The sequence below is a fragment of the Staurois parvus genome, unplaced genomic scaffold (assembly GCF_062004578.1).
Source record: "Staurois parvus isolate SC_StPar_1 unplaced genomic scaffold, SC_StPar_1.0 ptg000711l, whole genome shotgun sequence".
Classification (NCBI taxonomy): domain Eukaryota; kingdom Metazoa; phylum Chordata; class Amphibia; order Anura; family Ranidae; genus Staurois; species Staurois parvus.
In genome coordinates this window covers 703,862-847,500 of record NW_028318507.1, presented here as the reverse complement: position 1 = coordinate 847,500, position 143,639 = coordinate 703,862, and the positions used below count along the sequence as shown (strand labels likewise).

The 143,639-nt window shown below is 44.8% G+C and overlaps 2 protein-coding genes and 1 long non-coding RNA gene across 3 annotated transcripts; 1 reads left to right on the top strand and 2 right to left on the bottom strand.

Annotated features, from left to right (window-relative positions):
• Nucleotides 1–28,996: 28,996 nt before the first annotated feature.
• LOC149445766 (integrator complex subunit 14-like) lies at nt 28,997–94,335 on the bottom strand. Its single transcript, XM_089653416.1, has 4 exons — nt 93,688–94,335; nt 48,000–48,118; nt 38,142–38,207; nt 28,997–30,590 (listed from the first exon to the last, which is right to left on the bottom strand). Exons 1-4 carry the CDS (start codon nt 93,710–93,712, stop codon nt 30,339–30,341), a joined length of 462 nt encoding a protein of 153 aa, XP_089509542.1. The 5' UTR covers nt 93,713–94,335; the 3' UTR covers nt 28,997–30,338.
• LOC149445767 (uncharacterized) lies at nt 87,223–92,590 on the top strand. Its single transcript, XR_016306348.1, has 2 exons — nt 87,223–87,327; nt 92,381–92,590. It is a non-coding gene; the product is annotated as an uncharacterized LOC149445767 (long non-coding RNA).
• A 23,356-nt stretch (nt 94,336–117,691) lies between the features above and the next one.
• Nucleotides 117,692–131,503, bottom strand: LOC149445765 (fatty acid-binding protein, liver-like). The gene is made up of 4 exons (XM_089653408.1): nt 131,440–131,503; nt 125,686–125,858; nt 120,914–121,003; nt 117,692–117,811 (listed from the first exon to the last, which is right to left on the bottom strand). The coding sequence occupies exons 1-4, from the start codon at nt 131,501–131,503 to the stop codon at nt 117,758–117,760; spliced, it is 381 nt and encodes a 126-aa protein (XP_089509534.1). The 3' UTR covers nt 117,692–117,757.
• Between the last annotated feature and the right edge of the window lie 12,136 nt (nt 131,504–143,639).

Sequence of the window (143,639 nt, the reverse complement as noted above, 5' to 3'; positions counted from 1 at the left end):
GGACAATTTAGACCGGAGCCAATTAACCTACCAGCATGTCTTTGGAGTGTGGGAGGAAACCGGAGTACCCAGAGGAAACCCACGCAGGCACAGGGAGAACATGCAAACTCCAGGCAGGTGGTGCTGTGGTTGGGATTCGAACCCAGGACCCTAGTACTGCCAGGCTTATGTACTTTGTTTTATTTTTAAAGTTCTAACCCGTTCCCACCCCCTTTCCCCTCCCCCCATTGCACTTCACTCTCCTAGGCGAATGACGTGCATTAAGCCTGCTGTGGCTCTTGGGGATATGCACATCACACAGTCACACATCATAGGAGGCACACACTTTCATCGATAGAGGAAGGGGCGGACCTAGCGGCACATTGTGAGGCTCGGCAGCGGAACCTAATGACGTCACATAAGAAGATGGTAGCACGGGACCGAGAAAGGGCAGAATTCTGAGAGGATTCTGCAGGACATCGCTGGATCCACTGGGCAGGTTGTTTGAAATGTTCAAATTTTCAGGTTTGAAAAAAAAAAAAAAAAAACTTTGTCACAGCCGGGTGCCCACACTGGAGATACTGGTGCCAGACGGCTGGTGAAACGGGCTGTGGGGAGGACACCGCGGGATCGTAGGACAGGTGAGACAGGAGACATTGGGGGTGGTGCACATTCTGGGGATCCAAGGAAGCAATATGGCAGCTGAATAGCCACCTGATCACATGCATCCGAGAGCCAATGTCAGGGAATGGGAAGATCGCCGCAGCGATCGAATCTGCACATGCGTAGAATCCTGACAAAACGTACAGGCAGGCAGGCACTAGGACCCAGGCGTGCCTGTCACAAATGACGGGCTAGGCAAGCACTAGGACCCAGGAGTGCCTGTCAGGAGTTGGGTGGACTATTTAAACCCGGCTCTTGCAATGCTCAAGTGCCGTATGGTTTTATCTGTGTTCCTGAGTTCCTGTGAGTAGATTGTTTGTTGCCGAACCTGCCTGACCCTGATTTGCTGTCCGTCTCCTGCTCTGATCCCTGGCTTTGTCTGACCATTCTCCTGCTTAACCCTGTACGTTCTGACCTCCTGCTAACGAACCCGGCTTGTGACCTGTTTATCCCTCTGCCTGCTGATTTTGTACTACGCCGCCACCACTGTTACCAACCCGGCCTGCCTGACGCTGCTCCTGTTACCTCCTCACATCAGACTCTCACCTGCTATACACCTCCAACGGTGCTTCTACCACAGCTGGGTGAACCCAGGGGCCGCGACCTGGTCTCGGCCTGCTCCAAGTCCATCCCCACCATCAGGGGCCCTGGTGAACAAGCAGGTCGGAGCTTAGATTCCGCGCCTTGGGGGAATCCAGTCTGTGGAGTGCTAGAGGCTACCGCAGTGGGGTCCCTGACAGAACCATACGGCCATGTCAGAGTCTGGAGGAGGACCTTCGCCCTGGGAAGAGATGTGCCAACATCTGGCGGCACTCACACAGGCAGTGAAGACCCTGGAAGAGGGATACAAGCACCTGGAGGGACAGGTCCAGAGCCTGGCCGCACCAACACCCACAACTCCAGGCCCAGTGGGTGCGCCTCCGACCATGGGTGCAGCGGGGTCTGCAGTTGGAGCAGCATTTACCATCTCCCCGCCAGAGCCAAGAGTGCCGACCCCTGAGCGGTTCAGTGGGGACCGAGGGAAGTTCAGGGCCTTCCAAAATTCCTGCCAGCTGTACTTTGACCTGCAACCCCGGACCTTCTCTTCTGAATCAGTGAAGGTAGGATTTGTCATATCCTTGCTGCAGGGGGAGCCCCAGGGATGGGCTCATCGCCTGATGGAGGCCCACCACCCACATTTAAATACTGTCACCACATTCTTTAAGGCGATGGCACAACTGTACGATGACCCGCATCGAGCCGCCTCGGCTGAAGCAGCTCTCTATTCATTACAACAGGGACGCCGGGCAGCGGAGGACTATGCCGCTGAGTTCAGGCAATGGAGTGGAGACACACAGTGGAATGATGCAGCTTTACGCCACCAGTTCCGGTTGGGACTGTCAGAACCATTGAAGGATGAGTTAGCGAGAACAGAAATTCCAGACTCCTTGGAAGGTTTAATCGATCGGGCCATACAGATCGATCGCCGACTGCGGGAAAGGAGACAGGAGAGGTCCAGCCAGGGGCAGAGAACTTCATGGATGATGCCTAGAGTACCAGTCATGCCAAGGGTCAGTGTCGGCAGTCGGAGCTCCGAACCGTCCGAGGGGGCCGAGCCTATGCAACTCGGACTGATGCGGCCTACTCTTTCTACTGAGGAACGACAGAGGCGTCGAGCCAATAACCTGTGTCTTTACTGCGGAGCAGCGGGTCATATGGTGCGTTCCTGTCCGAAGAAATACTGTAAGTTCTCTTCTATTCCTTTTAATATATCTACTGTATGTGCAGGCAACCCCACTCACTTGGCTGTACCTGTGTCTTTTCAGCTTCCCGGAGGAAGCACACAGGTGATGGCTATCATTGATTCTGGGGCCTGTAGTTGCTTTGTCGATCTCGGTTTCGCTACCCAGCACCAAATACCGTTGCTCGCCAAAGAACACAGGGTGAATATTTTTCTGGCGGATGGGTCTCGGATAAAATCGGGGACGGTAGACCGGGAAACCCCTCCTATACATACCACAGTGGCGGGTTATCACCAGGAGTTTCTCCGCTTGGACGCCATCGCGTCCCCCCTATTTCCAGTTATTCTGGGGCTCCCTTGGCTACGAGCTCACGACCCCCAAATTGACTGGAAGACCGGGTCAATCCAGTTCCACTCACGATACTGTCAGGAACATTGTCTACCTAGGGCATCACTAGATACCCCGGCCTTATTAACTGTAAGCTCCGAGGCCAAGTTAACTCAGATGGTACCTGCAGCTTACCACAAATTCCTAGATGTGTTTAGTCCACGGGGGGCAGAGGTTCTTCCCCCACATCGGGCCTATGATTGCCCCATCGATCTGCTCCCAGGCTCCGAGATTCCTTTTGGCCGCATTTTTCCCTTATCTGAGCGGGAACTAGGGGCTTTAAGAGAATATATTGATGAGAGCCTCCGGAAGGGATTTATCCGCCCTTCCACATCCCCGGCCGGGGCAGGGATTTTCTTTGTTGAAAAGAAGGACGGATCCCTAAGACCGTGTGTTGATTACAGAGACCTCAATAAGATTACTGTCAAAAACCGCTACCCCCTTCCTTTGGTCCCAGAATTATTTCAGAGATTAAGGACGGCATCCATCTTCTCCAAGTTGGACCTCAGGGGTGCCTATAACTTGGTTCGGATACGTGAGGGAGACGAGTGGAAAACAGCGTTTCGCACTCGGTTCGGACATTTTGAATGTCTTGTCATGCCTTTTGGGCTATGTAATGCACCGGCCACCTTCCAGCACTTTGTCAATGACATTTTCAGGGACTTTCTGGATATCTTTGTCATTGTCTATTTGGACGATATCCTGATATTTTCCTCTTCCCTGGAAGCACATCGGGGACATGTTAAGAGTGTGCTGGAACGTCTCCGTCAGCATGGCCTTTATGCGAAAGCCGAGAAATGCTGCTTTGAACAGGAAAGCATTTAATTTCTTGGTTTAATAATCTCCACTACGGGGATCGCTATGGACCCACAAAAAATCTCAGCTATCCTGGAATGGCCTGCCCCCACGGATAAGAAGGGAGTTCAGAGATTTATTGGATTCGCCAATTTTTATAGAAAGTTCATAAAGAACTTCTCAGGCCTGGTAGCGCCCATTACCCAGCTCACCAAGGTAGGAGTTCGTTTCCAATGGACTCCAGCTGCAAAGGTAGCTTTTGACGCATTGAAAAAACTATTTACAACGGCTCCCATTCTGAGCCACCCTGACGCATCCCTACCCTACATACTAGAGGTAGACGCATCAGAAGTGGCTGTTGGAGCAGTATTGTCACAGAGGGTAGGGGCCAAGGAGCTAATGCATCCAGTGGCTTTTTTCTCCAGGAAGCTATCCCCTTCTGAAAGGAACTACGATATTGGGGATAGGGAGTTACTAGCCATTAAGACAGCTCTGGAGGAATGGCGTTATCTGCTAGAGGGGGCCCTACACCCCATTCTGGTCTATACTGACCACAAAATCCTGGAGTATTTAAAAACAGCCAAACGCCTCCGTCCACGCCAGATGGGCACTGTTTTTCGCGAGATTTAGTCTTCACATAACGTATCGTCCTGGGTCAAAGAACACTAAGCCTGATGCCCTTTCTCGGATGTTCGCGGATCCTAGGGAGACGCCCCAGCCAGACACCATCCTGCCGGCAGGTAGCTTTCTATTGCTACAGTCAGAACTGCTGTCTAAATTGCAGGCGGCCTCCAACCGGGTTCCTGACCTGCCTGGGGTCTCCCTGCTGAACAAGGAGGGTCTCTTTTGGAGAGGGGAACAGGTCGTGGTACCCAAGGAGGTCCAATCCCTGGTGTTGGGGTTTTGTCATGACCATCCCCTAGCAGGACACTTCGGGATACATAAGACGTTGGAGCTGACACGACGCACATTTTGGTGGCCAAACATGGCCAAGGACTGTGAAGCATATGTGAAATCTTGCCCCGTCTGTAACCGAAACAAACCCACCAGAGACAAGGCCTGGGGCCTATTGAAACCACTGCCAATACCTGACCGACCCTGGAGTATGATCTCGTTAGATTTTATTGTTGACTTGCCACCCTCACGAGACCACACTGTGATCTTTGTGGTTGTGGACCGCCTGTCTAAAATGGCCCATTTTCTGCCACTAGCCAAGACACCATCAGCTTCCGAAACAGCCCAAGTATTTATCAAAGAGATTGTGAGGCTGCACGGAGTGCCAACAGAGATTGTCTCGGACCGTGGAGTACAGTTTACTTCCAGATTCTGGAAAGCATTATGTGAGGGGCTGGCGATTAAGTTATCTTTCTCGTCAGCATATCACCCCCAGACAAACGGGCAGACAGAACGAACTAATCAAACGCTTGAGCAATACCTGAGATGCTATACATCTTTCCTGCAGGATGACTGGCTGACACTTCTACCAATGGCAGAATTTGCATATAACAATGCGAATCATTCTGCCACCAACCAATCCCCGTTTTTCGCTAATTATGGGTTTCACCCTACCTTCCTGCCAGACCTGGTTCCTGAGAACTCAGTCCCAGCGGCCCAGGACACCTTAGAATTCTTCACTGCCAATAACAAGCTACTACAAGAGACAATGGCTAAGGCCCAAGAGGACAGTAAAAGGTTCTGTGACAGGAGGAGAAAGGGAGAATTGGCTATACATCCTGGGGATCGGGTTTGGTTATCAACGGTCAACCTGAAACTGACTTGCCCGTCCAGAAAATTGGCACCCAAGTTTGTAGGGCCCTTTCAGGTAGAACGTAAGATTAACGAAGTAGCGTTTAAATTGACTCTCCCTGAATCCCTCAAGATACACCCAGTCTTCCATGTATCGTTGTTGAAGCCTGTGGTTGCAGACCCCTTTTTAGACCGCAGGTCTAGACCTCCAGAAGCCATAGACATCAATGGGGAGGAGGAATTTGAGGTGGAAGCAATTTTGGATTGTAGGAGGAGGGGTGGTCAGGTACAATATTTAATTAAGTGGAAAGGCTATGGGCCGGAGAAAAACTCGTGGGAACCTGCCCAGAACGTCCATGCCCCCAGATTGATGCGGGAATTCCTACGTAACCAGCCTCAAAGGAGGAATCGGGTGGGCATCCGGAGGCTGCCCGTAAGGGGGGGGCAATGTCAGGGAATGGGAAGATCGCCGCAGCGATCGAATCTGCACATGCGTAGAATCCTGACAAAACGTACAGGCAGGCAGGCACTAGGACCCAGGCGTGCCTGTCACAAATGACGGGCTAGGCAAGCACTAGGACCCAGGAGTGCCTGTCAGGAGTTGGGTGGACTATTTAAACCCGGCTCTTGCAATGCTCAAGTGCCGTATGGTCTTATCTGTGTTCCTGAGTTCCTGTGAGTATGCTCAAGTGCCGTATGGTCTTATCTGTGTTCCTGAGTTCCTGTGAGTAGATTGTTTGTTGCCGAACCTGCCTGACCCTGATTTGCTGTCCGTCTCCTGCTCTGATCCCTGGCTTTGTCTGACCATTCTCCTGCTTAACCCTGTACGTTCTGACCTCCTGCTAACGAACCCGGCTTGTGACCTGTTTATCCCTCTGCCTGCTGATTTTGTACTACGCCGCCACCACTGTTACCAACCCGGCCTGCCTGACGCTGCTCCTGTTACCTCCTCACATCAGACTCTCACCTGCTATACACCTCCAACGGTGCTTCTACCACAGCTGGGTGAACCCAGGGGCCGCGACCTGGTCTCGACCTGCTTCAAGTCCATCCCCACCATCAGGGGCCCTGGTGAACAAGCAGGTCGGAGCTTAGATTCCGCGCCTTGGGGGAATCCAGTCTGTGGAGTGCTAGAGGCTACCGCAGTGGGGTCCCTGACAGCCAACAGTCGGCTTGTAACATTTCCACGCATTACCTGCTGCTGCCGACATGAGCCTTACCTCTGCGGCAGTGAAAGGGTTAATAGTTTGTACATCGTATGCCTGAAATTCCGTTCTCCTAAAAGCGTTTTCTCCTTTTTCTCTCCTGACAGGACTCGCCATCAATTTCCGTCACTTATACAAGCAAAGGCGCAGGCGTCTGGGGAGTCAGAGAAGGAAGACCGCATAATGTTTTCCATATTTTTGTTTGTTTTATATAGCGGGTGGGAGAAGATTTTTGTTTCATTCCCCAATCTTTCTGCTTCTGGTTCTACTCCTTAGTACATTGTTCAGTCTTCTTACTTTCTGGGACCACAAAGGTCAAAGGGCATTCCTACTGAAAGCTGAACAGTCGAAAGGGATTGGTCAAGTGTAATAAACAATTGTCACTCACCTGTGAGCCACTTATTGACCTCCAAATTAAAAAAAAAAAAATCATTTGTGCCCTTCCACAGTCTGTTGTCCTGCACCATGGTTTGCCCAAAAATGCAGATTACCTCTGCAACCTATGGAGTGTAATATATAATGATTATTTCTAGCATGTGATTTCCGCGCAGGGGGGCAAGAATGACGCGAGAGGCCAGGACTAAATAATAGGAGAGGAAGGGGGCATTTGGAGGAATCAGAATCGCCATTGTTAGGCCTCCTTCACACCATATTTATTTCAGGTACTTATATAGCGCTGTCAATTTACGCAGCGCTTTACATACATTATATATATATATCATTCACATCAATCCCTAAGCCTCAAGGGGCATACAATCTAAGGTCCCTAACTCACATTCATACATACATACACATGGATCCAATTCACCTACCAGCATGTCTTTGGAGTGTGGGAGGAAACCGGAGCACCCGGAGGAAACCCACGCAAGCACAGGGAGAACATGCAAACTCCATGCAGGAGGCGCCATGGTCAGGAATCGAACCCATGACCCATTTACTGCAAGGCAGACGTGGTAACCACTAAGCCACTGTGCCACCATATGCGCAGATTCATCAGTTTTCATGCGCGCATCAATGAGTTTTATACACGTTGTAGATTCCTGTGCAGAAAAAAAATCTGCCCGTGATACCACTGTTGTGGAGTGAACAGGACACATAGAGAACATAGTTACATAGTTAGTCTGGCTGAAAAAAAGACAAGTCCATCCAGTTCAACCATTAAAAAAAAAAAAAAATCTCACAATAATGCCCTCCTGTATTCTCATAAGCAGCCCATTCTCACACGGTGTCAGCTGCTGCCAGAAGGACTTTGACAAACTCAGTGTACCTGCTTTAAATAGTGAGGATGAATTACTGCACAGTGTCTGCAGCTATAGAGGTCAGTGAGGACTTGTTTTTAAACTGTTACATAGTTAGTCTGGCTGAAAAAAAGACAAAGGTCCATCCAGTTCAGACTAACTATGTAACACTTTAAAAACAAGTCCTCACTGACCTCTATAGCTGCAGACACTGCAGTAATTCATCCTCACTATTTAAAGCAGGTACACTGAGTTTGTCAAAGTCCTTCTGGCAGCAGCTGACACCGTGTGAGAATGGGCTGCTTTTGAGAATACAGGAGGGCAGTATTGTGAGATTTTTTTTTTTTTTTTAATGGTTGAACTGGATGGACCTTTGTCTTTTTTTCAGCCAACCATTAAAAAAAAAAAAAAAAATCTCACAATAATGCCCTCCTGTATTCTCATAAGCAGCCTATTCTCACAAGGGGTCAGCTGCTGCCAGAAGGACTTTGACAAACTCAGTGTACCTTCTTTAAATAGGGAGGATGAATTACTGCACAGTGTCTGCAGCTATAGAGGTCAGTGAGGACCGTTTTTTAAAGTGTTACATAGTTAGTCTGGCTGAAAAAAAGACAAAAGTCCATCCAGTTCAACCATTAAAAAAAAGTAATAATCCTACACCCACAGTTGATCCAGAGGAAGGCAAAAAAAACCCAGCAAAGCACGATCCAATTTGTTTCTGCTGGGAAGAAAATTCCTTCCTGATCCCCCGAGAGACAATCGGATATTCCCTGGATCAACGTCACCTATAAATGTTAGTAGAACAATTGATTTCATTATGCCCTATCAGAACGTGTGCAGAAAAACGGACGTCTCTGCACCATGGTGTGAGCCCTGCAGAGACACTTTTGCCCCCTTTACCCCAGGTTCACACCTAAGCGGTTTCCGCAGCATTTTGCAGAAACGCACAGCAGTCCATTGAACATGATTTTTCTATGGGACACGTTCACATCTCTGCGTTTTCACCCAGTGTGTTTTTTTGCAAAGGGTCAGGGACTTTTTTTTTAATGGAAAAAGTTGCATTTTTGTTCCTATAAACGCTAATGGAAAAGCTGCAGAAGGGCATTTAGTGCGTTTTTGATGCTTTTTGCGTTTTTGAATCTGCCCAGAAACTTGAAATTAAAAAAAAAAATGAAAACCGCACTACAGAAACAGAGCAAAAGCAAACTGCATAGGTGTGAACCTGACCTTAGGTTGGATTTGCACTTTTGTGATCCTTTGCGGTGTCTTAACTGATGCACTTTAACCCCTTCTCCTCTTTCGATTGGGACCTTTCCCGATCATGTGACACGTCATCACGGTGGTCACGTGATCTCTAAAACCCGTCCCGGCTTCTGAAACTCTTAAAGGGCCGGGAGGCGGGATGGGTTTTAGGGATCATGTGACCTCCGTGACGACGTGTGACATGATCGTGAAAGGTCCCGATCGAAAGAGGAGATTGGGACCTTTCCGTGAGTACCGGACATGTGTGCTGGGAACGCGCAGGGTGCGCGCTCTCGGCACATATGTTTTTTCTTACCTGAACGCAAATGTGCGGCCGCTCGGCGTCTAGGCCCAGACGCCGGGAGGCCGCACATTTGTGTGCTGCCGACGTGAAGAGGTTAATGTGCATTGCATTGTGACAGTCCATTTATTACTCTTCATCCGTGCGCCACAACATTTCTTACATACGTTTTTGTGTGCTGAAATTAGTTGTGCTTTTTCCCCCTCTACTGTTCTGTGCGTTAAGCTGCCATTTAGGCCTCATTCACACGGTCACAGAGAGCGGTACACTGCCAAGAATCGGTGTATTTGTGCAGCTGGGATTCTCAGGTGGTAAGAAAACGCTGCACATGTTCGGCCTCAGCCGCATACTCTGAGTTTTGGGTGAAATGCGTCAGTTGGTTGTCTTAGACCAGGGGTGGGCAACTGTGGCCCTCCAGCTGTTGTAGAATTACAAGTCCCATGAGGCATTGCAAAACTGATAGTTACAAGCATGACTCGCAGAGGCATGATGGGACTTGTAGTTCACCAACAGCTGCCCACCCCTGTCTTAGACCATCCTAAGCTACCCCATGCCAGTGCTTTTAGCCCCACCCTCTGGGCTTCGTCGAAGAGGTAGTCTATGATTAAAGTGATATTATAGGCAATTTAAAGAAGAAAAAAAAACCCAAACAAACCTGTTATACCTATCCCCATCCTCTTCTTCTTGGGTCCCCCTCCCTCTGCCAAGTGCCCCCCACAGCAAACTGCTTGAGCCTGAGTAGGCTCACTCCTAGGCCGCTGCTTTCTGTGTCCATTCACACACACACAGCCATGTCTCGGCCATACCCACCCCCCTTCCTTGGCTCACTGGCTGTGATTGACAGCAATGAAAGTCAATGGCTCCTGCTGCTGTCTCCGCCAACGAGGAGGGAGAGTCCCTGGAGAGCCGAGGCTCTCATGCACATCGCTGGATTGAAAAGGGGCTCAGGTAAGTATTTGGTGGGGGTTGAGCCTTTAGAACCACTTGAAGATCAACTCTGAACATGCAGAGGTATGCCAGTACTCAAAGCGGGCACTGGCTGTGCTGGGAGGCCGTCATGTATGTAACCTCACACAGAAATGTATCCCCGGCCTCATTTAGATGTCATCTGGGAAATTCCCGGCCGCAAGCTAAATGTAAACAAAAGGGCCGCGGATGCAGGGGACGTCATTACCAAAATACGGGCAAGCCCCACCATATTTGGGAAATTACATGGTCCTTGTTATTAGGGAGCCTGATGGGGAACTGAGAGACGAGTTCCCCATCCGGTCCACTCCCGGGTGGAGGGACGTGCCAGACGTATCAGAGGCTGTGACCTCGGTAGAGGCTGTTCTTACATCCGGCCATTTGATGAGCCGGACGTGTGTGGCGTCTTCTTAGCGCATGGTTGGAGTGTTCTCTAGATCGCCTTTTGGATGGCCGGCACCCCTTTTGTGGATCACCGAAATGGCAATAACAAGCGCCTCAAGAGGTTGGCATTCACCCGCGTTTGCGTTCAGCTGGGGCCAGCTGCTTCTCCAAGGGACACTTGTCTGTCCCTCATCACCATTCCAAAGACAAGCTGGGAGGTGAATTGGCCCTAGTTCAGTAACACCTCGGTTTACTCATTTAATTTGTTCTGCAGGACTTTTCTTATAGCAAACAATTCGTAAACCGAAATGCCGTTTCCCATAGGAATGCATTGAAAACCAATTAATCCGTTCCAGAGGTCAGAAAAAAAAGCTACTAAAATACCGCATGAGTTATTTTATTAAGTAATGCGGTATTTTACTAGTGACAACCATGTGTTAATGTTTCAGATGTCAGCGGAGTTCCCCACTGACAGCTAAATGTAAATGAATTGCCGGCAATTATAATAATTAAAAAAAACGGCGTGAGGTCCCTCCTCCCATCTATACCAAGCCCTTCGGGTCTCGTGTGGATTTTGAGGGGAACTCTCATGCCTAAAAAAAAATGGTGTGGCGGTCCCCCCCAAAATCCATACCAGACCCGAGGGGCTTGGTATAGATGGGAGGGAGGAGCCCAGGCCTTTTTTTTTAATTTATTATGGTGCTGATTTTTAAATGTATTTACCGCTTTTTTTTTTTTTTTTTGTCACTATAGCTCAGAGAATTAGCTGTCACTTTCCCCCTAACTAAAAGAAAATCATTTTATTTATTTCAGGTACTTATATATCGCCGTCAATTTACGCCGCGCTTTACATATATATTGTACATTCACATCAGTCCCTAACCCTCAAGGGGTGTACAATCTAAGGTCCCTAACTCACATTCATACATACACATACTGGGGCCAATTTAGACAGGAGCCAATTCACCTACCAGCATGTCTTTGGCGTGTGGGAGGAAACTGGAGTACCCGGAGGAAACCCACGCAGGCACAGGGAGAACATGCAAACTCCAGGCAGGTGGTGCCATGGTCAGGATTTGAACCAGCGACCCTAAGGGGGGACTCTGATGTAAGGGGATGCTGATGGGAACCCTGATGTAAGGGCGGGTCTCTCATGGGGACCCTGATGTAAGGTAAGTCTCTGATGAGGACCCTGATGTAAGGTAAGTCTCTGATGAGGACCCTGATGTAAGAGGATGCTGATGTGTGTGTAGCACTGCGTTAATTGACAGCGCTATATAGGTGCCTGTAGTAAATTAAAAAAAAAAAATAGATAAAAAATCACCTGTAACTACATAGTTAGTCTGGCTGAAAAAAGACAAAAGTCCATCCAGTTCAACCAGAGAAAGAAAAAAAAAAGTTATAATCCTATACCCACAGCTGATCCAGAGGCAGACAAAAAAAAACAGCAAAGCTTGCTCCTGCAGGGAAAAAAATAATTTTTTGATTCCCCGAGAGGCAATCGGATATTCCCTGGATCAACCTGACCTATAAATGTTATATCCAGTTATATTCTTTCCTCATAGCTGAGCTCCTCCATGCCTCTTATCAGTTTGGTTGCCCTTCTCTGTACTTTCTCCAGTTCCCCAATGTTCTTTTTGTGAACTGAATTGGTGCTCAAAACTGAACTTTATATTCCAGATGAGGTCTTACTAATCATTTGTACCGGGGGGGGGGGAATGATATCTCTCTCTCTGGAGTCTATACCTCTCCTAATACAAGAGAGTATTTTGCTCGCTTTAGATCCCGCAGCTTGGCATTGCATGCCATTATTAAGCTTGTGGTCTACCAGAACTTCCAGATCCTTCTCCACCATTGACCCCCCCCCCCAGATCCTTCTCCATTGATTCCCCCAGTTGTACCCCCCCCCCCAATATGTATGAGGCATGCCTATTCTTAGCCCCCCAGTGCAGAACCTTACATTTATCAACATTAAACCTCATTGGCCCCATAGTCCCCCAATTACACAGAGCATTGAGGTCGGCTTGTAAATTGGAGACATCCTGTAAGGACGTTATTCCACGGCACAGCTTGGTGTCATCTGCAAAGACTGAAATGGGATTTATAATCTCAGACCCTATATTGTTTATAAATATATTAAAAAGTAAGAGTCCTAACACTGAACCTTGGGGTACACCACTGACACCCCTAGACCATTCAGAGTATGAATCATTACCCACTACTCTCTCAATACAAACTTTTAGTCAGTTTTCTATTCATTTACATTCAGATTTTTCCAGCCTGTACACTTTACCTTACACATTAGCTGTGTGTGGGGAACTGTGCCAAACGCTTTTGTAAAATCCAAGTATACCACGTCGACCACCACCCCTCTGTCCAATTATACCACGTCCACCACCACCCCTCTGTCCAAGTATACCACGTCCAATGCCACCCCTCTGTCCAAGTATACCACGTCCACCGCCACCCCTCTGTCCAAGTATACCACATCCAATGCCACCCCTCTGTCCAAGTATACCACGTCCACCGCCACCCCTCTGTCCAAGTATACCACGTCCACCACCACCCCTCTTTCCAAGTACTCCACTGCCACCCCTCTGTTCAAGTATACCGCGTCCACCGCCACCCCTCTGTCCAAGTATACCGCGTCCACCGCCACCTCTCTGTCCAAGTATACCACGTGCACCGCCACCCCTCTGTCCCAGTATACCACGTCCACTGCCACCCCTCTGTCCCAGTATACCAGGTCCACCGCCACCCCTCTGTCCAAGTATACCACGTGCACCGCCACCCCTCTGCCCAAGTATACCACGTGCACCGCCACCCCTCTGTCCACGTATACCGCGTCCACCGCCACCCCTCTGTCCAAGTATACCACGTGCACCACCACCCCTCTGTCCCAGTATACCACGTGCACCGCCACCCCTCTGTCCCAGTATACCACGTGCACCGCCACCCCTCTGTCCCAGTATACCACGTGCACCGCCACCCCTCTGTCCCAGTATACCACGTGCACCGCCACCCCTCTGTCCAAGTATACCAGGTCCACCGCCACCCCTCTGTCCAAGTATACCACGTTTACCGCCACCCCCCTGTCCAAGTATACCGCGTCCACCGCCACCCCTCTGTCCAAGTATACCGCGTCCACCGCCACCCCTCTGTACTCGATGTGCAGTGACACACTTACAGCCGCAGCATCTGTCAGCCTGTCATTGACTTGTACTGGCTGCCGGTGGCTGAACCCAAACTTCTGTGAATCCCGGCCGCAATAATATGCCGATTGCTAGCGGAGTCCAGCCTTCTGTGTGACCAAAGCCTTCCAATAAATGGTGTTGACCATAGAATGGGCTCATTACTATAATGCACAAGTCAGAATGAGCCCTAAGGGTCTGTTCACACTTGACTCAAAATGCTACCGCTTAACAAATGCACATATAGCGGTAATAGGTGTATTTGACTCACATGTAACACTCGTTAAAAATGATACCCTAAACACCCTATGTGCGTTATTGGTGCGTTTGAGGCATGTTAAAACCGCACCACAAATGCCTATAATACAACGTAACGTTAATGCACCGCAAAGGCCTGTCAGTGTGTTTGTGGAGCGTTACCATAGGCTTGAATGGGAGGCATTGAAAGACTTCGAACTCCTCCAGACTCAACATCAGGCTTCACGTTTGAAGCAATGCTAACGCTTTGTTTAGCTAACGTGAACGGCACTGTGGGCTGTCCATAGTATCATTTGCCTAGACGTTTGAGAAGCAGTAAAGGGTTACTAAACCCCGGACCCCGCATTCACTATATCCGCTCTCCCCGGACCCCGCATTCACTGTATCCGCTCTCCCCGGACCCCGCATTCACTATATCCGCTCTCCCCGGACTCCGCATTCACTGTATCCGCTCTCCCCGGACCCCGCATTCACTGTATCCGCTCACCGAACCCCGCATTCACTATATCCGCTCTCCCCGGACCACGCATTCACTATATCCGCTCTCCCCGGACCCCGCAATCACTATATCCACTCTCCTCGGACCCCGCATTCACTATATCCGCTCTCCCCGGACCACGCATTCACTATATCCGCTCTCCCCGGACCCCGCAATCACTATATCCGCTCTCCCCGGACCCCGCATTCACTATATCCGCTCTCCCCGGACCCCGCATTCACTGTATCCGTTCACCGGACCCCGCATTCACTATATCCGCTCTCCCCGGACCCCGCATTCACTGTATCCGCTCTCCCCGGACCCCGCATTCACTGTATCCGCTCTCCCCAAACCCCGCATTCACTGTATCCGCTCTCCCCGAACCCCGCATTCACTGTATCCGCTCTCCCCAGACCCCGCATTCACTGTATCCGCTCTCCCCGGACACTGCATTCACTGTATCCGCTTTCCCCGGACCCTGCATTCACTATATCCGCTCTCCCCGGACCCCGCAATCACTATATCCGCTCTCCCCGGACCCCGCATTCACTATATCCGCTCTCCCCGGACCCCGCATTCACTGTATCCGCTCACCCGACCCCGCATTCACTATATCCGCTCTCCCCGGACCCCGCATTCACTGTATCCGCTCTCCCCGGACCCCGCATTCACTGTATCCGCTCTCCCCGAACCCCGCATTCACTGTATCCGCTCTCCCCGAACCCCGCATTCAATGTATCCGCTCTCCCCAGACCCCGCATTCACTGTATCCGCTCTCCCTGGACACTGCATTCACTATATCCGCTCTCCCCGGACCCTGCATTCACTATATCCACTCTCCCAGGGCCCCGCATTCACTATATCTGCTCTCCCCGGACCCTGCATTCACTATATCCGGTCTCCCCGAACCCCGCATTCACTGTATCCGCTCTCCCCGGACCCCGCATTCACTGTATCCGCTCTCCCCGAACCCCGCATTCACTGTATCCGCTCTCCCCGAAACCCGCAATCACTGTATCCGCTCTCCCCGAACCCCGCATTCACTATATCCGCTCTCCCTGGACCCTGTATTCACTATCTCTGGTCTCCCACAGTACACACAACATGGAAATGCAATTATTTTAGTAAATATAAACTGCTAAATACCTCTTCTCACCAGCAGTATATAGCAGTCTTGTGACTTCTATCAGTGTCCAGCAGAGCACTGGTTAAAGCTTGTAGGAGTTTTCATTCTCCCAATTGTCCTATGAGGCTGCATAACTCATGACCCTCTTGTCTGGACAGTGCTGATTGGCCCTGTGCTGACCACATGCAATCTCCCCAAAAAAAAAACCTCAAGCAATACACACCAAACTGAGCATGTGCTATCAGAAGATGGATTAGGGACAGTGTAGGATCAGAGAAGACAGGATCAAACAGCCTTTTTACACAATGCTGAGGATTAACCCCTTAGGTTCCACAGTGAGTATAACAAGCATGCTTTACTGCATCTACAGACTGATTGTACTGTTGTGGGTATAGTAACACTTTAATGGTTTTAAAGTGATTTTAAACCATTTTTTTTTTACTTACCAGTTCTGTGTAATGGTTGCACACAGAGCAGCCCCGAGCCTCCTCTTCTAGGGTCCATCATTATCTTTGACTCCTACAAGCACTTGCCAACCAGCTGTAGTACATATAGAAGCCAAACTAATTTGGTCTATTCTGGTATAGGGGTGCACAGCACATCCCCCCCCCCCCCCGAAACACACACACACCCCCGCTGTATCCACTGGACACAGCAAATCGCGGATCCTGGCACTCGCCGCCTGCTGATCATGTGATCGATATGCAATCACAAAATCAGTGTCAACAGAGCTGTTCTGAATGCATTCATTCATAACATCTGTGGTTCCTAGACTGTGAATGGCCCACAGCTGTCACATGGTGCCAGGGCCAATCACAGCGCTTTGTACCATATGATTAGCTGTAGCCAATCACCGATCACTAGTGAGCACAGCAGTCATGTATGTAACCGATTCATGACAGTTGAAAAGTTTCCTGTTACAATGATCTTCATTCTTGCAAGAACACTTATTGTTATCTCACATATATATTCTTATTATAGCTAAATTGACCCCCCTAACTCCTCCCACAGTTTTACACTACATAGACAGTAATATACTGAAACGTGCGGATTGTTCCCGATTGGTGTGCTATTACTTTGGTTCACGAAATATCGCCATTTTTGTGGTGAACTTTTCCCATAGGAATGAATGGCAGAATGTTCAAAACTAGAGTGGGAGCTGAAAGATCAGGACATGATTTCTAAACTGCCATCACTCCCTCATTTTCAAGCCCACCTACACAAATCGTATATCAAAACGTTCAGCTATCCCTGCTGCCACTAAAAATGTCCATGGCTAAGCCATAGTCCTGATAGTTTTCACAATATGACCATTTGTTTGCAGCTCACGCCGACCATTGACATTCATTGAAACTCCACTCTAGCCACCTCAAATTTGAAGGGCAATTTCTAAACTGCGACTGTGCCGTCATTTGTAATATTTCAGAGACATGCTATACATCAAAATGTAGGTCTGGGTCTTGTGATTCTCACAATATCTTTGGTGTAGGAGTTATACTTTTTAAACTACAACCGTTTGAAGATGGCAACCGCCAGTGAAGTGAGCAAGTTGGAGCAGTTTGTTTTTAACCGCTCTTCTCTGCCCTTGCTGTAGAGTGAGTTGCCATAGGAACCCAGGTGTGTGATCAGGCAGCAGAGTGACAAAAGAGGGAGTGTGAGCTGAAAAATAAAAGTTGAAATACATTTCTCACTCTATCAAGCTTGCCATGTGCACTTTTTAAATTTGATCAATCAATTGGTTAGTGTAATGTTCACTATCTTTACTCACTCCAAACACTCCACACAGTTACTCTGCCCACTCCATAAAGTTACTCCGCCCACTCCAACCACACAACAGTTACTCCGCCCACTCCAACCACACAACAGTTACTCCGCCCACTCCAACCACACAACAGTTACTCCAGCCACTCCAACCACACAACAGTTACTCCAGCCACTCCAACCACACAACAGTTACTCCGCCCACTCCAACCACACAACAGTTACTCCAGCCACTCCAACCACACAACAGTTACTCCAGCCACTCCAACCACACAACAGTTACTCCGCCCACTCCAACCACACAACAGTTACTCCGCCCACTCCAACCACACAACAGTTACTCCAGCCACTCCAACCACACAACAGTTACTCCGCCCACTCCAACCACACAACAGTTATTCCAGCCACTCCAACCACACAACAGTTACTCCGCCCACTCCAACCACACAACAGTTACTCCAGCCACTCCAACCACACAACAGTTACTCCGCCCACTCCAACCACACAACAGTTACTCCGCCCACTCCAACCACACAACAGTTACTCCAGCCACTCCAACCACACAACAGTTACTCCGCCCACTCCAACCACACAACAGTTATTCCAGCCACTCCAACCACACAACAGTTATTCCAGCCACTCCAACCACACAACAGTTACTCCAGCCACTCCAACCACACAACAGTTACTCCAGCCACTCCAACCACACAACAGTTACTCCGCCCACTCCAACCACACAACAGTTACTCCGCCCACTCCAACCACACAACAGTTATTCCAGCCACTCCAACCACACAACAGTTACTCCAGCCACTCCAACCACACAACAGTTACTCCAGCCACTCCAACCACACAACAGTTACTCCAGCCACTCCAACCACACAAAAGTTACTCCAGCCACTCCAACCACACAACAGTTACTCCAGCCACTCCAACCACACAACAGTTACTCCGCCCACTCCACCCAGTTACTCCACCCACTCCAATTGCAGACTACTGGTGGAGGCAAGAACACTTCACACAATTTCCCCAGAAATTTTAGCTTTTCTAGTTTAGTATTGTCCTCCAAATTTAATATGGTTTCTGTGGCTTCATTCCACATCTGTCAGAATTTTGCCCAGTAAATACAAATTTAAGTCCTCGCGCACACTGGACGTTTTCAGAAGGCTGGTAACGTTAACGGTGTAAAGTCACGTTAAAAATGTGTGTTTTTCAGCTTTTTTAAGCATTTTTGCATTAGCATTTAGCGGAGTTTTGCCACATTTGCATTTTTAAAAAAAAAATAAATTTTTTTTTTGGTCAAAAAAGTCCAAAAAACACAAGTTTGCGGCAGTTTACAGCGTTTTGCCACATTTTTCAGCATTTAGAGCATTTTTACAGCTAAAAATCTTCTCTAGAAGCCCGCTAGTCCTGGGTTTTTTTTCCAGCCAAAACAAAACGTTGATTACAGTCTATGTGTGTATGGACACATAGGATAACATGCCGGGGATGGACACATAGGATAACATGCCGGGGATGGACACATAGGATAACATGCCGGGGATGGACACATAGGATAACATGCCGGGGATGGACACATAGGAGAACATGCCGGGGACGGACACATGGGATAACATGCCGAGGACGGACACATGGGATAACATGCCGGGGATGGACACATAGGATAACATGCTGGGGGGTTTACTGGCTGTAGAAAAAAATGTCAAATGCCAAAAACAGCCGCTGTAAAAACGTCCCGTGTGCGTGAGGACTAAAGCTGAACTCCAAGTACCAAAAACCCATTTAAATATATTCCTACCCATACAAGATGTAAATCTACTTTGAGTGCACCCAATGCCTTTGCACACCAAATTGCATGGCTCCTGTGGACAATGGGGCTATTTACTAAAACTGGAGAGTGCAAAATCTGGTGCAGCTCTGCATAGTAACCAATCAGCTTCCAGGTTTTAGGGCTCATGTACCCTGCAGCTGATAAACTCACGTTTAGGAACTTTTCTGCATTTTTTTCAGCAGCCCCTGAATTCTCCCTAATGTTTTCCTATGTGTCCATGTACACATCGTTGTTTACAGGCAGTTGAGTTTACAGTTGTTTTTTTTAATGCACCAAACTTGCGTTCAGGAGTAGATTTTATCAGCATTTCAAATGCCAAATGCTTGTAAACGTATGTAAACGCATTTAACCGCGTTTGCGTTTAGAAGCGTTTTTTTTAACTGTTCCATATCCAGATGCTGTCCAGAGCTTTTTTTCATCATCAGAAATGCATGCAAAGTGTTTTCCATGTATTCAAATGGACCCGGTACACCAGCGCAGTCAGTTCCAGGTTTTGCGTGAAGGAAAAAAATGGTAGAACGTGCCGCATTATGCTCATGATGGGATCCATAGTGAAGACAACCAGAAAAGACCGGTCATCTCAACACATACTGCTCTCTCTGCTTCTGCTCTCTCTATTTCTTCTAAAATGTCTGAAATAGTTAATTTTTTACTATTTTTCAGTGCATTCTGGGCATTTTGGAAGGTCTCCTGAAGTTATCTTAACCGCATGCTGCCCAACCACTGTACATATACGGCGGCAGGGCGGCACTCACAGGCAAAACCACGTTTTAAAATGTGTGTTTTGTAAACAAATAGGGGGCGCGCGCGAGGCGCGCTGCCGCCCTATTTGTCCTGTGGATCACCGCCGCAGATGTCAGTTGCCGGGTCACAGCCGCTCATTAGCGGCTATGTCCCGGCGATCGGCGGTAAACGGTGACAGAGAGCACAGCTGCAGTAGCTGTGCTGTCTGTCACCTCTCTGTCAGCTCGAGGATGAGCTGATCGAGAAAGAATAGTTTCTCTTTCTCGATCAGCCTTGTCCCGCCCAGTACACACCCCCGCCCCCTAGTAAAACACTCCCCTCACTCCTATAACCCTTCCCTGCAAAATAAAGTTAACCCCTTCCTCCCCATTGCCATTAGTACAGTGTCAGTTTTTATTATTTTTGCACTGATCACTGTATTAGTGTTTTTGGGGATGTCAGTGACCCCAAGTCAGTACCCCCCAATGTCAGAATGTCCGCCGCAGTCCCGCCATAAGTCGCTGGTCGCTGCCATAAGTCCCTGATCGCCGCCATTATTAGTATAAAAAAAACCCTAAAAATTCCAGTATCTTTCCCGCCATTTGTAAACGCTATAACTTTCACGTAAACCAATTAATTTACACGTATTGTTTTTTTTTTTTAGCAAAGACATGTCACAGAATGCATTTTGGCAGAAACTTATGACTAAATTTGATTTTTGCATTTTTTTTTTACTGGACATGTTTTATAGCAAAAAGTCCAAAATATTGTTTTTTTTTCCTCAAAATTGTCAGACTTTTTTTTTTATAGCGCAAAAAATAAAAACCGCACAGGCGATCAAATACCACCGAAAGAAAGCTCAATTTGTGGGGAAAAAAAGGATGTAAATTTCATTTATGTACCATATTGCATGACCGCGCAATTGTCCGTTAAACTAGCGCAGTGCTGTATAGCAGAAAAATAGCGTAAATTGCAGTATCTATACCATAGTTTGTAGACGCTATAACTTCCACACAATCAATATACACTTATTGGGATTTTTTTTTACCAAAAACATGGAGCAGAATACATTTTGGCCTAAATTTATAACCAACTTTGAGTTTACTATATATTTTTTATAGCTGAAAATAAAAAATATTGTTTTTCTTCAAAATTTTTGGCTTTTTTTGTTTATAGCGTGAAAAATAAAAAGCGCACAGGTGATCAAATTACACCGAAAGAAAGCTCTATTTGTGTGAAAAAAAGGACGTAAATTTTGTTTGGGTGCAGCATTGCATGACCGCGCAATTATCAGTTGAATTAGTGCAGCGCCGAGTAGCAAAAAGAGGCGTGGTCATTAAGAGGGGTAAATCCTCAGGAGGGCAAGTGGTTAAAAAAACGCTTCTAAATGCAAACGCACATAAACACGGTATGCAAACGCAGCTAACAGACATTTTTTAACCTACGTTTTCCAGCAGTCAGTTTCCATCGTTCAGAAGTGTTTTCCAGATTCCCCCGTGTACATGGGGCCTTATTGTCAAAGCTTAACTGAACAAGCTGAAGTCAGAAGCTGATTGGCCGCCATGCTCAGCTGCACCAGATTGTAAGTGCTCCAGTTTTAATAAATCTAAATGTCTGCTTATCCCAAAGTTCAACCCATTAATCAGGAATTTCCCAAAATTCAAACTGTGAATGACCAGCATAACGGTTCGAATTTGGAAAAATCCAAACCCATATTAGCCACCTCCCGCCCGCCATATAGTAGTATGACGGGCGCAAGGTGGTTCTCTCGTTCTGGGATGACGTCCTCCCATTCTCACTGCGCATGCGCGGCTCAGGGAGCGCGCAGCGTGGCGATCGGCGGTGCGCTGTGTCCTTCAGACACAGCGGATCACCGATCACGGAAAGAGCCGAAGATGTCGGCTCAGTCATGTGATCAGCTGTGTCCAATCACAGCTGATCACATGTAAACAGGGAAATGTCGGTTATCGGCATTTCTCTCCTCTCGAGCTGTCACGCTGACAGAGGAGAGGAGAGCCAGAAATCGGCTTTCCGCGGGGGGGGGGGGGGGGGCGACATGTACACTGATCATCAGTGTGCCCTGATGAGCAATGTAGCCCCAGCAGTGCCACCTGTCAGTGTCCGCCAGTGCCCATCAGTGCCACATCAGTGCTCCATATCAGTGCCCATCTGAGCTGCCTTTCAGTGTCACCCGTCAATGCCACCTATCAGTGCCAGTCAGTGCTGCCTATTAGTGTGCATCAGTGCCTGTCAGTGCCGCCTAACAGTGCCAGTCAGTGCCGCCTAACAGCGCCAGTCAGTGCCGCCTATCAGTGCCATGTATCAGTGCTGCCTTTCAGCGCCCATCAGTGATGCCTGTCAATACCCATCAGTGCCACCTACCAGTGCCTCCTCATCAGTGCCACCTATTAGTGTCAATTAGTGCAGCCTATCAGTGCCCATCACTGCAGCCTCATTAGTACACATCATTGAAGGAGAAAAATAACTTATTTACAAAATTTTATAACAAAATTTTCAGTGGTTTTTGGTTTGTTTAAGAAAAAATAAAAAACCCAGCGGTGATTAAATACCACCAAAATAAAGCTCTATTTGTCACAAAACAAAATGATAAAAATTTCATATGGGTACAGTGTTGCATGACTGCGCAATTGTCATTCAAAGTGCAACAGCGCTGAAAGCTGGAAATTGGCCTGGGCAGGAAGGGGGTAGAAGTGCCCGGTAGGCAGGAAGGGGGTAGAAGTGTCCTGTAGGCAGGAAGGGGGTAGAAGTGCCCTGTAGGCAGGAAGGGGGTAGAAGTGCGCTGCAGGCAGGATGGGGGTAGAAGTGTCCTGTAGGCAGGAAGGGGGTAGAAGTGCCCTGTAGGCAGGAAGGGGGTAGAAGTGCCCGGTAGGCAGGAAGGGGGTAGAAGTGTCCTGTAGGCAGGAAGGGGGTAGAAGTGTCCTGTAGGCAGGAAGGGGGTAGAAGTGTCCTGTAGGCAGGAAGGGGGTAGAAGTGCCCGGTAGGCAGGAAGGGGGTAGAAGTGCCCGGTAGGCAGGAAGGGGGTAGAAGTGCCCAGTAGGCAGGAAGGGGGTAGAAGTGTCCTGTAGGCAGGAAGGGGGTACAAGTGCCCGGTAGGCAGGAAGGGGGTAGAAGTGCCCGGTAGGTAGGAAGGGGGTAGAAGTGCCCGGTAGGCAGGAAGGGGGTAGAAGTGTCCTGTAGGCAGGAAGGGGGTAGAAGTGCCCTGTAGGCAGGAAGGGGGTAGAAGTGCCCGGTAGGCAGGAAGGGGGTAGAAGTGTCCTGTAGGCAGGAAGGGGGTAGAAGTGCCCGGTAGGCAGGAAGGGGGTAGAAGTGCCCTGTAGGCAGGAAGGGGGTAGAAGTGCCCTGTAGGCAGGAAGGTGGTATAGGTGCCCGGTAGGCAGGAAGGGGGTAGAAGTGCCCGGTAGGCAGGAAGGGGGTAGAAGTGCCCGTTAGGCAGGAAGGGGGTAGAAGTGCCCGGTAGGCAGGAAGGGGGTAGAAGTGCCCGGTAGGCAGGAAGGGGGTAGAAGTGCCCGTTAGGCAGGAAGGGGGTAGAAGTGCCCGGTAGGCAGGAAGGGGGTAGAAGTGCCCTGTAGGCAGGAAGGTGGTAGAAGTGCCCGGTAGGCAGGAAGGGGGTAGAAGTGCCCGGTAGGCAGGAAGGGGGTATAGGTGTCCTGTAGGCGAGGGGTTAATAACACAACATTACCACCTTGAGGTTTCTTGAATTTCGATTCTATACTTGTATATATGGAGAGGCGGCACCAGCTACTTCCTGAGATGACAGCAGACACTTAAATTGCCACATAACAAAGTGCTGGGAGGATTCCATGAAGGAAAAATGAAGGCTTTGTTAACTAGTAGCCGACCGCAGATAGCCGAATGACGGCTTCACTGCGGCCGGCCAGTTCTGGGTGGACGTCATATGACGTCCCCCCAGAACGCGCTCTCCTGCGCGCCCCAGGGGGCGCGCACCCGGCGATCTCCGTGATCGCTGTGTCCTACGGACACAGCTGATCACGTGATGTGGTAAAAGGCCGATCCCAGCGGCCTTTTACCACGTGATCAGCGGTGTCCAATGACACGCTGATCACAGGGAAATGCAAGTGCCGGTTCTCGGCTGCACTTTCCTCACGCTGTCAGATCGTGAGGAAAGTACTGCCGAGAACCGGCAGTTGTCAGAGCGGGGATCGGCACCGATCATCAGGACACTGATGATCAGTGCCCTGATGATCGGTGCCCAGCAGTGCCACCCGCAAGTTCCGCCCACCTGTGCCCAGCAGTGCGCCCACTAGCTCCGCCCACCTGTGCCCAGCAGATCACCCACCTGTGCCCAGCAGTGCACCCACCTGTGCCCAGCAGTGCACCCACCTGTGCCACTCTGCAGTGTCACACACCTGTGCCCAGAAGTGCCACCTACCTGTGCCCAGAAGTGCCACCCACCTGTGCCCACCCACCTGTGCCCACCAGTGCCACCCACCTGTGCCCACCCACCAGTGCTGCCCACCAGTGCCACCCACCAGTGCCGCCCAGCAGTGCCACCAGTCAGTGCCCAGGGGTTGTGCCAGTCAGTTCCGCCAGTCAGTGCCCAGCAGTGATGCCAGTCAGTGCCGTCTATCAGTACCCATCATCAGTGTCACCTATCAGTGCCGCCTCATCAACGCACATCAGTGAAAGAGAAAAAATACCTGTTTGAAAAATTTTATAAAAATTTTTTGCACTTTTTTTATTTATAGCGCAAAAAGTAAAGCGCCCAGTGGCAATTAAATACCACCAAAAGAAAGCTCTATTTGTGAGAAAAAAATGATCAAAATTTCATATGGGTACAATGTTGCATGACCGCGCAATTGTCAAAGTGCGGCAGCGCTGAAAGCTGAAAATTGGCCTGGTAAGGAAGGGGGTATAAGTGCCTGGTAGGCAAGTGGTTAACCATTAGCCGCCCGGCCAATGGCCATTTGGCGGCTTCAGATGTGTATCTGCATTCTGGGTGCCCGCCATTTGGCGTGCTCCCGCACATGCGCCATTTGCGCTAGTGCAGAGTGGCGCAGCAGTGCGATCTGTCATCGGCCGTGCACCTCGGACACGGCCGATGACAGATCCGAGTACCGGCTCCCATTGCTGGTACCATGTGACCTGCTGTGACCAATCACAGCAGGTCACATGACAGTTGTATACAATGGATGGCTTCATTCATGCCATCCATTGTATACTAGTGCCTAGCTGTGAATGGTCACAGCTACTCACATGCACATGTCATGTGATTAGCTGTGACCAAATCACAGCTAAGCACAAAAAAAAAAAAAGCTGAATGAATCGATTTCATTCAGGTAAATGCTTGCTTATAGCAAAGTAATTCTTTGCTATAAGCAAATTGTGTAAAAAAAAAAAAAAAAAAAAAAAAAAATACTGATCACTTCCCCAAAGTAGTACAATGTTACTATGGTAACATTGTACTATTTTGGTCATAGTGAAATATGAAAAAGAATCTTTAAAAAAATAAAAAAAAAATGTAATAAAAAATTAAATATAATAAAAAAAAAAAAAAAAAAATATATATTTTTTTTTTTCATACTGTCACCAGTCAGTGTCCCTGTTCACTGCCATGCCAGTTATATGATGTTGCTGTACTGCACTGGTGACAGTATGTAAAAAAAAAATAGTGAAAATAATTTTTTTCATTTTTTCATTTTCCGAAAAATTATGACAAAAAAATACATCTTCAAAAAACTCGCCATTCCTCTTATGAAGTACGTCGGACTGTCTACTCTGCAAAAAGGGGTCATTTGGGGATATCTGTACTGTCCTGACATTTGGGGGGATATCTGTACTGTTCTGACATTTGGGGGGATATCTGTACTGTTCTGACATTTGGGGGATATCTGTACTGTTCTGACATTCTTAGACCTCAAGAAATTAGATTGGCTGTCAGTACTTCAGGATTGATCAATATTCAGATCTATACCATAGTTTGTGAACTCTATAACTTTCCTAAAAACTAAATAATACATCCTAATTTGGGTTATTTTCACCAAAGACATGGAGCAGAATACATCTCGGCCTAAATTTATGAAGAACAATTATTTATTTGTAAACTTTTATAACAGAAACAAAGAAAATGTGTTTTTTTTTCAAAATTTTTGGTCTTTTTTTGTTAATTTAGCAAAAAATAAAAACCCCAGCGGTGATTAAATACCACCAAAAGAAAGCTCTAGTTGTGTGAAGAAAATGATAAAATTTTAGTTTGGGTACAATGCTGTATGACCGCGCAATTGTCATTCAAAGTGTGAGAGCGCTGAAACCTGAAAAATGGCCTGGGCAGGAAGGTGTAAAATTGCCCGGTATTGAAACGGTTAAAGCAGAATCCCCCCCCCCCCCTCACCTTTGTAGTTAAGAAAGCTGTCATTTTACAGGCGGTTGCCCTGGTCCGGCTCCTGTGTCCAGCTATGGCATGAAAAGTCAGTTGAGAGCTCTCATAGGCACACTGGTGACAGTTATCAGCAGAGGTATGATTTGAAAGTTACTGGCTGAACCTGCTCATTTGCATATCTTTGCAAAGGATTCTGGGAAATGGGTTTTGCCACCTCAGGGTTGATCAAATCTGAATTATTTGTGTTTTTAGATGGTTTACAGAGCCAGAAAGATTTGGATGCGAACATACAAGCCAAAAGAAAGATTTTAATGTTAAATTCAAATTTGACTCTCCATAGGTTGATATTTTGGTAGTTCGGTGCGGTATAAAAAGACTCGAAGCTTACTGAGCAGATGGAGAGGTTGGGAAAGCTCAATGGACACCAAGTGAAGGCTCTCTCTAGGGCCAACTCAGTGACACCACCGAGGTGTAGATTCCTCTGAGGGAAGTTCATTGATACTGATGTGAGGATCTATCTGAGGGAAGTTCAGTGATCACTGACAGGAGTGAGACTCCCCCATGAGTGCTTACTACCATGAGGATCTCTCTGGGGAGTTCAGTGATACTGACAATGAGGATCTGATCTAATGAAGTTCAATGACAGGGTGAGGATGTCACCGGAGTTCAGTGACACTGAGGCTTGGAAGTTGAGCGTAATGGTTGTTCCCTGTACCTCTCATTTTTAAGTGTTTTTGCAAGACCCCTTACATATATATTCTTATTATAGACAAATTTACCCCGCTAACTCCTCCCACAGTTTTTACACTACATAGTAATATACGGAAACGTGCGGATTGTTCCCGATTGGTGCGCTATCACTTGAATGGTTCACGAAATATCGCGTTTTTTGTGGTGAAATTGGTCCCATAGGAATGAATGGCGGAATGTTCAAAACTAGAGTGGGAGCTGAAAAATCAGGACATGATTTGTAAACTGCCATCACTCCCTCATTTTCAAGCCCACCTACACGTATCTTATATCAAAACGTTCGGCAATCCCCGCTGCCACTAAAAATGTCCATGGCTAAGCCATAGTCCTGATAGTTTTCACAATATCACCTTTTGTTTGCAACTCACACTGCCCATTGACTTTCATTGAAACTTCACTCGCAGCCACCTGAAATTTGAAGGGTCATTTCTAAACTGTGACTGTGCCTTCATTTTTAATATTTCAGAGACATACTATGCATCAAAATGTAGGTCTGGTTCTTGTGATTCTCACAATATAGCTCTTTGCAGTAGCATTTATACTTTTAAAACTACAAGTGTTTGAAAGTGGCAATCGCCAGTGAATTTGGCAAGTTGGAGCAGTGTGTTTATAAAAGCCCCTCTCAGCTTCCTGTGACTGACTCAGTGAGTTGCCATAGCAACCAAAGATGACTCACCAGGCAGCTGAGTGACCCAGGCTAGACTGTGAGCTGCAAAATACAAGTTGAAATGCATTTCTCAGTCTATCAGGCTTGCCATGTGCACTGCTTACATTTCATCAATCACTTGGTTAGGGTTGGATGCAAGAACACGTCACACAATTTCCCCAGAAATTGTACCTTTTCTAGTTAAGTGTTCTTGCATGGCGACCACTTCCTGTTATCTCACATATATATTCATATTATTATAGCCAAATTTACCACCCTAACTCCTCCCACAGATTTTACACTACATAGACAGTAACATACCGAAACGTGTGGATTGTTCCCGATTGGTGTGCTATTACTCTGTGGAACGTTTCGCCGAATGGTTCACGAAATATCAGCGTTTTTGTGGTGAAATTGGTCCCATAGGAATGAATGGCAGAATGTTCAAAACTAGAGTGGGAGCTGACAAACCAGGACATGATTTCTAAACTGCCATCACTCCCTCATTTTCAAGCCCACCCAGGGGCGGACTGACCATTTGGAAACTCAGGCACTGCCCGAGGGCCCGAGGTCAGTAGGGGGCCCCATGAGATGCCCCTGGTACCTTTTTCATAAACTTTTTTGAGTTTGGGCAAGGACACAGGGGCCCCATGATCCCCTATTGCCCGGGGGGTCAGTAGGGGGCCCAATGAGATGCCCCTGGTACCTTTTTCATAGGCTTTTTTGAGTTTGGGCAAGGACACAGGGGCCCCATGATCCCCTATTGCCCGGGGGCCCCATGAGTTGTCAGTCGGCCCCTGAGCCCACCTGCACAAATCTTATATCAAAATGTTCAGCTATCCCTGCTGCCACTAAAAATGTCCGCCCACTCCAGTTGTAGACTACTGGTGGAGGCAAGAACACTTCACACAATTTCCCCAGAAATTTTAGCTTTTCTAGTTCTTATTTTTATTCCTATTATAGCTAAATTTGCCACGCTAACTCCTCCCACAGTTTTTACACTACAAAGACAAGTAATATATCAAAACGTGCGGATTGTTCCCGATTGGTGTGCTATTACTTTGTGGAACGTTTTGCCGAATGTTTCACGAAATATCGTGGTTTTTGTGGTGAAATTTTCCTATAGGTCCCCTATAGGATAAGCTGGAGCGTGGTGGATTGCCCTCCTCTGGATGCTGGGGTGGTCAACAGGGTTTCTGGGGAATTAAATGCTCGGTACAGAGTAAAAAGGGATATTGCCCATAGTGTAGTAATTAAATACCAGATTTTATTAAAGGGTTAAAATTCCAGACAGCATTCCAAAATTAACAGGAGATACATGCAGCTTAACCTCTTCACGCCGGCCGAACGTAAATGTGCGGCCTCCCAGCGTCTGGGCCTAGACACCTAGCGGCCGCACATTTGCGTTCTATTAAAAAAAGACATATGTGCTGAGAGCGCGCGCCCTGCACGCTCCCAGCACACATGTCCGGTACTCACGGAAAGGTCCCGATCTCCTCTTTCGATCGGGACCTTTCTTGATCATGTGACGGGGTGTCACGGCGGTCACATGACGCTAAACCCTGCCCCCCGGCTGCTGAAACCCTTAAAGGGTCGGGAGGCACCGGCGCAAAGGGGTTAAAGCTGCTTGATGACTAACCAGCTTGTGTATAAAGATGGCCGCCGGACCTCCGTGATCCGGCGGCGTCACGTCACAGCGTGCAGGCTCCTCCTTCATATTTATTTCATTTAGGATTGATGTATATGTGCCTACAAAGTCCACTGGTCCACAAACCTCACTAAAACTGAAGAGCGTTTTGAAAAATAATCCCCCCTGTGAGCAAAAGGCTTATTACTTTGCAAATTACAGCTCAGCCTTCCACAAGGGGGTAATGTCATAGGTCAGAGATGAGTGATCAGATTCTTGGAGATTCTTGGAAAAATCCAAGAACTTCAAAATGTGCCGATATCCCCACCCCCACATAGCACCAGCTTAAGGTTGCCCTTAGAAGGTTTAATCTGTTTTCAGAATGATGGATGGTAAAAATTCAGCCTTTGCCATAATGGTGTCCCATCAAGACCTGCCAGAACATTTATTCCGGACTTAAGAGGATGTTTGACACTAGCAGACATTCAGCGATGAGCCTTCTATAGCAAAAAGTAATGATCACTTACTGGTCCAAGAGAGATTTTAACACATTTAGGAAACCCTTTGTATACAAGTCGTTTAGATACCTGTACATCCTTGCTACTGGTATAGTGCAATTCTTGCAAAAAATTTTCCCATCAGTCACAAAACATGGAAATTAGGGCCACATATTGCCACAGGAAAGTGGAAACAGGCAAGCCTTGTAATCCTAGGATCCGCAGACCTGTGTGGTTCCTGATGTTACTATATACAGTACACATATCAATAGAGATTACTGTGCTTCCACATTTCGGGCAGCTATACCTGAGCCAACGGGTTCTCAGTCCTGGCCCATTACCAGTGAATTATTTTGTGGCAGGTTCTGGAAGTCTGCAGTGGTTTACTTGCTAGAAAGCCAACCGGCTTTCCAAGGTGGAGGAGAAGTCCTCCGCTGAGGCCCCACAAGGATATAGATCCGGTCTTCATATTCTTTCAGAGCCACGGCCAGAGAAGTCCGTCTGCAGAGGCGCAATGTTATTGTCATAGGAAGCGTGGTCAGAGGTTCCAGTGCTGGCCAGTTTGAGTTGAGCTGCTGCATGTGAGAGCTGGAAGGCGGCATCAGGATGAGCGTTGTCAGGAAGCAGAGTACATTCCCTCTCCAGCATATCAGACACTCCCTTCAAGAGGTCCAGGAACCTGAAGGCAAGTGCTGCCTTTCGAAGACGATTCAACTCCTGAGAGAAAAATCACAAGCAAGAATGTCGCGTGAGATAAGAAAGACACAAAACGCCATTAAAAGTAGCATCCTATATTGGAAGTACAGGAGCAGGCAGCAGAAGAGGCTATCACCACCCTGTATGCCCATCTTCTACATTGAATGTATTCTTATGGGAACAAAACCAGCTTCTTCTATGTATTCATGCCAGCATGTTTGCAGATTCTTCCAGCAAGAACGCGATGCAAGTGATGCGGTGCTGAAAACTCTCTTCTTGCAGAATACGTTTTAGGTCTGTGGGGACAATTCGCAAAGCGGTATCTTACCTCATCCAAGTATGTTTCAAAAAAAATTGTTGGCATTCACTAAAAAAAGTGTACCAAAATACAGCATGAGTTAGTGAAAACATGCGGTAATGTAACGAGTCATCAGCTGCCAGCAGGTTGTCACGCCCTCCCTGCCAAAACCATACCAGCCCACATGCCCTTTTGACAAGTCCTTTATTAAAAAAAACAAAAATATAAAAAACATCCCCTGGTTTAGAGCCCTCGTCAATCACAATGCCCGCTGCCACCGCCTTCCCAACAAACAAAAAAAAAAAAAAAAAAAGGGCTCCGCTCCCGACAAAGACTCCCCGTCTGACAGCTCTGCTGCCTGACAGTTCTTAAATAACTAAGGGGCAAGGTCAACCGGTGACCACGCCCCCCTAGTGGTATCAATGACTGGAGCAGAGCTGCCCCCCCATGTTGAGAAGGAGGGGGTGACTGCTTGTTCGCCCTCAGCCCCAACACCCACCCACCCCTTTCTGACCTGCATGCTCAGAAATCCCCACACCATTTTTTTTCGCTCGCCGTGGAGGTTCCCCTCAAAATCCATACCAGACCCAAAGGGCTTGCTATGGATTTTTTTTTTTTGGGGGGGGGGGTGGGTTTGGAGAACGCTACTCCATACCGTTTTTTTCTTATTTTTTAATTGCTAGCAATTTTTTTTCTTCAGCAGGTGCCCAGCGGATGACTCGTTACATTACTGCATTTTTACAACGGGGCCTGGGTAGCAGGGGGAAACATATAGTGCAGGCTGAGGCTTATGGGTGTGGCGGGGGTGGGGGGGTCAATTACTGGAACTTCCTAACAAACAAACCAAAGAAAAAAAAAAAAAGGGCTCCGCTCCCGACAAAGACTCCCCCACAGCTCCGCTGCCTGACAGCTCTTAAATAACTAAGGGGCAAAGTCAACCGGTGACCACGCCCCCTTGTGGCATCAATGGGGGAGCAGAGCTGCCCCCCCATGTTGGGAAGGGGGGGTGACTTCTTGCTTGCCCCCAGCCCCAACACCCACCCCCCCCCCCTTCCTGACCTGCACGCTCAGAAATCCCCACACTATTTTTTTTATTTTGCTTGCCGTGGAGGTTCCCCTCAAAATCCATACCAGACCCAAAGGGCTTGCTATGGATTTTTTTTTTTTGGGGGGGGGGGGTTTGGAGAACGCTACTCCATACCGTTTTTTTCTTATTTTTTAATTGCTAGCAATTTTTTTTTTTCAGCAGGTGCCCCAGCAGATGACTCGTTACATTACTGCATTTTTTCATTACGAAAAGGATCCTGTTGTGTGCTGGCAGCAACCGGTGGGAAGGAGAGGAATACAATGGGGCCTGGGTAGCAGGGAGAAACATATAGTGCTAACTGAGGTTTATGGGTGTGGCGGGTCAATTACTGGAACCAATCCCCTGTATAGCTCTCTCTGCAGCAGCTGAATGCCATCGGGAGGGAGAGGAGAAAAAGACAGATTTCAGCTACTGCAGAGAGCCATACATGGAATCTGTTCCAGTAATTGCCCCCACTGTGCCAATCACCCTCCCTGCCCACATCAGATTCACCCAGCTGCCTGGGCCCCCCTGCTAGCCTGGGGCCCATACAGGAGGACAGGTGGTACCCCTTTATCCACGACCCTGTGTGACTGGGCAGACCATCACAACCCCCCGGATGATATAGCCCAACTAAAGCAATAGCAGGGCTGGGCAGAAGGGTTTAAAAATGTGTGAATTTTAAAACATACATGTTCCAAGGGTAACCTGCTAATACAGTATGCAATACATGGCCAAACGTTTGTCATGTCCAGACAATCACAGCTAAATAAGCTTGTTGGATGTCCCATTTAAAAATCACTGGCAATTATATGGCGCTAAATCCAAGAGCTCCACCCCCCTCATCTGCTACACTGCTATAACAGCCGCCACCATCCTGGGAGGACATTGCGCCAGATTTGTTTTAGTCATTTAGCCTGAAAGAGAACCTGTGACATCAGATATTGATACTGGATTAGAAGACTTGGCTTGCATTTGCATTCTACCAGAAAGGTGCCTGTGCAGTTCCTCCACATCAAGCCATGGGATCGATTTACTAAACTGGAGCACTCAGAATCTGGTGCAGACGTACATGGTAACCAATCAGCTTCCAACTTCAGCTTGTTCAACTAAGCTTTGACAATAAGGCTCCATACACACTGGGGGGAGGGCATTTTGAAAACGCTGCTCAGGAAAAACCTGAGTTTTTCAGCGTTTTTAGCATTAGAGCGTTTTTACAGCTAAAATACTCCTCTAGAAACCCACTAGTTCTGGGGTTTTTTTCCAGCCAAAAAACACCCCTGCCAAAAAATGCTGATTCCAGTCTATGTGTGTATGGACACATGGGATAACATGCTGGGGGGTTTACTGGCTGTAGAAAGAAAAACAAAAAACATCAAAAGCCAAAAACAGCAGCTGTAAAAACATCAGGTGTGCATGAGGACTAAAACCTGGAAGCCCATTAGTTTCTATGCAGAGCCATACCAGATTTTGCATGCTCTATTGTTAGTAAATTCCCCCACCTCCATTGTGTCTATAAACCTGGCTTTGTGCACAGTTTTGCTGAACAGAAAAAAAGACCATCCTAAAACTGTTGCCACAAGGTTAGTAGCACACAATTGTCTAAAACAGCCTCTGTGAACCTTTTTAACACAGAGGAAGCCTTGATTTAACTTTCCGGTCTCAGGGAACCCCTGCTAAAAATGGCTTTATTTACTATTCATGATGCATTAGTGTGATAGTCAGAGGTAAGAATTCTCCTCACACTTGTGGTCATTGGGAAGAATGCTCCTCACACTTGTGGTCATTGGGAAGAATGCTCCTCACACTTGTGGTCATTGGGAAGAATGCTCCTTACACTTGTGGTCATTGGGAAGAATGCTCCTGACACTTGTGGTCATTGGGAAGAATGCTCCTGACACTTGTGGTCATTGGGAAGAATGCTCCTGACACTTGTGGTCATTGGGAAGAATGCTCCTGACACTTGTGGTCATTGGGAAGAATGCTCCTCACACTTGTGGACAGTGGGAAGAATGCTCCTCACACTTGTGGACAGTGGGAAGAATGCTCCTCACACTTGTGGACAGTGGGAAGAATGCTCCTCACACTTGTGGACAGTGGGAAGAATGCTCCTCACACTTGTGGACAGTGGGAAGAATGCTCCTCACACTTGTGGACAGTGGGAAGAATGCTCCTCACACTTGTGGTCAGTGGGAAGAATGCTCCTCACACTTGTGGTCAGTGGGAAGAATGCTCCTCACACTTGTGGTCATTGGGAAGAATGCTCCTCACACTTGTGGTCATTGGGAAGAATGCTCCTCACACTTGTGGTCATTGGGAAGAATGCTCCTCACACTTGTGGTCAGTGGGAAGAATGCTCCTCACACTTGTGGTCAGTGGGAAGAATGCTCCTCACACTTGTGGTCATTGGGAAGAATGCTCCTCACACTTGTGGTCATTGGGCAGAATGCTCCTCACACTTGTGGTCATTGGGAAGAATGCTCCTCACACTTGTGGTCATTGGGAAGAATGCTATTCACACTTGTGGTCATTGGGAAGAATGCTCCTCACACTTGTGGACAGTGGGAAGAATGCTCCTCACACTTGTGGACAGTGGGAAGAATGCTCCTCACACTTGTGGACAGTGGGAAGAATGCTCCTCACACTTGTGGACAGTGGGAAGAATGCTCCTCACACTTGTGGTCAGTGGGAAGAATGCTCCTCACACTTGTGGTCATTGGGAAGAATGCTCCTCACACTTGTGGTCAGTGGGAAGAATGCTCCTCACACTTGTGGTCATTGGGAAGAATGCTCCTCACACTTGTGGTCATTGGGAAGAATGCTCCTCACACTTGTGGTCATTGGGAAGAATGCTCTTCACACTTGTGGTCATTGGGAAGAATGCTCTTCACACTTGTGGTCATTGGGAAGAATGCTCCTCACACTTGTGGACAGTGGGAAGAATGCTCCTCACACTTGTGGACAGTGGGAAGAATGCTCCTCACACTTGTGGACAGTGGGATGAATGCTCCTCACACTTGTGGTCATTGGGAAGAATGCTCCTCACACTTGTGGACAGTGGGAAGAATGCTCCTCACACTTGTGGACAGTGGGAAGAATGCTCCTCACACTTGTGGACAGTGGGAAGAATGCTCCTCACACTTGTGGACAGTGGGAAGAATGCTCCTCACACTTGTGGACAGTGGGAAGAATGCTCCTCACACTTGTGGTCAGTGGGAAGAATGCTCCTCACACTTGTGGTCATTGGGAAGAATGCTCCACACACTTGTGGACAGTGGGAAGAATGCTCCTCACACTTGTGGTCAGTGGGAAGAATGCTCCTCACACTTGTGGTCATTGGGAACAAAGCTCCTCACACTTGTGGTCATTGGGAACAATGCTCCTCACACTTGTGGTCATTGGAAAGAATGCTCCTTACACTTGTGGTCATTGGGAAGAATGCTCCTCTTACTTGTGGTCATTGGGAAGAATGCTCCTGACACTTGTGGTCATTAGGAAGAATGCTCCTGACACTTGTGGTCATTGGGAAGAATGCTCCTCACACTTGTGGACAGTGGGAAGAATGCTCCTCACACTTGTGGACAGTGGGAAGAATGCTCCTCACACTTGTGGACAGTGGGAAGAATGCTCCTCACACTTGTGGACAGTGGGAAGAATGCTCCTCACACTTGTGGACAGTGGGAAGAATGCTCCTCACACTTGTGGACAGTGGGAAGAATGCTCCTCACACTTGTGGTCAGTGGGAAGAAAGCTCCTCACACTTGTGGTCAGTGGGAAGAATGCTCCTCACACTTGTGGTCAGTGGGAAGAATGCTCCTCACACTTGTGGTCATTGGGAAGAATGCTCCTCACACTTGTGGTCATTGGGAAGAATGCTCCTCACACTTGTGGTCAGTGGGAAGAATGCTCCTCACACTTGTGGTCAGTGGGAAGAATGCTCCTCACACTTGTGGTCATTGGGAAGAATGCTCCTCACACTTGTGGTCATTGGGAAGAATGCTCCTCACACTTGTGGTCATTGGGAAGAATGCTCCTCACACTTGTGGTCATTGGGAAGAATGCTCTTCACACTTGTGGTCATTGGGAAGAATGCTCTTCACACTTGTGGTCATTGGGAAGAATGCTCCTCACACTTGTGGACAGTGGGAAGAATGCTCCTCACACTTGTGGACAGTGGGAAGAATGCTCCTCACACTTGTGGACAGTGGGAAGAATGCTCCTCACACTTGTGGACAGTGGGAAGAATGCTCCTCACACTTGTGGACAGTGGGAAGAATGCTCCTCACACTTGTGGACAGTGGGAAGAATGCTCCTCACACTTGTGGTCAGTGGGAAGAATGCTCCTCACACTTGTGGTCATTGGGAAGAATGCTCCTCACACTTGTGGTCAGTGGGAAGAATGCTCCTCACACTTGTGGTCATTGGGAAGAATGCTCCTCACACTTGTGGTCATTGGGAAGAATGCTCTTCACACTTGTGGTCATTGGGAAGAATGCTCTTCACACTTGTGGTCATTGGGAAGAATGCTCCTCACACTTGTGGACAGTGGGAAGAATGCTCCTCACACTTGTGGACAGTGGGAAGAATGCTCCTCACACTTGTGGACAGTGGGAAGAATGCTCCTCATACTTGTGGACAGTGGGAAGAATGCTCCTCACACTTGTGGACAGTGGGAAGAATGCTCCTCACACTTGTGGTCAGTGGGAAGAATGCTCCTCACACTTGTGGTCATTGGGAAGAATGCTCCACACACTTGTGGACAGTGGGAAGAATGCTCCTCACACTTGTGGTCAGTGGGAAGAATGCTCCTCACACTTGTGGTCATTGGGAACAAAGCTCCTCACACTTGTGGTCATTGGGAACAATGCTCCTCACACTTGTGGTCATTGGGAACAATGCTCCTCACACTTGTGGTCATTGGGAAGAATTACCCCCTTACAGATTGCTAAAAATATCAATGGTGTCAGCGGGAACTTACCTGAGAGGCAAAAATTGCTCATTGCTCAAGGAACCCCTGGCAACCTCTGGAGGAACCCTGGTTGAGAAACCCTGGCCTAAAATGTCTGAATACTGTAGCATTATTAGTACCCTTCACGGGAAACTACGAGAATCACATTTGGAGTGATGTCCACATACTGAACTTTTTGCATATAGTGTAACATACCTAAAAAGCTGGCTCAACAGCAAAATATCAGCTATAGTTCGGTATACTACCGGTACAAAATGAACAGAAAGCTGACTAGGCACAGCATCAGTGAACATCTTCCTGCAATACATCATAAAAAAAAAAAAAAAAAAAAAAAAGAAAGAAGAAGAAGAGCAGGCCAGCTGAGACATGATCAAAAGTTATTGCTTAATTTATTAAACACATCTTTGGAAAATACTAAAAATTAAGAAAAATTGTTACTCAAAAGATAAAGATCCCTTATAAATAAACGAAGGTGCTGTAAAATGTCCAGGCTTGGCTTCTCAACCTCAAAACAGATTCAGAGAGGCTACGGAGATGGAGCACAAGTCAGGATGGAAGAGCCGGGGATAATACCTCTATTATTCTTTTGCTTCCACTTCCTCTTTTAGGTTTGTTTGCACAGCAATCTACTAATCAAAGAATTGTTTCATCTTAAAGCAGAGTTCCACTCAATCTGTAAAAAAATAAAAGTCAGCAGCTACAAAAACTATAGCTGCTGACATTTAAAAAAACAGCCACTTACCTGTCCCACGATCCCGCGTTGCCCCCCGCCGCAGCCTTTTTCACCGTCCGTCGTGTATTCCAGGCGCCGGCATCTTCAGTGTGGGCACACCACTTCAAGATGGCGACGGCCTCACCACAGCTGGTTTCACCGGCCGTCTTCTCTCCCCGGCGCCGGCATCTTCAGTGTGGGCTCCCGGCTGTGACAGCTTGCGGCTTCACAGCCGGGTGCCCACTGCGCATGCGCGAGTAGAGCTGCGCTTCCTGAATGGCCCCGTCGTCTTCTGGGACCTGTCACGTGTCCCACAAGACTTCGGGGAGGGAGGACAATTTCCGTTTCCGATCTCCTAGGCGATCGCAGTGGGAGCGGGTACCTGTCAAATTCGGGTACCAGCTCCTCAAAGGTACCAATCCTTAATGGGGAGCGGGGGACCAATCTTTAAAGCAGGACTTCCCCTTTTGGGTGGAACTCCGCTTTAATAAATAAAGAACTAAAAGATATTGGGAACTGTATCTTACTTTGTAGAACGTCTGCGTTTTCTCCGGAAGTTTCCTGGCATTCCGCAGAATCTTCTGCACATCAGTCTAACAAAAAAGAAAAAGAAAAAAAAAGTAAAATGTGGCAAACAAGCAAGAGGGTTCCATACACTACTGATTTTAACAACTGCAAGAACTGCTAATTTTTAATGCTGACAACTACGGTACAATATGAGGGCGTCAATTCAAAACGGCTTTAATGCCATTTTTCTGGTGGTAGTTCCTTTAACCATTTGCCGCCCGCCCTATGGCCGAATGGCGGCCGGCAAATGTCATCAGCGTTCCGTCCTCCCGCACATGCGTACATTTCGCGCTTGCAGAGCCGCGCAGCGGCGCGATCTGTCACTGGCCGTGTACCTCGGACACGGCCAATGACAGATCTGAGTATCGGCCCCCGTTGCCGGTACCATGTGACCTGCTGTGACCAATCACAGCAGGTCACATGACAGTTGTATACAATGGATGGTTTTATTCATGCCATCCATTGTATACTACTGTCTAGCGGTGAATGGTCACAGCTAATCACATGCACATGTCATGTGATTAGCTGTGGCCAAATCAGAGCTAAGCACAAAAAAAAAAAAAGAAAACCCTGAATGAATCGATGTCATTCAGGTAAATGCTTGCTTATAGCAAAGTAATTCTTTGCTATAAGCAAATTGTGTAAAAAATAAAAAAATACTGATCACTTCCCCAAAGTAGTACAATGTTACTATGGTAACATTGTACTACTTTGGACATAGTGAAATATGAAAAAAAAATCTTAAAAAAAAGAAACAAAATGTAATAAAAAATAAATAAATAAAAAAATATATATATTATTTTTTTTTCATACTGTCACCAGTCAGTGTCTCTGATCACCGCCATGCCAGTTATAAGAAGACGCTGTACTGCACTGGTGACAGTATGTAAAAAAAAAAAAATTGTGAAAATAATTTTTTGCATTTTTTAATTTTCCGAAAAATTATGACTAAAAAAAATACAACTTCAAAAAACTCGCCACGTTTCTTATGAAGTACGTTGGACTGTCTACTCTGCAAAAAGGGGTCATTTGGGGGATATCTGTACTGTTCTGAAATTCCTGGACCTCAAGAAATTAGATTGGCCGTCGGTACTTTAGGATTGATCAATATTCAGATCTATCCCATAGTTTGTGAACTCTATAACTTTCCTACAGACTAAATAATACATCCTAATTTGGGTTATTTTCACCAAAGACATGGAGCAGAATACATCTCGGCCTAAATTTATGAAGAACAATTATTTATTTGCAAACTTTTATAACAGAAACAAAGAAAAACGTGTTTTTTTTTTAATTTTTGGTCTTTTTTTGTTAATTTAGCAAAAAATAAAAACCCCGGCGGTGATTAAATACCACCAAAAGAAAGCTCTAGTTGTGTGAAGAAAATGATAAAATTTTAGTTTGGGTACAATGTTGTATGACCGCGCAATTGTCATTCAGAGTGTGAGAGCGCTGAAACCTGAAAAATGGCCTGGGCAGGAAGGTGTAAAATTGCCGGTATGGAAATGGTTAAGAACTACGGTACGCGTTATGCTACCATACGCCGCTTCAAGAATCTATCAGTGACAAATTCTTAAAGAATTAACAAGTTTTCTGGTTAGGAAACTGGCAGCAATTAAAGTGATACTTTTTTTTTTTTGTAATTATTTATTGGTGAAATTAACATACAATAAAAAGAACCAGGAGAAAGATTCACCAGAATACAGAAAAAAAACCAATATAAACATCTAGACCAAGCCTGAAATAGTCACATAGAATCTTTAGGGGTTCATCAAGTTTGCATGTGAGAAGAAAGTATCAAGAGCGAATGAAACAGCACATATACTGTATGACAACAAAACAGGACCAGAACAAATCATCGGGTGATCGTTTAAATGACATCCTAAGAAAAGGAGGATTATGCCAAAGCACAAAGAGAGCGGATCGAATGTATAGTTACAAAGATGTGAAAGAACGTAGAGATAATATCAAACCGACAGAGAAAAAACTCTACCAGTATCGTAAAGACATAATAGAATGGGGGGGAAAAGTGAGGGGGGGGACCCCACAGTAGGATACTGTAGGGGCTGGGACAGAAAGGAAAAAGAAAAACAAAGTTAGAAAGGCGCAGAGAGAGTTAAATGAAAAGGAGAAAATAGAGGGAGAGGAGAGATGGGATACAGGAGAAACAGAACAAGAGCCTTGGGGGTTGCATCCCCTCCTGGAGTGAGAGGTCAAGCCAGGTTAAATAGTTAGTCTGGCTGAAAAAAGACAAAAGTCCATCCAGTTCAACCATAGAAAAAAAAAAAAAAGTTATAATCCTATACCCACAGTTGATCCAGAGGAAGGCAAAAAACCCAGAAAAGCACAATCCAATTTGCTCCTGCAGGGAACAAATTCCATCCTGATCCCCCGAGAGGCAATCGGATATTCCCTGGATCAACTTTACCTACAGTTGCAAGAAAAAGTATGTGAACCCCTTGGTATTACGTGGAGTTTTGCATGAATTGGGCATAAAATGTGCTCTGAACATCATCTAAGTCACAACAATAGAAGAACACAGTCTGCTGAACATAATACTACACAAACATTAGATGTTGCCATGGTTTAATTGCACATAACATGTAAACATTCACAGTGCAGGGAGGAAAAAGTATGTGAGGCCCTAGCTTAATGACTTCTCCCAGAGCTAATTGGAGCCAGGAGTGAGCCAACCTTGACTCCAATCAGTGTGATGATATTGGATGTGTTGCTGACAGCTGTCCTGCCCTTAAAAAACACACACCTGTTTTGGGTTTACTGGTTTCAACAAGCACTGTCTGATGTGAACCATGCCTCGCAGAAAAGAGCTCTCAGAAGACCTACGATCAAGAATTGTTGACTTGCATGAAGCTGGAAAGGGTTACAAAAGTATCTCCAAAAGCCTTGATGTTCATGTGTCCACGGTAAGGCAGACTGTCTACAAATGGAGAAAGTTTAGCACTGTTGCTACTCTCCCTAGGCGGGGTCGTCCTGTAAAAATGACTGCAAGAGCACAGCGCAGAATGCTGCATGAGGTAAAGAAGAATCCCAGAGTGTCAGCTAAAGACCTACAGAAATCTCTGGCACATGCTAACATTTTTGTTGACACATCTACAATAAGGAAAACATTAAACAAGAATGGAGTACATGGGAGGACACTACGGAGGAAGCCATTGCTGTCCAAAAAGAAGATTGCAGCATGTTTGAAGTTTGCAAAAGAGCACCTGGATGTTCCACAGCACTACTGGCAAAATATACTGTGGACAGATGAAACCAAGATTGAGTTGTTTGGGAAGAACACACAACACTATGTGTGGAGGAAAAAAGGCACAGCACACCAAGATCAAAACCTCATCCCCACTGTGAAACATGGCGGAGGGAGCATCATGCTTTGGGGCTGCTTTGCTGCCTCAGGGCCTGGACGGATTGTTGTCATTGATGGGAAAATGAATTCCAGAGTTTATCAAGACATTTTGCAGGAAAACGTACGACCATCTGTCTGCCAACTGAAGCTCCGCAGAGGATGGGTGATGCAACAGGACAATGACCCAAAGCATACAAGTAATTCAACAAAACAATGGCTGCAACAGCACAGAATACGCCTTCTGGAGTGGCCCAGTCAGAGTCCTGACCTCAACCCGATTGAAATGCTGTGGCATGACCTTAAGAGAGCGATTCACACCAGACATCCCAAGAATATTGCTACACTGAAACAGTTTTGTGAAGAGGAGTGGTCCAAAATGACTCCAGATCATTGTGCAGGTCTGATCTGCAACTACAGGAAACGTTTGGTTGAGGTTATTGCTGCCAAAGGAGGGTCAACCATTTATTAAGTCCAAAGGTTCACATACTTTTTCCTCCCTGCACTGTGAATGTTTACATGTTATGTGCAATTAAACCATGGCAACATCTAATGTTTGTGTAGTATTATGTTCAGCAGACTGTGTTCTTCTATTGTTGTGACCTAGATGACGTTCAGAGCACATTTTATGCCCAATTCATGCAAAACTCCATGTAATCCCAAGGGGTTCACATACTTTTTCTTGCAACTGTATAAATGTTATATCCAGTTATATTCTGTGTATCCAGGAAAGAATCCAGGACTTTCCTACAGCAATCCACTGAGCTGGCAACAACCAACTCTTGAGGGAGTCTATTCCACATTCTCACAGCTCTTACTGTGAAGAAACCTTTCCGTGTTTGGAGATTACATTTCTTTTCCTCCAGACGTAAAGAGCGCCCCCTTGTCCTCTGTGATGACCTCAGGGGGAATGACTCTACACCGAGTTCACTATATGAACCACTGATGTATTTATACATGGAGATCATATCCCCCCTTATGTATTACACATGGAGATCATATCCCCCCTTATGTATTACACATGTTGATCATATCCCCCCTTATGTATTATACATGGAGATCATATCCCCCTTATGTATTATACATGGAGATCATATCCCCCTTATGTATTATACATGGAGATCATATCCCCCCTTATGTATTACACATGGAGATCATATCCCCCTTATGTATTATACATGGAGATCATATCCCCCCTTATGTATTATACATGGAGATCATATCCCCCTTATGTATTACACATGGTGATCATATCCCCCCCTTATGTATTACACGTGGAGATCATATCCCCCCTTATGTATTATACGTGGAGATCATATCCCCCTTATGTATTATACGTGGAGATCATATCCCCCCTTATGTATTATACATGGTGATCATATCCCCCCTTATGTATTATACGTGGAGATCATATCCCCCTTATGTATTATACATGGAGATCATATCCCCCTTATGTATTATACATGGAGATCATATCCCCCTTATGTATTATACATGGAGATCATATCCCCCCTTATGTATTATACATGTTGATCATATCCCCCCTTATGTATTACACATGGAAATCATATCCCCCCCTTATGTATTACGCATGGAGATCATATCCCCCCTTATGTATTATGCATGGAGATCATATCCCCCTTATGTATTGTGCATGGAGATCATATCCCCCCCTATGTAATATACATGTTGATCATATCCCCCCCCTTATGTATTATGCATGGAGATCATATCCCCCCTTATGTATTACACATGGTGATCATATCCCCCTTATGTATTATACATGGAGATCATATCCCCCCTTATGTATTATACATGGAGATCATATCCCCCCTTATGTATTATACATGGAGATCATATCCCCCCTTATGTATTATACATGGAGATCATATCCCCCCTTATGTATTATACATGGAGATCATATCCCCCCTTATGTATTATACATGGAGATCATATCCCCCTTATGTATTACACATGGTGATCATATCCCCCCCTTATGTATTACACGTGGAGATCATATCCCCCCTTATGTATTATACGTGGAGATCATATCCCCCTTATGTATTATACGTGGAGATCATATCCCCCTTATGTATTATACATGGAGATCATATCCCCCTTATGTATTATACATGGAGATCATATCCCCCCTTATGTATTATACATGTTGATCATATCCCCCCTTATGTATTACACATGGAAATCATATCCCCCCCTTATGTATTACGCATGGAGATCATATCCCCCCTTATGTATTATGCATGGAGATCATATCCCCCCTTATGTATTGTGCATGGAGATCATATCCCCCCCTATGTAATATACATGTTGATCATATCCCCCCCCTTATGTATTACGCATGGAGATCATATCCCCCCTTATGTATTACACATGGTGATCATATCCCCCTTATGTATTATACATGGAGATCATATCCCCCCTTATGTATTATACATGGAGATCATATCCCCCCTTATGTATTATACATGGAGATCATATCCCCCCTTATGTATTATACATGGAGATCATATCCCCCCTTATGTATTATACATGGAGATCATATCCCCCCTTATGTATTATACATGGAGATCATATCCCCCCTTATGTATTACACATGGAGATCATATCCCCCTTATGTATTATACATGGTGATCATATCCCCCCTTATGTATTATACATGGAGATCATATCCCCCCTTATGTATTATACATGGTGATCATATCCCCCCTTATGTATTATACATGGTGATCATATCCCCCCCCTTATGTATTATACATGGTGATCATATCCCCCCTTATGTATTATACATGGAGATCATATCCCCCCTTATGTATTATACATGGAGATCATATCCCCACTTAATCTCCTCTTCTCAAGAGAGAATAAATTCAGAGGCAAGACATTCAGTGAGGGCGAGTAGATTCGGTCAGGTATTCATCTGCAAATTGAAAATATTGCCAAAGGTGCCAGGTGTCCCAAAATATCTCCTCATTATACAGGGTGGCTGTGAGATCCTCCATGTCCCTAAGCCCGTTCACCTTGCAAAACTACAATGAAAGGGTAGAAGGGTGGTTGCCTTTTCACCATAGAGGAATACATGCCTTGACCATGTTAAGCAGCGATAGAAGCATTATATTTTTTTGATGGGTCTCCCCGAAAGATGCAACTGGCAGCCCGCCGGGTCATCATGCAGGTCCATAGCGGTAAGTTGTTTGATAATGTCAGTCACCCCTCACCAAAAGGGCTGAAGCCTTGGGCACTGCCAGAAGACATGGAGGAGAGTGCCACCATTGGCTCCAAATCGCTAACACACATCAGGAAGCTACGACGAAATACGGTGAAGTTTAGATGGCACCCGGTACCAATGCGTGAGGAGCTTATACTTGGTCTCCTGTACTTTGGTGGCTAAAGAAGACTTATGGGCAAAGTGCAAGATCTTTTCCCATAGTGACGTGGTAAAGGAGATGTCCAGGTCACACTCCCATTTAGATAGGAAAGGAGGAACAAAGTTGGGTTCCGGGTGAATAAGAGAAAAGAAGATGATGGAGAGGCTATGGTGAATTGGTTCTCCCTTGTGACATAGAGCTTCAAAAGGCAGTCAACTTTCAAGAAATACCAGGAGCACGCAAAACAGAACGCAGTTAGGAGCGGAGCTGAATACCTCTCCAGAAACTCAATGGGGGATCCACCAGTCGAGTAAAATCATTGGCAAGAAGGACCCTAGTGGGATTGAGAAAGTCCACTAAGTGAGAGTAGCCAGTAGTTGTGAGACAAGCAAATTGAGGGTCTTCTTGTCCTGGAGGGAAGTCAGGCTTTCCCAGAATGGTAACCAGAGAATAAGGCGCCGGAGAGTTGGACATGTTGCGGAATGCTTCTAGAGTAACTACAAGAGTGGCACCAAGAGTTAGGCATGCTACTAGGTCGGGAGGTAAAGGACATCGCATCCACGGCCAACTCAGGGCCGTGCCCCCAGAGTCCTCCAATTCCATGGCAATCCAGTGCTTGGCAACACCATGGCAGTGCCAATCAGCCAGGCGAGTGAGGTGAGCGGCTCTATAATTGGAGCAAATATCCAGCAATCCCCACGTCCACATGTCTTAGGCAGGGTCAGAACATGGAAAGCCAAATGTGACCCCCCCCCATGTGACCAGATATAAGTGCGGAATAGGGCATTGACCTTCCGAAAGGACGTGGGAAGCTTGATGGGGAGGGCTTGTAATAAGTACAGTATACGGGGCAGCACTGTCATCTTAAGCGCACTACATCGACCAAACCATGTCAGCGTAAGGGATTGCCATCGGAGAAGGTCTTCCTTAAGAGCAGAATCTGGCATAATATTAGTGCCCAGGTACCTGATCGAGTCCGTGGCCCAATGGAAAGAGAAGGAAGGGCGAAGGTGACTAAGGACCGTGGACTTGGTGGAAATGTTCGGTGCCGAGGATTTCATGAGGCTGATTTTGAAGTAGCAGAGGCTACCATAGTCCCCAAGCGCCTGCAAAATATTGGGCAATAAGAGGGTCGTTAAGAAAAAAAGATAAGATCGTCCGCAAACGCGGCCATTTTATGTTCCCCAGATGGTTTATGAAAACCAGAGATATTACAATCTGCTCGGATCTCACACAGAAAGGGCTCCAGCGACAAAATCAGAGGAGTGCGCAGCATGGAGCAGAGTCTAAAGACACTATTGGACTGAACAACACATATAGATCTGCACACTGCCGTATGTTGTCAGTCAAAATTGGAGCAGATCTGATAGGGGAACCAATTTCTCAGTTCCCCCATCAGGCTCAGCCCATCTTCAGTATAAAACGGTCCAGCCAAGCATCTGTCAGTGTGATGGGCGCAGTGGCCAAGGAGGGAGGGTGGAACGGTGTTGGGGGCAGTAGTGTGTAGTATGGATCCTCTGCTCTGTGTACTTTTCAAGTTCGGAGTCTTAGAACGTACTAAACTCAAGCGGTTAGCTGACAGCCAGACAACAAGCATTTTCAGAAAGAGGTCAGCAGTCGCAGCCTCTATTGTTTTTGTGCTTTCCTCAATAAGTATGGCGGCTGTGGCTTTAAAGCAACTTTGTTGCCAACTCTTCAAACCAACAATAAATCCACCCTGTAAAGAAAGAAGATGAATACATACTTATGTGGGTGGTGTTGTAAATCTTCACTATCATGAAGGAGTTGAGCAGTCACCACCACCAGCACACTTACATCTGTCTTGGAAACCTGGTTCCTGGCCATGAACGGTGATTCCGTCTGCTGGACCCTACATTTTCTACTGTATGCAATACTGAACTAGAAACATGACATACTTTCCGGAGTCTTGGATACCTGGTTCTCCGCCATGCACAGCGATTCCTTCTTCTGGACCCTACATTACTACTGTATGCAGTACTGACCTGAGAACATGACATACTTTCCAGTGTCTTAGATACCTGGTTCTCCACCATACACAGGGATTCCGTCTGCTGGACCCTACATTACTACAGGATGTAGTACTGAACCAAGAACATGACATACTTTCCGGAGTCTTAGATACCTGGTCCTCCACCACGCATGGTGATTCCTTCTGCTGGACCTTACATTACTACTGTATGCAGTACTGAACCAAGAACATGACATACTTTCCGGTGTCTTGGATACCTGGTTCTTCGCCACGCATGGCGATTCCTTCTGCTGGACCCTACATTACTGCAGGATGTAGTACTGAACCAAGAACATGACATACTTTCCAGTGTCTTGGGTAGCTGTTTCTCCACCATGCACGGCAATTCCTTCTGCTGGACCCTACATTACTGCAGGACGCAGTACTGAACCAAGAACATGACATACTGTCCGGTGTCTTGGATACCTGGTTCTACAACACGCACAGCGATTCCTTCTGCTGGACCCCAACATTACTGCAGGATGTAGTACTGAACCAAGAACATGACATGCTTTCCAGTGTCTTGGATACCTGGTTTTCCGCCACGCACAGCGATTCCTTCTGCTGGACCCTACATTACTGCAGGATGTAGTACTGAACTAGGAACATGACATACTTTCCGGAGTCTTGGATACCTGGTTCTCCACCACGCACGGCGATTCCTTCTGCTGGACCCTACATTACTGCAGGATGCAGTACTGAACCAAGAACATGACATACTTTCCAGTGTCTTGGATACCTGGTTCTCCACCATGCACAGGGATTCCTTCTGCTGGACCCTACATTACTACTATATGCAGTACTGAACCAAGAACATAACATACTTTCCAGAGTCTTGGGTACCTGGTTCTCCGCCATGCACAGCGATTCCTTCCGCTGGACCCTACATTACTACAGTATGCAGTACTGAACTAGAAACATGACATACTTTCTGGTGTCTTGAGTACCTGGTCCATCACCATGCACTGTGGTTCCTTCTGCTGGACCCTACATTACTACAGGACGCAGTACTGAACTAAGAACATACCATCAAGGCAGTTACCTGCAGTCCACTAGGTTTAATCCATACGGTTACATTCTGTGCATAGCTTCTCTTTGACTTGGGTTGCAGGGGAAATGGGCTCTTGTTGTCTTCTTCGCCATATGGATTCTCCTTGGCATCTAAAAAAGAAATGTGTTCTCAGCAGTGTGCATAAAAATCAATGATTTTTTTTAAAAAATAAAAAAAATCTGATTTTTTTATTTAAATCGGATTTTTTTGATTTAAATCGGATTTGTTTTTATATAAATTGGATTTTTTTAAATAAAATGCTTTTTGAGGAAAATATATTACCATCCAAAGGTTATTCCATCATGAAATAAAGATTAGTTTTTTAATTATGTAGAATAAGGCTGTATATGTTTAATTTTTTTGGTAAATAAATTCCATGAATCCATTCACAATGTCAGGCTCTTCCAGAGGTTTTTGTAAGATTATTGGGCAGTTTCTCTGCCTACAAGATATTATCACAGATGATTGGTTTACTTTTGCAGTTCTCAAAACTGAATTGGACTCAGCGGAGATCACATGCCTCTTCTTCACAGCAAAAATGTTATATTCTTAGATTGTACACCCATTGAGGGTAAGGGACCGATGTGAATGTTCAATATATATATGTGTAAAGCGCTGCGTAAATTGACGGCGCTATATAAGTACCTGAAATAAATAATAATGAGTTGGACCGCACTTTACAGAGGAGCCTTGGTGAGGCAGTGCGGCTTCCACATACATTTGCAAATGTCTGCAACTAAAATCTATATGAGCAGATATAGATTTTTTCGTAGGTTACCGTGGTTATATAGCTTGTAAAGTTCATGGACTTACTGTGCAATGGGCTAAAGAGAGCTTGTAGACAGTCCTCCTTTGGGCTACCTCAAGGGGAATTTACTTAAAATGGGTGCAGACAGGATCCGAAGTTGTTGTGCATCGTAAGCAATCAACTTCTCACTTCAGCTTGTTGAGTGAAGGTTTGAAATGGACACAAGGAGCTGAGTGGTTGCTATACTCAGTTACTCCAGATTCTGTCTTCTCCCTTTTTAAGTAAACTCCCCCTCAAAATACTACAAAGCTCTTTACTGCTGTCCCGTCTGTGTGTGCACGCTCGACTGTAAAACGGGGAAGAAGGTGTACCCCTTTACGGAGGATAGACAGCAGGACCTGTTCGCCTAAAGTGTGGTTTTCCCATGGGCGTGGTCAACCCACCGTTCTTTTCACAACACTCTTGTGAGAGAGGTGGGTGGTTAAATTTGCCAGACAAGCGACAAACCGCTGGCTGTTTTATTGCAGAACGGGTAGGGCGGTTGCGTGCCTCTCGCGCGCCCCCTACTTGTTTTGCAATATCACGTTTTAAACGTGATTTTGCCCAGCGGTGCCACCTTGTGGCCGTTTTTCCACGGTGGCTGGATGGCAAGCAGTTAAATACCCCTACCTACCTGCTCCATGTCATCTCCAGCTCTGTAACCTGATCTGCACATGCACAGCTCAGCCTACAGCTCCGGGCCAGTCTCTGTGTGACAGAATGAATAGCTCCTGTGCATGCGCAGAAGTGATGTCATCTCGTGCCAGCCAATGAAGATGGAGAAGATGCAGGACAGGATTGTTGGCGGAAACGTGATTATATCGCTCCATTTGGTTCCGTTTTTATTTCTGTTGTGAATGTTCCAACAGGAAGACTCTTGTATGGTTAGCACATCTGCCTTGCAGTAAAAATGGGTCATGGGTTCGATTCCCAACCATGGCGTCTCCTGCATGGAGTTTACATGTTCTCCCTGTGCCTGTGTGGGTTTCCTCCGGGTGCTCCGGTTTCCTCCCGCACTCCAAAGACATGCTGATAGGTTAACTGGATCCTGTCTAAATTGGCCCTAATATGTGCATGTATGAATGTGAGTTAGGGTCCTTAGATTGTACACCCCTTGAGGGTAAGGGACCGATGTGAATGTTCAATATATATATGTGTAAAGCGCTGCGTAAATTGACGGCGCTATATAAGTACCTATAATAAATAATAATGAGTTGGACCGCACTTTACAGAGGAGCCTTGGTGAGGCAGTGCGGCTTCCACATACATTTGCAAATGTCTGCAACTAAAATCTATATGAGCAGATATAGATTTTTCCGTAGGTTACCGTGGTTATATAGCTTGTAAAGTTCATGGACTTACTGTGCAATGGGCTAAAGAGAGCTTGTAGACAGTCCTCCTTTGGGCTACCTCGAGGGGAATTTACTTAAAATGGGTGCAGACAGGATCCGGAGTTGTTGTGCATCGTAAGCAATCAACTTCTCACTTCAGCTTGTTGAGTGAAGGTTTGAAATGGACACAAGGAGCTGAGTGGTTGCTATACTCTGTGGCTCCAGATTCTGTCTTCTCCCTTTTTAAGTAAACTCCCCCTCAAAATACTACAAAGCTCTTTACTGCTGTCCCGTCTGTGTGTGCACGCTCGACTGTAAAACGGGGAAGAAGGTGTACCCCTTTACGGAGGATAGACAGCAGGACCTGTTCGCCTAAAGTGTGGTTTTCCCATGGGCGTGGTCAACCCACCGTTCTTTTCACAACACTCTTGTGAGAGAGGTGGGTGGTTAAATTTGCCAGACAAGCGACAAACCGCTGGCTGTTTTATTGCAGAACGGGTAGGGCGGTTGCGTGCCTCTCGCGCGCCCCCTACTTGTTTTGCAATATCACGTTTTAAACGTGATTTTGCCCAGCGGTGCCACCTTGTGGCCATTTTTCCACGGTGGCTGGATGGCAAGCAGTTAAATACCCCTACCTACCTGCTCCATGTCATCTCCAGCTCTGTAACCTGATCTGCACATGCACAGCTCAGCCTACAGCTCCGGGCCAGTCTCTGTGTGTCAGAATGAATAGCTCCTGTGCATGCGCAGAAGTGATGTCATCTCGTGCCAGCCAATGAAGATGGAGAAGATGCAGGACAGGATTGTTGGCGGAAACGTGATTATATCGCTCCATTTGGTTCCGTTTTTATTTCTGTTGTGAATGTTCCAACAGGAAGACTCTTGTATGGTTAGCACATCTGCCTTGCAGTAAAAATGGGTCATGGGTTCGATTCCCGACCATGGCGTCTCCTGCATGGAGTTTACATGTTCTCCCTGTGCCTGTGTGGGTTTCCTCTGGGTGCTCCGGTTTCCTCTCGCACTCCAAAGACATGCTGATAGGTTAACTGGATCCTGTCTAAATTGGCCCTAATATGTGCATGTATGAATGTGAGTTATGGTCCTTAGATTGTACACCCCTTGAGGGTAAGGGACCGATGTGAATGTTCAATATATATATGTGTAAAGCGCTGTGTAAATTGACGGCGCTATATAAGTACCTGAAATAAATAATAATGAGTTGGACCGCACTTTACAGAGGAGCCTTGGTGAGGCAGTGCGGCTTCCACATACATTTGCAAATGTCTGCAACTAAAATCTATATGAGCAGATATAGATTTTTCCGTAGGTTACCGTGGTTATATAGCTTGTAAAGTTCATGGACTTACTGTGCAATGGGCTAAAGAGAGCTTGTAGACAGTCCTCCTTTGGGCTACCTCGAGGGGAATTTACTTAAAATGGGTGCAGACAGGATCCGGAGTTGTTGTGCATCGTAAGCAATCAACTTCTCACTTCAGCTTGTTGAGTGAAGGTTTGAAATGGACACAAGGAGCTGAGTGGTTGCTATACTCAGTGGCTCCAGATTCTGTCTTCTCCCTTTTTAATCGCTTGCCGCCCTGCCACTGTATATATACGTGTGCAGGGCGGCAGTGGAGCGCAAAACCACGTTTTAAAACGGGTTCCTCGCTCCCGACACTTTCGCCGGCAGGGGGCGCGCGCGCTCCCGCCGACCCGCGGGTGATCCGATTCGATCCAGGAGGGATCAATCATTAGATTTCAGCCAGTGATTTCTGGCTGAAATCGGATGATCGGTCCCTGTCCTATCCTGTCCTGTGTTGATATTTATACAGGGCAGGATATGATGTCATTCTTCTCTGCCTGGACACATTCCGTTCCAGACAGAGAAGAAGAGACATTTAAACGTGAGTAAAACAGCACACTGACAGAACACAGTCTAGGACACATTTAACCCCCTGATTGCCCCCCCCAGTGAACCCTTCACTGCCCTGTCACCAGTGTCACTGATCAGTGAAGCGATTTTTATTGATTACTTTATCAGTGTCGCTGGCGACTTCCAATAGTGCTAGTGCCCCTCCCAGATAGCGCCAGTTTTCCCGCCAGTACACCAATAAAGCCATTTAACTCCTTAATTCCCCCCCCCAGTTAACCCCTTAACTGCCCTGTCACCAGTGTCACTGATCAGTGAAGCGATTTTTACTGATCACTGTATCAGTGTCGCTGGCGACTTCCGATAGTGTTAGCGCCCCTCCCAGATAGCGCCAGATTGCCCACTAATACACCAGTAGTCCCGTCTAACCCCTTGATGGCTTCCCCCCCCCCCCCTGAGTTGAGCTCTTCACTGCCCTGTCACCAGTGTCACTGATCAGTGAACCAATTTTTACTGATCACTGTATCAGTGTCGCTGGCGACTTCCGTTAGTGTTAGCGCCCCTCCCAGATAGCGCCAGATTGCCCGCTAATACACCAGTAGTCCCGTCTAACCTCTTGATCGCCCCCCCCTCCCTGAGTTGACCCCTTCACTGCCCTGTCACCAGTGTCACTAATCAGTGAACCAATTTTTACTGATCACTGTATCAGTGTCGCTGGCGACTTCCGTTAGTGTTAGCGCCCCTCCCAGATAGCGCCAGATTGCCCGCTAATACACCAGTAGTCCCGTCTAACCCCTTGATCGCCCCCCCCCTGAGTTGACCCCTTCACTGCCCTGTCACCAGTGTCACTGATCAGTGAACCAATTTTTACAGATCACTGTATCAGTGTCGCTGGTGACTTCCGATAGTTTTAGCTCCCCTCCCAGATAGCACCAGTTTGCCCGCTAGTACACAAATAATCACATTTGACCCCTTGATTGCCAGGAACACGCTTACTTGCACGCTAAACCTTCATTGCTAGTATAGTGTCTGATTGGATCAATATCTTTGATCCGATCAGCGCTATACCAGCATTCACATTACTTTAGTATCCCCAAAAACGCAGTGTTAGCGGGATCAGCCCCAACACCTGCCAGCACCTGCGTTTAGCCCCTACGCCCCCCCTTCTCCCCCAGCAAGTGCAGTGTCAGTAGATAACTGTCACTTGATACATATTACACACAAAACCGCAGTGTTCACAGAATCAGGCCTGATATCTGTTAGCACTTGTCGGTAAATTTTTTGTAGCGGTTCAAGCAGTCCCTGACAGCCAGGCGCTCTTTTTCCCGTGAGTCGCACTAGGTACCTGTAAATTTAGTGGCCAAAATGTCTAAGCAAAGGTACACTAGTGTAGAGGCCTATAGGATTCTGAGCATGTCAAGTGAGAGCGAAGGGGAAGACTCACTGGCAGAACCAGGCTCAGAATACGAACCTATAGACAGCAGCGGCACCCTGACAGCTAGCTCAGACGATGAGGAAGTGGTCCCTGCTAAGGTCAGGCGTACCCGATCCCATTCACAGGTTGCTGAGGTGCTACAAATGCATGATGACTCTCATATGCAGCAGAGTGCCAGTACTAGTGCCGCAGTATCTTTTGGTGAACTGGCGAGCACCAGCGGCCTAGTACGTCCTGGTCATAGGCATACCAGCACTGCAGTATCACTTGGTGACGTGGCGAGTCCCATAAGTGCAGTACAAGCTGGTGCGGTGGCGAGCACAAGTAGTGTCCCGCGGCCACCAAGAATTTGCAGACAGGCCCGTAGAGCCACTAGTGTCCTTCCGGATGTGCTTGCAAATCCCGATTGGCAGCCCACAAATTCTGCAGCACCCGTACTTCCCCCATTCACTGCCCAACCCGGAATTCAGGTGGAAACAGAAAATTTAAATACTCCCCTTAATTTTTTGAGCTGTTTTTCACAGAAGATCTTTATGCATTGATTGTGGATCAAAGCAATTTATATGCACGACAATTTATCGCCGCCAACCCAAATTCAAACCTTGCCAGACCATTCGCATGGAAACCCATTACGGTTTCCGAATTTAAAGTTTTTTTGGGCCTAACCCTCAACATGGGCATTAATGATAAAAATCAACTGCGGTTGTATTGGTCCACCGACCCTCTTGTTCACATGTCCGTGTTCTCTGCTGCCATGGCCAGGCATAGATATGAGACGATAAGGCGTTTTATGCACTTCTACGACAACTCACTCAGTCGTCCTCGGGGTGACCCTGAATTTGACCGGCTCCACAAAATTCGGCCCCTCGTAAATCACTTTAACCAAAAATTTGCAGATGTGTATACTCCCCAGAAAAACATCTGCATCGATGAGTCCCTCATTCAATATTCTGGCCGCCTTCTAATCAAACAATATCTCCCCAGCAAGCGTGCCAGATATGGGATCAAGATGTATAAGACCTGTGAGAGGGCAACAGGCTATACATGTAAGTTTCGGATTTACGAGGGAAAAGATAGTTACTTGGAGCCCCCCGGATGCCCAGACTACATGGGGAGCAGTGGCAAGATAGTTTGGGACTTGGCGTCATCCTATTTCCATAGGGGGTACCACTTATACGTGGACAATTTTTATTCAAGCGTGCCACTATTTAGACATTTGTTCAATTTGGGAATTTGCACATGTGGCACTGTGCGATCTAATCGCCGAGGCTTCCCCCAACGGCTTAAAAAGGGGGAAAAAGCCTGCTTGAGAAATGAAGAATTGCTCACAGTGAAGTGGAAGGACAAACGGGATGTTTACCTCCTGTCTTCCATTCACGCAGATACGACTGTCCAAATTACCACGGCAGCTGGTGTTGTTGAGAAGCCCCTCTGTGTCCACGATTATAACCTTAACATGGGAGGGGTGGACTTCAATGACCAGATGATGCAGCCGTATTTAGTTTCCCGAAAATCCAAACGCTGGTACATAAAAGTGTCAGTTTATTTATTTCAATTGGCTGTATATAACGCTTTTGTTCTCTATAAAGCAACTGGACATAGTGGATCATACCTAAATTTCCAGTTAGAGAACATCAGGGCCCTTTTGTATCCAGAAGGTGCTGCGCCCCAAATCCCTCTCCCAGATGCAGTTAGCCGTCTGCATGAGAGACATTTTCCCGATACCATTCCTGGTACCCCAACCCAAAGAAGACCCCAAAAAAGATGTCGTGTCTGCAGCAAACGTGGAATTAGGCGTGACAGCCGCTATTGTTGTCCCTCCTGTCCTGGCCAACCTGGCCTCTGCATCAAGCCCTGCTTCCGCCTCTACCATACACTAGTGAACTATTAGTATAGGGTACAGCACGGCACAGATCAGGGCACATTTACACAGGGTCTCAAAAGATGTTAGGTAGTCAGGAAACTGGCTATCGCATTTGGAGAGACCCTACCAGCTGTTTAAATGTTTGAAGTTTGGAAAAAAAAAGTAAAAAAAAATAAATAAAAGTACAAATACCCCCCAAAAAAATGTAAAAACCAAAAATAGTTATAGTTTTTTTTGTTGTTGTCATTTTTGTGATTGTTCGACTTTCACTGGTTTATTGTTGTTTTATTGTTAACCATTTCTGTTTGCAGGAATGCTTTCAGCTGCAGCGCTGACCTGTTTATTCTGACAGCAACAGGAACTTGCTCTCAGAATAGACATAAGTCAGCGTGGGCAGCGCTGTTGGATGAGATTTTTCATCCGCAGTTATAAAAAACAGAATATATGCCAAAGCATGGGGGCCTGGGGTGGCCAGTGGGTGGATGGCCCCTATGCTTTGGCATATATATTTTATATTTGTTGGCACATTTCATGTGTGCCCACCATTAGAAGTGGGTGGATTGAGGGAGGTTTCTAATGGTGGGCATACCACCACACACTTTTCCTTATAAAGTTGTTTTATTGAGTTTGTTTTATTGTTAACCATTGTTGATTTCTTTGCAGGAACGTCAAACTGCAGCACTGACCTGTTTATTCTGACAGCAACAGGGTCTTGCTTTCAGAATAGACATAAGTAGGTGTGTGCAGTGCTGTTGGATGAGATTTTTCATCCGCAGTTAAAAAAAAGAGAATATATGCCAAAGCATGGGGGCCTGGGGTGGCCAGTGGGTGGATGGCCCCTATGCTTCGGCATATATATTTTATATTTGTTGGCACATTTCATGTGTGCCCACCATTAGAAGTGGGTGGATTGAGGGAGGTTTCTAATGGTGGGCATACCACCACACACTTTTCCTTATAAAGTTGTTTTATTGAGTTTATGTTTTATTGTTAACCATTGTTGATTTCTTTGCAGGAACGTCAAACTGCAGCACTGACCTGTTTATTCTGACAGCAACAGGGTCTTGCTTTCAGAATAGACATAAGTAGGTGTGTGCAGTGCTGTCGGATGAGATTTTTCATCCGCAGTTAAAAAAAAGAGAATATATGCCAAAGCATGGGGGCCTGGGGTGGCCAGTGGGTGGATGGCCCCCATGCTTCGGCATATATATTTTATATTTGTTGGCACATTTCATATGTGCCCACCATTAGAAGTGGGTGGATTGAGGGAGGTTTCTAATGGTGGGCATACCACACACTTTTTCTGGCAGAGATTTCTTCTCCTTTTTTTCATTCAGCCCACAGGCTGCATAAAGAAAAAAAGAACATAGCATATACACCCAACAAGGACCAGTGACGTACTGGTACATCACTGGACTTTGAATGGTTATACCAGGGTGATGCCTGCAGCTGCAGGCATCATCCTGGTATCATTTTTTTCAGCCGGCAATGGGCTTTCATGTAAAAGCATTCCTAGTGGTTAATTAGCTGCAGAATTGCCTTTACAAGAAGCGGGAGAAAATGGCCCCCCCTCCCCCTCCCTGAGATAGCATTAAAAGTGATTAAAAAAAACAAAAAATAAAGGGGCAGTGTAAAAATAATTAAATAAATCAGAAAAAAAAAAAAAAAAAGGACCCTCGCTCATCCGCGCACGCGCACACCTGCGGTCGTGAGCGTTGACCCTTTACCAGTATGGAAACAGCGATTGCACCATGCATGTGAGGTATCGCCACGAACGTCAGATCAAGGGCAGTAATTATAGCTTTAGACCTCCTCTGTAAATCTAAAATGGTAGCTTGTAAAGGCTTTTAAAGCGTTGCCTATAGATATTAAAAATGTACGCAGTTTGTCGCCATTGCACAGGGCATGTGTAATTTTAAAGCATGTCATGTTTGGTATCTATTTACTCAGCATAACATCATCTTTTATATCATACCAAATAATTGGCCAATATATTGTGTTTTTGTGCATTAAAATTAAAAAAAGTGTATATTTTTCAAAAAAATTGCGTTTGAAAAATCGCTGTGTAAGTAATATGTGAGATAAAAAATTGCACCACCCACCATTTTATTTACTAGGGTGTCTGCTCTAAGAAAATATATAATGTTTGGGGGTTCACTTTAATTTCCTAGCAAAAATACAAATTTTTTTAATGTGAACAAAAAGTGTCAGAAAAGGCTTGGTCTTCAGGTGGTTAGAAGAATGAGTGATGTGTGGCATAAACCTCTAATGCTGGGCATTAAATGCCCCCACCCCTCAAAATGACCCCTTTTTGGAAAGTAGACACCCCAAACTATTTGCTGAGAGGCATGTTGAATCAATAGAAGAATTTATTTTTTTACCACAAGTTTTTGGAAAATGAAGAAAGAAAATAAAAATATATTTTTTCTTTTCTTTTTTATATTTCAAAACCTTGTGAGAAAAAATGAGATCTGCAAAATACTTACCATGCCTCTTTTTAAATTCCTTGGAGTGTCTACTTTCCAAAAAAGGGTCATTTGGGGAGGTTTGTTGCTATCCTGGCATTACAGGGCCTCCGAAACTGTGATAGGTAGTGGGGAAGTGAAATGAAGAAGTTACGCACCTTCAGGCTTTCAAAGTGCTCATTGGATTTCAGGCTCCTGTATGTGGCTAGGCTCCCAAAAAGTGTCACACGTGTGGTATCCTCATACTCAGTAGAAGTAGCAGAATGTATTTTGGGGTATAATTCCACATATACCCATGGCTTGTGCAAGAAATAAATCATTTAAATGACAATTTTGTGTAAAAAAAAAACAAAAAAAAAGTTTTTGTCATTTTCCAGAAACTTGTAGAAAAAAAATAAATCTTCCATGGACACAATGGGGTTTATTTACTAAAGCTGGAGAGTCCAAAATCAGACTCCCTTCTGCCTAGAAACCAATCAGCTTCTAACCTCAGCTTGTTCAATGAAGCTTTGGCAATGAAACCTGGAAGCTGATTGGTTTCTATGCAGAAGGGAGTCTGATTTTGGACTCTCCAGCTTTAGTAAATAAACCCCAATATGTCTCTCAGCAGATAGCTTAGGGTGTCTGCTTTCCAAAAAGGGGTCATTTGGGGGTGTTTGTTCTATCCTGGTATTTTAGCATCTCAAGAGATGTGATGAGCGGTCAGAAAGTAAAAGCTGTGTAAATTTCAAATTATCTATACCATAGTTTGTAGACGCTATAACTTTCACACAAAGCAATCAATATACACTTATTGGGATTTTTTTTTTACCAAAAACATGTAGCAGAATACATTTTGGCTTAAATTTATGACTAACTTTGAGTTTACAATATATTTTTTATAGCTGAAAGTAGAAAAAAAATTTTTTTTTTCAAGATTTTCGTGTTTTTTTGTTTATAGCGCCAAAAATAAAAAGCGCACAGGTGATCAAATACCACCAAAAGAAAGCTCTATTTGTGTGAAAAAAAGGACGTAAATTTTGTTTGGGTACAGCATTGCATGACCGCGCAATTATCATTTGAATTAGTGCAGCGCTATATAGCAAAAAAAGGCATAAATTACAGTATCTATACCATAGTTTGTAGACGCTATAACGTTCACACAAAGCAATCAATATACACTTATTGGGATTTTTTTTACCAAAAACATGTAGCAGAATACATTTTGGCTTAAATTTATGACTAACTTTGAGTTTACAATATATTTTTTATAGCTGAAAGTAGAAAATATTGTTTTTTTTCAAAATTTTCGTGTTTTTTTTGTTTATAGCGCCGAAAATAAAAAGCGCACAGGTGATCAAATACCACGAAAAGAAAGCTCTATTTGTGTGAAGAAAAGGACGTAAATTTTGTTTGGGTACAGCATTGCATGACCGCGCAATTATCATTTGAATTAGTGCAGCGCCAAACAGCAAAAAAATGCCTGGTCATTAAGGGGGGTAAATCCTTTGGGGCTCAAGTGGTTAAGTAAACTCCCCCTCAAAATACTACAAAGCTCTTTACTGCTGTCCCGTCTGTGTGTGCACGCTTGACTGTAAAACGGGGAAGAAGGTGTACCCCTTTACGGAGGATAGACAGCAGGACCTGTTCGCCTAAAGTGTGGTTTTCCCATGGGCATGGTCAACCCACCGTTCTTTACACAACACTGTTGTGAGAGAGGTGGGTGGTTAAATTTGCCAGACAAGCGACAAACCGCTGGCTGTTGTATTGCAGAACAGGTAGGGCGGTTGCGTGCCTCTCGCGCGCCCCCTACTTGTTTTGCAATATCACGTTTTAAACGTGATTTTGCCCAGCAGTGCCACCTTGTGGCCGTTTTTCCACGGTGGCTGGATGGCAAGCAGTTAAATACCCCTACCTACCTGCTCGATGTCATCTCCAGCTCTGTAACCTGATCTGCACATGCACAGCTCAGCCTACAGCTCCGGGCCAGTCTCTGCGTGTCAGAATGAATAGCTCCTGTGCATGCGCAGAAGTGATGTCATCTCGTGCCAGCCAATGAAGATGGAGAAGATGCAGGACAGGATTGTTGGCGGAAACGTGATTATATCGCTCTATTTGGTTCCATTTTTATTTCTGTTGTGAATGTTCCAACAGGAAGACTCTTGTATGGTTAGCACATCTGCCTTGCAGTAAAAATGGGTCATGGGTTCGATTCCCGACCATGGCGTCTCCTGCATGGAGTTTGCATGTTCTCCCTGTGCCTGCGTGGGTTTCCTCCGGGTACTCCGGTTTCCTCCCGCACTCCAAAGACATGCTGATAGGTTAACTGGATCCTGTCTAAATTGGCCCTAATATGTGCATGTATGAATGTGAGTTAGGGTCCTTAGATTGTACACCCCTTGAGGGTAAGGGACCGATGTGAATGTTCAATATATATATGTGTAAAGCGCTGCGTAAGTTGACGGCGCTATATAATTACCTGAAATAAATAATAATGAGTTGGACCGCACTTTACAGAGGAGCCTTGGTGAGGCAGTGCGGCTTCCACATACATTTGCAAATGTCTGCAACTAAAATCTATATGAGCAGATATAGATTTTTCCGTAGGTTACCGTGGTTATATAGCTTGTAAAGTTCATGGACTTACTGTGCAATGGGCTAAAGAGAGCTTGTAGACAGTCCTCCTTTGGGCTACCTCGAGGGGAATTTACCTAAAATGGGTGCAGACAGGATCCGGAGTTGTTGTGCATCGTAAGCAATCAACTTCTCACTTCAGCTTGTTGAGTGAAGGTTTGAAATGGACACAAGGAGCTGAGTGGTTGCTATACTCAGTGGCTCCAGATTCTGTCTTCTCCCTTTTTAAGTAAACTCCTCCTCAAAATACTACAAAGCTCTTTACTGCTGTCCCGTCTGTGTGTGCACGCTCGACTGTAAAATGGGGAAGAAGGTGTACCCCTTTACGGAGGATAGACAGCAGGACCTGTTCGCCTAAAGTGTAGTTTTCCCATGGGCGTGGTCAACCCACCATTCTTTTCACAACACTGTTGTGAGAGAGGTGGGTGGTTAAATTTGCCAGACAAGCGACAAACCGCTGGCTTTTGTATTGCAGAACAGGTAGGGCGGTTGCGTGCCTCTCGTGCGGCCCCTACTTGTTTTGCAATATCACGTTTTAAACGTGATTTTGCCCAGCGGTGCCACCTTGTGGCCGTTTTTCCATGGTGGCTGGATGGCAAGCAGTTAAATACCCCTACATACCTGCTCGATGTCATCTCCAGCTCTGTAACCTGATCTGCACATGCACAGCTCACCCTACAGCTCCGGGCCAGTCTCTGTGTGTCAGAATGAATAGCTCCTGTGCATGCGCAGAAGTGATGTCATCTCATGCCAGGCAATGAAGATGGAGAAGATGCAGGACAGGATTGTTGGCGGAAACGTGATTATATCGCTCCATTTGGTTCCATTTTTATTTCTGTTGTGAATGTTCCAACAGGAAGACTCTTGTATGGTTAGCACATCTGCCTTGCAGTAAAAATGGGTCATGGGTTCGATTCCCGACCATTGGCGTCTCCTGCATGGAGTTTGCATGTTCTCCCTGTGCCTGCGTGGGTTTCCTCCGGGTGCTCCGGTTTCCTACCGCACTCCAAAGACATGCTGATAGGTTAACTGGATCCTGTCTAAATTGGCCCTAATATGTGCATGTATGAATGTGAGTTAGGGTCCTTAGATTGTACACCCCTTGAGGGTAAGGGACCGATGTGAATGTTCAATATATACAGTATATATGTGTAAAGCGCTGCGTAAATTGACGGCGCTATATAAGTACCTGAAATAAATAATAATGAGTTGGACCGCACTTTACAGAGGAGCCTTGGTGAGGCAGTGCGGCTTCCACATACATTTGCAAATGTCTGCAACTAAAATCTATATGAGCAGATATAGATTTTTCCGTAGGTTACCGTGGTTATATAGCTTGTAAAGTTCATGGACTTACTGTGCAATGGGCTAAAGAGAGCTTGTAGACAGTCCTCCTTTGGGCTACCTCGAGGGGAATTTACTTAAAATGGGTGCAGACAGGATCCCTACTTTCCCTACTTTCATGTAAGTTGCCCTGCTCTCATTTAATGTGTTCTGCACCCATGTAATGTCCCTGCTCCCATGTAATGTGCCCTGCACCTATGTACTGTGCCCTGCTCTAATGTAATGTGCCCTGCACCCATGTAATGTGCCCTGCTCTAATGTAATGTGCCCTGCTCCCATGTAATGTGCCCTGCTCTAATGTAATGTGTCCTGCACCCATGTAATGTGCCCTGCTCCCATGTAATGTTCCCTGCACCCATGTAATGTGCCCTGCTCTAATGTAATGTGCCCTGCTCCCATGTAATGTGCCCTGCTCTAATGTAATGTGCCCTGCACCCATGTACTGTGCTCTGCTCTAATGTAATGTGCCCTGCACCCATGTAATGTGCCCTGCTCCCATGTAATGTTCCCTGCACCCATGTAATGTGCCCTGCTCTAATGTAATGTGTCCTGCACCCATGTAATGTGCCCTGCTCCCATGTAATGTTCCCTGCACCCATGTAATGTGCCCTGCTCTAATGTAATGTGCCCTGCTCCCATGTAATGTGCCCTGCTCTAATGTAATGTGCCCTGCACCCATGTACTGTGCCCTGCTCTAATGTAATGTGCCCTGCACCCATGTAATGTGCCCTGCTCCCATGTAATGTGCCCTGCTCCCATGTACTGTGCCCTGCTCTAATGTAATGTGTCTTGCACCCATGTAATGTGCCCTGCTCCCATGTAATGTGCCCTGCACCCATGTACTGTGCCCTGCACCCATGTACTGTGCCCTGCTCTAATGTAATGTGCCCTGCACCCATGTACTGTGCCCTGCTCTAATGTAATGTGCCCTGCACCCATGTAATGTGCCCTGCTCCCATGTACTGTGCCCTGCTCTATTGTAATGTGTCCTGCACCCATGTAATGTGCCCTGCTCCCATGTAATGTGCCCTGCACCCATGTACTGTGCCCTGCTCTAATGTAATGTGCCCTGCACCCATGTACTGTGCCCTGCTCTAATGTAATGTGCCCTGCCCCATGTAATGTGCCCTGCACTCATGTAATGTGCCCTGCTCCCATGTAATGCACCCTGATGCCCCCCATGTAGTGCACCCTCCTGCCTGTATATTATGTCCTCCTGACCCCCTGTACCTCACCCTGCTGCCCCTTGTACACTGCTTATCTCAAGTTGGACCCAATATTCCATTCAGAAAAAAGCAAGCACACGTTTCACATTAAATAGCTAAAACGGTTCCTCCGAGGTTAAAGGGCTGAGAATCCCTGCTGTAAATGTTCTCTGTATAAGGAGCTGGCATTGACCATGCTATTTATAAATCCTGAAAATAGGCCAAATGAACCAAATGAGGCTACGCCTCATCCTTCCCAAATTAGGTGTCAGAATTCTAGTCCCATGAAAATGCACCAGTAGTCCTCATGCACACGGGACGTTTTTACAGCGGCTGTTTTTGGCTTTTGATGTTTTTTTTCTACAGCCAGTAAACCCCCCAGCATGTCAATCACCAGGTCACGGGCGGTGATTACTTGCTGGCGCCCAGTGATTTCCGACGATCTCAGACAGGTAGGAGAACTGTTTTGTTTACTAACAGTTCTCCTTCTTGTCAGCTCAGGCACACTGCTTTAAATGGCTCTGAGAGGCAGAAAATTCTCATTGCTCAAGGAACCCCTATCACCTCTGCATTGTACTTCTTTTTTTTTGCATTGTACTTCTTTTTCAAGGATGAAAAGGATGAAGGATGTAAAACAGAACTTTACTGACATCTAGTGGCTAATGTATAAAATACAGGTAGACATGTTTTTAAAGCACGTGTCCACATACAGAACAGCTTCTCATCCATCTGTACACCCTGAGGGAGGTGCGCATGTTGCAATGACTACAGCGGAGCTCCATAGAGGACCCACAAGTGAATGTAGCCACACGAACAATAGAAATCTTCTGCAGCAATTTCTCAATGAATATTGAGAAGAGTAGATCTATGCTGCATTCGCTCCAACCTTTTTGTCCTTTTTGTGAACTGGTTTCCAAAACAGAACTGCATGTTGCAGATGATGTCCTACTAAGTCTTTGCAAAGGGGAAAAATGATGGGGTTGATTTACTAAAGGCAAATAAACTGTGCACTTTGCATATTCAGTTGCACTCATTTTCCTTAGTTAATATAGTAAAGTGCTGAACAAACTGTTGGTGCTATATAACTCCTGTATGATAATATTGATGATAAAAATAATAATGATAATAATGTGGTGAAGATTCACTTTATGTAAAGCAGTGTTTCTCATTCTTTTTTTCAGTCAAGGCACCCTTTAAAATTATGGACAGTCCTGAGGAACACCATTCTAAAAAATTGACTGTCCCTATTTTTAAAAGTGCACCCCATTCTAAAATGTGAAAAACTATTCTAATAGTGTTATATAATGCAGCAACATCCACACACGTAGGGAATCCAACATTAGAGGTGATTTATTCTTCCAAAGCAAATATACTTTTGCACACTGGTACTGACCAGTATTCCAGTGTTTCTCCTCTCCCTCAGTTTTTCTCCATCACTGAGCTGATGTGACCCCAGCACTAATGGAGAGGGGAAGAGGAGGGGCAAACTAGGATGTTGTGCAGGCAGCTGACATTCTCCTTATCAACTGATGATGTCATTGGTTATCAGGAACCCGGCGGCTAGAAGGTTGTAATGGTGCACAATGAAAACCTGTGGCTTTGTTCCACTCTCTGGCTTATATAAAAGTTTTGCACATTTTGCCAAGGCACCTCTGAAGAAATCCCAAGGCACCCTGTTTGAGAAAGGCTGATGTAAAGAATACTCAATGAGGTGCAAGAAAAATGTTAAAAAAAAAAGCATTTTTGCTTGCACAGGATTGGATGCTGGAAATCATTAGTGCTTCATCTCATTTACTAAGCTTTGGGGAAAATAAGTGTACCTGCACTTGCAGAGTGCACAGTCTATTTGCCTTTAGTAAATCAACCCCTATGCCTCTCTTTCTCTCTGGAGTATAATCCTCTTTTAAAGTGGGAATAAATTCCCATTGGACACTTGTACCTACAGGGCAGCTTATAATAAAGCCTAATACACCAATATATATATTGCTGAGCCTCCCTAAGTGCAAAAATCCTCACAAATAACCATATTACCTAGAAAGTGCATAAAAGTGCTAATAATATCAAAGTGCAAGTGCATAGATTACATAGAATCATATCCCCACATGTGCCAAAATATAAATCTCATAAATCACTAATCATTAATATTGAAATAAAGTGCTATTTCTAAAATGCATATATAATCAGGGGCGGACTGACCATTGGGAAACTCGGACACTGCCTGAGGGCCCCGGGGTCAGTAGGGGGCCCCATGAGATGCCCCTGGTACCTTTTTCATAGGCTTTTTTGAGTTTGGGCAAGGACACAGGGGCCCCATGATCCCCTATTGCCCAGGGGCCCCATGAGTTGTCAGTCCGCCCCTGTATATAATTGATAAAAACGTCCATAAATGCATGCAATAATTATAAAATAAAGTCCATGTAGTTTTCCAAACTCATGCATAAGTGCATAATCTTCCACCGTTCAAAATCCGTGCTCACCTCCACTATGTGACCTGCCCTCTTACAGGTCAAAGTGCTTATTTCCTTATATTTGGAATCCTGAAGGTATTCTCTCTCTCATATATGGACTCTCTCCCATCCAATCATCTCACTTTCAATGATTCAAATGGATTCTGCTATTTGTATGTAACTGGCCTTTCAAATGAGCGGTTTCTGGTCTGCGGTGAAAACTCACACAAGAGAGGGGACTCCCTTAGTGTAGTATTTAAAGGAATCACATTTATTAACCTCCTTAGCGGTATTCCCGAGTGTAGCTCGGGGTAACATTTCAGTACCAAAAGCGGTAACCCCGAGCTACACTCGGGAATACCATGCGGCACTGCTCCGGCATGTGTTCTTCACTTACCTTACCCTGCGCTCCCACGATGTGTCCCCTGCAGCGTCCCCGGCCATCTCCTCCGGCCGATGCCAGCATCCGACTTCTGTGTCCTGTCCCTGTGACGTCGGGACGTACGGGCGCCGCCGCCGCAGGCGGCGGGAAATTTGAAAATTTTAAAAAATGTCATTTTTTTTTTTTTACATTTTACATAGTAAAACATTGCTGTCTCAACCAATTTCACATACATTTTGTCCTGAGTGCTTTGTCCGGCGCCCTGCCTGCATTTTGTCTGTTCTTTCTGCCTGGAAACTGAGAAACGTCCATGGCGTCCAAAAAGTGTCCCTTTAGGTCAAAAGCGGTTTAGACCAGCTAGAAAACAGCGATAGTAAATCAGAACCACTTGCAGAATTGAGTGATAATGATTCGTGGGGAAATTCGTCATCAGACACTGAAAACGATTCTGCGACTGAGCTCAGCAATGTGCGAACTTGGTGCTATATTTCAAATTTCAGTGTTTTTGGTTTGATTATATTATTGAATTAAATTTTTTATTATTTTTATATTATTTTTATGATTATTTATTAAATTATAATTTATGATTTTGTGTTTCAAATTTTATCATACCCGGGATGTTTACTAGACTCTTGTTCGGACAGATTTCAGTGAGTTTTTCCTAAAAATTACAGGCCTACAATTAAAAAAATACATATTTCCATGCAAAAAAATGGTACCGCTTTCAGCACCAAAAATCTGAAATAATCATACCGCCAGGGAGGTTAAATAAAAAATGTACTTACAAGCTGTTAAAAACAATTTGCATATCTGTAAGTCACGGAGCTAGCACTCTCATGCCACTTCCGCTTTATTATACGAATTTTTTGGTGGGAACACTTTTTGTTGTGAGCAGCCACCCATAATTAGAAGAAATAGATAACACACAGATTGGTGGCATGGGATTAATTATACACATTTTGAGGTTCATTTATAATAAAGCTTACCTGTAGGTACAAGGAATATCTAATAAATGTGCATCGTTTAGAACAGGGGTCTCCAAACTTTCTAAACAAAGGGCCGGTTTACAGTCCTTTAAAATTTAGGGGGGCCAGACTGTGGCCAGTGGGAGAAGAAGATGCAGTAGTTGGGAGTAAACATGGCCCCATCATTGGTATTAGGGGGAGGAATAGTGCACCATCTTTGGTTTCAATAGGAGAAATTGTGCTGCATCATTGGTGTCACTGGGAGGAATAGTGCCCCATCATTGGTGTCAATGGGAGGAATAGTGCCCCATCATTAGTGTCAATGGGAGGAATAGTGCCCCATCATTGGTGTCAATGGGAGGAATAGTGCCCAATTATTAGTATCAACGGGAGGAATAGTGCCCCATCATTGGTATCAATGGGAGGAAAAGTGCCCCATCATTGGTGTCAATGGGAGAAATAGGGCCCATCATTGGTATCAATGGGGGAAGTAGTGCGCCATCATTGTTGTCAATGGAAGGAATAGTGCCCCATCATTGGTATTGATGGGAGAAATAGTGCCCCATTATTGTTGTCAATGGGAACAATAGTGCCCCATCATTGGCATCAATGGGAGGAATAGTACCCCATCATTGGTATTAATGGGAGGAATAGTGCCCCAACATTGGTACCAATGAAAGGAAAAGTGTCCCATTGTTGGTTTCAATAGGAGGAATAGTGCCCCATCATTGGTATCAATGGGAGAAATAGTGCCCCATCATTGGTATCAATGGGAGAAATAGTGCCCCATCATTGGTATCAATGGGAGAAATAAAGCCCCATCATTGTTGTAAATGGGAGGTATAGTGCCCAATCATTGGTATCAATGGGAAGAATAGTGCCCCATCATTGGTATCAATGGGAGAAATAGTGCCCCATCATTGTTGTAAATGGGAGGAATAGTGCCCCATCATTGGTATCAATGGGAGGAATAGTGCCCCATTGTTGGTTTCAATAGGAAGAATAGTGCCCCATCATTGCTGTCAATAGAAGGAATCGTGCCCCATCATTGCTGTCAATAGAAGGAATAGTGCCCCATTGTCAAAGTCAGTGGGAGAAACTATGCCACACTGTTGCTTGCAGTGTGAGGAACAATGCCTCGAGGGCCAGATAAAAGCAAGCAAAGGGCCACATCTGGCCCCTGGGCCGCAGTTTGGAGACCACTGGTTTAGAAGATATTCAGTATCCCTGCAGCTGCTGACATCACTTGCGCATATGCTCTGAAGGAACGGCATGTGTGGGAGTGACCTCATTGCAGCTCTGCCAATCAAGCACCTAGAGCCCTCAAATCTGGAAGGAAGACCAGGTGAAGGTAGAAGCCCTGTCAGCAGTGACAGTTCGCCGCTAGAGGGTTAAAGATAAGGCATTCATCATGTACAACAATGTGATGCATACTAGCACATTAGAACATTACCTTGCAGGGAGAAGATTTTTTTTTTAGCCAGCTTTACTACAACTTTAATACAATACAGTTGCAAGAAAAAGTATGTGAACCCCTTGGGATTCCGTGGCGTTTTGCATGAATTGGGCATAAAATGTGCTCTGAACGTCATCTAAGTCACAACAATAGAAGAACACAGTCTGCTGAACATAATACTACACAAACATTAGATGTTGCCATGGTTTAATTGCACATAACATGTAAACATTCACAGTGCAGGGAGGAAAAAGTATGTGAACCTTTGGACTTAATAACTGGTTGTCCCTCCTTTGGCAGCAATAACCTCAACCAAACATTTCCTGTAGTTGCAGATCAGACCTGCACAACGATCTGGAGTCATTTTGGACCACTCCTCTTCACAAAACTGTTTCAGTGTAGCAATATTCTTGGGATGTCTGGTGTGAATCGCTCTCTTAAGGTCATGCCACAGCATTTCAATCGGGTTGAGGTCAGGACTCTGACTGGGCCACTCCAGAAGGCGTATTCTGTGCTGTTGCAGCCATTGTTTTGTTGAATTACTTGTATGCTTTGGGTCATTGTCCTGTTGCATCACCCATCCTCTGCGGAGCTTCAGTTGGCGGACAGATGGCCGTACGTTTTCCTGCAAAATGTCTTGATAAACTCTGGAATTCATTTTCCCATCAATGACAACAATCCGTCCAGGTCCTGAGGCAGCAAAGCAGCCCCAGACCATGATGCTCCCTCCGCCATGTTTCACAGTGGGGATGAGGTTTTGATGTTGGTGTGCTGTGCCTTTTTTTCTCCACATAGTGTTGTGTGTTCTTCCCAAACAACTCAATCTTGGTTTCATCTGTGCACAGTATATTTTGCCAGTAGTGCTGTGGAACATCCAGGTGCTCTTTTGCAAACTTCCAACGTGCTGAAATCTTCTTTTTGGACAGCAATGGCTTCCTCCGTGGTGTCCTCCCATGTACTCCATTCTTGTTTAATGTTTTCTTTATTGTAGATGTGTCAACAAAAATGTTAGCATGTGCCAGAGATTTCTGTAGGTCTTTAGCTGACACTCTGGGATTCTTCTTTACCTCATGCAGCATTCTGCGCTGTGCTCTTGCAGTCATTTTTACAGGACGACCACGCCTAGGGAGAGTAGCAACAGTGCTAAACTTTCTCCATTTGTAGACAGTCTGTCTTACCGTGGACACATGAACATCAAGGCTTTTGGAGATACTTTTGTAACCCTTTCCAGCTTCATGCAAGTCAACAATTCTTGATCGTAGGTCTTCTGAGAGCTCTTTTCTGTGAGGCATGGTTCACATCAGACAGTGCTTCTTGAAACCAGTAATCCCAAAACAGGTGTGTGTTTTTTAAGGAAGGACAGCTGTCAGCAACACATCAATATCATCACACTGATTGGAGTCAAGGTTGGCTCACTCCTGGCTCCAATGTGCTCTGGGAGAAGTCATTAAGCTAGGGCCTCACATACTTTTTCCTCCCTGCACTGTGAATGTTTACATGTTATGTGCAATTAAACCATGGCAACATCTAATGTTTGTGTAGTATTATGTTCAGCAGACTGTGTTCTTCTATTGTTGTGACTTAGATGACGTTCAGAGCACATTTTATGCCCAATTCATGCAAAACTCCACGTAATCCCAAGGGGTTCACATACTTTTTCTTGCAACTGTACATTATCTTGCTTGCTCTAGAAGATGCAGACTGGCATAGTGTGGTGCTATTAAATCTCAACTCTGGGTAGTGCCCCCTGCAAGGGTTTTATGCATGTCTAGAAAATGAGGAATAAGGTGTTTATTCCTTGCTCTAACACAGGGGTGTCAAACTGGCGGCCCTCCAGCTGTTGTGAAACTACAAGTCCCATCATGCCTGTACCTTTGGGAGTCATGCTTGTAACTGTCAATCTTGCAATGCCTCATGGGACTTGTAGTTTGGCAACAGCTGGAAGGCCACCAGTTTGACACCCGTGCGGCTAGTGGCTTCTTTCCATTTTTGTGACAACTCCCCCCCCCAGCCCACGTTCTAAGGCACTCCTCCCTGCACTCCTATATTTTACTCCTCACATACAATGCAGGACTAATATTCCTTCATTGTTTGCTATGATGCAGAGGGACCTTCCATAGCCTGAAGCATCAGGAAGAAGAGGAGAGCGATGGATATGGTAAGTATTGAAGCGTCTTCCTCTACCCCACTAGACTAATTGTAATCCTTGCAGTCCAGGTGCCTGTGTTTTTATATCCATTCTTTAGTCTATGATCTACCTGAGCTCCCACATTCTTCTCAATTTTTGACCCTTCTAGTTGTACTCCTAGAAACTATGATGCTGCATGTTTTCAGCCCCGCAAGTATAGAGCTTTCCAATGTAACTATACATATACCATACCTGTGGGATCCCCCTGGAAGTGCAAAAACAGAAAACGCAATGCAAAAACACATCAAGTGCAACCTGCAGAGGTGTGAACCTAGGGTTAATCATTATAAATTGGTTAAAAAGTAAGGGTCCCAACACTGAACCCTGGGGTACACCTCTGATAACCACAAATCATTCAGAGTGTGGTTCATTAATCACTACTCTCTGAATACGGTCTGTAATCCAGTTTTCTTTCCATTTACTGAATTTACGAAGCTTTTAGACCTTAACATATGCATCAGCCACATGTCAAACACTTTAGCAAAGTCCAAGTATACTAGTTCCACTTCCAATCTTTTTTTAAATCAGAAAAAAAGGTTTATTTAACAGAACACAGAAACATATTCCAAAATACCTGTGTCATAGTAACAGCATATAGTGAAGATGTTAACCAGGATTAGGGTACAGATTCTTAGAAATCATACAATCACATTATAAAGTGGAAAAAAGTACCCATATGGAAGAAAAATATATTTGAAATATATTTATAAAAATATTCTTCCCAAATATAGTGCCATATATTTGAAATGCTACACTTTTGGCCATATTCAATATATTTCAAAATATATTTCAATATATCTATATATATATCTATATATATATATATATATATATTTATTTATTTATTTTTTATTTGAAATAGATTTGTATTTTTAAAGACATACAGTGTAAAAATGCATTTCAACATGCAGTATATATATATATATATATATTATTATTTTTTTATATGTATTGAATATGGCCAAAATTGTAGCATTTCAAATATATGGCAATATATTTGGGAAGAATATTTGTAAAATATTTTTCAAATATATTTTTCTTCCATGTGGGTAGACTTTACAACATCCTCACCCACCGCTGATAAGTAAACAGGGCAAAAGATAAAAAGCATCAAAATCATAACTGGAACAGTTTTGTGACCACTCAAATACTAAATCAAAATGGATCCATCCTAGGGAGAGAGCCCCACCACTAAGAAGCTCAACCATATCCTAACAAACGAGGTATCCCCAGCTCTAGTGAAGCTAGGCCAGGGACCGACAGTCAGCCATCCCATATTTGATCAAATTTAGCTGGGCATCCCCTATGTTGGTATATGAGTTTTTCACAGCGCAGAGTAGTGTGCATGGTGGTAAGCCAGCCCTGCATAGACGGGGGTGAAGGGCTCTTCCAGCACAACAAAATCACCTTTCGGGCTTGGAACAGAGCTCTAGATACTGCCTTCTTAAAAAAAGCATCAGGGATCACCAGATCCAAAATACCCAAAATGCAAGACAGGGGGTCCAATGTTAACTTGAGTTGATAGGCCTGGTTAATGATACCTAGGACACTGACCCAGTATCTAAGTATCTATGAAGCTTGGGACAGCACCATAACATGTGAATCAGGTCGCCATGGTCCCTCCGACACCCAGGACAGAGGAGATCAGCCATCCAGTACAGTTCAAGAGGGGTATAGTGTACTCTAAGCAGTATATACAACTGTGAGAGGCGCTGAGACACATTCTAGGAACTGTAGCAAACCGCCTCCACCTCCACTCCTTTGTCTAGGTTTTTGCTTACTTTCATAAAAAGAAAGCAGACTTGTCTTTTGTGAATCAATGCTGATTACAGCTTATAATATTGCTTTCTAGAAGATATTCTTCTGCTACAAAAGGCACCACAGTGGTCCAGGGGCGGACTGACAACTCATGGGGCCCCCGGGCAATAGGGGATCATGGGTCCCTGTGTCCTTACCCATAGTCAAAGCACACCCAAAAAAACCTATAAAAGGTACCAGGGGAATTTCATGGGGCTCCCTACTGATCCTGGGCCCTCGGGCAGTGCCCCTGCAGTGGTCTTATCCCAACCCTTTGGTATAAAGCCAGCCATTTCAAAATCTCTAAAAATTTGAAAAAATGGCTTGGAAATACCAAAGCTTCCTCTTTGCTCCAATTAGTGACCCTGTAAGGAAAAAAAGCCTGCCATTCCATAGTCAGTACAAGTGTCTGTACTTGGCTCTGCTTCAATCACCTTCTGTGGAAGACCCTAGAATTCCCTAAAATTCCTTTGTAGGTGTTGGCTTCTTAAAAAAGTAAAAACTTGCATGGGATTAAGAGACCCCCACCAATATAACTCTGGCAATAAATCCTGATGACGGGGCAAATGCGTTTATTAGGAATTTTTATGTTTATTTATATTTTACATGACAATTTATTCACACTATCACGCTTGTGGTCACATGTGTGTTCTGTTTGCACTATTTCTGTGTTGATATTTTATGGGGGATGTTTTTGTTTTTTTGGGGGGATTTTTTTGTTAGCATTTTTACTTACATGCGTTATTTTCTTTCAGTCCCATTTTTGACACATTTTATGCACTAGTCCCATTTGGACTATTTGTATGTTCACTATCACTTTCAGATCCACATTAGGATCTATTCACACACACATTATTGTGTGAGTATTGTAGACACTTGTATCACCTTGTTGATGGTTATTCACTTCTTAATCTTTTTCACTTGTATGATCCCTGGGGGATCAAGTTTCATTTGGCTGTTACAGTTGTGTTCAAAATAATAGCAGTCAGACATCACTAACCTGATCAATCACTGTTTTTGGTAGAAATGATATTTCTACATGGCAAATAATTTACTAGCAGGTGTAGTAGAGTAATAGAAATCCAACAGACCCAACAGTCATGACATGCATGCTGCTGATTCTGTGTAATTGAATCACTAATTGAAAGGGGCATGTTCAAATAATAGCAGTGTGGAGTTCTATTAGTGAGGTCATTCATTCTTTGAAAAACAGGTGGTAATTATTGCCCTTATTTAAGGAAGGAAGGCAGCAAATGTTGTACATGCTGGTTACAGTGCATTTCTCTCTGAAATTCTGAGGAAAATGGGTCGTTTCAGACATTGTTCAGAAGAACAGCGTACCTTGATTAAAAAGTTGATTGAAGAGGGGAAAACATATAAAGAAGGGCAGAAAATGATAGGCTGCTCAGCTAAAAGGATCGCAAATGCTTTAAAATGGCAACCAAAACCTGAAAGACGTGGAAGAAAGCGAAAAACTACCATTCGAATGTATAGAAGAATAGCCAAAATGGCAAGGACTCAGCCAACAATCAGCTCCAGGAAGATGAAAGAAGGTGTAAAGTTCCCTGTGAGTACTGTTACAATTAGACGACGCCTATGTGAAGCCAAGCTATCTGCAAGAAGCCCCCGCAAAGTCCCACTGTTGAAAAAAAGACATGTGCTGAAGAGGTTACAATTTGCCAAAGAGCACATTGACTGGCCTAAAGAGAAATGGCGCAACATTTTGTGGACTGATGAAAGTAAGATTGTTCTTTTTGGATCTAGTGGCCGGAGACAGTTTGTCAGACGACCCCCAAACACTGAATTCAAGCCACAGTACCCTGTGAAGACAGTGAAGCATGGTGGTGCAAGCATCATGATATGGGAATGTTTCTCATACTACGGTGTTGGGCCTATTTATCGCATACCAGGGATCATGGATCAGTTTGAATACATCAGAATACTTGAAGAGGTCATGCTGCCGTATGCTGAAGAGGAAATGCCCTTGAAATGGGTGTTCCAACAAGACAACGACCCCAAACACACCAGTAAACGTGCAACATCTTGGTTCCAGACCAACAAGATTGACGTTATGGAGTGGCCAGCCCAATCCCCAGATCTTAATCCAATAGAAAACTTGTGGGGTGACATCAAAAATGCAGTTTCTGAGGCAAAACCAAGAAATAGAGAAGAACTGTGGAATGTAGTCCAATCATCCTGGGCTGGAATACCTGTTCACAGGTGCCAGAAGTTGGTTGACTCCATGCAACACAGATGTACAGCAGTTCTCAGAAACAGTGCGACTACAACCAAATATTCATTAAGTGATTCAAAGGAAAGCAAAATCTTCAAACATTTTTCAGTTTATATTGTGAATGTTTGAGTTTGTAAAGAAGAATACAAACACTGCTATTTTTTTGAACAGTCTAATATTCACTTTTCTTCCATTTTTTTAGAGGAACAACACAAATTTGATCTATTTTTCTTCATGTTTTGATTTGGAATAGAATGTGTCGTGTTCCCAATGCATTTGTGTGGATGGAAATAAAAGCTATTAGAAGGATTTTGAGCTTTATTCACTTTTTTCAATACACTGCTATTATGTTGAACACAACTGTATATCACTAGGCGTTTATGAGGACTCGGTCACGTTGTGTATTTTGCTTTATATTTACATCATTTATTTATATTTATGTTTTTTATTCACTTATACTTTGGTTATGATATTCTTTTATGCACTTAGTTTTACATAGATAGCGCTACATCATTTACTGAGTTATTTGTCTATAGATCATTAGGTATATGACTGGATGGTGGTGGCTTCATTAGTTTATTCATTTAGTGGTCTAGCTAGGAGCGCAGGAGGTTTTCATTCACAAATGCAAAGGTGCTCACTGTACAGCTGTAGGTTAGTCTGTTGTTTTTTCCTATGAATTTACTTTTAAATATGTACAGTATATACAGTATATATATATATATATACACTATATATTACTAAACGTATTGGGCATCCCAGTTTAAGCAGCAATAGACCCTTCCCTCAACAGTAGATCCCTTCCAGCAACAATAGATCTCTCCAGCAACAATAGACTACCATGCAAAAACAGATCCTTTCCAGTGACAATAGATCCCTCAGCAGCCAGCATCAATAGACTTTCCAGGACACCCCAGTACCCCTTGCCATTACATACATTCAGTGCTGGAGGTGCCGGTTTCCCTGTGTTCCTGCAGGAAAAAAAAGCCCTGTACATATATACACAAAACACATTTATATTTTTTTAGACAGAGAGAGGGGCCACATTTATTAGTCTATGTGCATATCCGCAATACATCGCACAGATGTTTTTTGTAAGTTCCAAAGCATTCATTTTAACTGGTTCCCGCCCAGCCTATGGCCGAATGGCGGCCGGCAAAAACCCTCGTCCCTCCGGGTGGACGCCATATGGTGTCCTTTCGGGCATGCGCAGTTTGCATGCCCGAAGAGCCACGCAATGGCGCGATCTGTCACCAGCCATGTACCTCGGACACGGCCGATGACAGATCTGTGTTTCGGCCATGTTGCCAGTACCATGTGACCTGCTGTGACCAATCACAGCAGGTCACATGACAGTTGTGTGCAATGGATGGCTTCATTCATGCCATCCATTGTATACTAGTATGTCTAGCTGTGAATGGTCACTGCGATCACATGCACAAGCTGGGCCAATCACAGCCCAGCTGTGTCATGTGATTAGCTGTGGCCAAATCACTGTTAAGAAAAAAAAAATCCTGAATGAATCGGTTTCATTCAGGTAAATGCTTGCTTATATTCATTCTTGTGTAAAAAAAAAAATATATAGATCACTTCCCCAAAGTAGTACAGTGTTACTATGGTAACATTATACTACTTTGGTCATAGTGAAATATGAAAAAAAATCTTAAAAAAAGAGAAAAAAAGTAATACAAAATAAAAAAAGTTAAAAATAAAAAAAAAATATATATATCAATTTTTTTTTTTTGTACTGTCACCAGTCAGTGTCCCTGAGCACCACCATGCGCTGTACTGCACTGGTGACAGTATGTAAAAAAAAAAATAGTGAAAATCATTTTTTTTTATTTCTTCATGTCCGAAAAATGATGACAAAAAAACTTCAAAAAACTCGCCATGCCTCTTATGAAATACGTTGAACTGTCTGCTTTGCAAAAAGGGGTCATTTGGGGGATATCTGTACTGTTCTGACATTCTTGGACCTCAAGAAATTAGATTGGCTGTCAGTACTTCAGGATTGATCAATATTCAGATCTATACCACAGTTTGTGAACTCTATAACTTTCCTACAGACTAAATAATACATCCTAATTTGGGTTATTTTCACCAAAGACATGTAGTAGAACACATTTTGGCCTAAATTTATTAAGAACAATTATTTATTTGCAAAGTTTTATAACAGAAACAAAGAAAAGTGTTTTTTTTTCAAAATGTTTGGTCTTTTTTGGTTAATTTAGCAAAAAATAAAAACCCCGGCGGTGATTAAATACCACCAAAAGAAAGCTCTAGTTGTGTGAAGAAAATGATAACATTTTAGTTTGGGTACAATGTTGTATGACCGCACAATTGTCATTCAAATTGTGAGCACTGAAACCTGAAAATTGGCCTGGGCAGGACGGGGGTAAAAGTGCCCGGTATGGAAGAGGTTAACAATCCAAGCGGAAAGCCAGTGTGGAGTTCATATAAGTGTGCACTAGATGGCGATGTTGAGATGTTACGTTTTCTTCGAAAAAAGGTGAATTTGGATATTGAGCAGTAAAGTTTCCAATTCCTGTGCCTGTGTCATCACATGAAACCTTGGGATCCATAGACATAGGACCATTGCTGCCTGCTGGGTTGTGTCATATTATGGCAGCCCCCAGCCCACTGATGGTAGAGGAAACCGCCGCTACCTGGTCACCTGGGCCATATTTATGTGTGATGGGTAAAGTTGCCAACTTTTTTTGCTAACAAATACCAGCCGCAGTGGGTGTGGCTTTTAAAAGAAGGGTTCTGTGTGGTTTGTTAAAATGTTACTAAACCCAGGACCCTGCATTCACTATATCTGGTCTCCTTGGATCCTGCATTCACTATATCTGGTCTCCCACAGTACACACAACATGGACATGCAATTATTTTAGTAACTATAAACTATTAAATACCTTTTCTAATCAGCAGTATATAGCAGTCTTGTGATTTTTATCAATGTCCAGCTGAGCACATGTTAAAGTTTGTAGGAGGAGTTTTCATTTTGCTCTAGGAGGATGCAGGATCACTGACCCTCTGTCTGGACAGTGCTGATTGACCCTGTGCTGATCACATGCATTCTCCCAAGAAAAAAAAAACGCTTTAACAATACATACCAAACTGAGCATGTTCAGAGTGACTCCACACAATATGTCTTATCAGGATATAAGAGGGGGAAGATCAGAGAAGTCAGGATCAAACATTGTTTTTACACAATGCAGAGGATTAACCCCTTAGGTTACGCATCAGGGGCGGACTGACAATTCGGGCATTGCCGAGGGTCCGGGGTCAGCAGGGGGCCCAGTGAGAGGCTCACTGGGCACAGTTCACTAAGCGGTATCTTACCACATCCGAGTATGCGGTAGGATACCGCACAGCATTTTTTAAAAAAAGTTTGAATTCACCAAAAAACACTACTAAAATATCCCGTGAGTTATTTTATCAAGTCATGCGATATTTTAGTAGTGAAAACCATGCAGAGTTAATGTTTCAGCTGTCCGCGGGGTTCCCACTGACAGCTGAATGTAAAAGATAGAATTGCCAGCAATTAAAAAAATAATTTAAAAAACAGCGTGGGGTCCCCCCCTCCATCCATACCAAGCCCATTGTTTCTGGTATGGGTTTTGAGGGGAACCCCCACGCCAAAAGTGGAAAAAAAAATAGCGTGGGGGTACTCCCCAAAATCCATAGCAGACCCTTTTCCAAGCATGCAGCCTGGCAGATCAGCAAAGGGGGGGAATAAGCGAGTGCCCACCCCCCCTTGAACCAAGCCTGTTCTTGTGCATTTCTTCCAGATCTGTACAGTAATCCAAGATAATAAAGACCGGTCACTGCTGCTCTCCCTTCTTGGTGACTGATCTTGTGTCCGCCCCCTCCTATAGTTTTCTGCAGGTAGCCTGTGGTGGGTGGGGCCTGCTCAGTCCCTCCCACAGCTCTTTCCTCTGCACATGCTATATACAGCACAATGATGATGTCACCTCTACCCAGGTAATAACTGGGTTTGCAAAGTCTTTTAATGCACACAAAATAGATTTAAATCTTTTGTCATTGTAAAGAATTATATTTCAATAAACGTTTTTGTACCTAGAGTTCAGCTTTAAGCTGTTAAAGGGGGATTGTGGCTGAGTCAACTTTATTTCCATGACTGCCACACACAGTTTGGAGACCAATTATAAGTCTGAATATCAGCAGATCACAATTCTGCAAACTATTATCAGTTTGTTAAGATTTGTGACCACGCCCTGTCAGTCACCTCCCCCTTCCTCACCCCTCGTTTTCTACTTTTATCCTTTTTCGCTTCTACTTTTTCTCCTAGATTGTTGAATATAAATCGTATTTATAAAAAAAATACCAAAATAGGAGAAGCCCAATCATATATATTCAGTAGTCAAATATCTTGGACTTTATATAAGCAGGCTGCTGTTTTATGATATCACCATGCCGCTTCTCCACCTCTTCCAATCAGAGAACACTTTAAACTTGCTCAGAAAATGCAAAACAATCTCTGAATGGCACCCATGGTGAGCGGCTCAAGTTGGACCAATGTAACTATGTATAAAATATCCAGGGGCGGACTGACCATTCGAGCACTGCCTGAGGGCCTGAGGGCCCGGGGTCAGTAGGGGACCCCATGAGATGCCCCTGGTACCTTTTATTGGCTTTTTCATAGGCTTTTTTGGGTGTGGGCGAGGACACAGGGGCCCCATGATCCCCTATTGCCCGGGGGCCCCATGAGTTGTCAGTCCGCCCCTGAAATATCCATACGTGAAGTTCTGCTTTAAGGTGAGCTTGGCCTTTAAAAGTCACCCCCTGAATACAAGTGTCAGGCAGGCCATAGATGATAAAATTTTCTTTTCTTCCACCATGGGTGGAAGGAAAGAAAAGTGCTTGATTCCCCCATCAACGCTGATTCCCTTCCACAGCATTACTGTGTTCTGTAGTCAGGAAGCCTTCCCTGTGGCAGAACACAATGATTACTGCTGGCTGATATACCCACCGGCAGTGTTCACATGCATAAAATCAGACAGGCTGGTTGTACTGAAGTTGATCGATGGCTAGCCATCAATCCATCTATGGCCAGCTTTAGAATTTCATTATTAGTGGAAAAGCGCTTAAAGTATGAAAAGTGCAAAGGTTTAAATTGCATTGTGTTCAATAGTTTAAAGTTTTAATAGCAATAATACACACACATCTCCACCCACCCAGTCATACAATCATTGGTGGTCAGTGGCATTTTAAAAGGCCCCACCCTTCATCACTGGTGGTCCGCGGCATATTAAAACCTTCCAAAACACTCCCAGAACGTTAGTGACCAGTGGCATTTAAACTTCACCAAAACAATCCCACAATCATAGGTGATCACTGGCACTTTAAAATCCCTACATCTTATTACTGGTGGTGAGCGGCACTTTAAAACCCAAAAAGCAATCCCAAAAGACTGGTGGTTAATGGCCTTTTAACCCCACCCCCACCTTCAATTGCAGCCTTCCCATAGGATTGATTAATTCCTTGAATCCTTCAGTCTGTAGTGAGAGGAAGAGGAGGGAACAACAATATAAACAGTACTACACTATTTACATTGGTGATCTCTGTGATTGGAAATCACATCTATCCCATGGCACAGAGCCACCCTGATCGTCTCTGTGCCCTTACTAAATGTTCTCCATTGACTAATGGCAGGAGTAAGAGCTTTGTGTGTGTGCAAACAAAAGTCTGTACTGGTACATCCATCCACCCATGTAAGGAGGTTAAACTTTTCAGGCCCCAGATTAGCACCCCCTTTAAACTTCTCTTTAGACCAGCCCCCCTAAACTTTAATTCAGACTCCAGATCAGTATCAGCTTATATCACATGACCAGAAACAAGATGTGTGGATAGTTTTCCACACCTTCCTGTATAGGCACCATGCTAGTTGAAGGTTTGATACCATTGCTGGGTTGTTGGAAAAAGCATTCAGCACTGCCAGAACATAGGGTGGGTCTGCGGGACCCTTGTATTTATTTCAAAGTCCCCAGGTTAGTTGGGAGGTATACTGTAGTCACTATGCCACAAAGAACAAAATTGTAAATTCGATCATTACATATACAGTGGGGCAAAAAAAGTATTTAGTCAGCCACCAATTGTGCAAGTTCTCCCACTTACAAAGATGAGAGAGGCCTGTAATTGGCATCATAGGTAGACCTCAACTATGAGAGACAAATGAGAAAAAAAAATCCAGACAATCACATTGGCTGATTTGGAAAGAATTTATTTGCAAATTATGGTGGAAAATAAGTATTTGGTCACCTACAAACAAGCAAGATTTCTGGCTCTCACAGACCTGTACCTTCTCCTTTAAGAGGCTCCTCTGTCCTGCACTCATTACCTGTATCAATGGCACCTGTTTGAACTTGTTATCAGTATAAAAGACACCTGTCCACAACCTCAAACAGTCACACTCCAAACTCCACTATAGTGAAGACCAAAGAGCTGTCAAAGGACACCAGAAACAAAATTGTAGACCTGCACCAGGCTGGGAAGACTGAATCTGCAATAGGCAAGTAGCTTGGTGTGAACAAATCAACTGTGGGAGCAATAATTAGAAAATGGAAGACATACAAGACCACTGATAATCTCCCTCGATCTGGGGCTCCACGCAAGATCTCACCCCGTGAGATCAAATTGATCACAAGAACGGTGAGCAAAAATCCCAGGACCACATGGGGGGACCTAGTGAATGACCTGCAGAGAGCTGGGACCAACATAACAAAGGCTACCATCAGTAACACACTACGCCGCCAGGGACTCAGATCCTGCAGTGCCAGACGTGTCCCCCTGCTTAAGCCAGTACATGTCCAGGCCCGTCTGAAATTTGCTAGAGAGCATTTGGATGATCCAGAGGAGGATTGGGAGAATGTCATATGGTCAGATGAAACCAAAATAGAACTGTTTGATAGAAACACAACTCGTCGTGTTTGGAGGAGAGAGAATGCTGAGTTGCATCCAAAGAACACCATACCTACTGTGAAGCATGGGGGTGGCAACATCATGCTTTGGGGCTGTTTCTCTGCAAAGGGACCAGGACGACTGATCCATGTACAGGACAGAATGAATGGGGCCATGTATCGTGAGATTTTGAGTGCAAACCTCCTTCCATCAGCAAGGGCATTGAAGATGAAACGTGGCTGGGCCTTCCAACATGACAATGATCCCAAACATACCACCCGGGCAATGAAGGAGTGGATTCGTAAGAAGCATTTCAAGGTCCTGGAGTGGCCTAGCCAGTCTCCAGATCTCAACCCCATAGAAAACCTTTGGAGGGAGTTGAAAGTCCGTGTTGCCCAGCGACAGCCCCAAAACATCACTGCTCTAGAGGAGATCTGCATGGAGGAATGGGCCAACATACCAGCAACAGTGTGTGCCAACCTTGTGAAGACTTACAGGAAACGTTTGACCTCTGTCATTGCCAACAAAGGATATATAACAAAGTATTGAGATGAACTTTTGATATTGACCAAATACTTATTTTCCACCATAATTTGCAAATAAATTCTTTCCAAATCAGCCAATGTGATTGTCTGGATTTGTTTTCTCATTTTGTCTCTCATAGTTGAGGTCTACCTATGATGCCAATTACAGGCCTCTCTCATCTTTTTAAGTGGGAGAACTTGCACAATTGGTGGCTGACTAAATACTTTTTTGCCCCACTGTAGTTCCCTGCTTACAGGATATAGATGTGAACACCTTGTCTGGTTCGTTTAAATAATTGGGAACTATCTAGCAACTGGACACGAGAGAGACAATAAATGTCTTGGTCAGAATTAGGTAATCACGTACTATACATACTGTATATGACACAGCATATAAAGTGCAGGGTCAGGACTGTGAAACATACAGGGGTCAGAAGGGTGTAACATGGGGCCCTTACTTTGCTGGTGAGATCACACTGCCAGGCAGTAGGTGCATAGATCAGAGCTGAGCGCTGGAACAAGAGATTCAGCCCTGGACTTCAGGACATGACCTGGATCAGCAGGACACCAGGATTATGCTTCAATCCTGGGACAATCCCATAGACAATGCCCCACAGTTCTAGAAGGGGCAGGACTTACGTTGTGAGGAGCACAGGGACATTGCTGATAGTCCACTGTGTGTTAACTAATCTTCACTTCAGGTCTGTGAAAGAAGAACGTGGCTCCAACGTCCCCTAGCATCCAATCTCATCAATATCACAAGCGCTGCTCTGCTACATGAATCCTTGCTGCAGCTCTAGTGCTTGTGATGTGGAGAAGATCTGGCTTCAGGGGAGCTGCAGGGTGAGAAGACCAGATGAGATTGGTGACACCCCCTCTCTATGCGGCGCTCAGGGAACATAATGGGAGCAATATTGATGCTCAGAGAGGGTCAGAAGGTATATTGGTGCTAAGAAGGTGGTGGAGGGAATAGTAAACCTTAGCAAGGGGGACAATAATGCCCAGTGGAGGTGGGAGGGAACAATAATGCTCTGGGGAGGGGGGGAGGTTATAAGCAGGGTATGGGAGGAACAACAATGCGAAGATTTGGTTGAGGGAAAACTAGTCCCCAGCCAAAGTAGAGAGAACAATGTTGCCCAGCGGAGGGCGAGGGGAATAAAAATACCCTAGATGACTGTGAAAGGTGGGCGAGAACAGTAGTGCACAGAACTGGGTGTGGAAAAAATAGTGGTCAGTAACGGTACCAGTGTGTATTGGGGGGAATCAGTAGTGACCTGTGGGCTGGTTTACAATAGTACCCAGAGGGCGGTGGGGAGGAACAACAGCACCCAGTAGGGGGTGAAAGTAAACAATGGTGTCAGTGGACAAAACTTACCTTGCACTGCAGTCCTTGTCCCGCGAATCTGCTCTCTTCGTCCTCCTCCTTCTGCTACCTGGACTGAGTAGACTCTGTCAAGCAGTAGATCAGTTCGTCTGCAAAGAGCTGGAGCTGTGCGCTCCATCTCTCGGTCCTAGACACACGGGATACCAGGATTCTGTTAAAATCCTGGGACAGTCCAGAGGAGTCTGGGATAGTTTTGGTGGTATTTGGGGTTATGCCAATCCAGATGGGCTTGAGACATTAAAGATCTAAGCCCTTCAAGAGCACCTATCTTTACATTTAGGCTCTCATTAAAGGGGAATGTGAGCTCTCTTATGACAGTGATAAACCTCAATTAAAAAAATGAATACATATGAAATGTTCATGACTGGGCAGGGCGAAACGCGTTGAGGCGCATGGCCTGGATGGAGCCTGGGCTGAGGCTGCTTTTACCATACAGATTGTTGGGTTTTGCTGGATGTGAGACACCTGGGACGTTCTTTCTACATGCTGTGAATGGCTGTCACAGTGCCGATCATTACTAGAGTGCCTGGGAGATGTCAAAGACTGTGCTGAAAGCATGCATTGAGTGAACTCTCAGCACAGAAACTCCCGTCACCCAAGGAAACATATGTGTAGTGTGTGGGCATTAAAGCCCACCCTCTTTGCCGCTGCACATATGTGTTACATTGGCAAGAGGCTAAGATAGTGTGGATGTCACAATTTTATAGGTATGTGAAAACTGTTTTGCTCATACTTAGATATATTCTTCTTAATCCATGTAGCTGCCTTTACCCTTGCTAATATATTTTGTCTTCCTTTCTCAACAGAGCAGTTTATGGGTCATACCACCACATGGATTTAATTTGAAATTTGGATAGGCAGTTACTAATTCCCTAATCCCAGGGGCCGCCCACACCATCTACTACTGATGCCCCCCTGATGGCAGACCAGCTCTTTGCGAAAGCCAATAGTCTTCTAGCACTATCTGTATTGCCAGTTGCTGGTTTCCAAAGGATGTCTTACATTGCATTTGGAAGGATCCAAAGGATTCGGAATACTTCTTGTTTTAAACAGGGTAAAAGGAACACTCAATTTTCTTGTTAAGAAAAAAGAAATTAAAAACACATCAAGTATTAATTTCCAGACCCTCAGGCGAGGAAGGAAATTCCTGAGTGTTCGCCAAAACAATCAAGGCTGGAGATATTCTTTGAATATTGTGGTTCAGGCAAGACTTGCGTTGTTCAGCCTTAGTCAGCAGCAGAGTAGCAGAAATGGAGCCGTTTCTGCTGTTTTTCTTTTGGTGGAGGTGGATGGGTCACTGCCAGCATGGAGTATTTCACAGAAGCAAGCACCGCTCCATCCAGATGTAGCCAATCCAAAGCCAGGCTACAGGGAGGAGAGATCTTCTAATCAACAACTCCTTCAATCAAGTTCACAATAAACAATGATTCAACTAATCAGAGCATCGCTGCTTCCCCTCAGAGATTGTGAGATTGGTAATAACAGTCTTTTGGTATGATGCAATAAAAAAAATGTCTAAAAGGCCCCACACGTGAGCTTCAAAGGCATTCCTACACCTGCGCATAATTTGCATGGAAAAATGGCTTATTGTCTAACAATGTACCTATGCAGTAAACACGCTCCGTATTTTGCATTATTTCCAGACAGGGCAAAATTGATGGTATTTTTAGACCTCTAGACTCCTTAGGTATGGAAATTAAAACTACCAGGGCATGTTTTGTATTATGTTCTGAAGCGGTTGGTTTGACCTGGTCGGAACTTTTGAATATTATGTTCTGAAGTGGTTGGTTTGACCTGGTCGGAACTTTTGAAAAGTCTGCTATTAAAGCAGTTGTGCAGCTTAAATAAGAATGTGCTTTGTAATACCTATTGTGGAAAAAAAAAAAAGGTGTGCACCCTCCTGTACACTTTAGTTGATATAGAAGTGTTCATTTATACAGTACAGGGCACTCACTATATTATAGAAGAGACAAGCAAACATCAACAGTACCGCATTGGGATCGGTATGTGGGATAATGTCACGAATAAGCTCCGTACAAGGCATTTCATTGCCATGGAATGTCTTCAGGGGACAGAAGAGACTTCTGGTCTAACACAGTCAAGCTGCTCACAGGAGGAGAGTGATGACCTCATCAATGTTCTGCTGCTCTGGGGTGGGTCTTAGACCAGGCTGTATTGCTTAAGTGCAGTGTAGGCTGCAGGGAGGTCCACTACTTGGCTGTGCTACGTGACAGGATTTCCTGGATCACAAGACTGGCTGAACACATTTACTAATTGTTTGGCACTGTTGATATAGAAGTGTTCATTTATACAGTACAGGGCACTCACTATATTATAGAAGAGACAGGCAAACATCAACACTACCGCATTGGGATCGGTATGTGGGATAATGTCATGAATAAGCTCCGTACAAGGCATTTCATTGCTAAGGAACGTCTTCAGGGGACAGAAGAGACTCCTAGTCTAACACAGTCAAGCTGCTCACAGGAGGAGAGTGATGACCTCATCAATGTGCTGCTGCTCTGGGGTGGGTCTTAGACCAGGCTGTATTGCTTAAGTGCAGTGTAGGCTGCAGGGAGGTCCAATACTCGGTGTGCTACGTGGCAGGATTTCCTGGATCACAAGACTGGCTGAACACATTTACTAATCATTTGGGAGAGTTCACGTATGTCAATTGTGTGTTTAACTGTTTTCTTGGAGCACAAGCCTGGGAAAACACAGCTGCAGGAAGCGCAGCATGCTTATTACAACAGAGCTAACTCACAAACACATTCCCATTTGTGCCAAAAGAAAACGCCTTGCCTGTCTATCCATTTGCCCAGCCCTGCTTGTATATTCAAACAATAGGTAAGCTCCTTCCATCTTGTTATTCTACCCTCAGCATACCGGCCCCACTCCACTCCTTCCTAGGAAGACGTTCTTGCAGGACTTCCTTAACCTTCTGCCACTAATCTCCGTTCTTCCATCATCCCGCAGATCTCAGCCATTTGACATTTTCCTTTTAATTTTGTCAATTAAATAAAAAGGAACCTCTGAGCGGGGAACGAAACCTGTAATGATCTTTCTTCAATGTGGTCTTTATATTCCTCCTCATGCTGGACACTTGTAAAGGAAATCTTTGTTTTCTTTGGCAGTGGCCCTCATTGCCAATTACTATTCTGAAATTATTGCTCATTTTGAGCTCAGCGTAATACAATAGTATCTTTTTCCTTTGCTGTAAATGACATCCGGTGGAGCTGGCCCCATGCCTGTAATTCCATTTATTACACAAAATTTTCCCAAATAGGTTATCTCCTGGCTGTGTGCTTTAATTAGGCTTCAAACCCCTTCCTCCTGCAGCGGTTCTGAGAGGTCCAAAGTTTACTACTGAGGGAAAATATGTGGAGAAAAATATCCTTCAGTGAGGAATATTCATCTGTCTGCCGCCCAGGAAGGACACTGTACCTAGTCATTTAAAACAGAGTTCCAGACAAATAACCAGGTAAAAAAATGAATAGCTGATTTAAATTATAAAACACAAAACCATTTTTTTTGCAGCAATTTTCACCTTTAAGCCAGAGATGTACACTGCAGTACTTTGTTTCTGTCACTAGATGTCCCTAATTTGATGACCAGCATCATTCAACCCACTACCTCTGAGCCCAGGTCATCCTGGACTTTCCCCCAGCCTGTGATGGGTCAGTGAAAGGTGAAGCAGCATAGTGATGGGACCTCTGTTACTCTGCTCTCTCCTCCTATCAGTGTGTTTCTTGTCAGCACAACTTATTGGCTCCTTGTACTGCTTCTCCTTCTCGCACTCTAAGCTCTGCTGTTCTGGGGTTTGCAAGAGGCTGATACCAGGTCAAATTCAGGCACTCGGTTTCATTTAAAAATACATTTAATGATGTGATTACAGAGCTACATGAATTCATGTCTTTTATTTTTGCTTAGAGTTCAGCTTTAAACTATCATTCATAGAGTCAATTCATTAACCCCTTCCCGCTGACGCCTTTTGCCCCTTTAACAGGATCTAAATGCCAGGAGGAGGAGGTGGGCATTCCAATCATGTGGCCGCCACTACGCAACAGGAGCTCTCCGCTTGTTACTGTGCCTAGGTACTAGGTCAGCGGTAAGTGGTTAAAACATCATTCCATTTTTATTCCAGCAGTATAGGTATATACATTTTGATTTGGTATCAGTGTTTACAAACCTCTTTACAGCAGAACTTGGACTGGGAGAAGGAAAGCAGCACAAGAAACCTTTCCAGACGAGTCTGTGCTGTGTGCTAGAACTGCATACAAAGGAATACTGGTCTCTTCCAATATATACTTCATCTGTGTATGTATCAGCTTTAAATGGAACCTGTCTGAAAGGCAATATGTGCTGGTATTCCTTGCCTGTTAAATGCTTCAATAAGGGGGAGAGTGTTAATTTTCTTCTTCTGATTGTAAGCATCAACATTGAAAATTTTACTGCTCCCTCAATTTCAATGAGATCAGTGGAAAAGCTCCCCCTTACATTGATGGTCAGTGCAGACGTTCCCCCTTACATTGGTTGTCAGTGGAAAGAACATCTTTTACATTGGTGGTCAGTTAATGGGAAGAATGTCCCTTACATTGGAAGTCAGCGTCTTACATTTGTAGTCAGCAGGAAGTCAGTTAGGTTGGAGATCAGTGGGAAGAATGTTGGAGATCAGTGGGAAGAATGTCGCTTACATTTTCATTCAGTGGGAAGAATATCCCTTACGTTGGAAGTCAGTATGATGAATATGCCCATACATTGGTGGTCAATGGGAAGAATGTCCCTTACATTGGTGGACAGTGTGAAGAATATACCGTACCTTGGTGGTCAGTGGAAAGAATGTCCCTCACATTGGAAGTCAAAGGGAAGAATGCCCCCTACATTGAAAGTCAAAGGGAAGAACGTCCCTTACATTGGTGATCAGTAGGAAGAATGTCCATTATATTGGTAGTCAGTGGGAAGAATGTCCCTTACATTGGTGGTCAGTAGGAAGAATGTCCGTTATATTGGTAGTCAGTGGGAAGAATGTCCCTTACATTGGTGGTCAGTGGGAAGAATTTCCCTTACATTGGTGGTCAGTGGGAAGAATGTCCCTTACATTTGTGGTCAGTGGGAAGAATGTCCCCTACATTGGTGGTCAGTGGGAAGAATGTCCCTTACAATATTGGTCATTGGTAAGAATGTCCATTATATTGGTGGTCAGTGGGAAGAATGTCCCCTACATTGGAAATCAGAGGGAAAAACGTCCCTTAAATTGGTGGTCAGTGGAAAGAACGTCCCTTACATTGAAGGTCAGAGGAAAGAATGTCCTTTACATTGGCAGTTAAAGGGAAGAATGTCCCTTACATTGGAAGTCAGCGTCTTACATTGGTGGTCAGTAGGAAGTCAGTTAGGTTGGAGATCAGTGGGAAGAATGTTGGAGATCAGTGGGAAGAATGTCCCTTACATTTTCATTCAGTGGGAAGAATGTCCCTTACGTTGGAAGTCAGTGTGAATATGCCCATACATTGGTGGTCGATGGGAAGAATGTTCCTTACCTTGGTGGTCAGTGGGAAGAATGTCACTTACAATGGAGGTCAGTAGGAAGAATATCCCCTACATTGGAGGTCAGTAGGAAGAATATCCCCTACATTGGAGGTCAGTGTGAAGAATGTCCCTTACTTTGGAAGTCAGTGTGAAGAATGTCCCGATACGTTGGTGGTCAGTGGAAAAAATACCTTTCTTAGACGTTCCAGAAAAGATTATTGATGTCATTGGTAGTTTATCTGAGTGGCATTAATTGCTCAGACAACCCCTGGCAACCTCTGGGGGAACCCAATGGTTCCATGGAGCTGGGGCGGACTGACAACTCATGGGGCCCCTGGGCAATAGGGGATCATGGGGCCCCTGTGTCCTTGCCCAAACTCAAAAAAGCCTATGAAAAAGGTACCAGGGGCATCTCATGGGGTCCCCTACTGACCCCGGGCCCTCGGGCAGTGCCCGAGTTTCCAAATGGTCAGTCCGCCCCTTCCATGGAGCCATGTTTGAGAAGGGCTGCAGTAGCAGTTACACCCTGTAACACCGGCCCTGCCCTGAGCTATATTTCTTGTAGCTGCATTACATTTTGCTCAAATGCTAGCCAGAGCCAGCTAAGAACTAAAAATTCCTATTTTCCTTAGGCAGTTTATCTAAGTTGCCCTCTATGTAAGATGTACTTAGCGTAGTACTTAGTGTAGTGAGAATTTCAGTAGTCGTGCTGTTTAATATTGTAGTCAAGCTTCCAGGCGTAGATTTGTTTAACCATTTCACACATCCTCAATCATGAAACGTCTGTTCCTAAGCACTCGGATCCAGGAAACAACATAACTCATACAACACAGCCTCCAAGTACAATGCACAAGTCTGTAGTGGCAGTGACCCCAATCACCAGCAATGGGAGAGCGGGCTCAATCATCCAGGATAGGTGAAGCAGAGACAGACTCGCATGTTATTGTAACATTTGGTTACATTAAAGAGGCATTGAAGAAAAATCCAGACCTTTTCTCGGAGAGCATGGAAGAATATTCCTCGGATAAAATGCTTCAAAGGCGTGTTGTTATAATATTTTGTTTAGAGAGTAGAATTGAAGTTTTTATGCGTGTCTTGCTGTTGAGAGTAAATACCGTGTTACACGAGAGGTGATCACATTTCCATAACACGCCATCATGCATGACTGCAAGCCTTTGTGGATGGCCACCTTTTCCCACCAGACTTTATTTTAGAAGTCTGCAGAAAGTTTTGAATTTAAGTGATACCCTCTGTTGGCTAACTTAAAGTGGACCTTTCAGTAAATTACAAATCTGCATGAATAACGCTCTGATATGCCCCCATATACAGCAACAGTATCATTTTAAAAGACAAAATCAGCATTTTTATCATTATAAATTTGTCCTGGAGATCCATTCCAGTGGTGTTGCCTAAGCCGAGATGATGCCATCAGTCTGCTGCAGACAGGAGGGGCATTTCCTCAGTCTAACCTCCCTCAGTGATCAGACTGCAACATGGTAACTTTGCAGCAAGTCACAAGCTGAGAGGCTAGAACAGGGGCTGATCTGTGTCAGGTGTTTGTGAACACAAGAGCTGCATAGGCACCTGGGTTTTTATGTTTTCATCTCTGCTCTGCTATCCAAGTCCAGGAAGTAAATGACCTTGGATGATCTCAGAACAAAGATGGCTCTAAATTCTTGATGAGAAAATCATATGAAGGCATTGTCATGGAGAAGTAGTGTGATCTCTCTAAAACAGCGGTTCTCAACCTGTGGTTCGTGTCCCCTTTGGGGGTCGAACAACCCTTTCACAGGGGTCTCCTAAGACCATCGGAAAACACATATTTCCGATGGTCTTAGGAACCGAGACACGGCTCCTCTATCAGTCTCCAGGCGGGTCTGCCCACATGCAGATACGTCCACATTTCCCTGGACCGCGATGTGTGCGCGGGATGACATGCTGCCCCTGTCATCTGGCCACATCCCCGGGATCACTCAACAGCTCTGCCTCCTTGCCAGTGATTGGCCGCCGAAACTGTAGCTCAGGAGAGGCACACAGGCGGCCAATCACCGGCGAGGAGGTGGAGCTTGGAGAGGAGGAGCCAAGCAGCAGCGCGAAGAGCAAAGAAGATCGAGCGGCCAGAGAAGGAAGACAGCTGACAGGTAAGTGTCTACAGCGTGCAGATGGTGCTGCTGCAGCCAGGTATGCTGGCTGTAGATGGGAGAGGGAGGGAGCGAGCCCAGGCTGGAGCAGGAGTCAGCAAGGTAAGTATCATTGGTGTCAGTGGGAGGAATAGTGCCCCATCATTGGTGTCATTAATATCAATGATGGGGCACTATTCCTCCCACTGACACCAATGATGGGGCACTATTTCCCCCCCCCACTGACACCAATGATGGGGAACTATTCCTCCCCCCACTGACACCAACGATGGGGCACTATCCCCCCCACTGACACCAATGATGGGGCACAATTCCGCCCCACACTAGTATCAATGATGGGGCACTATTCCTCCCACACTGACACCAATGATGGGGCACTATTCCTCCCACTGATACCAATGATGGGGCACTATTCCTCCCACACTGACACCAATGATGGGGCACTATTCCTCCCACTGATACCAACGATGGGACACTATTCCTCTCACTGACACCAATGATGTGGCACTACTCTCACTGACACCAATGATGGGGCACTATTCCTCCCACACTGACACCAATGATGGGGGACTATTCCTCCCACTGATATCAACGATGGGACACTATTCCTCTCACTGACACCAATGATGTGGCACTATTCCTCTCACTGACACCAATGATGTGGCACTATTCCTCTCACTGACACCAATGATGTGGCACTATTCCTCTCACTGACACCAATGATGTGGCACTATTCCTCTCACTGACACCAATGATGTGGCACTATTCCTCCCACTCCAAAAGTACAGTTATGAAATAGCAACGAAAATAATTTTATGGTTGGGGGTCACCACAACATGAGGAACTGTATTAAAGGGTTGCGGCATTAGGAAGGTTGAGAACCACTGGTCTAAGAGATGATAAATACCTCAAATATTTTATACTTACACAAAATGTATCATACATGCACATGCTAAATTTATTTTAGGCTAGGTTCACATCTGTGCGTTGCTTCTCATGCATTTTTTGTTTTTTTTGTTACACTTTCGAATTTAATGTTAAGGCTCCATTCACTCTTATGCAGTTTGCTTTTTGTCCATTTTGCAGTGACTTTTGCAGTTCGTTTTGTGTCTTTGATGCGTTTTTACCACGTTTTGCATTTTGTTCATCTTTTTTTTTTTTTTTTTATTGTTAAAGTGGATTTTTTTTTTTTGTTGCTGGGCAGAATAAAAATGCAAAACGCGGTAAAAACGCACTACCATGCATTTCAGCAGATTCTCCATTGAAATCTATTGTAGCAAAAATGTTGCTTTTTGCTTAAAAAAAAAAAAGTCCCCGACTCTTTCCAAAAACGCAGCAGATCAAAAAAGCACAGATGTGAACATGTTCTATAGGAAACCATGTTCAATGGACTGTAGTGCGTTTCTGCAAAAAGCAATAAAAAACGTATTGGTGTGAACGGAGCCTCAAATGTGTTTTTGATGCATTTTAATGCTTCTTATGTTTTTCTTGTAGGAGGAGGAAACTTTCACCCCCTTGCTGGCCAGGCTAATTTTCAGCTTTCAGCGCTGTCACACTTTGCATGACAATTATTCAAGCAACAATGTACCCAAATTACATTTTTATAATTTTTCACAAAAATAGAGATTTCTTTTGGTGTTATTTGATCACAGCTGGTTTTTTTTTATTTTTTTTTACTAAATAAATGCAAAAAAAGACAGAAAATTGTGTGTGTGTGTGGGGGGGGGGGGGAGTGCTTTCCTTTGTTTTTGTTATAAAATTTAGCAAATAAATAATCTTTCATCATGTATTTAGGCCAAAATGTATTCTGCTACATTTCTTTGGTAGAAATAACCCAAATCAGTTTATAATATTTAGCCTGTTTGAGTTTAGGTTCAAACCTGTGCATTTTCCACTGCGTTTTGCAGTCCATTTAACATGATTTCCTATGGGGCAGGTTCACTTCTCCGCTTTTTCACAGTGTGTTTTATGGAAAGGGTCAGGGACTTTTTTAAATTGAAAACATTGCGTTTTTAGTTCTATAGACTTCAATGGAGACACTGCAGAAAATAATGTAGTTTGTTTTTAATGCGTTTTTATGCTGGCCAGCAACAAGTTGAAAAAAAAAAAAAAAGCAAAATGCATCAAAAACACGGCAAAAATGCATGTGCAAAATGCACTACAAAATGCACTGCAGAAACGCATCAAACACAAACTGCATAGGTGTGAACCTAGCCTAAAGTTTATTCAAACTATGGCATATATACACTATATTGCCAAAAGTATTGGGCCTCCCCCTCCAAATCATTGGATTCAGGTGTTCCAATCCCCTCCATGGTCACAGATGTATAAAATCATCACCTAGGCATGCAGACTGCTTCTACAAACATTTGTGAAAGAATGGATCGCTCTCAGGAGCTCAGTGACTCCAAGCGTTGTACCGTGATAGGTTGTCACCTGTGCAATAAGCCCATCTGTAAAATTTCCTTGCTACAAATATTCCACGCTCAACTGTTAGTGGGATAACAACTGGGAACAACAGCAACTCAGCCACAAAATGATAGGCCACGTAGAATGACAGAGCGGGGTCAGTGCATGTTGAAGCGCACAGAAGTCGCCAACTAAGAGAATAATATTATATAGTAAGCGCTCGTCTACAATGCAGAGCAGCTGAACATCATAGGAAAACACATAAAAGTCCCAAAATACATAAATAAAAGAAATGCAGCGCTCATAAAACGTGAGTAGATAATATTAAGACACAGTCCGGTGAAAACAGTGCTCCTTGATTCCCAGTGCAAATGGTAGAATTTCACACTAACCAGAACGCGCATGGGTAATGCGCATGTGTATATATATATCCTGACGATCCCCTCTCCACTCAGGTCTGGTCAAGTGTGTAGCTGGGAAAATGGAGATCCTACGCCCTCATGTGGTGAGAAAATGATCCGGCAGGTCATAGCAGTATCAATCTGGAAAAGCCTCCAAAGGAACTGGCACAGGGATCCCCAGGGCTACAAGGATGGAAAAAGCTCTTTTTTGGTGCTTAGCTTGAATATATTTGAAAAGAAAGGTCAATCAAGAAGAGAAGCTTGTAGGTTTGGAATCTGCACAGGACAAATTAAGCCTCTTCACCATCCCAAAGAGCACCTCCTGTAAACTGGATGCTTTTCTTTTTTAGGTTGGCACTGGTGCATTGAATCACCAACCAGCTTCTTGTATCCTGGAGACTCCGGGAGCTATTTTTGTCTTTGTTCTTTCATAAATCCACAGACAGGATGGGGAATTCACCTGCAGCCTGGTGGAGGTATGTCGGCGGAGTCCGGGCTGTACTGGCAGAGAAATGTGCTGAATGGCCGTGTGTCTCTCCTCCCTCCCTGCCTGCACGCCGAGCAGCTCCCAGCCTCACTTTCCTCACTTCCAGCCAGCTGTCATTGTGTTTACGTTCCTTACTATACCTCCTGCCTCTTCTATTCTGCACACAGCCCTTCCCTCTTCTCAACACCAATCAGTCCTGCCTCCTTCACTTTTCCTTTCATAAAGACATGGATGAGCGAGTTTGGGGTGGAGGAACTTGACTGGTCTGCAAGTTCTTCCACCCAATAGAACCTTTGGGATGAATTATGAGCGGAGACTGCAAGCCAAGCCTTCTCGCCCTTCATGCCTGACCTCACAAATGCGCTTCTAGAAGAATGTTCAAACATTCCCATAGACATCCTCCTAAACCTTGTGGACGGCCTTCCCAGAAGAGTTGAAGCTGTTATAGCTGCAAAGGGTGGGCCAACTCAATATTGAACCCTACGGACTAAGACTGGGATGCCTTTAAAGTTCATGTGCGTGTAAAGGAGTCCCAATACTTTTGGCAATATAGTGTGTATTTGAAAATCCATCAATCCTGATATACTGACAGCTCATTTCTTGAGGCCCTAAAATTCCAGGACAGTACACATATCCCCCAAATGACCCCTTTTTGGAAAGCATGGTATCTAGTAAGAAGCATGGTGAGTTTTTTTGAAGTTGTAATTTTTTGGAAAATTAAGAAAGTAAAAAAAAATTCTAAACTTTTTTTTTTTTTTTTACATAATGTCACTAGTGCAATACAGCTTCATCATATGGCTGGTGTGGTTGTGATCAGGGACACTGACTAGCAATAGTATGTAAAGATTAAAAAAAACACAAAAAAAACATTTTTAACATTTGTTTTCTTTTTTTATTACAATTTTTCTAGTGATTTACTTATTTATTTTTGGTCTCTGATCACCTCCCCAGAGTAGTACACTGTCACTATGATAACTGTGTGTAAAAAAGAATACATTCACCTAATCTAGTTATGCTAAGGTTAACATATTTTCAAAATGAAATCCAACTAAATATGCCCACTTTTAAACCACACGCACAAAAAAAAATCACACCCCTTTTTATAGCCACACCCACAAAACCACACCCTCATTTTGAACACACCCCAAAACAATTGGTCACAGACATTTAGAACAAGAAGCAGACAATTAAGATATAAAGACAAAATCCCTATGAGGAAGAACAATAGGCTACAGAGTTCTGCCACACAATTTTGGAGTGACCGAGACACTTGCGCATTGTAGAGCTAATGTGGCGCCCCTCTAGATAGCCAGGTGGAGCTAGAGTTAAATTTTTAGTTAGAAGGGCAGAGTAGAAGCCTGGGTGTAATAGAACTGAGAGGCTCTGCAGGTTAGTTCCCTGATACCTCCCCCTGCTGTAGAATCTTGGAGAAGATTCTAGAAGCAGTGGGCGGAGGTGAGGAGGGGCTGGCCTGCACACTTAGGGGACCCTGACCAATCCCCAAACAGGAGGCTTGGCATGGGGCCAGGGCAGCCCTTAAAGTGTTACTAAATTCAGGACCCTGTATTCACTATATCTGGTCTCCCACAGTACACAGATCATAGAAATGCAATTATTTTAGTAAATATAAACAGCTAAATACCTTTACTCATCAGCAGTTAGAGCAATCTTGTGACTTCTATCAGTGTTCAGCATAGCACTGGTTTTAGCTTGTAGGAGTTTTCATTCTGCTCTAGGAGGATGCAGAACCTCTGACCTCTGTCTGCTCAGTGCTGATCACATACACTCTCTTATGAAAAAACAACTCTCTAGCAATACACACCAAACTGAGTATGTGCAGCTTACCCACGCGCCTCTGTTCTACCAGGAGATATTTAGGAGACACCAGAAGAAGGGGGGGGATCAGAAATGTTAGGATCAAACACCCTATTTACACAATGTGGAGGATTAACACCTTAGGTTCCACAGTGAGTATAACAAGCATGCTTTACTGCATCTACAGACTGATTGTACTGTTGTGGGTTCAGTAACACTTTAAATGTGAGAGAGCCTGCTCAGCAGCAGGAGAGTTCAAGTGGAATATGGAGAGAAAAGGCTGAGGTGCAGGAGCCGGGGAGGGGGCCCAGCTGGGAAGGGGATCCCCTCAAGTAAGTGGCGCTGGAAAGGAGAAAAGCTCAGGACCTCACCGGCCCCCAGAGACAGGACCAGGACAGGAGCGGCCCAGCAGCAGGCCAGAGAGCAGCAACCAACCCATCAGCTCACAGACAGAGGACTGAGTGAGTAGACCTACACCCCCTGGGCCAGCAAGGGGAGGGAGCACTCTAGTGGGAAACTGGATTAGCTTTAAAGTGACAGGCACTGGATCCCCTCCCCAAGAATTCCTTCAGACAGCTGGATAGAGGAGCGTCTCGGGTGGTACACCAGGAGAGGCTGGCTAGCTCTCCAAGAAGAAAATTGTGATGTTTAAAGAGACTTCTACGTAGTTCCAGAAGGATTGTCCTCAGTTGCCGTTCCCTTGGGCATCCCATTCTATACACCCCTTACCCCATCCAAGTTCAAATTGCCCTAATAAAATCCAAAAAACACAAGCCCAAGGACCGGTTAATGTCTGTGTGGAAAATCTGTGTTGCCTGGCTGTGCAGGACTATACGAGGACCCAAATCTCTAGCGACTCCTAAGGGGATAGTGCTATATTTATATTGTACCACCTTACAGCTGTGGACATGTTGGGGACACGGTTTCCAGGGACAGACCCCTCAAAATGGGGACCATCCCTGTTCTGTATCAGATGACTCTTTATGCATTGACATACCACCTTAGAGCCAGACTGTCTTGACACTACAGCCTGCTGACTTGGCACCATCCACAGGCAGCATAGAGTGGAACTTTACCCTCACAGCAAACATTGACTTTTTTCAGTCCTTATGCTGCCAACATTAGTAAATTGATAGGAACGTTTATCATATTTACTTGTTTTAAACTTTTTTCTTAATTTCTTCAGTTACTTCCTGGTTTCCAGGCCTAGGCAAATGATGGCATACATCCCAAGAGTCTTTAGGAGGGGAGGAGGACTTTTCTTAGCTAAGCACACCCTCCTGCCTGCATGCCTGAGCTAAGGGCAGATGGATTTCAGGAAGTAATTGCTACAGGAATCTTTTGCCCTTGATCAAGATGGCCACTGCCAGAAATGCTAAGGGATGTTTTTCAATATGATTTCTCGGCAAAATAAAACATGGAGACATGAATGGATGGGCGCGTTTTGAATATTAAAAATGAATTAAACAGAGTTTTTGATTTGTGGTGCTCAGATGCAGTAAATTTCCGCAGTAACTTTTCAATAAGACTGTGACGGGAGTCTCTTTGGGTGGGGGGCCCATGGAACCCAGCTCACTTTGGAGAGGTGGGGAGACCCCTATCTCAGCTCCCCATATCCCTCTTATGTGTAAATCACCATGTGCATGTTAGGGGTACAGGGTGATCTGTCCTAATATTGGGGTAGGGGGTTGTTGATTGTTTGATGTTATGTGGGTGCATCCCATTGTTATATTGTGTGTCTGGCTTGGGAGCAAACTATTATGGGATGTATGTGTTTATGTGTATTGGCTTGGTGGGGGGTGTCTCCAGCAGCCCTCCCTCCTGATGGGACTGTCTGTTGGTATGGCTCTTGTTACTAAATGTGGATTGCCCCACCCTGTGGCATTATGCAGGGAGGGGGATTGTCCCCTGAGTGTATATATCTTGTATCTGTGTTAAAATAAAGTAGTCTACCTTCTGGATTACTCTGGATTAGTCTTGTATGGTCAGCTGTGGTGTCTGTTGTCGAAGTTCGGACGGGGAAGCGGTATTCTAACGGAAATACCCAAGTGCAGACTGGGTCGGTTCTGTTGCAAAGACACAAAAGAATACAGTGCAAAATTACTTCAGCTAATTGAAGTACTGTGGATGTTTTTTTGAAGTGTAAGAAGACAATGACTTTCATAAGTCCCATCTCTGTGAATGACTAACACTGACTGAGGGAACATGGAAGAAGTGGGCACAGTCTAGTTAGGACTAAACCAACTAACACTAAATAGTAGGGCAGGACAAAGGAAGATACCAACAACACATTGGTAAACAAGTTGTAGTGGCCAGAAACCACCACTAGATGTCAGCATATTACAAAAAACTGATAAGCTAAGGCAGTTCAATACAAGATATAAAAAGTACATGAAAGTAGGGCTGAACAGTCCTCGTGATACGGGGATGAATGGTTATACTGACCTTCACACTGCTTCACAGTGCTCCTTGCTGTTGCTACCGACATGTAGTCGACACAAAATACCCAGTGCTTCCGAGTATGAGGGAGCATGTGCCCTTCTCCCTTCATGCAGTGCTCAGGCCTAGCAGCCAATCGCTGTGTCTGAACTCTATCATATAACGGGGGGGGTGGTGGGGAAGCATCACTGCTCCATGTAAACTCCCACTCCAGCTATCACCTGGACCAGATGTGGGAGGATGCTGGGAAGGAGAGTGTAACTGGGTCAGGGGGTGGCTTTGAAGAGACCCTGGCTGAATGGACAAGGTGACAGGGCCACTTTAGCTTTTCATCACTCTTTGCAAATTTACCAAAAGTGTTCTGGTCCTGGATACTCTTCGAACATTTTCTTGAGGACAGGGCTTTATTTCAGCTTGGGCTCGGGGGAACGCAGTACTGGCACCTCCAGTTCTGAATATAATGGCAAAGGGTGAAGGGGTGTACTGAAGGGATCTATTGTTGTGGGGGATTCTACTGTTGCTGGGGAGGTCCATTATTGCTGGTGAGGGATCTATTGTTGCTGGAGGGGTCTTATGCTGCTGGGGGAATCATTTGCTGTTGGGGGGATCTACTGTTGAGGGTAGCGGTATATTGATGCTGGCTGCTGGGTGATCTATTGTTGCTGGTGGGGTCTATTATTTCTGGCAGTGGTTGACTGTTGCTGTGGTGGATCTATTGTTACTGGGGGTATTTTGTTGTGGAGATCTGTTGTTGCTGGAGGGGATATAATGTTGCTGGGATGATCTATTGTTACTGGGGTGGATTTTGTTGTGGGAATCTGTTGTTGCTGGAGGGGATATAATGTTGCTGGGAAGGTCAGTTGTTGCTGTGGGGATCTATTGTTACTTGGGGATATTTTGTTGTGGGGATCTGTTGTTGCTGGAGGGGATATCATGTTGCTGGGAAGGTCTATTGTTGCTGGGGGATCTATTGTTACAGGGGGGTTGTTGTGTAGATCTGTTGTTTCTGGAGGGGATATAATGTTTCTGGGAAGGTCTATTGTTGCTGTGGGAATATAATGGTGCTGGGAAGGTCTATTGTTGCTGGGGGGATCTATTTTTCTGCTTTTATTGTTATTTTATTTAATTCAGGTACTTATATAGTGCCATCAATTTACGCAGCACTTTACATATATGTTCTACATTCACATCAGTCCCTAACCCTCAAGCAGCGTACAATCTAAGATCCCTAACTCACATTCATACATACACATACTAGGGCCAATTTAGACAGGATCCAGTTAGCCTACCAGCATGTCTTTGGAGTGTGAGAGGAAACCGGAGTACCTGGAGGGACCCCACACAGGCACAGGGAGAACTTGCAAACTCCAGGCAGGTGGTGCCATGGTTGGGATTTGAACCAGCGACCCTAGTACTACCAGGTGGTAGTGCTAACCATTTAGCCACTGTGCTGCCATGCTATCCTCTCCATCCTTACTACCTGGACCACGTTGCAATCTTTTCTGCACTTGAAACCTTATTGTTTTCAGTGGCTCCTTATCAGAGGTGCATTATCCACTGGACTGAGTGTCCCCAGGTTCTGCCACTATTTTTATACCCACAAACACAGTGCTAGGGCCAATTTATCCGCCAGCATGTCTTTGGAGTATGGGAGGAAACCCACGCAAGCACATGCAAACTCCATGCAACTAGTGTCCTGGTTGGGATGTGCTGGCCACTAAGTCACTGTGCTGCTCCATTCATCTTTCTGGTGTATTATGGGGAAAATAAGTGGGAGAAGATGATGGGTTCGTGTAAAAAGTACAGTTCTTTGGACACTTGTTAATGGACCACAAGCCCCCATTTTTTTCTAAACGGAATCCATCTTATTGAGTGTCTGAGACATTTGTGAGAGGCGCTGATTTTATACGGAAAACATCCCATTCCAGGCGCATGTCACCCAAGTATCCCCTGACAGACGGAGAGGAAAGGGGCCCGGGCAGCCAGTGATTGCACCGTGCTTCCATGTGGGGGCGACAGCCAATCTGTCAGTGTGCAGATGGGACAGATCTAGGATCAAACATCCTCAAGGATGTGCCGAATGACTGCTTGGCCTAATCAGTTATTTCTCCGCTGAAATCTGTACAGACTTCTCCTCCGCCGCATGGGGTGGTCTGCTCTAACTGTGTTGCATTCAGGCCCTTCATCAATAGATGAAAACTGGGCCATTGCTGCAGCTTGTGAAGGACACGCTATTTTGCTGATCATTTAGGGACCATTTACAGTGTTGCGTTTTAATGCGAATGTTCTAGCATGCCAAAACGCATGTGTCTTGGCCCCCCACAATAAAGATAGAGCCATGTTCTCAAGTGCTGCATAGCAGTACCTTTTCAAGATACGATATTTATTTATTTTTAATTATTCTTACTTATTAATTTTATTTTCTTGTGTCTGGAGGCCCATAGAGTCAATGGTGGGACCTTAAAACACATTCTATACAACATATATTTGGATGCCTTAGCAACATGTCAACAAGCCTTGGTCAGTGTCTTTTATCCATATCCTCTCCAAGTTCTAAATTCAAAAGTACATTAAAACCGTCATAAATCTCTAAAATAAATAACCCAAACCCGATAGTCCAAATGACCACATAAGTGGGGTATCTGTCACGGTGCCAGGCTACCAGTTCTTCTAGGTAAGGGGTCTCCAAACTATCTAAGCAAAGGGCCAGCTACCTGTCCTTCAGACTTTAGGGGGCCTGACTGTAACATCAGTGGAAGTAAAGAAAGCCCCATCATTGGTTTTAATGTGAAGAATAGTGCCCCATTGATGATGTCAGTGGAAGGAATAGTGCCTCATTGATGATGTCATTGGAAGGAATAGTGCCCCTTTGATGGTATCAGTGGAAGGAATAGTCCCTCATTGATGGTGTCAATGGGAGGAATAGAGACCCATCACTAGTGTCAGTGGTAGGAATACTGCCCCATCGTTATCAGTGGGAGGAATAGAGACCCATCACTAGAGTCAGTGAAAGGAATTGTGCCCCATCATTGTTATCAGTGGGAGGTATAGTGCTCCATCATTGGTGTCAGTAGGAGGAATAGTGCCCCATTGTTGGTGTAAATGGGAAGAATAATGCCCCATTATTGTTATCGGTGGAAGGAACAGTACCCCATAATTGGTATTAGTGGGAGGAATAGTGCCTGTTATTCGTGTCAGTGGAAAGAATAGTGTCCTATTGTTGATGTCAGTGGGAGTGATAGTACCTTGTTGTTGATATCTTTGGAAGGAATAGTGCCCCATCATTGGTACTAGTGTAAGGAATAGTGGCTCATAATTGGTGTCAGTGGAAGGAATAGTGCCCCATCATTGGTGTCAGTGGGAGGAATAGTGCCCCATCATTGGTGTCAGTGGAAAGAATGGTGTCCCATTGTTATTTTCAGTGGGAGGGATAGTGCCCTGTTGTTATCTTTGGGAAGAATAGTGCCCCATCATTGGTGTCAGTGGCAGGAATAGTGCCTTTTCATTGGTGTCAGTGGGAGGAATTGTTCTCCATCATTAGTGGCAATGGTGTCAATGGGAGGAATAGTGCCCCATTGTTGGTGTCAGTGGGAAGAATAGTGACCCATCACTGGTATCAGTGGAAGGAACAGTACCCCATCATTGGTGTTAGTGGGAGGAATTGAGACCCTTCTTTGGTGTCAGTGGAAGGAATAGTACCCTGTTTTTGGTATTACTGGGAGGAATAATGCCCCATCATTGGTGTCAGTGGAAAGAATAGTGTCCTATTGTTGATATCTTTGGGAGGAATAGTGCCCCATCATTGGTGTCAGTGGAAAGAATAGTGTCCAATCTATGCAGTCATTGGAAAGAATAGTGTCCAAAGGGCCAGATACAAGCAAGCAAAGGGCCTTTTCCTGCCCCCGGGCCGCAGTTTGAAGACCACTGTTCTAGGTGATGGAGGCAAGCTACCTTGTCAAGTTCCAGTATCTGAGAATCACACTCCTGGCGGCAGGTAGAAAGAAGGGGAACGGGCCTTTGGTGACAGATTCACTTTCAGGGTAAAATGAGTTGTCTGAGTAGCACAGCGGAAACTTTGTCTGGAAAGCTATAGCTGTTTAGTGACTGATTTTATTTGTGCCCTAAAGTCGCATTTTCTAAATGTGTGACAACAGAGATGAATGTAGACATTACAAAAGACACAATAGAACATAGTGGTGTTTGTCAGATTTCTTTCCCACAGGCCTTGGATGTTCTGAGGCAGCAAAGCTTTCATGTTGTGTTTTGAGGAGTGTGATAGGCATCCAGTCCTGCCGCACATACCGCCACATTCCCTGTCGATGGGCCATGACGTTATTGAAGTCATGCTTTGGGTCTAGTGGCCGGAGACAGTTTGTCAGACGACCCCCAAACACTGAATTCAAGCTACAGTACGCTGTGAAGACAGTGAAGCATGGTGGTGCAAGCATCATGATATGGGGATGTTTCTCATACTACGGTGTTGGGCCTATTTATCGCATACCAGGGATCATGGATCAGATTGAATACATCAGAATACTTGAAGCGGTCATGCTGCCTTATGCTGAAGAGGAAATGCCCTTGAAATGGGTGTTCCAACAAGACAACAACCCCAAACACACCAGTAAACGTGCAACATCTTGGTTCCAGACCAACAAGATTGACGTTATGGAGTGGACAGCCCAATCAGCGGATCTTAATCCAATAGAAAACTTGTGGGGTGACATCAAAAATGCAGTTTCTGAGGCAAAACCAAGAAATAGAGAAGAACTGTGGAATGTAGTCCAATCATCCTGGGCTGGAATACCTGATCACAGGGGCCAGAAGTTGGGTGACTCCATGCAACACAGATGTACAACAGTTCTCAGAAACAGTGCGACTACAACCAAATATTCATTAAGTGAAAGCAAAATCTTCAAACATTTCTCAGTTTATATAGTGAATGTTTGAGTTTGTAAAGAAGAATACAAACACTGCTATTTTTTTTAACAGTCTAATATTCACTTTTCTTTAATTGTTTTAGAGGAACAACACAAATTTGATCTATTTTTCTTCATGTTTTGATTTGGAATAGAATGTGTAGCGTTCCCAATGCATTTGTGTGTATGGAAATAAAAGCTATTAGAAGGATTTTGAGCTTTATTCACTTTTTTCAATACACTGCTATTATGTTGAACACAACTGTATATCACTAGGCGTTTATGAGGACTCGGTCACGTTGTGTATTTTGCTTTATATTTACATCATTTATTTATATTTATGTTTTTTATTCACTAATACTTTGGTTATGATATTCTTTTATGCACTTAGTTTTACATAGATAGCGCTACATCATTTACTGAGTTATTTGTCTATAGATCATTAGGTATATGACTGGAAGGTGGCGGCTTCATTAGTTTATTCATTTAGTGGTCTAGCTAGGAGCGCAGGAGGTTTTCATTCACAAATGCAAAGGTGCTCACTGTACAGCTGTAGGTTAGTCTGTTGTTTTTTCCTATGAATTTACTTTTAAATATGTACAGTATATACAGTATATATATATATACACTATATATTACTAAACGTATTGGGCATCCCAGTTTAAGCAGCAATAGACCCCTCCCTCAACAGTAGATCCCTTCCAGCAACAATAGATCTCTCCAGCAACAATAGACTACCATGCAAAAACAGATCCTTTCCAGTGACAATAGATCCCTCAGCAGCCAGCATCAATAGACTTTCCAGGACACCCCAGTACCCCTTGCCATTACATACATTCAGTGCTGGAGGTGCCGGTTTCCCTGTGTTCCTGCAGGAAAAAAAAGCCCTGTACATACATACACAAAACACATTTATATTTTTTTAGACAGAGAGAGGGGCCACATTTATTAGTCTATGTGCATATCCGCAATACATCGCACAGATGTTTTTTGTAAGTTCCAAAGCATTCATTTTAACTGGTTCCCGCCCGGCCTATGGCCGAATGGCGGCCGGCAAAAACCCTCGTCCCTCCGGGTGGACGTCATGTGGCGTCCTTTCGGGCATGCGCAGTTTGCATGCCCGAAGAGCCACGCAATGGCGCGATCTGTCACCGGCCGTGTACCTCGGACACGGCCGATGACAGATCTGTGTACCTTGGACACGGGCGATGACAGATCTGTGTACCTTGGACACGGCCGATGACAGATCTGTGTACCAGCCCCGTTGCCAGTACCATGTGACCTGCTGTGACCAATCACAGAAGGTCACATGACAGTTGTATACAATGGATGGCTTCATTCATGCCATCCATTGTATATGAGTGTGGCTAGCTGTGAATGGTCACAGCGATCACATGCACAAGCTGGGCCAATCACAGCCCAGCTGTGTCATGTGATTAGCTGTGGCCAAATCACAGTTAAGAAAAAAAAACCCTGAATGAATGGATGTCATTCAGGTAAATGCTTGCTTATAGCAAAGTAATTCTTTGCTATAAGCAAATTGTATAAAAAAAAAAAAATATAGATCACTTCCCCAAAGTAGTACAACGTTACTATGGTAATATTATACTACTTTGGTCATAGTGAAATATGAAAAAAAAAATCTTAAAAAAAGAGAAAAAAGTAATACAAGATAAAAAATAATAAAAAAAAAAATATCAATTATTGTTTTTTTTCATACTGTCACCAGTCAGTGTCCCTGATCACCACCATGCCAGTTATATGATGATGCTGTACTGCACTGGTGACAGTATGTAAATAAAAAAAATAGTGAAAATAATTTTTTTTATTTCTTCATTTCCAAAAAATTATGACAAAAAAATTACAACTTCAAAAAACTCACCATGCCTCTTATGAAGTACGTCGGACTGTCTACTCTGCAAAAAGGGGTCATTTGGGGGATATCTGTACAGTTCTGACATTCTTGGACCTCAAGAAATTAGATTGGCTGTCAGTACTTCAGTATTGATCAATATTCAGATCTATACCATAGTTTGTGAACTCTATAACTTTCCTACAAACTAAATAATACATCCTAATTTGGGTTATTTTCACCAAAGACATGTAGTAGAACACATTTTGGCCTAAATTTATTAAGAACAATTATTTATTTGTAAACTTTTATCAGAACGTTTAACAGAAACAAAGAAAAATGTTTTTTTTTTCAAAATTTTTGGTCTTTTTTTGTTAATTTAGCAAAAAATAAAAACCCCAGCTTTGATTAAATACCACCAAAAGAAAGCTCTAGTTGTGTGAAGAAAATGATAACATTTTAGTTTGGGTACAATGTTGTATGAATGCGCAATTGTCATTCAAAGTGTGAGCGCTGAAACCTGAAAATTGGCCTGGGCAGGACGGGGGTAAAAGTGCCCGGTATGGAAGAGGTTAACAATCCAAGCAGAAAGCCAGTGTGGAGTTCATATAAGTGTGCACTAGATGGCGATGTTGAGATGTTAAGTTTTCTTGGAAAAAAGGTGAATTTGGTTATTGAGCAGTAAAGTTTCCGATTCCCGTGCCTGTGTCATCACATGAAACCTTGGGATCCATAGACATAGGACCATTGCTGCCTGCTGGGTTGTATCATATTATGGCAGCCCCCAGCCCACTGATGGTAGAGGAAACCGCCGCTACCTGGTCACCTGGGCCATATTTATGTGTGATGGGTAAAGTTGCCAACTTTTTTTGCAAACAAATACCAGCCGCAGTGGGTGTGGCTTTTTAAAGAAGGGTTCTGTGTGGTTTGTTAAAATGTTTCTAAACCCAGGACCCTGCATTCACTATATCTGGTCTCCCCAGACCCTGCATTCACTATATCTGGTCTCCCACAGTACACACAACATGGAAATGCAATTATTTTAGTAAATATAAACTGCTAAATACCTTTTCTAATCAGCAGTATATAGCAGTCTTGTGATTTTTATCAATGTCCAGCTGAGCACATGTTAAAGCTTGTAGGAGGAGTTTTCATTTTGCTCTAGGAGGATGCAGGATCGCTGACCCTCTGCCTGGAAAGTGCTGATTGACCCTGTGCTGATCACATGCATTCTCCCAAGAAAACAAAAACCTCTTTAACAATACACACCAAAATGAGCATGTTCAGAGTAACTCTACACAATATGTCTTATCAGGAGATAGAGGGGGAAGATCAGAGAAGTCAGGATCAAACTTTTTTTTTACACAATGCAGAGGATTAACCCCTTAGGTTACACATCAGGGGTGGACTGACCATTCGGGCATTGCCCGAGGGCCCGGGGTCAGATATAGTGAGTGCAGGGTCCGGGGAGACCAGATATAGTGAATGCAGGGTCCGGGGAGACCAGATATAGTGAATGCAGGGTCCGGGGAGACCGGATATAGTGAAAGCAGGGTCCGGGGAGACCAGATATAGTGAACGTAGGGTCCGGGGAGACCAGATATAGTGAATGCAGGGTCCGGGGAGACCAGATATAGTGAATGCGGGGTCCGGGGAGACCAGATATAGTGAACGCAGGGTCCGGGGAGATCAGATATAGTGAACGCAGGGTCCGGGGAGACCAGATATAGTGAACGCAGGGTCCGGGGAGATCAGATATAGTGAACGCAGGGTCCGGGGAGACCAGATATAGTGACTGCGGGGTCCGGGGAGACCATATATAGTGGATGCAGGGTCCGGGGAGAGCAGATATAGTGACTGCAGGGTCCAGGGGAGAACAGATATAATGACTGCAGGGTCCAGGGGAGACCATATATAGTGGATGCAGGGTCCGGGGAGACCAGATATAGTGAATGCGGGGTCCGGGGAGACCAGATATAGTGACTGCAGGGTCAAGGGGAGACCAGATATAATGACTGCAGGGTCCAGGGGAGACCAGATATAATGACTGCAGGGTCCAGGGGAGACCATATATAGTGGAGGTAGGGTCCGGGGAGACCAGATATAGTGAACGCAGGGTCCGGGGAGACCAGATATAGTGACTGCGGGGTCCGGGGAGACCAGATATAGTGAATGCGGGGTCTGGGGGAGACCATATATAGTGGATGCAGGGTCCGGGGAGACCAGATATAGTGACTGCAGGGTCCAGGGGAGACCAGATATAATGACTGCAGGGTCCAGGGGAGACCAGATATAATGACTGCAGGGTCCAGGGGAGACCAGATATAGTGACTGCAGGGTCCAGGGGAGACCAGATATAATGACTGCAGGGTCCAGGGGAGACCATATATAGTGACTGCAGGGTCCAGGGGAGACCAGATATAATGACTGCAGGGTCCAGGGGAGACCATATATAGTGAATGTAGGGTCCGGGGAGACCAGATATAGTGAACGCAGGGTCCGGGGAGACCAGATATAGTGAATGCGGGGTCTGGGGGAGACCATATATAGTGGATGCAGGGTCCAGGGAGACCGGATATAGTGAATGCAGGGTCCGGGGAGACCAGATATAGTGACTGCAGGGTCCAGGGGAGACCAGATATAATGACTGCAGGGTCCAGGGAGACCAGATATAGTGACTGCGGGGTCCGGGGAGACCAGATATAGTGAATGCGGGGTCTGGGGGAGACCATATATAGTGGATGCAGGGTCCAGGGAGACCAGATATAGTGAATGCAGGGTCCGGGGAGACCAGATATAGTGACTGCAGGGTCCAGGGGAGACCAGATATAATGACTGCAGGGTCCAGGGGAGACCAGATATAATGACTGCAGGGTCCAGGGGAGACCAGATATAGTGAATGCAGGGTCCGGGGAGACCGGATATAGTGAAAGCAGGGTCCAGGGAGACCAGATATAGTGAACGTAGGGTCCGGGGAGATCAGATATAGTGAACGCAGGGTCCGGGGAGACCAGATATAGTGAACGTAGGGTCCGGGGAGATCAGATATAGTGAACGCAGGGTCCGGGGAGACCAGATATAGTGAACGCAGGGTCCGGGGAGACCAGATATAGTGACTGCGGGGTCCGGGGAGACCAGATATAGTGAATGCAGGGTCCGGGGGAGACCATATATAGTGGATGCAGGGTCCGGGGAGACCAGATATAGTGACTGCAGGGTCCAGGGGAGACCAGATATAATGACTGCAGGGTCCAGGGGAGACCATATATAGTGGATGCAGGGTCCGGGGAGACCAGATATAGTGAACGTAGGGTCCGGGGAGACCAGATATAGTGAACGCAGGGTCCGGGGAGACCAGATATAGTGAACGCAGGGTCCGGGGAGACCAGATATAGTGACTGCGGGGTCCGGGGAGACCAGATATAGTGAATGCAGGGTCTGGGGAGACCAGATATAGTGACTGCGGGGTCCGGGGAGACCAGATATAGTGAATGCGGGGTCCGGGGAGACCAGATATAGTGACTGCAGGGTCCAGGGGAGACCAGATATAATGACTGCAGGGTCCAGGGGAGACCATATATAGTGAATGCAGGGTCCGGGGAGACTAGATATAGTGAATGCAGGGTCCGGGGAGACCAGATATAGTGACTGCAGGGTCCAGGGGAGACCAGATATAGTGGATGTAGGGTCCGGCGAGACCAGATATAGTGACTGCGGGGTCCGGGGAGACCAGATATAGTGAATGCGGGGTCTGGGGGAGACCATATATAGTGGATGCAGGGTCCGGGGAGACCGGATATAGTGACTGCAGGGTCCAGGGGAGACCAGATATAATGACTGCAGGGTCCAGGGGAGACCAGATATAGTGAATGCAGGGTCCGGGGAGACCGGATATAGTGAAAGCAGGGTTCAGGGAGACCAGATATAGTGAACGTAGGGTCCGGGGAGACCAGATATAGTGAACGCAGGGTCCGGGGAGACCAGATATAGTGAACGCAGGGTCCGGGGAGACCAGATATAGTGACTGCGGGGTCCGGGGAGACCAGATATAGTGAATGCAGGGTCCGGGGGAGACCATATATAGTGGATGCAGGGTCCGGGGAGACCAGATATAGTGACTGCAGGGTCCAGGGGAGACCAGATATAATGACTGCAGGGTCCAGGGGAGACCATATATAGTGGATGCAGGGTCCGGGGAGACCAGATATAGTGACTGCAGGGTCCAGGGGAGACCAGATATAATGACTGCAGGGTCCAGGGGAGACCATATATAGTGGATGCAGGGTCCAGGGGAGACCAGATATAATGACTGCGGGGTCCAGGGGTGACCAGATATAGTGAATGCAGGGTCCGGGGAGACCAGATATAGTGAACGTAGGGTCCGGGGAGACCAGATATAGTGAACGCAGGGTCCGGGGAGACCAGATATAGTGAACGCAGGGTCCGGGGAGACCAGATATAGTGACTGCGGGGTCCGGGGAGACCAGATATAGTGAATGCAGGGTCCGGGGGAGACCATATATAGTGAATGCAGGGTCCGGGGAGACCAGATATAGTGAATGCAGGGTCCGGGGAGACCAGATATAGTGAATGCGGGGTCCGGGGAGACCAGATATAGTGACTGCAGGGTCCAGGGGAGACCAGATATAATGACTGCAGGGTCCAGGGGAGACCATATATAGTGGATGTAGGGTCCGGGGAGACCAGATATAGTGACTGCGGGGTCCGGGGAGACCAGATATAGTGAATGCGGGGTCCAGGGGAGACCAGATATAATGACTGCAGGGTCCAGGGGAGACCATATATAGTGGATGCAGGGTCCAGGGGAGACCAGATATAATGACTGCAGGGTCCAGGGGAGACCAGATATAGTGAATGCAGGGTCCGGGGAGACCAGATATAGTGAACGTAGGGTCCGGGGAGACCAGATATAGTGAACGCAGGGTCCGGGGAGACCAGATATAGTGAACGCAGGGTCCGGGGAGACCAGATATAGTGACTGCGGGGTCCGGGGAGACCAGATATAGTGAATGCAGGGTCCGGGGGAGAACATATATAGTGAATGCAGGGTCCGGGGAGACCAGATATAGTGAATGCAGGGTCCGGGGAGACCAGATATAGTGAATGCGGGGTCCGGGGAGACCAGATATAGTGACTGCAGGGTCCAGGGGAGACCAGATATAATGACTGCAGGGTCCAGGGGAGACCATATATAGTGGATGTAGGGTCCGGGGAGACCAGATATAGTGACTGCGGGGTCCGGGGAGACCAGATATAGTGAATGCGGGGTCTGGGGGAGACCATATATAGTGGATGCAGGGTCCGGGGAGACCAGATATAATGACTGCAGGGTCCAGGGGAGACCAGATATAAAGACTGGAGGGTCCAGGGGAGACCAGATATAGTGAATGCAGGGTCCGGGGAGACCAGATATAGTGACTGCAGGGTCCAGGGGAGACCAGATATAATGACTGCAGGGTCCAGGGGAGACCATATATAGTGACTGCAGGGTCCAGGGGAGACCAGATATAGTGAATGCAGGGTCCGGGGAGACCAGATGTAGTGAATGCAGGGTCCGAGAGACCGGATATAGTAAGTTCAGGGTTTGGGGAGACCAGATATAATGACTGCAGGGTCCAGGGGAGACCAGATATAGAGAATGCAGGGTCCGGGGAGACCAGATATAGAGAATGCAGGGTCCGGGGAGACCAGATATAGTGAATGCAGGGTCCGGGGAGACCGGATATAGTGAATGCAGGGTCCGGGGAGACCAGATATAGTGAATGCAGGGTCCTGGGAGACCGGATATAGTGAATGCAGGGTCTGGGGAGACCGGATATAGTGAATGCAGGGTCCGGGGAAACCAGATATAGAGAATGCAGGGTCCGGGGAGACCAGATATAGAGAATGCAGGGTCCGGGGAGACCGGATATAGAGAATGCGGGGTCCGGAGAGACCAGATATAGAGAATGCAGGGTCCGGGGAGACCAGATATAGAGAATGCAGGGTCCGGGGAGACCAGATATAGAGAATGCAGGGTCCGGGGAGACCAGATATAGAGAATGCAGGGTCCAGAGTTTAGTAACACTTTAAGCATTAATAAACTTAGCCGGTTTGTTACTGTATTTGCTGCTTTTATAATTATTTACACTGTATGTTGTCTTCTGTTGCAGAGAAAGGAGCCTGCAACTGGTCAAAAACTGAAATTACATTGTAGTAGGTTTCTGAGATTTAGGGCTATTCAATCTTTTTGCATTCTATGTCCCATTGGAGAGATTTCTCTTCACTTCCTGTCTTGTAGACCCTACAGGAAATGAGAGGAAATTTCTCCAAAAAGAGTGAAATGCTGTTTTAGAAAATTGTCACCTCTTGGGAGACTTCTCCATTCTTCTTGTTCTGGTGATAATTTAAACTTTTGGATTTTTCCTTACTACTGGTCCTGGTAACCACAGGCGTCAGGAAGATTACAGAGAGCGGATCTCTCTATCATATACTGTACTCAAACAGCAATAAAAACCTGAACGGGATTCTAGTCCCTCGCCACTTTATTCAAAGCAGAAAAAATGTAGACTTTGGATACTGCACACTTATGGTGACATCTAGTGGGGAAGTAACAGCATGCAGGCCACATTTTTATTTACTACAGTTGTGTTAGGTTCTAGGCCAGGGGTCTCCAAACTTTCGAAACAAAGGGCCAGTTTACTGACTTTCATATATGAGGGAGGCCGGACTGTGGCCAGTGGGAGTAGAAAAATTACATAATTGATGTCAATGAGAAAAAAATTTCCCCTTCATTGATGTCAGTGAGAAAAATAGTGCCCCATCATTGGTGTCAGTGAGAGAACTAGTGCCATATCATTGGTGTCAGAGGGAGGAGTAGTGCCCCATCATTGGTGTCGGTGAGATGAATAGTGCCCAATCATTGCAGACAGTGAGAGGAATAGTGCCCCATCATTGGTGTCAGTGAGATGAATAGTGCCCAGTCATTGGTGTCAGTGAGATGAATAGTGCCCCATCAGTGCTGTCAGTAGGAGGAATTGTGTTCCATCAATGGTCTCAGTGGGAAGAATAGAGCCCCATCAATGGTCTCAGCGGGAAGAATAGAGCCCCATCATTGGTGTCAGTGGGAGGAATTGTGCCCCATCATTGGTGTCAGTGGAAGGACTAGTGTCTCCTATCAGTGGTAGGATTAAGCAGATAAAAGCAAGCAAAGGGTCACATCTGGCCTGCAGGCCACAGTTTAGAGACCCCTGTTCTAGACCAATACTAAGTAGCCTGCTAACCAAATAGGTTCTAGGCCAGGGGTCTCCAAAACTTTCGAAACAAAGGGCCAGTTTACTGACTTTCATATATGAGCAGGGCCGGACAGTGGCCAGTGGTAGAAAAATGACATCATTGATGTCAATAAGAAAAAATTCCCCCTTCATTGATGTCAGTGAGAAAAATAGTGCCCCATCATTGGTGTCAGTGAGAGGAATAGTGCCTCATCATTGGTGTCAAAGGGAGGAGTAGTGCCCCATCATTAGTGTCGGTGAGATGAATAGTGCCCAATCATTGCCGTCAGTGGGAGGAATAGTGCCCCATCATTGGTGTCGGTGAGATGAATAGTGCCCAATCATTGCCGTCAGTGGGAGGAATAGTGCCCCATCATTGGTGTCAGTGGGAGGAATAGTGCCCCATCATTGGTGTCAGTGGGAAGAATAGTGCCCAGTCATTGCCGTCAGTGAGAGGAATAGTGCCCCATCATTGGTGTCAGTGAGATGAATAGTGCCCCATCATTGGTGTAGGTGAGATAAATAGTGCCCAGTCATTGCCGTCAGTGAGAGGAATAGTGCCCCATCATTGGTGTCAGTGGGAGGAATAGTGCCCCATCATTGGTGTCAGTGGGAGGAATAGCGCCCCATCATTGGTGTCAGTGGGAAGAATAGTGCCCCATCATTGGTGTAGGTGAGATGAATAGTGCCCAGTCATTGCCGTCAGTGAGAGGAATAGTGCCCATCATTGGTGTAGGTGAGATGAATAGTGCCCAGTCATTGCCGTCAGCGAGAGGAATAGTGCCCCATTATTGGTGTCAGTGGGAGGAATAGTGCCCCATCATTGGTGTCAGTGGGAGGAATAGTGCCCAGTCATTGCCGTCAGTGAGATGAATAGTGCCCAGTCATTGCCGTCAGCGAGAGGAATAGTGCCCCATTATTGGTGTCAGTGGGAGGAATAGTGCCCCATCATTGGTGTCAGTGGGAAGAATAGTGCCCCATCATTGGTGTAGGTGAGATGAATAGTGCCCAGTCATTGCCGTCAGTGAGAGGAATAGTGCCCATCATTGGTGTAGGTGAGATGAATAGTGCCCAGTCATTGCCGTCAGCGAGAGGAATAGTGCCCCATTATTGGTGTCAGTGGGAGGAATAGTGCCCCATCATTGGTGTCAGTGGGAGGAATAGTGCCCAGTCATTGCCGTCAGTGAGAGGAATAGTGCCCCATCATTGGTGTCAGTGGGAGGAATGAGGAATAGTGCCCCATCATTGGTGTGGGGGAGATGAATAGTGCGCAGTCATTGCCGTCAGTGAGAGGAATAGTGCCCCATCATTGGTGTCAGTGGGAGGAATTGTGTTCCATCAATGGTCTCAGTGGGAGGAATAGAGCCCCATCAGTGCTGCCAGTAGGAGGAATTGTGTTCCATCAATGGTCTCAGTGGGAGGAATAGAGCCCCATCATTGGTGTCAGTGGGAGGATTTGTGTCTCATCATTGGTGTCAGTGGAAGGACTAGTGCCTCCTATCAGTGGTAGGATTAGGCAGATGAAGGCAAGCAAAGGGCCACAGTTTAGAGACCCCTGTTCTAGACCAATACTAAGTAGCCTGCTAACCCAATAGGATCCAGTGATATCATTGTGAGAACTGGCACACTGTAGTATGTCATGGCTGGCTGTGTCTGATGCATTTACAGAGTTATCTGTCATTGTTTGGATATACAGCTGATACCAGAAAATTCAGTCTTCCAATTGGAAAAAAGCAACTAGTTACCCATTGAATTACACTGTCCCTGGCCTACTAAACTAAACCGTAGGTCAACTTTCGTTTTTTTGTTTTGTTTTTCAGGAGTGATGATAAAAAAAGTTGAATCTTAAAGGAGGCTGACATTACTGAATCCTTCCTTTGTAATGCTAATTGCCTGACAGTTATGTCTTTATGAAATTGACAGTCTTTGTTATGAATCAATGATCCAGAACAATTATGCAGATCAGAAATGTGGACTTTCCCCTGACTTCTTTAGATGCATACTTGTTCAAGACCAGTAATTTAGAAGGCACTGGGGCAAAAGAACGTCAACTGAATCACATTTGGAGAAGGAAGCTGAGTTTTTGCCCCTTTTGTCCTATAATGACATTTCTGTCCAACAGGCCCAGGTTACTTAAAGCAAAATTAAAAGTGCTCTCTGGTAATGTCTGCATGACATTTTGTGAATGGCTGGGGGTGATGAGCCAGCTACCCATAATGATCTGTGGAACTGTAAGTTTCAGTGCTGAAAGTTTGGCACTGACAGCTCTGTGAAAAGTTAATGAAGCTACATGTTTCAAACAAGGAAGCAGCAACCAGACATGGGACAGATTGCTTAGAGGTCATTTATTTTTAAAGTGCAAATATGTAAACATAGATTTTGGCGCACTAAGAAGAAAAAAACAGATGTATACTGTGATGGCTAGTATATTAACCACACAAGTAAAGTCCAATGGTGGTTAAGAGATGGCCTGTGTCAGGGGAAAAGATAAGGAAGTCCTGGAAAATGTGCCAATGCCCAATATGGCCGCACTCTCCCTCTCTCCACATGGCAGCCATCTTTAAACCTGGAAGTGCCCAGTGGCTTCTATGGAAAGAAGCCGGGAACATTCATGCAGGCTTAGGTGCAGTAAATATTTAAATTTTAACAATGTTTGCTAAAGCATACGGGTTATGTAGTAATGTCAACAATTTGGAATAGGGAACCTTTTTAAATAAGGGAACCTGCACCACTTTGGCATGCTTCTGGCAAGTGAATGGTAAGGGACAGGGACCTGCATGTGAGAGAGAGAGTGGAAAACAGGGAAAAGTTCCTGAGGAGGAGTAGGGACATTTATGGGTAGGCTCCTTGGTTATTGCAAATCCTCCGGTGTTTGGAGCTGGTGGGAAGTGCTGCTTCATCCTAGATACCTCTTCTGGAACTGCTACCCCTGCTAGCCGAAGCTGTTTTCTGGTAACGCAGCTGCTAAATGCAATATTGACCTATTCTGCACCGCTCTGCAAATATAGAATATATCCACACAGGGCTTTTTTTGCTCAGAAAATACATGCCATGACCCCAAACCCCCCTCTTCATCATGTTTTTTTCCATTTCAGTGGCCAGAATAAATTTATATTCTGGTCAATGAAATGAATAAACACCCAAGTGCCTGACACGCCTAAACACATTTGCAATAATGAGGCGTATGAGCATTTTTGAAGCTGCTTTCCTCCTGTCAAGAGAAGAGCATTTACAAAAGCCCCAGTGTGCATGAAGCCTTAGTTCTCCATTGGAGTGGAGACCCCTCCAGTCTGCTTATTAACCTGAGATGCTTGATCGTGTTTGGCACTAGCTGACAACAGTAGTACAGTAGCAGTCATTTCTCCACTGTTTTGTGCCACACCAATACAAACAAAAGAAATAAATATGAGAATGCCTAAACATTTGTAATAGCAATAATTTTCTGTGCAAAGTAGTGCATTATCTGATAGAAATACAGGGGTGCCAATATTTTTTTCCATGACTGTATTTTTGCCATGGACTGTTCTTCACACACATCTTGAGTTCTGCAGGGCATGACTACAGTTTTTGAAACACTTCAGCATATATTAGCTGATCTTTACCCAGACCCAGGGGCGGACTGACAACTCATGGGGCCCCCGGGCAAAAGGGGATCATGGGGCCCCTGTGTCCTTGCCCACACCCAAAAAATCCTATGAAAAAGCCAATGAAAGATACCAGGGGCATCTCATGGGGCCCCCTACTGACCCCGGACCCTTGGGCAGTGCCCGAATGGTCAGTTCACCCCTGCCCAGTCCTGATAATTTTGGAAGGCTGTGAACAAATTTTAGATCTGTCTGCTTTGCGGAAATTTTCCAAGTGACTTCTGGTCCTTCTGATGTGTTAACTTGTGAAAACAAATTTTGGAAGAGAACACAAAACCTGCCCAGAGCTGAGAGTGTTGGTGTACCTAAAGATTTGAGAAGGGTCAATGGCAGCTTGAGCTAGATTCAGGCCAGTTGGGGTCTGCCTCTTGCTTCCAGTGACAATTCCAGAATAACTGTCACATTTATAAAAGATCTTTGATTTTCATTGTTTTTCATGAAACAAGAAGTCCACTATGTCCTGTCATCTGCTGGCAAATCAGGCTGGAACATTTCTGTTTTCCAAGTCTGCCTGCTTCCTCTCTATTCTGTACTCTGTACTTCTCTCTGTATTCTCACGTTATTATCTTTTAACCTTCCATTCACATTCTTCATGTTTTTTCTTTTATCCAGTTGCTTAGGGATTATTATACATTATTTATATAGCGCCAAAAGGTTTGCTCAGCGCTGTACATTATAGTGGGGGACAGTACATGAGACAGTACAGTAACAAGACAAAACACGAGGGGTTCGAGGGCCCTGCTCTTTCGAGCTTACAATCTAGGAGGGAGGGGATAGTGGTACAGGAGGAAGTGGCTGTGGGGGATGGAGTAGTAGGAGTGTAGATCAGCAATTAGGTGAGGGTGGGGTAGGCTTCCCTGAAGAGATGGGTTTTCAGGGTGCACCTGAAGGCGAGGAGGGAAGGTGACAGTCTGATGGATTGGGGTAGAGAGTTCCAGAGGATGGGAGAAGTACAGATTATGACCACATCCCGAATGTCCTGGAATATGCACGCCTTGCTGTCCTCAAAAGACCGGGGGAGTCCCAATGTACTGAATAAAGCAAAAAACAAACAGAGAGCGCACTGGCCTAGTGCATTACCTTAAAAAATGTATTTAATAAAAGTCGGTATTGTACCCACAAAATGGCAATACACTCAAAGGCACATCATAAAGGAACAGCTCTGTCCGATCTGCACTGCGTGTCTGTCCACAATGGGAACTGTGGACTTCCAACTGGCTAATGCGTTTTGAGGACTTGCCTCTTCCTCAGAGCCAACCCCTCCTCTTGACACAGGGGAAACAGCTGAGGACCAGTCAGCACTTGGCCCTCCATGATACAGTATTGGAAAGTTATCCTAGCTGGTGACAACAGTAGCTATCCTGAAAAGCTAAACTAAGCCTGTTGAAACAGTGCTGGAGTTGCTAAAGATCTCCCCACTGGAGTTCCAGACAGCAGTGAAGACTCAGGCTGGGTGAACTACTACCCCTTCTACCCATAAACAAACATTCTTGTTAATTTGTGTGGCTGTTTTAAGCAGTCATGCAGCAGATGTGCGTTTAAACTTGTATTGATAGGCAGAAGGAGAACTTTATTTTTTTCATCATGATATTTATTGTATTTGGTTAACTGTTGAACAGATATAAGCTGCTCTTCTACTGCAGTCTCTTGCCAACTGTCTTGTAGACAATTCCTTTGTAGGTCAAAATCTGAAAGAAACAAACATATATAGTTGCAAAAAAAAGTATGTGAACCCCTTGGGATTACATGGAGTTTTGCATGAATTGGGCATAAAATGTGCTCTGAATGTCATCAAAGTCACAACAATAGAAGAACACAGTCTGCTGAACATAATACTACACAAACATTAGATGTTCCCATGGTTTAATTGCACATAACATGTAAACATTCACAGTGCAGGGAGGAAAAAGTATGTGAACCTTTGGACTTAACTGGTTGACCCTCCTTTGGCAGCAATAACCTCAACCAAACGTTTCCTGTAGTTGCAGATCAGACCTGCACAACGATCTGGAGTAATTTTGGACCACTCCTCTTCACAAAACTGTTTCAGTGTAGTAATATTCTTGGGTTGTCTGGTGTGAATCGCTCTCTTAAGGTCATGCCACAGCATTTCAATCGGGTTGAGGTCAGGACTCTGACTGGGCCACTCCAGAAGGCGTATTCTGTGCTGTTGCAGCCATTGTTTTGTTGAATTACTTGTATGCTTTGGGTCATTGTCCTGTTGCATCACCCATCCTCTGCGGAGCTTCAGTTGGCGGACAGATGGTCGTACGTTTTCCTGCAAAATGTCTTCATAAACTCTGGAATTCATTTTTCCATCAATGACAACAATCCGTCCAGGCCCTGAGGCAGCAAAGCAGCCCCAAACCATGATGCTCCCTCCACCATGTTTTACAGTGGGGATGAGGTTTTGATGTTGGTGTGCTGTGCCTTTTTTTCTCCACACATAGTGATGTGTGTTCTTCCCAAACAACTCAATATTGGTTTCATCTGTCCACAGTATGTTTTGCCGGTAGTGCTGTGGAACATCCAGGTGCTCTTTTGCAAACTTCAAACGTGCTGCAATATTCTTTTTGGACAGCAATGGCTTCCTCCGTAGTGTCCTCCCATCTACTCCATTCTTGTTTAATGTTTTCCTTATTGTAGATGTGTCAACAAAAATGTTAGCATGTGCCAGAGATTTCTGTAGGTCTTTAGCTGACACTCTGGGATTCTTCTTTACCTCATGCAGCATTCTGCGCTGTGCTCTTGCAGTCATTTTTACAGGACGACCACGCCTAGGGAGAGTAGCAACAGTGCTAAACTTTCTCCATTTGTAGACAGTCTGTCTTACCGTGGACACATGAACATCAAGGCTTCTGGAGATACTTTTGTAACCCTTTCCAGCTTCATGCAAGTCAACAATTCTTGATCGTAGGTCTTCGGAGAGCTCTTTTCTGCGAGGCATGGTTCACATCAGACAGTGCTTTTTGAAACCAGTAAACCCAAAACAGGTGTGTGTTTTTTAAGGGCAGGACAGCTGTCAGCAACACATCCAATATCATCACACTGATTGGAGTCAAGGTTGGCTCACTCCTGGCTCCAATTAGCTCTGGGAGAAGTCATTAAGCTAGGATCTCACATACTTTTTCCTCCCTGCACTGTGAATGTTTACATGTTATGTGCAATTAAACCATGGCGACATCTAATGTTTGTGTAGTATTATGTTCAGCAGACTGTGTTCTTCTATTGTTATGACTTAGATGACGTTCAGAGCACATTTTATGCCCAATTCATGCAAAACTCCACATAATCCCAAGGGGTTCACATACTTTTTCTTGCAACTGTACATGTGTACATTATTTGTTCACAACCATGGTTTTACAATGTATATTCTGAATAAACCAGGATGTCATGAGGCCTAGCAAAAATGTTCTCCGTGGGGAACTACATAAAGCAAAACCTTAGTAAAAGTGTAAGCAGGTGCACTTAGCTAGTCTGCCATTCAGTGGCTCTGTTCCAGAATAGTGTCTGGTTACAGAGAATAGTGTCATCAGGTGCTAGGCCCCTTTTAGCTAGAACCCTCCTGTAGTGATGTATTGGATGAGTCAGTGCCCACATATAAGCCTGGTTGGGAGCAGCCCTAGTGCAGTTGGGGTATTGGAGCCAGAGACCCCACCTTTAGTCAGATGTAGTCAGCAAGTGGAGGCTCTGGACATGGCTGGAGGACAGGGAAATGTAGACCTGCACCCAGAAGAGCTGGCTTTAGTAATCCTGACTCTTATAGGGAGGCTAGAGCAGGCTGCAAAAGGCCTTTTAGGCCAGGCCAAGTGTTCCTTGGAGAGGCTATTCCCTTGGAAGACCTGGTAGAAGATGTGCCCAAGCCAGAGTTGAGTGCAGTGGTCCAGCCTCAGGAAGGCTACCTGTAAGGAGCAGTGAGCTGGATACCGACAGCCTAACGCAAACCAGAACAAGAGTACTGATGACCTCGGGAGGAAAAGGACTAAGTAGGGAAGATGGCATACTAAAGTGTACTGTTTCCTCATGTGACTGCTGCGGTTCGTCCACTCTATGTGATTGACAAAATGCTGTCAAGTGACCCTGGACAGTATGTCCACATGATGTGACTGTAATGCCATCTTAAAGTAACATCAGTAAAACGCAGCAATCCTAATTTTTTGTGTGGACATTTCTTCCTTAGAATATAAAGGTCAATGGCCAGAAATGTTGTGAGAAGGCCTCTGGCACAATGGTGAAAATCTCAAGCAGGAGGGTTGTTCTGGTAGCAAGAAGAAGCTTGGCAGGGACTTGTGCCTCTTGGCACCATCCCACAGCCATTTGCAAGCCCCATTACAAAATGGGTTACTAGGGGTCTTGCGTTTTTCTATAAATCTCAATGGTCAAACGTACACTTTAGCTGTGGCTCCGTGGCACCCCAGCAACAAGCGTAATTTATAGCTGCTTGCACAAGACCTTCAAATAAAATTACTTAAAAGGAAAATTCTACTTTTTGTTATTTTACATTTCTCTCTCAATCTGCAGCCAGCTGATTTGTTTCAAAAGCGTGCACTAAGACACAACAATTATCATGTTTGGAACACGTACATTAATGATGCAGATGACGGTATTCATGTGTGCAATATATACATATTCTTGATCATCTCTCAATTCATTAGTTTGGTATTTCACTCCACTGACACTGGTTGCTACTGGCTGTTCCCCCTGTTTAAAAAATAAGGTTCGACCGTTTTCTATGCATGATCCCTAAATGTACATTTGGTGTTCAGGTAGAAGAAGCATATTATCCTTACAGAGATGAGAAGATCTCCGGAGACTTCAGTGACAGAGAGGACCTCCTTAAGCTGCGCAACCAGCTTGCCATCCACTAGATTAACGACAGCCTGGAACAGTAAAAAAATAAAAATAGTACAGGTTCATGTTTTTTTTTTTCAATAAATTCCTTTTTTTAAAATAACAGAATGAATATAACTGTATTTCACAAACAAATATATATATATATACACACAGTGGGGCGAAAAGGTATTTAGTCAGCCACCAATTGTGCAAGTTCTCCCACTTAAAAAGATGAGACAGGCCTGTAATTGGCATCATAGGTAGACCTCAACTATGAGAGACAAAATGAGAAAAAAAATCCAATCACATTGGCTGATTTGAAAAGAATTTATTTGCAAATTATGGTGGAAAATAAGTATTTGGTCACCTACAAACAAGCAAGATTTCTGGCTCTCACAGACCTGTACCTTCTTCTTTAAGAGGCTCCTCTGTCCTGCACTCATTACCTGTATCAATGGCACCTGTTTGAACTTGTTATCAGTATAAAAGACCCCTGTACACAACCTCAAACAGTCACACTCCAAACTCCACTATGGTGAAGACCAGAGAGCTGTCGCAGGACACCAGAAACAAAATTGTAGACCTGCACCAGGCTGGGAAGACTGAATCTGCAATAGGCAAGCAGCTTGGTGTGAACAAATCAACTGTGGGAGCAATAATTAGAAAATGGAAGACATACAAGACCACTGATAATCTCCCTCAATCTGGGGCTCCACGCAAGATCTCACCCTGTGGGGTCAAAATGATCACAAGAACGGTGAGCAAAAATCCCAGGACCACACGGGGGGACCTAGTGAATGACCTGTAGAGAGCTGGGACCAACGTAACAAAGGCTACCATCAGTAACACACTACGCCGCCAGGGACTCAGATCCTGCAGTGCCAGACGTGTCCCCCTGCTTAAGCTAGTACATGTCCGGGCCCGTCTGAAGTTTGCTAGAGAGCATTTGGATGATCCAGAAGAGGATTGGGAGAATGTCATATGGTCAGATGAAACCAAAATAGAATGGTTTGGTAGAAACACAACTCGTCGTGTTTGGAGGAGAGAGAATGCTGAGTTGCATCCAAAGAACACCATACCTACTGTGAAGCATGGGGGTGGCAACATCATGCTTTGGGGCTGTTTCTCCGCAAAGGGACCAGGACGACTGATCCATGTACAGGACAGAATGAATGGGGCCATGTATCGTGAGATTTTGAGTGCAAACCTCCTTCCATCAGCAAGGGCATTGAAGATGAAACACGGCTGGGTCTTCCAACATGACAATGATCCCAAACATAATGCCTGGGCAACGAAGGAGTGGCTTCGTAAGAAGCATTTCAAGGTCCTGGAGTGGCCTAGCCAGTCTCCAGATCTCAACCCCATAGAAAACCTTTGGAGGGAGTTGAAAGTCTGTGTTGCTCAGCGACAGCCCCAAAACATCACTGCTCTAGAGGAGATCTGCATGGAGGAATGGGCCAACATACCAGCAACAGTGTGTGCCAACCTTGTGAAGACTTACAGGAAATGTTTGACCTCTGTCATTGCCAACAAAGGATATATAACAAAGTATTGAGATGAACTTTTGATATTGACTAAATACTTATTTTCCACCATAATTTGCAAATAAATTCTTTCCAAATCAGCCAATGTGATTGTCTGGATTTGTTTTCTCATTTTGTCTCTCATAGTTGAGGTCTACCTATGATGCCAATTACAGGCCTCTCTCATCTTTTTAAGTGGGAGAACCTGCACAATTGGTGGCTGACTAAATACTTTTTTGCCCCACTGTATATATATAAACATAGGAGTATAAACCTTTCCTCTCACAAGAAAATGTGTGCAGGTGCTTAAAGCCCAACTCTATCCAAAACATCCTTTTTAAAGCATATCCAAACCCCAAAGCCAATATTTTATGGATTACAGCTTACCAGACCTTAGATGTGGTGGCTGCATTAGTTTTAATTTTTCTGGTTTACAGTAAGTATCAATTTTTTTCCCTTTGATCTAATCAGAAATGCAGTGTCCTTTTTAATTCCTGTGAGCTTAAAGCTGAACCCTGGGCACGAAAACCTTAATTAAAATAGTTATATTCCTTAATTGCCACAAATGTTTGTACATCTACTCTGCAGAAACTAATCTCAGATATTACCTTTAAAAAGTAGTACAGGCTGCCTGCAGACAACTACAGGAGGGGGCGGAGACAAGACCAGTCACCCTGCACAAGGAGAGAGAGCAGCAGTGACTGGTCTTTATTACAGGAAACTCCTGTGCAGAGGTAAGGTTTCACACTGAATGGATGAGTGTACAGATCTGGAAGAAATACACAGAGCACACCAAGATTCAAAGAAGTACGAGTCTTGTATTTAGAAAATATTTGTTTATCCAGGAGTTTAGTTTTAACCTTCCTAGTGGTAATCCCGAGTGTGACTTGGGGTTAATTTACAATACCAAAAGCAGCAACCCAGAGCCACACTCGGGATTACACTGTAGTGCTTGTCCTGTGATCCCCCGATCCTTACCTTGTCCTGCGATTCCCCCAATGTCCTCCCGCTGTGCCAGCATCCGTCTGTTAGGATTCCATTCCTGTATCAAACCATTTCACATACATTTTGTCCCGAGTGCTTTGTCCTGTGCCCTCACCTGCATTTTTACCGTTCTTTCTGTCTGGAAACTTGAGAATGTCCATGGCGTCGAAAAAGGATCCCTTTAGGTCAAAAGCGGTTTTAGACCAGCTAGAAAACAGCGATAGTAAATCAGAACCACTTGCAGAATTGAGTGATAATGATTTGTGGGGAAATTCATCATCAGACACTGAAAGTGACGACAGCGATGATTCTGCCACTGAACTCAGCGATGTGCGAACTTTGCGCTCTATTTCAAATTTCAGTGTTTTTGGTTTGATTACATTATTGAATTAAATGTATTATTATTTTTTATAATTATTTATTATAATTTTATGATTTTGTGTTTCAAACTTTATCATACCCGGGATGTTTACTAGACTCTTGTTTGGACAGATTTAAGTGAGTTATTCCTAAGAATTACAGGCCTACAATATAAAACAACAGATTTCCATGCAAAACAATGTACCGCTTTGACATTCAAAAATAATGACATCATTAGACCGTCAGGGAGGTTAAATGAAAGCAGAATATTATATTTATTGTGTAATCTACTAGTCCCATTAATCCACAATGTAATGAAGATGAACAAAGACAGACGTCTGAAGTCCAGCCTATGAGACAGCCATTGATGCCTCCAACGTACAGTGGAGAAATCAGTGTAGACAAGAAGGAACATTAGCTGCTTCTTCAGCATTCTATGTGATCTTCCCAACCTTTTACTTTGGTTTGTACAGGCTTTGCTCTGCCATCAAAAAACGTAGGTTAAATAAACTTGTTAGAGAGACCTTGTCACCATTTAAATAATAAATCTCTTAAGAATATATGTGCATTTAATGTAATGTCTGCATTTTATTTACTGATAGAAGCTTCCTTTGTATAGACAGCCAAAAGCCCTGAGACTGCTGCTGAGTGCCACCATCTAGGATGTAATATCAGCAGACTCTCAAGTGACACTCTATAGCAGCGGTGTCAAACCGGTGGCCCTCCAGCTGTTGCCAAAAGTCCCATGAGGTATTGCAAGATTGACAGTTACAAGTGTGACTCCCAAAGGTAGAGGCATGATGGGACTTGTAGTTTTGCAACAGCTGGAGGGCCGCCAGTTTGACACCCCTGCTCTATAGTATTCCCCTTCACTCCTCACCCAGCTGCTACATAAAGGGTTATGTAGGAAAGAGAGAGGAGGGGTAGAGGAGCTGGGCCAGCACACACAGTAATTAGACATTCCCAGAAGAGGAGAGATCTTAGCAGGAGTAGTCAAAGTTGCTAACCAATTCAAAGGCACATTGCAAGTGAATAAAAGTAGTTTATGGAACAGAAAACAAACTCTGTATACAAGCATTAAAAATACTCGATTGTTCTGTTGTTTTGTTCCATGTCCATTGGGTAACTTTATCTCCATAATAGAGATGATATATTCCATCTGATAGGTTTATGATCAAACTACGGTGTCTTCTTTATGCCGTCACTTCATCTAAAACGGTATGGTATGTGATCTTGTCTGGTGTTATTAACCATTTGGATGTAAGGTAAACAATTGTAATGGTCTCCAGTCATACTGCTGTGCGCAGTACATTCCACTCCAATAGGCATTCATTACAACTCAGCACACATTTTATATATATCTCATTAAAGGTTATATTTTAGATTCATCAATTGGCCAGATGGAGCGTAAGGATACGCATCTCATTCCACATTGTCAAGCTTTAGGCCACGTTCACACCATACATGCAGAAAAACGGATGGAAACTGATGTGCAGATTTCATTTGCAGAGACGTTTTATACATGTTGCAGGTTCCTGCTCAGAAAAAAACTGCATGTGATACCCGTGTTGTGGTGTGAACAGGGCACATAGAGAACAACTGATTTCGTTGCGCGCTTGCAAAAAAACTGACATCTCTGCACCATGGTGTGAACGAGGCTTTAAAGTCCGGGGTTTCAATCCCGCAAGGACACTATAGGCATGGAGTTTTTACGTTCTTTCCTTTCTGAAACAGAAACAATATTGTGTCTCTAACAAGGTTCCAGTACACTGTGATATTATTTTGATGCTCAGTTTTATCTAAAACTACAAGTTAATATGACCATTTCATCCTCTAACAACTCCTCCTATTGGTGTTCTTACCATAACTTTCCCATGAGTCGGTGAATCCAGTTCAACCTCCTCACCGACTGTGAACTCGTTGCGTAGGACACTGGGCCCTGTGGTCACTGTCATCACAAAATGGTTTCCAGTCTGGACAATTTCAGTGATGGTCTTCAGATCTTTTCTTTTCTGGATTACGTCATCAGGAACCCCTGAAATCAGTAAAATACCTTTGTTATGTGCTTTCCAGAAACCATAAACTAGCCTGCATGGGCATTGCATCCAAACTGGTCTCAGTCACACATCTAAGCATCCACACACATATTTCAGGATTGCTTTGGGGTTGCCAGGACATTGCAACCCGCCGGTGCTGGTATTAGGCTTAGTTCACACTGGCACGGAAAGCAGGCATTTAAGGGATGTTTTTAACGCTCCTCAAATGCCTATGCAAATGATTTTATTGATGGCACACAGTGCTGTTCACATTATTATAAAATTGAAGCCTCATGTTGAGTCTGGAGGAGTTTGAAGCCTTTCAAAGACTCCCATTCAAGTGTATGGTGATGCCCTGGCAGGCATTTGCGAGGCGTTTGCAGTTCAGTTGTGGCACGTTAATAACATGACAGTTTATTATAGGCATTTGTGGTGTGGTTTTAACGCTTGTAAAATGCTTATAAAACGCTTCAAAACTGTGCATAGGGAGTTTAGGGGGCATTTTTAACGCTAGTAAAACACCAGTCTAACACCCTCACTAAAGCTCTTTAACCACTTCCAGACCGGACACTTTCACCCCCTTCCTGACCAGGGCAATTTTCAGCTTTTAGCACTATCACACTTTGAATGACAATTGCGCGGTCATGCAACACTGTACCCAAATGAATTTTTTACCATTTTTTTGAGACAGATAAAGCTTTATTTTGGTGGTATTTATTCACCACTGGGATTTGTATTTTTTTTGCTATGTAAATGAAATGTCCAAAAATTTTGAAAAAAAGTGTTTTTTTTATAAAATTTTGCAAATAAATAATATTTCATCATAAATCTTAGCCAAAATTTATTCCGTTATCTTTTTAGTAAAAAAAAAATTCTAAATTAGTTTATAAGCAAAAATTATAATTTTTAAACATTTTTTTTTACATTTTTATTTTTTTATATTATTATTATTTTTTTTTTTTTACATACTGTCACCTTAGCAGTACAGTGTCACCATGGTGACACTGTACTACTTGTGGGGGGTGATGAAGATTTTTTTTTTTTTTTTTTACACTGATTGCTTTTACACTAATATAGGATGTAAAAGCAATCATTTCTCTTTCTCTCTGTGTGCATTCCTGCACTCATTGAGAAATACAGAGTGAGCTGTGATTGGTCACAGCTTGTCACATGGTACAAGGCTTTTGTGAATAGCCTTGTACCATGTGACCTCTGTGATCATTCACAGATTTCACACATAGTAAGCAATGATGTCAGAAGTGACATCTTGCTTACTACTTTGCATGTGATCACTGATTGGCCAATCAGTGATCACATGATCGGGACCTCGTACAGAGGTCCCGTCTGACGATCGGTGTTTCACTGTGTCCGGAGGAGCGCGCACAAGCAGGGTGCGGGGAGGCCGTTTATTGACGGCCACCCGACCCTGCAGTGCCACCGTCCGGCCGTTTATATACAACGGCCGGTCGGGAAGTGGTTAATGTCTGTCTGCTGCCAATACCAATGTTGTAGGAGAGTTTAAGAGTTAGAAATGTAGTCAAGTGTGAACAAGCCCTTAAGGAGATTGTGGGTACAGGTCATACAGATGAATAGAGGCAGCTCTTGGCTTGCTATGACATACAGATAGAATAGTTATTAGGTATAACTTGGCCTTTCTGATCTCTTGTAACACTGAGGAACCCTTGAATTAACTGTGAGGTCTCAGGGAACCACCACTAATATATACAAGTACTATATCTACAGCTCACCGCACATCTGAATGATGGTCAGTGGGAAGAAAGCTCCTTACAGTTTTGGTGAGTGTGAAGAATTCCGCCCCTTTCAGATAAAATGTGCATTTATGTCAGTGGTTACATACAGTATCTGAAAGACAGAATTGATTTGCTCATGGAACCCCTAGCAACCTCTGGAGGAACACTGAGGTTCCACAAATCCTGGTTGAGAGGCTGGTGTAGCTAGTGGTCAGTTAGCTTGGTGATTGATAACAGTCTGACTTCAACAAGACTCTTTGCCTTCATCAGTGAAAAGGACTGGTGGCTACACCAGGAAAAGGATGGGAGGATTTTTAAATTTTTTTTTAGAATGACTTTTATTTATGTACAATATTTTCTTTCTTCTTCACCATAATGAAATTATTTTAAGATGAGAACCTATTTTAGAATACAATTTGGGATATCTGAAGGTGACTGAATATGCTGTATCTAAACAAACAGGAACTTCTATGCAGCTAGCACATACAGTATGTAACACCCTCCAGGTTAGTCAGATAGTATTTGTTAGATAGAGGCTGAGTAGCAGCCAGGGAATGAGTCAGCCTGGGAGTGAGGTTACCTCAGGAAAGGCTGGGAGGCTCTAACAGGTCAGAGCTTTCTGGGGCCCTCTCACCTCTCCAGAAACCTGAGTGCTTTCTGGAGGGGGTGGAGGAGGCTTAGATCTGCATGTTTGAGGGACCCTGACAGGAGGTTGAGCATGGTGACCAGGGAAACCCTCAAATGTGCAGAGCCTGGGGGAAGGTGTGCAATGTCGGATGGAAAATGGATTTAGGAAGGCTGGAGTGTGGAGTCTGGAAGGGGGCCCCAGGGAGGGGATCTCACCTACAGGCAGGTTGCTTGAAAAAAAGAGGATCTCCACTGCCTCAACATCTCCTAGGGAGGACAGCCTGTGCAGCAGGGAAGGAGCCAGCCCAGCATAAGGTCTGAATGCAGCCACCAATCCACCAAGATAACAGGAGAGGACAGAGTGAGTACTCATACACCCCATGAGCCGGATATGGGGAAAGGGACGTCATGTGCAAGACCCAATTAGCTCCTCATCTGGGACTGCTTGTGCCAACTACGTGCCGACCGCAGATAGCCGAATGACGGCTGCACTGCAGCCGGCCAGTTCTGGGTGGACGTCATATGACGTCCTCCCAGAACGCGCTCTCCTGCGCGCCCCAGGGGGCGCGCCCCAGGCGATCTCCGTGATCGCTGTGTCCTACGGACACAGCTGATCACGTGATGTGGTAAAAGGCCAATCACAGCGGCCTTTTACCACATGATCAGCCGTGTCCAATGACACGCTGATCACCGGGAAATGCAAATGCTGGTTCTCGGCTGCACTTTCCTCACGCTGTCAGATCGTGAGGAAAGTGCTGCCGAAAACCGGCAGTTGTCAGAGGGGGGATCAGCACTGATCATCAGGGTCACTGATCATCAGTGCCCAGCAGTGCCACACACAAGTTCCGCCCACCTGTGCCCAGCAGTGCGCCCACCTGTGCCCAGCAGTGCGCCCACCTGTGCCCAGAAGTGCCACCTACCTGTGCCCACCCACCTGTGCCCAGTAGTGCCACCCACCTGTGCCCACCCACCTGTGCCCAGTAGTGCCACCCACCTGTGCCCACCAGTACCACCCACCTGTGCCCACCAGTGCCACCCATCAGTGCAGCCCAGCAGTGCTGCCAGTCAGTGCCACCAGTCAGTGCCCAGCGGTTGTGCCAGTCAGTGCGCAGCAGTGCCGCCAGTCAGTGCCCAGCAGTGATGTCAGTCAGTGCCACCTATCAGTGCTGTCTATCAGTACCCATTATCAGTGTCGCCTATCAGTGCCGCATATCAGTGCCACCTATCCGTGACACCTCATTAGTGCTGCCTATCAGTGACGCCTATCTGTGACACCTCATTAGTGCTGCCTATCAGTGCCGCCTATCAGTGCCCTTCAGTGCTGCCTATCAGTGCCCATCAGTGCTGCCTCATCAACGCACATCAGTGAAGGAGAAAAATTTTATAACAGAAACAAAGAAACTTTTTTTTTTTCAAATTTTTTTGTACTTTTTTTGCTTATAGCACAAAAAGTAAAGTGCCCAGCAGTGATTAAATACCACCAAAAGAAAGCTCTATTTGTGAGAAAAAAGTGATAAAAATTTCATATGGGTACAATCTTGCATGACCGCGCAATTGTCAAAGTGCAACAGCGCTGAAAGCTGAAAATTGGCCTGGTAAATAAAGGGGTATAAGTGCCCGGTAGGCAAGTGGCTAAATTAGCAGCTTCTGGGCCTGGACCCCCTTGTCCACGGATACCCTCAGGCAGATGGATGAAGAGGAGAATTCATCTGGGGTGTGAGGAGGTACACCAAAGAGCCATTGGTGCTCTTCCAGAAAAGACACTGTTGCTAAAAGTTCCTGTAATAAATAAATAAATCCACATTTCTGTACATAGTTGCTAAGGAGTTTGTTCTCAAGTTCTGCAGTTCCTCGGGCATCCCATATACCCCTAGACCCCATCTAAGTTTGTAGCCCCTTAATAAAATCACAAAACCAAGCTCAAGGGCTGTTCTTTGGCTCCAGTGCGCAAAGTGTGGAAAATGTGTGTTGCCTGGCCGTGTAGAGCATAGGGAGACCCAAATAAAAATCCAGCAGCCCCTAAGGGGGTAGTGCTACTCATAGAATAGCAGTATGATGTGATTTACTTGGGAACAAGAGTCTAGCCTAGACAATTTACAGTGGAGTTGAGTGAGGGCTACAAAATGAACTATTAGCAATTTGTGAAATCCGTGCCCAAAGCCCAGACCACCAGAGAAATTCTTCCTTCAAGGATCAGTAAACAAGTTACTATGCTGTCTTAATTGATTATTTTATATGTTTTTACACTAGCCGATGTTTCCTTTTGATTTACCAAAACTCTGTAACCTTTTTACCTTTGGAAATTTTTCCAGACTGGGGTGAAGATAGAAGTTGATAAAAAAAAGAGATGGAAAAAATTGTTGGCACATTGTGGCATGATGGAAAGATTGAGTGCCTGTGGACTATGGAGTCTCAGGAAATAACTAGTGATTTAATGGAGGTGGTGTATCTGTTCTGAGACATCAAGCAAGCACAGTAGAAGTATCCAGACCTTATTAAATTTGATTGATACTTAATGTACCTTTTGGAATTATAGCATCTGTTCCATTGTAGACCGTAGAACACATGCACTGAAAACTAAACCATTCTGCTCCACTAGCATTTAGCAGACTCAATAATCCAAGGGGTCATGAGATATGTTTTCAGGGGCCGCAAAGCATGGCAATCTTGCCCAGCTATTAGAAAGAACAGAACAGTTCACAAAGCGGTCTGATTTAGATATCTTATAGGCTGGAAAATATGCAACATATAGAATAGAACTATTACTCTTTTTTTTATTTAGCGGCTGTATGTTTGTATTATTTTGGGGGGGGGGGGGGGAGTACATTTAGGGTAGTGAAGTTAATTTTATTTTCTTTCCTTTCCTTCTGAAAATGGCCCCGAATCCTTCAATGAGATATCCTCTTAGATCAATGGAGCAGGATCTGGGAGGCCGCCTCTAGATTTTCTATATGTGTGGTATATAAAGAAAACACTTATAACATTTTGAAGTTTTGGTACAAGACTCCTGAGGTTCTCCATGATCACAATCTGAGTGTTTCTCATGTCTGGTGTCGATGTGGCGTGGAAATTGGCACTCTTTTTCACATTTTCTGGCTTTGCCAACACATTGCATCTTTCTGGAGAGAGGTCCTTAGCCTCTTGCGGCTACTTCTACAGGCCCATATTCCATTTGACCCCATTTACTTTTTATTAGGCCTACCTTTTACAGGCCTCTCCAAATCTGCCAAGAAACTATCCTCTCCTGTCTCGGCCAGGAGAACCATTCCCATGCATTGGCTATTATACCTCCTACTTGGTCGGAATTGGTGAACGTCATTGCTGAGATTAGAAGAATGGAGTACCTCCCTGCTATGCATGCTAATCTTGTCCCCCTTTTTGAAGCGGTTGAGGAACCATGGGATCTTTTCATTTTCAATATGTCTACCCAGATGTCTGATATTGCTGGCTAACCCACTGTTATACACTGACATTGTATGTATATGCATATCACTCGATGTTCTTGTTTCTTTTCTCCTTTTGTTGGCTTGTGACTTATCTCACAACTCTGTGCAACTTTTTGTCTGTTGTATGTCTTCCAAAACTCAATAAAAATGAAAAAAAAAAATAAATTATAAAAAAAACCCCACAACAGTCTGTATATGTAGTAAAGCATGCTTGTTATACTCACTGTGGAACCTAAGGGGTTAACCCTCTACATTGTATAAAAAAGATGCTTGATTCTGTCTTCTCTGATCCTCCCCTTCTTCTGCTGTCCCCAATCCATCTGCTGATAGAACAGAACCTTGAGGACAAGCTGCACATGTTCAGTTTGGTGTGTATTGCTAGAGAATTTTTTTTCTTTCTTGGGAGAGTGCATGTGATCAGCACAGGGTCAATCAGCACTGTAGAGACAGAGGGTCAGGGGTTATGAAGCCTCATATGAGAATCAGGAAAGAATGAAAACTCCTCCAACAAGCTTTAACCAGTGTTGTGCTGGCCACTGATAGAAGTCACGAGACTGCTATATACTGCTGATAAGAAAAGGTATTTAGCAGTTTATATTGACTAAAATAATTGCATTTCCATGTTCTGTGTACTGTGGGAGACCAGATATAGTGAATGCAGGGTCCGGGGAGACCAGATATAGTGAATGCAGGGTCCGAGGAGACCGGATATAGTGAATGCAGGATCCGGGGAGACCAGATATAGTGAATGCAGGGTCCGGGGAGACCAGATATAGTGAATGCAGGGTCCTGGTTTAGTAACACTTTAAGATAATATATTTATAAACAATATAGGGTCTGAGATTAAAAAATCCCATTTCAGTCTTTGCAGATGACACCAAGCTGTGCAGTGGAATAACGTCCTTATAGGATGTGTCCAATTTACAAGCCGACCTCAATGCACTGTTTAATTGGGCAACTATGTGGCAAATGAGGTTTAATGTTGATAAATGTAAGGTTCTGCACTTGGGGGCTAAGAATATACATGCATCATACATACTAGGGGGGTACAACTGGGGGAATCAATGGTGGAGAAGGATCTGGGGGTTCTGGTAGATCACAAGATTAATAATGGCATGCAATGCCAAGCTGCGGTTTCTAAAGCGAGCAAAATCCTCTCTTGTATTAAAGAGGTATAGACTCCAGAGAGAGATATCATATTACCCCGGTACAAATCATTAGTAAGACCTCATCTGGAATATGCAGTTCAGTTTTGGGCACAAATTCACTAAAAGAACATTGGGGAACTGGAGAAAGTACAGAGAAGGGCAACCAAACTGATAAGAGGCATGGAGGAGCTCAGCTATGAGGAAAGATTAGAGGAACTGAATTTATTCTCTCTTGAGAAGAGGAGATTAAGGGGGATATGATCTCCATGTATAATACATAAGGGGGATATGATCACCATGTATAATACATTAGGGGGATATGATCACCATGTATAATACATAAGGGGGGATATGATCTCCATGTATAATACATAAGGGGGGATATGATCTCCATGTATAATACATAAGGGGGATATGATCTCCATGTATAATACATAAGGGGGGATATGATCTCCATGGATAATACATAAGGGGGTATATGATCACCATGTATAATACATGTTGTGGGCCTTTTGAATTATGTCTCAAAAATATGACTTTATCAAGACATAATATTATATGACAAGCAGCTTAGCATAGCCGGATGTTAAGGGTTAATTTGGCTTGGTTGGAAAGTCGAATGACCATCTGGCTGGAGAGGTGTAGACGGTGGGTGAAGGGATTTTTTTTTCCTCCTAGAGACAATCTACTATTTTGAAGTTCTACAGGTGGTCAAACACCATTATTCAGACTTCAATAAGCAGGTAAACATATACAAGGTCTGGACATGACAATAGAGGAACCAAACTGATTGTCTGAGAGCTTACCCAAACCTTGTAGAGTGTGATAAACCAACAGACCTCTGAAACTATCACAATATACTATTGTCCACCAAGGGTGAAAGTATTAAGAGTTGTTTACCGTGACTCAAATACAAGAGCCAGGCAAACAGAGAGTTTTTCCCTACACATAGAAAATGTTGGTTCTAAAACAAAGAAGTTAAATTCAGGACATTTAAGTCTAAAAATTGACTGTATATAACTACAAAGATATACTACAAAAACATATTATAAATGAGATGTTATAAAGGATAGGTTTCACACACCACCAAATATTCAGCAATGGGAACTATATATCACTAACTTGAGTATTGAGATGATGGAAAGTAAGATGTATTATAAACTAGCATTAGTTACATGTCTTATCAGGAAACAAACAGGATGGTATTTCAAGAAGGAATAACTGAATATACACCTATATTCCATGGTCCCTATTTAGAATATTATAGGTATGATCACTTATATCTGGAAAAAGACGTATATTTGATCCCTGAAATTACCTTAAGATTCCACCCGAGGTATGAGTCATCTCAAATACTCAAATTGTTCTATGATACATGACCGCCACCTGGCGGGCAGGTGAGAAATAGCTTATGTACACACATTTCTCAACTAGCCAATCAAGAAGCCTGGTGGGAAGGTACCTTAGAACAATGGATTAGTTGGTATAAAAGCCCTTGTACCTTTAAGAAAGAGGAAACCTCATCAAGAAAAAACTCATCAAAAGAAAAGACCTCAGCAAAAGAAAACCTGACTGAAGAAAGACCTGATTCTGAATAACTACTCTTCCATACTTTCAAACTTCCTAAAACTTTACTAAATTTCTAAACCTCTATCCTTATAACTTCCTACATTCTCCATACTAAATATCTATCACTTGCCCTATAATATCATTTCTAAAGGCGTTCCACTGCCAGCTAAATCCACGGGAGAGTTGCCTAGTCTGAATGCCGGGTGCGGTGAGATTGTTTATTTGATTTTGTATTACCTATTTTCTCTGTTGTGTGGAATCATAGAATTACCTTAGTGTATCACAACAATATTGGGTAGTTAGATATATGTAGAGAGATCCTGTTTTACTGTTAAAAATTATTTGTTGCCATATTATAATTTTTTTTTTTTTCATATTTCATAATTTATTGAATATTAATAATCAGAGTATAATATATCAAGGGCCAGCTTCTTGCAATCCTATGGCCACGGCTTGTGAGAATATAACCTTTGAGATACTCGAAATTATTAATTATTAATAAATTTAATAAATAATCAGATCATTTAAAAATTGTGATATTGATGTAATTAGTTAGAAACCTTATTATTGTGTCTTACATTGGTAGGATATATTTTTGATTGTGTGTACCAATATTCATTTATCACCAGTCTTTTGCGTTTTGTGTTAATATATATATAATGTTTGTACATAAATAAATTTTTATATTTATCTATTATAAGGCAAATTTTGTGTGTATGGTACGAAATCATATTGGCTAAAAGAATTCAAGGTATAATAATAAGTGGTGATCAAATTATCAAGGTGTCCAAATTATTGGTTTACTAAATATTTGCCGTATTTTAACGGCTGGAGGCACTGTAATATTTCATCTAAGGGAAAGGGACACGCCCTTTATAAATAAAATATATCCTTACATAAACCACCACAGGATAAATTTGGAGGCACTGCTGAGATCCATAGAAATCGTACCATAATACAAAACGCACTGGTGATTGTATATTTGTACACTTTATCAAACATATATTTTGTATCAAAATGGCATCCAGTAATCACGGATCCACCTCTTCCACGCATAACGAGGAAAATATGGCGGCTCAAGGCATTGAGCAGGAAGCTCTGAAGCCAGCTCGGAAAGCTGCCGGTGCTTGGCAGAAGTATGTTGAATGTGAAGTAATAGATTACCTCCGCAAGAGATTAAGTTTGGGGGATAGCAATAATGAATTCGTGGATGAAGAGAAAAGGCAGGCTATGAGCACCTTTGAGGACCTGTTCAACCAAAAGGGCCAGGTTGTTGAGTTTTAATGGCATTTGCTAGAGTAGAAAGTGATAGAAGCCGTGACAGACTTCTCCTAGAAGCTTGGCCCATGTTATGGTTCATGACCGCTGGAGCTGCCCAGCGAACCATGACTTTAAGGGAAGAGTTGTCAGAGGCCCGCCTCTTGTTAGAAAGCAAAAATCAGGACATTGAGTCTTTGAAAGGGAAGCTTGGTCATGCCGGTATTCGTTTAGACGAATCCCAGAATTATTATGATAGATTGGTCAGAGACTTTCGAAGTGCTCAGGACCTGTATGAAAGAAACTTTCAGGAATTAAAACAACTTCAAGAGAAGTATCAGGACTTAAAAGATGAGGTGGAGTACTTCAGATCAGAAAGGTTATCTCCTGTCAAAATTAAAGTTCACCCAGGGGATAAGCATGACCAGTCAGAACTTACATTGATAAAATCTGAGCAGAAAACTCTGGAGGAGCAGATTATGAGGTTGACGGCCCAAATAAATTCTGGGGTCCAAAACCGGACCAACCCAGTCAAGCCGGAGGCTGATGAGCGGAGATACCCGCATCACAGCGAAGTATCTGATAGTGAGGCAGGGTCAGAATATAGGTCACCTCCTAAGCTTTTAAGATACACTCCAGAGCGCTCAGAAGAAAAGTATGAGGTTTCATATAGACAGGAAGGGAAATCCCAGGGGTCATTCAGGAGATATGACACCCCAAAGGTCATTAAGTTCCTGAAGGACACTGTTCCTATGTTTTCTAAGAAAGGGTCCCTTGAGATCACCGAACACATGAAAACATATGAACAGACGTTAGAGATTCTGGGCATTAGAGATGACCACACCAAAATAGAATTGCTGCCATGGGTGTTTGAAGAGAAATACCGGCAATTCTTTGAGACCTTGAGGGCCTATTCCAATCAGTCCTGGAGAGAGGTTAAACATAAGTGCCACATGGAATTTGGGCCTTATAAAACTGTAACCTCTGCCAAGGCTGCGGCCTACAATTTAAAGTGTGGTCCTCACCAAAGCCCTGCAGAATTTCTGGCTGTCCTCAGAAATGCCTATTTCCTGGCTGAAAAGGATCCCAATCCTAACCAGCCAGAATTCAAGACCCTATTCTATGAAGCATTACCTGCTTACATAAAATTGGGACTTGCAAAGGATTACAGAAAGGGATGCTCTCTTGATTGGTTGGTGAGAGAGAGTGACTATTTATTCTCGATCCAACAGTCCAGTGAGGGCGGGATAAAAAGAGAACCCAAAAATAGCCCCAAGATAGTAGCAACCACTACCGTTTCCCCTCCAAATCCAAATTTGCAGGCAGAGAAGAAATCATATGCGGAAGTAGTCCGTGGGGGTAAAACCAATGGTTCCCCTAGATTTGTGCCTCAAACCCAGCAAGTGAAGGAGGTCCATAACTTTGCACCCCAAAACCAGTGGGTGAGAAAGGATAGACAAAAGCCAGGAAACTACGGTAGTGGAAGTGAGAAGAATAAAAAGTATGGTAAGGGCCAGTATAGTGATGAGAATCAAAGGAGTCAATGGTATCCTCGGAGGTTCTATTATCCTCGCCAAAACCAACATGGGAATTTTTATGGGAACCCCAATTTCAACAGGAACCATAATTACAATAAGAATCCCAATTTTAATAAGAACTCCGATTTCCAAAGATTTCCTCCACGCCAAGAACACCCTCAAGCTCAAAGGGGGGATACAGTACCCCAGGCTCCCCTTAATGACAGGGAGACCCCAAAACCTCAGAGAGAACAATGGCGTCGGGACCAGAGCAGTAGTTCTGACTCTGAGTCTCATTACCAGTCCCGTCCAAAATACAAGCGTAAGTATAGGAAGAGGGAGAATCAACAGAATGACTCCTCTGAGCGTATTGGACAAATAGAGGCACAGGTCAGCAAAATGGCTGAACAAATGGACAGGCTTGTCACTCAATTTTCATCCAATCCTTTTTTAGGAGCAGCTCCTGTGACCAACCAAGGGTCACAGAATTAACAGGCAACCAAGCCTTAAACCAACAGGGGAGAACACTGAGTCAAATGACAGGAGATGTGTGCCCCGTCCCTGACACGCCTACTAATGGAGAAGCTAGTTCTCAGGCAAAGGGGGACCATTTGTTGGTTATTAATGATTCTCCTGCTTTTCAGTGTCCATCTATTGCCCCTAATATAGTCGCGGCATCGGAAGTCGTCGGGATTGACAAGCCAGACGGAGCGCCAACTTCTAGTTGTGCTTCTGTCTTGAGACAGTCCAAGAATCCCACCAGGGAGGATAAGGGTGATGTGTCCACCACATGCGGTGAGATAAGAGCTAGTCATAGGTTATTGAAGGGCCCACAGATCTTCAACCACACTAATTTCATGTGTGAGCTGACTGAATCTGATGGGAGATATTATGCCACAGTACAGGTGCAGGATGCCAGTGATCTTCCTATTGTCGGCCTAATAGACACTGGATCCCAAGCAACCATCATGTCACAGGAACATTTTGATAAAGTGGCGAATGTCATGCCCACCAAGCCGAGACTTAAAAGCTTTGACAGCTCATTAATTGGTGTAGGTGGAGACCCTTTACAAGTCATGGGTACCGCCTGGCTTAAACTGAAACTGGGTAATAAGGAACTGAGACACCCCATCATCATTGCCAGCATCTCCCAGCACCACATGATAATTGGGATGGACTTCCTAAAAAGGCTGAACACCATAGTTGACTGTGTGAACCAAGTACTGTGGTCACAGGTAAATACCCCAATTAAATATGGGAAACTTAAAACTCCCCATTCCCGACAACACTGCCACCTGGTGGAAGAAAGGCCTGGATCATTAGAAATCCATTTCAGGAACAGCCAACTTCCTGATGTAACGGTTATCAAACCTGATGACCATAACCCTATCAGAAGAGATGAGGAACACATTTTTAGGATTCCCCAAGATAAAATAAAAGATATTTCCCTCCAAGATGACATCCTTATGATATCTTTTCATCAGGAGGATAAACCAAGAAAAGGGGGAGATCATACCCAATTCTTGACAGGTATTGAAAGGGTTAACAGCGACTTGTTTATCCCCATCCGGATAAATGGTCTTAATAGGTCAAAATATGCCAAACTAGATTTGAGACAGGAACACAGCTTTGTAAGCCATGGGCTGATAAAACACCTGACCGAAATGGAAATGATCCGTTTCTCCACACCTCAGCGTCATTGGATTTCAGACTCCCTTGATGACTCTGATGATCACAATTCAATGGCTAGGTGTCTCTTAAACGTCACTGTAGGAAAAAAAACAGCCGCCCATGTGTTCCTAGTCTTGGATAATCCCCAAACTAAAATTTATTTTGGCAACGATGTGTTACATCGATTTGCAATGCAAGTCGACCTAATTAATGACTGTTTATGGAGTCGACTAAAGGGGGACCCCGAAAAATACCAAAATCTGGACTTAGCTTTAAAATCCCAGCAACAGATGCCTTATGCTGTTGAAGTCCAGGTAGCCCAAAAGATTACAATTCCTAAGGGCATAAATAATTTCATACTCCCCATCCAAGTTAAAAAGGGACATAGACTGAAGGGGTCAGATGCATTAGTATGCCTCTCCCATAAAATGCAGGGGGAGGGACTGAACATTACACACACGCCCCTAGTCAACACACATCAATCCCCGATGTACATTTACATACATAATCTGTCTAATCAGGCCATCATCTTAGCCAAAGAGACCCTTATTGGTCTAGCGGTGGAGACTGAATATTACACCTTTGGGGTCACTAACCAGGTGATTGGACTCATCCCCGATGAATATTTGTCGGAGGAACAATTAATTGAACAAACATTCCATTCATTACCAGAGGGTATTTTCACCATAGAGTCCATTTATCCATTCGATTCTAAAGATGGCACCTGTCGAATCGAAGAAACATCAATTGTCTTTGATCACCCAATCAAAGAACAAGAGTACCCCAAAGAACCTGGATGGCAGGAGAACACACACACACATCACATACCCAATGACCTCACCACAAAACTTGAGGAGGCATATGAGATAGGTCAGCCGGAAAGCTTTCCTGGATTCAAGGAGTTAGTGGAAGAGATGGTGGCCCTCGCCGACGCGTGTGCCAGTGATCTCGACCGACAATTGCTCCGAGAGCTTCTCCTTGAATTCCAAGAGATCTTTGCCAAGGATTCTTACGATTGTGGGACTACTGACCTACACATCGCTAGGATCCAAACAGATCCAGATGCCCCACCAGTATTCGTAAGACAGTATAGGTTACCATTAGCTTCCTATGAATCTCTAGCTGAGATTATCAGGAAGTTACATGAAAGGGGTATAATTAGGCCCATCCACAGCTCCTACAACCACCCGATCCTGGGTATCTTAAAACCCAATGGACAATGGCGTTTGTGCGCTGACCTCCGTCAGCTGAACAAACGTGTGTACATGTCAGGATGGCCGGTCCCATACATAGACCAGTGTCTAGCCCAGCTCCAATGATCCCAAGTTTTTACAGCCTTGGATTGTGCACAGGGGTATTGGACCATAAAGGTGAGTGAGGAAGACCAATACAAACTGGCTTTCAGTTTTGGAAATCGACAGTATTGTTGGGTACGAATGCCTTTCGGATTCATAAATTCCGGACATGAATTTGCTGTGTTCATGCACAAGGCCATGCCAGACGCCTTCGAAAGGGGGACGTTGGCATATGTGGACGATATCCTGATCAAAAGTACTGATATGGCCAAACACATTACAGAACTTCGGCATGTTTTGGGCCAATTGAAATCAGCAGGAGTTAAACTGTCCTTACAAAAAGCCCAGTGGTGTCGCACGAAGGTAAACTTCCTAGGCCATGAAGTTACTGCTGAAGGTTTGAACCCACAAAAGAAGAAAGTTGAGGCGGTTCTGAACTGTAAAGTCCCTACTAACCTTAAAGAATTGAGATCATTCCTAGGTATGGTAAACTACTCGCGTAAGTTTATTGATAATTACGCCGAGATAAGCAAGCCGTTGCTTCACCTACTGAAGAAAGATGTCGGATGGTCATGGGGTAAGAAACAGGAGGACGCCATGAAGGAGTTAAAGGAACGTCTCACACAAGCGCCGTGTCTAGGATATCCCGAAGGGGGTAAAAATTTCTATCTAGAGACAGGGTTTACACAGGTAAGTATGAGTTCCGTTCTTTACCAGAAACGTGATGATGTCAGTAAGGTGATTGCCTATGCCAGTAAAACTTTGTCCCCGGTTGAAGTAAAGTTCAGTGACTGTGAAAAAGCTCTATTGTCCACCGTGTGGGCATTACAGAATTTTCGCAGTTACATTCAGGGAGAGAGAATCATTGTTGAAACGGCACACCAGCCTTTACAGTATTTAAAGAGTGAACCTATCAAGGGAGGAAATGTGTCTAATAGCCGCATCACTGCTTGGACTTTGTCTTTGCAACGGTGGCCTCTTGAAATTCGGTACAAACAGAACAAGGAAAGTCCAGTAGCCCAGGGCCTAGCCGAGCTCCATGATTGTTCCGCAACTACGCCTGCTATGGAGGCCCCGGACACTGACTTTCTGGAAGAACAACTGTTCTCTCCCTACAAGGTTTATGATGAAGAATACTGTAAACAGCTGCCGTGTGTATATGTGGATGGTTGTGCTTTTCATCACAAGGATGGGGAACAGCTCCAACTAGTGGCAGGTATTGGAATCGTTTGGACCCAAGGTGTTACCCCAATTTCTGTGGGATACAAACTTGGACCAAAAAGCAGTCAGGTTGCTGAACTTACTGCAATTCTTAGAGCAGTTGAGATGGCTATAGAGTTCAACATTAAAGAGTGTGCCATCATAACCGATTCCAATTATGTCAGGAATAGTTTTGTGGAGTATTTCCCTAGGTGGAAGCGAAACAACATGAACAAGAGTAATCACAAACCCGTGAAACATGGTAAGCTCTTTTGTCACATCGATGAACTGGTAAGGTCCAATGATATCACCCTGCACTTCAAGAAGACCAAAGGCCACTCCAAGGTTCTAGGTGCCGAGAAAGAAGGGAACGATCTGGCCGATTCTCTAGCCAAGGAAGGGGCAATCACCGGTGAACTGTTAGACATTGATCAATTTTTAGGTACCGTACAGGTTGAAGCTGTCACCAGGCAACAGGCCAGAACAGCTGGTGATCCAAATGCATTACAGTGGAGTCACGATTCTCCTAGTGAGGATTTAATTACTGCCCAAAAAGAAGACCCAATAATTGGCTTGTTTTATAGTCATATGGAAGATCCCAACCAAAATCCCATAAATAAGGAAGTATGTAGTGGGAAGGAGGATTTACGTATCTTAATGAAATCCAAATCCCAATTCTCTTTATACCAGGGATTGTTGATACGAACCTCAAAGGGTGGCGTACAACAATGGGTCGTCCCACTTAAATTTAGAGGTTTGATGCTACAGCATGCCCATGATGCTCCCACTTCCGGTCATCGTGGAGAGAAGATCACGTATGAGATCCTGCGGGATTATGCCTACTGGCCTCATATGTTACGTGATGTGAAGGAGTACTGCCAAGGTTGCCTAATATGTCCCCAATTTCAACCTACCAAGCCAACTCACAGAGCACCTCTCCAGAAGAGGGGGATATGTATGCCTTGGTCAGACCTTCAGATGGATTTTATTGGGCCCGTAACAAAATCTTCACGAGGAAATCGGTATATGTTAACAGTTACATGTTTATTCACCAAGTATGTCGAATGTATACCAGCACCAAATAATAGCTCCGAGACATGTGCTGCATTGCTAATAAATCATGTATTTTCACGTTTTGGTCTACCACAGAGGATAGAGTCTGATAGAGGATCACACTTCACTAGCGAAGTGATGGCCAAATTGTGGAAAATTTTGGGGGTTAAAAGGAAATTGCATATCGCCTATCGGCCAGCCTCTAGTGGTGGTGTAGAACGATACAATCAGACCATCGTTAACGTCCTTAAGAAATTTGTTAAGGAAACAGGCAAAGATTGGGATGTCAAACTCCCGCTGGTCCTGATGGCGTTGAGGGCTACTCCGAATACAGTTACAAAAATGTCATCTTTTGAACTGATGACAGGTAGACGGATGGTACTGCCCCAGCACTTATTGTATCGCACTACAGATCAAAATTTGATCAATACTACCACCACACACCAGTACATAGAGGATTTACGTAAACATCTGCAATATGCTTTTGCCTTTGCCCAGCGAAATTTGGAAAGAGCTGCAACTAGTGCTAAGACATACTATGATCTCAAAACCTCCAAGAAGGAATATGAGATTGGTGACAAGGTCTATCTATACAACTTTGCAAGAGACCAGATCAAGGAACGGAAATTCCTTCCATCTTGGAAAGGTCCGTTCTCTATCATTGATAAAATCTCTCCGGTCGCATATAAATTGCAGGTTACCCGGTATGGTGAAATCAGTGATAGATGGGTGCACATCAACCAATTACGTGCTTGCCATCCAAAGTCTCAATTGCAGTTGTTGGAAGACTAACCCACCAGTTCCTATCTGGAGATATTGAGATCATTATTAAATTTCCTTTAAACATATAATTCATCTTGTTCCTTACAGGATCCAGTAATATAATTTTATGTATATCCAATACTTAAACTGTTCATTTTAATAATTTAGAAAGGAAGGCCCAGACAATGACCAGACCGGCGATCGGAGGTGTCAATGACCAGACCCTAGAAGGAAGCTATAATGTCCTGTGGGAAAGACCAGATGCCAGAGATCGATCCGGAGACGATAACCTGATGTCCCAGGCCACCAAGGGCCAGTCCAGAGGAAAAGACCCGCCTAGGAGACCGTCTAAGAGACCTGTCGTGCGGAGGACCCATGGACCCCAAGGTGGATGTGCCAGGCCAGGCCGGCCTCATCACAAGACCAGGATCGTCATCAGAAGTGTCCATCTAAAGACGCCGAGTCAAGTTGAGGACCAACCAGC

Bases quoted from the DNA above. Each gene is read 5' to 3' on its own strand.
- LOC149445766 (XM_089653416.1), bottom strand. From the start codon at position 93,712: ATGCGCATTACCCATGCGCGTTCTG. The intron at 48,119-93,687 runs GTTAGTGTGAAA...TTTCTTTTTTAG, and splicing joins CATTACCCATGCGCGTTCTG to ATGCCAAGGAGAATCCATAT. The intron at 38,208-47,999 runs GTAACTGCCTTG...CTTTTTTGTTAG, and splicing joins TTAAACCTAGTGGACTGCAG to ACTGATGTGCAGAAGATTCT.
- LOC149445765 (XM_089653408.1), bottom strand. From the start codon at position 131,503: ATGGTTCTCCTGGCCGAGACAGGAGAGGATAGTTTCTTGGCAGATTTG. The intron at 125,859-131,439 runs GTAGGCCTAATA...TACTGATTTCAG, and splicing joins TTTGGAGAGGCCTGTAAAAG to GGGTTCCTGATGACGTAATC. The intron at 117,812-120,913 runs GTAAGGATAATA...TGTTTCTTTCAG, and splicing joins CCGGAGATCTTCTCATCTCT to ATTTTGACCTACAAAGGAAT.